We start from the raw sequence: 144,179 nt of genomic DNA on the forward strand, positions 1-144,179 counted from the left end.
AACCGCAAAGCACGGACAGCCTGTACTACCCCCGCCCTGCTTGGTTTAGCTGATAAGAAGAAACTGCCGCCATTCCAAGCCCCTTACCTAGTAACCATTAACATATCCAATAAAATTGTAACACAACTTTTATCTTGCCATATAGGATTGTAACATAACTAAGTATGCTAATGCTGTGGTTTTAAGCTTTAAATACCCTGTGAAGCTGGTGTTCGGGGCCGTTCTCTTCGCAGCACACTAGAGGGTGCTACTGAGACAGTCCATTTGTAAATGAAATAAACTTCCTCTTGCTATTGCATCGGTTGGAGTGGAGTCCGTGTTTCTGGGGTCCGGTCTGTGGGACACCTGCTTCAGGGGTCCTACAGGATGAAACCAAATATCCGGTTTTGTTTTGGCTAACACAATCCCAGATATTGCTACAGCCTCTGTGTTTGTTTTTTTCCTGATATTATCAACAGAATTTATTGCTTTGAATGCTTTTTATCAGGGAACATTTTATTTTGTGCTTTGAAACACTAATTGTTTCCACATGGAGACATCACATCTACACATTCGTATTTTCCAGGGAGAATGCTAGAGGATTTGCGGCAAACAAATATGATATTTCTGTTTGTATAGATGACATTTTATGCACTTGCCTAACGAAAAGACTGCTTTTCTCCAAAACCATTTTTACTGTGCTTTTCTCGGTGCATTGCATACGAACTCCACAACATTTTTTCCGGATATGACAGGATAAAACCGGAAATATCCGGTTGTCTTTAGGCTAAATCATTCCGAAATATTGTGAAAGCCTCTGCGTTTGTGTTTTCTGGATATTTTCGATGGACTTTATTGTTTTGAATGTTTTTATCAGGTAATATTTAATTTTGTACCATAGAAACACTAATTGGTTCATCATGGGGACACCAGCTCTACACATTCGTATTTTCTAGGGAGACTGCTAGAGGAACTGTGGCAAACAAACATGATATTTTGAAAGAATTAGGCAGGTCAGGTTTGAAATGGAGTTGCTTGAGCTAACTGCATATTGTTCTGCTTCTGTGCAAATTCGCTGGGCTTGCAATAATTTTTGCAAAGAAATAAAAATGCTTTCATAAGATAGCTGAATTTTAGCTGAACTTGCAGTATGTAATCGTTTTTGTAACCGTTATAGGAACTATAAAGGCAGAAGTTAACAAAAAATTGTACCCAACCTATGTCCTGTTACAATACCACAAGTTATTACACACTACATTGACCCCTGCCCTTGCTTGCTCAAGCTAAAAATGAAAACCACAAGGCACGTACAGCATGCAACTTCTTCCCTTTTACCCTGGAAACCCCCTTTTACCCTGTAATCCTTTAGGTTACCAAATGAAATTGTAACACTGTAAAAATATGCTAATGTTGTGGTTTTAAGCCTTAAATACTCTGCGTGATTGATGATCGGGGCCTCTCTTTTTGCACTGCACCCGAGGGTGTTGTTGTGCTTTGAGACGGCCCACTTGCGCAAATGCAATTAACTTGCTCTTGCTATTGCAGCGATTGGAGTGGAGATTGTGTTACTGGGGGTCCGGATTGTGGGACACCTGCTTAAGGGGTCTTACATTTCTTGGGGGCTCGTCCGGGATTCGAGACCCCAGACCCACGCTCCATTTTCCAATCGGAGGTAAGTCTTCACTGTTCTGTGTATTTCTGCGTGTTTTATTGTTTAGCTGTACGGGCGCTAGGCGTCCGGGCGCTAGGCGTCGAAAGAGTAGAGCCAGTAGTAGGAGAGGACAGACGTGTCCAAGACCCCTGGCTCAGGCCATGGAGGACGCTCCAGCGGTGGTGTTCTGGGAGAGGCTGGCTAGGCCGCTCTCCCACCTGGTAGGGAAAAAGGCCTCCTTCCCCGGGAGAGGGCTGGCTAGGCAGCCGCTCCCATCGGAAGTTTTGGTTTCAGTTTTGTCTCGGTTCGTTGTCGCGCGCAGTGTCTTTGTGAGTCTTGTAATTGTCTTTTGTGTCATAATTTACTTACCTTTCTTCTCCAATATGGGACAGGGATTGACTACACCTTTGAGCCTCGGCTGGACCAGTTAACCCTTTCCAATCTGGTAGAAGGCTGTCCGTCTTTGCAGCTTATGGTAGCTTTGGCGCATTTTAAAGTTTTTGTGAGCTATTACTGTTGCTAAGTTTTAATTGTTTGAGAAACTATGTGAACAAAGTGTCCGGACTACCCATTCTATTTTTGTATTATGTGTTAATTTTGTCTACCTCTCAATACAGCCTTAGGGCCAAATGTACGGACAAATTTTTTAAAATAAAGGGGCTTGTATCTGGGTTCGGCTCTGGTGGACGGGTGACTTTGTTGCCAAATGACTTTCTCCTGCTCCTTGGGAGCCTGGCCAGTTCCCTGGGAGGAGGAAAGAAAAATGTTTCTGATAAATGGGTGGGCATGCTTCCTGTCTTGGCTCTTTGGCCAAGATCCGGGACGGGACGCACTGCTTGCCTGAAGTCTTGGCAATGAGCCGCTCTCGTCCTTGGAGGCTTTGAGAGGGAGCCGGAGCCTTAATCCATTGACCCTTTCCAACCTGATGGGTTTTTCTCTTTGCAGTTGATGGAAGCCTAAGCAATGGTTCATATGCTGGTGTCTAGTTCTTTTCTGTGCTGCTGTCCCTGACTTACTTGATGAGAGTGTTCCTTCACGTGCCTTGAAGGTTTTGCGTTTTCCTATTGCCATTATGAGTCTTGATTGGGAAAACTGCAACGCAAAGTTGTTTATATTGTTTATCTGTTTTCAGTGTTTAAGTGATTACCCAACTGATCAGAAGTGTACAAATTGTTGGCTAAACCGCTCAACTTTGACAGCTTAAATTCTAAACCGAGTCTTCCAACTTTGGGCTTCCAGTCGGATCCCTGGAACTCTCAAAGGATAGGACTCTAAAATTTGTTAAAGTAACAGCTGCTTGAGTCAATTCAGGTTATGTAAAATGTAATTTTAATTGTTAATTCAGATAATGGTGTGGTATTCATTAATAACTCAGTGTCTTAAACCATTTAGGCATCAATGCTAAGCAAAATGTGGAAAAATGTATTGTACTTTTCACATCTTAAATTCGATAAAGAAAAACTGTTTAAGTTTGTTAGCATGTATTCTCATAGATTGTCCATACATAACAATTCAAGACTATATAAAAGTAACTACAGGTGTAAAGTTTCAAAAGGTGCAAACAAGTCATAAAAAGTTTTAAAAGGTTTACAATTTTAAAATTATTTATAAAGTTTTCTTTAAGTGCTAATGCCAAAATTGCATTGACCTAAAGTTAAAGTCTGATCTTCTGTTACAACAATGAGGTTTTAAAAAAAAAATGTGTGCACTAATGTTAGTAAATATCTGGAAATGGTCTAAGTCGTAAATTTTGAAATCTGTTTTTATAAAAAAAAGAAAGAAAAACTGTAACGTCTATTTTAACAGTGTCTGCTGAATTAGTTGCTCTGCCATTTTTAGAGTGAGGTCCTGTAAGCTTTTTTTGCTCTGTTAAATAGTTCTGAACTATGTGAACTTTTATGTGCAAGGGTTTTTTATTTCTGGTTTATTCAACAGCAAGAGACATAGAATTCATGTTCTGCCCAAATAATTTATTATGTACTTTACTGTATCTGTTAAGTTCAGATTAATGAAAAGCATTGTTAAGTATTATAATCAGATCTGGTTTAAAAGTGTAAAAATCACCCTGACTAATAAGTGGCTATCATTTCAGGATGTTAAAAAAATTTTATTTTGACCAGGTACTCTAAGTTCTCTTGGCACCCTTAACAGACTTTAAATTAAAAGTGGTGCCAAGATGTAAACCAGTCTCTGGCTCAGAAGCCAGATTCTTTAAAGAGGGACTGATGAAGTCTCCGTCCAGCTAACGCTGAACAACCAGGCATTGCTAGTCCAAATGTATTGCTAGTTCAAATGTGGATCAAACGGGAGATTTAGCCAACAGGAAAAAAAAGTGCTCCAAAAGAGACTTAGAGACGAAGGGAGATGGTTAAGGATGGCAGAGATGTCTGCCACAATTTCTCCTCTAAGTCAGGCCACGCAGTAAGCACTGGTTAAACCGCCAGTTAAATCTGAAAGCCCAGGAAGTCAGTTTAGAGACCCGACTTGTTGCCTCATTTCTCCTCTTTTCTCTTCCAGAAGGGAAGTTACTACAGTTCTGCAGGACTCTCCACTGTGATGTACGGTTTAATCCCCAGACCTTATGTAAAAAATGGTTGACCTTTTCTGTAATAATGCCTGGCCAAACAGCATAGCCAAAATAAGAGGTTAAACTAACTCGCAAAAAAAAAAAAATACTAAGTGTCAAAATTTGCCCATGACCAAAGTTTTTTTTTTAGCTCACCCTGATATTAAAGAAATCAGGGTTGGGTTAAGCACCCCCTTGACTGACATAGAGGCTGCCTCCTTGGTCTGCTTTATTAAAGACCAGGAGAACGAGGAGCAAGCTAGCAGCAGGAGCGACATGAGGATAGGCAACAGGCCAATCTATGGCTTTCTGCACGGTGATCTGCCGTCAAGGAGACCCAGCAAGGCCACTGCACCCCAAACAGCACCTGTTGCTGATATAAGGAGCCAGGGCATTGGGCAAGCAGCCGTCACAACAGAAACTGCCTTCTGTCAGCTCTGCCAAGAGCATGGCCACTGGACATGGAACTGCCCTGGGTGTCAAAGGACTCCTGGTTCAGAACCGCAGACCCTGTGGCCCCGAGCTAAAAAGCCTTTGGCTCTGCCCAGCCTCTGCCTAGCTTCTGGCTCCAGCCACTGCTATTGAGGGGATGGCCTAGGGTCAGTGAAACGCAAGTTGCCTATTTCTACCAGCCTCCTATTAAAGCTCTCCTCCTAGTCCAGCCAGGTAATGCGAGTCAACAGGGTGCCTCCCTTAAAGGAGATTCGCATCTCTTACAATTTGCTTCCAGCACCCCCTGGATAGGTCTGGGCTTCACACACCCAGCCAGGCCTTAAAACATCTATCCAATAGTATTAAGCTTAGAGAAAGCCCTCCCTGCCTGTTCCTTAAAAACAGGGCTTTCAGTAATAGCTAACTCAGATAGTCCTACACCTATTTGGACAGGTCCTCACTGAGGACTTAAAAGGAACTATCTCTTGAGGGGGGTGCACAATAATCTATAATGTAAATGATTAAATGTAAGTGACTTGTAGTCTGTCTCCTTTCCTAGCCTGAGACTCTAGTCATGTACATTGGCTTAACTTACTAGCAAAACTAGCTACTAGGTATCTGGAAAAAAATGAAGCATAGCTAGTCCATTAAAGTGTTAACTATTTAACCCTTATCCTCTCCCCTGGGGAGAGAAAACCAGCCCCAGAGAGGATATGGGCCATGCAGCAAATTCCTACTTCTGCAAACTTCAGGCAGTCCCAGCTTTTTTTTATCAGGTTATAGGTTCCTAGATATAGGGAAATAACACAGTTCCTAAACCAGGCTCTATAAGAACATCAAATATAAAAGTGGAAAAAGAAAAGAGTGTTGTTGGTAAAAAGGGCTAAAAAGAAAAAAAGAGCTTTTTAAATAAGAAAAGGACATGGTTTGTAAAAATCCTGATGGCTAGTTTTCTCTAGACTGAAATAAAAATGGTAAAATGTTTAAAGTAAGTTAAAGAGGGTATGCTGGCTGCTGCTCCAGGGGGTATCTGTGCCATGCTTCAGGAAAAATGTTGTTTTTGGATCAAGTTGCTGCCGATGGCTTTGTTTAGAGCTCGTAACACACCTTCTATATGTGGACTAACACCTTATAAAATATTGTATGGAGGCCCCCCACCCACGGCGGATTTGTTAGAACCCAGTATTGACTCTTTTGCAACTTCCCCTACCCTGCAGACTCGCTTCCGTGCCTTGCAGCTGATTCATAAGCATAGGGAAGCAGCTGGCTGCCGCATATCAGTCCAAAGGCCCCGTGCTCCCACACTCGTTCCAGGCTGGGGACACTGTCTACGTTCACAGGCACCAGACCAATAATCTTGAGCCGCGCTGGAAAGGACCTTACACAGTACTACTGACCACACCAACGGCGGTAAAGGTGGATGGAATCGCCGCCTGGATTCACGTGTCGCACGTCAGGAAGGCAGCAACTGAACAGAGTCAAGGGACAGGCAGCCCTGCCGACAAGCCGACACCGGAATGGAAACTACAACGCACTCAAAACCCCCTTAAGATAAGATTATTTTGCTCTTAGTATTCTCTTTCAGCATGGTTGTAGTAAGCTCAAGTCCTCATATCCCTTATCATATTACTTGGCAGCTTATTAATGTAAGAACCGGAGCAACTGTCAACAGCACCTCTGGTTTTAATGTTCTTAGTGATTATTTTCCTAATTTGTATTTTGACCTTTGCCAACTTTCTAATGCTGATAATGTATGTGTTGGGAAGGGAGAAACCTATGTCTGTCCCGGGGGAAAAAAAACTGGAAAATCCCTTCCAGGTTGTGGGGGCCCCAAAGTAGGATACTGTAAAAAATGGGGATGTAAAACCACTGAAAGTGCACACTAGACATAAAAAAAAATTTTAAAATGCAGCTATTCCTTAAATTTTAAGATTAAAATTTGCCAAGAGAAAGAGGAGGGAGTGAAAGAATTAGGCAGGTCAGGTTTGAAATGGAGTTGCTTGAGCTAACTGCATATTGTTCTGCTTCTGTGCAAATTGGCTGGGCTTGCAATAATTTTTGCAAAGAAATAAAAATGCTTTCATAAGATAGCTGAATTTTAGCTGAACTTGCAGTATGTAATCGTTTTTGTAACCGTTATAGGAACTATAAAGGCAGAAGTTAACAAAAAATTGTACCCAACCTATGTCCTGTTACAATACCACAAGTTATTACACACTACATTGACCCCTGCCCTTGCTTGCTCAAGCTAAAAATGAAAACCACAAGGCACGTACAGCATGCAACTTCTTCCCTTTTACCCTGGAAACCCCCTTTTACCCTGTAATCCTTTAGGTTACCAAATGAAATTGTAACACTGTAAAAATATGCTAATGTTGTGGTTTTAAGCCTTAAATACTCTGCGTGATTGAAGATTGGGGCCTCTCTTTTTGCACTGCACCCGAGGGTGTTGTTGTGCTTTGAGACGGCCCATTTGCGCAAATGCAATTAACTTCCTCTTGCTATTGCAGCGATTGGAGTGGAGATTGTGTTACTGAGGGTCCGGATTGTGGGACACCTGCTTAAGGGGTCTTACAATTTCTATTTGTACAGATGACATTTTATGCACTTGCCTAACGAAAAGACTTTCCTTTTCTTCAATACCATTTTTCTGTGATTTTCTCGGTACACTTCATACTAATTCCACACCAGTTTGTCCGGATATGACTGGATGAAACCGGAAATATCCGGTTTTGTTTTGGCTAACTCAATCCCAGATACTGCTACAGCCTCTGTGTTTGTGTATTCCTGATATTAATCATGGACTTTATTGTTTTGAATTTTTTTATCAGAGAACATTTAATTTTGTGCTTGGAAACACTAATTGGTTCCACATGGAGACACCAGCTCTACACATTCATATTTTCTAGGGAGAAAGCTAGAGGAACTGCGACAAACAAACATGATATTTCTGTTTGTATAGGTTACATTTTATGCATTGCCTAACGAAAAGACTTTGCTTTTCTCAAAAACCATTGTTACTGTGATTTTCTCGGTCCATTGCATCCGAATTCCAAACGACTTTTTCCGGATATGACTGGATGAAACAGAAATACCCGGTTGTGTTTTGGCTAACTCAATCCGAAATACTGTGAAAGCCTCAGTGTTTGTGTTTTCTGGATATTATCTATGGACTTTATTGTTTTGAATGTTTTTTTTTTATCAGGGAACATTTAATTTTGTACCGTAGAAACACTATTTGGTTCATCATGGGGACACCAGCTCTACACATTCGTATTTTCTAGGGCAACTGCTACAGGAACTGCGAAAAACAAACATGATATTTCTGTTTGTATAGATGACATTTTATGCACTTGCCTAATTAAAAGACTTTGCTTTTCTCCAAAACCATTTTTACTGTGATTTTCTCGGTCCATTCCATACGAATTCCACACCACTGTGTCCGCATATGACGGCATGAAACCATAAATATCTGGTTTTATTTTGGCTAACTCAATGGGAAATATTGCTACAGCTTCTGTGTTTGTGTATTCCTGACTTCATCCAAGGACTTTGTTGTTTTCAATGTATTTTTTTCAGGGAACATTTAATTTTATGCTTGGAAACACTAATTGATTCCACATGGAGATACCAGCTCTACACATTTGTATTTTCTAGGGAGAAAGCTAGAGGAACTGCGGCAAATAGACATGATATTTTTGTTTGTTTAGATGACATTTTATGCACTTGCCTAACGAAAAGACTTTGCTTTTCTCCAAAACCATTTTCACTGTGATTTTCTCGGTCCATTGCATACGCATTCCACACGACTTTGTCCGGATATGACTATATGAAACCAGAAATATCCGGTTTTGTTTTCACTAACTCAATCCCAGATGTTGCTACAGCCTCTGTGTTTGTGTATTCCTGATATTATCCACGGACTTTATTTTTTTGAAAGTTTTTTTTTTCAGGGAACATTTAATTTTGTGCTTGGAAACACTAATTGATTCCACATGGAGACATCAGCTCTACACATTCGTATTTTCTAGGGAGAAAGCTAGACGAACTCTGGCAAACAAACATCATATTTCTGTTCGGATCAAAGACATTTTATGCACTTGCCTAAAGAAAAGACTTTGATATCCTCCAAAACCATTTTTACTGTAATTTTCTCGGTCCATTGCATACGCATTCCACACCAGTTTGTCCTGATGTGACTGGATGAAACCAGAAATATCTGGTTGTGTTTTGGGTAACTCAATGTGAAATATTTTGAAAGCCTCTGTGTTTGTGTATTCCTGATATTATCCATGCACTTTATTTTTTTCAATGATTTTTTTAAGGGGACATTAAATTTGTGCTTAGAAACACTAATTGCTTCCACATGGAGACACCAGCTCTACACATTCGTATTTTCTAGGGAGAAAGCTAGACGAACTCTGGCAAACAAACATCATATTTCTGTTCGGATCGAAGACATTTTATGCACTTGCCTAACGAAAAGACTTTGATATCCTCCAAAACCATTTTTACTGTAATTTTCTCGGTCCATTGCATACGCATTCCACACCAGTTTGTCCTGATGTGACTGGATGAAACCAGAAATATCTGGTTGTGTTTTGGGTAACTCAATGTGAAATATTTTGAAAGCCTCTGTGTTTGTGTATTCCTGATATTATCCATGCACTTTACTTTTTCAATGATTTTTTTAAGGGGACATTAAATTTGTGCTTAGAAACACTAATTGCTTCCACATGGAGACACCAGCTCTACACATTCGTATTTTCTAGGGAGAAAGCTAGAAGAACTGCGGCAAACATACATGATATTTTTGTTTGTATCGATGACATTTTATGCAATTGCCTAACGAAAAGACTTTGCTTTTCTCCAAAACCATTTGTACTGTGATTTTCTCGGTGCATTGCTTAAGAATTCCATAGCAGTTTGTCCGGATATGCCTGGATGTAACCGGAAATATCCGGTTTTGTTTTGGCTAACTCAATCACAGATATTGCTACAGCCTCTGTGTTTGTGTATTCCTGATATTATCCAAGGACTCTATAGTTTTGAATGGCTTTATCAGGGAACATTTTATTTTGTGCTTGGAAACACTAATTAGTTCCAGATGGAGACACCAGCTCTACATATTCCTATTTTCTAGGGAGAAAGCTGAAGGAACTCTGGTAAACAAACATGATATTTCTGTTTCTATCGATGATATTTTATCTACTTGCCTAACGAAAAGACTTTGCTTTACTCCAAAACCATTTTTACTGTAATTTTCTCGGTCCATTGCATACGCATTCCACACCAGTTTGTCCTGATGTGACTGGATGAAACCAGAAATATCTGGTTGTGTTTTGGGTAACTCAATGTGAAATATTTTGAAAGCCTCTGTGTTTGTGTATTCCTGATATTATCCATGCACTTTATTTTTTTCAATGATTTTTTTTAAGGGGACATTAAATTTGTGCTTAGAAACACTAATTGCTTCCACATGGAGACACCAGCTCTACACATTCGTATTTTCTAGGGAGAAAGCTAGAAGAAATGCGGCAAACATACATGATATTTCTGTTTGTATCGATGACATTTTATGCAATTACCTAACGAAAAGACTTTGCTTTTCTCCAAAACCATTTGTACTGTGATTTTCTCGGTGCATTGCTTAAGAATTCCATAGCAGTTTGTCCGGATATGCCTGGATGTAACCGGAAATATCCGGTTTTGTTTTGGCTAACTCAATCCCAGATATTGCTACAGCCTCTGTGTTTGTGTATTCCTGATATTATCCAAGGACTCTATAGTTTTGAATGGCTTTATCAGGGAACATTTTATTTTGTGCTTGGAAACACTAATTAGTTCCAGATGGAGACACCAGCTCTACATATTCCTATTTTCTAGGGAGAAAGCTGAAGGAACTCTGGTAAACAAACATGATATTTCTGTTTCTATCGATGATATTTTATCTACTTGCCTAACGAAAGACTTTGCTTTACTCCAAAACCATTTTTACTGTGATTTTCTCAGTCCATTGCATACGAATTCCACACCACTTTGTCCGGATATGACTGGATGAAACCAGAAATATCAGGTTGTGTTTTGGCTAACTCAATCTGAAGTATTGTGAATCATCTGTGCTTGTGTTTTCTAGATATTATCGATGGAGTTTATTCTTTTGAATGTTTTTATCAGGGAACATTTAGTTTTGTACCGTAGAAAAACTAATTGGTTCATCATGGGAACACCACCTGTACACATTCGTATTTTTCAGGGAGAAAGCTAGAGGAACTGCGACAAAAAAATATGATATTTCTGTATGTATAGATGACATTTTATGCAATCGCCTAACGAAAAGATTTTGCTTTTCTTCAAAACATATTTCACTGTGTTTATCACGGTCCATTGCATAAGAATTCCACACTACTTTGTCCGGAAATGACTGGATGTAAATAGAAATATCCGGTTGTGTTTTGGCTAACTCAATCCGAAATATTGTGAAAGTTTCTTTTTTTGTGTGTTTTCCGAATATCATCGATGGACTTTATTGTTTTGAATATTTTTATCAGGGAGCATTTAATTTTGTACCGTAGAAACACTAATTGGTTCATCATGGGGACACCAGCTCTACACATTCATATTTTCTAAGGAGAAAACAAGAGGAACTGCGGCAAACAAACATGATATTTCTTTTTGTATATATGACATTTTATGCACTTGCCTCAGGAAAATACTTTGCTTTACTCCAACACCATTTTTACTGTGAATATCTCGGTCCATTGCATACGAATTCCACTCCAGTTTGCCCAGATATGAAAGGATGAAACCGGAGATATCTGCTTTTGTTTTGGCTAACTCAATCCCAGATATTGCTACAGCCTCTGTGTTTTTTTTTCTGGATATTATCAATGGACTTTATTGTTTTGAAAGTTTTTACAGGGAAACATTTTATTTTGAGCTTGGATACAGTAATTCGTTCCCCATGGAGACACCAGCCCTATATATACGTATTTTCTAGGGAGAAAGCTAGAGGAACTGTGGCAAACAAAATGATATTTCTGTTTGTATCGATGACATTTTGTGCACTTGCCTAACGAAAAGACTTTGCTTTTCTCCAAAACCTTTTTTACTATTATTTAGTCCGTCCATTCCATACGAGTTCCACACCTGTTTGTACGGATATAACTGGATGAAACCAGAAATATCCGGTTGTGTTTTGGCTAACTCAATCCAAAATATTGTGAAAGCCTCTGTGTTGGTGTTTTGTGGATAGTATTGATGGACTTTATTGTTTTGAATATTTTTATCAGGGAACATTTAATTTTGTACCATAGAAACACTATTTGGTTCATCATGGGGACACCAGAACTACACATTCGTATTTTCTAGGGAGAAAACTAGAGGAACTGCGGCAAACAAACATGATATTTCTTTGTTTATATATGATATTTTATACACTTGCCTAACGAAAATACTTTGCTTTTCTCCAATCCATTTTTCTGTGATTTCTCGGTCCATTGCATACGAATTCCAAACCAATTTGTCTGGATATGACTGGATGAAACCGGAAATATCTGGTTATGTTTGGGCTAACTCAATCCCAGATATTGCTACAGCCTCTGTGTTTGTGTATTCCTGATATTATCAACGGACTTTATTGTTTTGAATGTTTTTTATCAGGGAACATTTAATTTTGTGCTTGGGATCACTAATTGTTTCCACATTGAGACACCAGCTCTACACATTCGTATTTTTTATCGAGAAATCTAGAGGAACCTCGACAAATAGACATGATATTTCTGTTTGTATAGATGATATTTTATGCACTTGACTAAAAAAAAGAATTTGCTTTTCTCCAACACCATTTTTACTGTGAATATCTCGGTCCATTGCATACGAATTCCACTCCAGTTTGTCCGTATATGACAGGATTAGACCGGAGATATCTGCTTTTGTTTTGGCTAACTCAATCCCAGATATTGCTATAGCCTCTGTGTTTGTTTTTCAGATATTATCAATGGACTTTACTGTTTTGAAAGTTTTTTACAGGGAAACATTTTATTTTGAGCTTGGATACAGTAATTCGTTCCCCATGGAGACACCAGCCATATATATTCATATTTTCTAGGGAGAAAGCTAGAGGAACTCTGGCAAACAAACATGATATTTCTGTTTGTATAGATGACATTTGATGCACTTGCCTAACGAAAAGACTTTGCTTTTCTCCAAAACCGTTTTTACTATTATTTTCTCGGTCCATTACATACGAGTTCCACACCAGTTTGTCCGGATATAACTGGATGAAACCAGAAATATCCGGTTGTGTTTTGCTGACTCAGTCCGAAATATTGTGAAAGCCTCTGTGTTGGTGTTTTCTGGATAGTATCAATGGACTTTATTGTTTTCAATATTTTTATCAGGGAACATTTAATTTTCTACCATCGAAACACTATTTCGTTCATCATGGGGACACAAGCACTGCACATTCGTATTTTCTAGGGAGAAAGCTAGAGAAACTGTGGCAAACAAGTATGATATTTCTGTTTGTCTAGATGATATTTTATCTACTTGCCTAATGAAAAGACTTTGCTTTTCTCCAAAAACATTTTTACTGTGATTTTCTTGGTTCACTGCATACGAATTCCACACCAGTTTTCTGGATATGACTGGTTGTCACCGGAAATATCCGGATTTTTTTTGGCTAACTCAATCCCAGATATTGCTATAGCCTCTGTGTTTGTGTATTCCTGATATTATCCAGGGACTTTATTGTTTTGAATGTTTTTTATTAGGGAATGTTTACTTTTGTGCTTGGAAACAATAATTGGTTCCACATGGAGACACCAGCTCTACATATTCGTATTTTCTAGGGAGAAAGCTAGAGGAACTGCGGCAAACAAACATGATATTTCTATCTGGATCGATGATATTTTATCTACTTGCCTAATGAAAAGACTTTGCTTTTCTCCAAAACCATTTTTACTCTGATTTTCTCGGTGCATTGCATACAAATTCCACACTACTTTGTCCGGATATGACTGGATGAACCCTGAAATATCCGGTTGTGTTTGGTAACTCAATCCGAAATATTGTGAAAGTTTCTTTTTTTTGTGTTTTCCGAATATCATCGATGGACTTTATTGTTTTGAATATTTTTATCAGGGAACATTTAATTTTATACCGTAGAAACACTAAGGAACTGTGGCAAACAAACATGATATTTCTGTTTGTATAGATGACATTTTATGCACTTGCCTAACGAAAAGACTGCTTTTCTCCAATCCATTTTTCTGTGATTTCTCGGTCCATTGCATACGAATTCCAAACCAATTTGTCTGGATATGACTGGATGAAACCGGAAATATCCTGTTATGTTTCGGCTAACTCAATCCCAGATATTGCTACAGCCTCTGTGTTTGTGTATTCCTGATATTATCAAATGACTTTATTGTTTTGAATGTTTTTATCGGGGAACATTTAATTTTGTGCTTGGGATCACTAATTGTTTCCACATGGAGACACCAGCTCTACACATTCGTATTTTCTAGTGAGAAAGCTAGAGGAACTGCGACAAACAAACATGATATTTCTGTTTGTATAGATGACATTTTATGCACTTGACTAAAAAAAAGAATTTGCTTTTCTCCAACACCATTTTTACTGTGAATATCTCGGTCCATTGCATACGAATTCCACTCCAGTTTGTCCAGATATGACAGGATGAAACCGGAGATATCTGCTTTTGTTTTGGCTAACTCAATCCCAGATATTGCTACAGCCTCTGTGTTTGTTTTTTCTGGATATTATCAATGGACTTTACTGTTTTGAAAGTTTTTTACAGGGAAACATTTTATTTTGAGCTTGGATACAGTAATTCATTCCCCATGGAGACAACAGCCCTATATATTCGTATTTTCTAGGGAGAAAGCTAGAGGAACTGTGGCAAACAAACATGATATTTCTGTTTGTATCGATGACATTTTATTCACTTGCCTAACGAAAAGACTTTGCTTTTCTCCAAAACCGTTTTTACTATTATTTTCTCCGTCCATTATATACAAGTTCCACACCAGTTTGTCCGGATATAACTGGATGAAACCAGAAATATCCGGTTGTGTTTTGGCTAACTCAATCCGAAATATTGTGAAAGCCTCTGTGTTGGTGTTTTCTGGATAGTATCGATGGACTTTATTGTTTTGAATATTTTTATCAGGGAACATTTAATTTTGTACCATAGAAACACTATTTGGTTCATCATGGGGAAACCAGCACTACACATTCGAATTTTCTAAGAAGAAAACTAGAGGAACTGCGGCAAACAAACATGATATTTCTTTTTGTATATATGATATTTTATGCACTTGCCTAACGAAAATACTTTGCTTTTCTCCAATCCACTTTTCTGTGATTTCTCGGTCAATTGCATAGGAATTCCAAACCAATTTGTCTGGATATGACTGGATGAAACCAGAAATATCCGGTTATGTTTGGGCTAACTCAATCCCAGATATTGCTACAGCCTCTGTGTTTGTGTATTTCTCATATTATCCATGGACTTTATTGTTTTTAATGTTTTTTATCAGGGAACATTTAATTTTCTGATTGGAAACACTAATTGGTTGCACATGGAGACACCAGCTCTACATATTTGTATTTTCTAGGGAGAATGCTAGAGGAACTGCGACAAACAAGCATGATATTTCTGTTTGTATAGATGACATTTTATCTACTTGCCTAATGAAAAGACTTTGCTTTTCTCCAAAATCATTTTTACTGTGATTTTCTCGGTCCATTGCATACGAATTCCACACCAGGTTGTCCGGATATGACTGGATGTAACCAGAAATATCTCGTTGTGTTTTGGCTACCTCAATCTGAAATATTGCTACAGCCTCTGTGTTTGTGAATTCCTGATATTATCCATGGACTTTATATTTTTCAATGTTTTTTTTTCAGGGCACATTTAATTTTGTACCACTGAAACACTAATTGTTTCATCATGGGGACACCAGCTCCACACATTCGTATTTTCCAGGGAGAAAACTTGAGGAACTGCGGCAAACAAACATGATATTTCTGTTTGTATAGATGACATTTTATGCACTTGCCTAACAAAAAGACTTCGATTTTCTCCAAAACTATTTGTACTGTGATTTTCTCGGTCCATTGTATACGAATTCCACACCAGTTTAGAAGGATATGACTGGATGAAACGGAAATATCCGGGTTTGTTTTGGCTAACTCAATCCCAAATATTGCTACAGAGTCTATGTTTGTTTTTTCTGGATATTATCCACACACTTTATTGTTTTGAATGTTTTTTATTGGGGAACATTTTATTTTGTAGCGCTGAAATTCTAATTGGTTCATCATGGGGACACCAGCTCTACACATTCGTATTTTCTAGGGATTATGCTGGAGGAACTGCGGCAAACAAACATGATAGTTCTGTTTGTATAGATGACATTTTATGCACTTGCCTAACGTAAAGACTTTGCTTTTCTCCAAAACCATTTGTACTGTGATTTTCTCGGTCCATTGCATACCAATTCCAAACCACTTTGTCCGGATATGACTCGATGAAACCAGAAATATCAGGTTGTGTTTTGGCTAACTCAATCCCAGATATTGTTACCGCCTCTATGTTTGTGTCTTCCAGATATTATCCTCAGACTTTATTGTTTTGAATGTTTTTATCAGGGAATATTTAATTTTATACCGTAGAAACACTAATTGGTTCATCATAGGGACACCAGCTCTACACATTCGTATTTTCTAGGGAGAAAGCTAGAGGAACTACGGCAAACAAACATGATATTTCTGTTTGTCTAGATGACATTTTATGCACTTGACTAACGAAAAGAATTTGCTTTTCTCCAAAATCATTTTTACTGTGATTTTCTCGGTCCATTGCAAACGAATTCAACACCAGTTTGTCTGGAAATCACTGGATGAAACAGGAAATATCTCGTTTTGTTTTGGCTAACTCAATCCCAGATATTGCTACAGCATCTGTGTTTGTATATTCCTGATATTATCCATGGACTTTACTGTTTTGAATGTTTTTTATCAGGGAACATTTAATTTTGTGCTTCCAAACTCTAATTGGTTCCACATGGAGACACCAGCTCCAAATATTTGTATTTTCTAGGGAGAAATCTAGAGGAACTGCGGCAAATAAACATGGTATTTCAGTTTGTATCGATCATATTTTATCTACTTTCCTAACGAAAAGACTTTGCTTTTCCCCAAAACCATTTTTACTGTGATTTTCTCGGTCCATTGCATACGAATTCCATACGACTTTGTACGGACATGACTGGATGAAACCGGAAATATCTGGTTTTGTTTTGGCTAACTCAATCCAAAATATTGCTACAGCCTCTGTGTTTGTGTATTCCTGATAATATCCACACACTTTATTATTTTGTATATTTTTTATCAGGGAACATTTAATTTTGTGCTTGCAAACTCTAATTGCTTCCACATGGAGACACCAGCTCCACATATTTATATTTTCTAGGGCGAAATTTAAAAGAACTGCGGCAAACATATTTCAGTTTGTATCCATGATACTTTATCTACTTGCCTAATAAAAAGACTTTACTTTTCTCCAAAACCATTTTTACTGTGATTTTCTCGGTCCATTGCATACGAATTTCACACCAGTTTGTCCGGATATGACTGGATGAAACTGGAAATATCCGGTTATATTTTGGCTAACTCAATCCCAGATATTGCTACAGCCTCTGTGTTTGTGCATTCCTGATATTATCCACAGACTTTATTGTTTTGAATGTTTTTTTTATCAGGGAACATTTAATTTTTACCGTTGAAACACCAATTGTTTCCACATGGAGACACCAGCTCTACACATTCGTATTTTCTACAGAGAAAGCTAGAGGAACTGTGACAAACAATCATGACATTTCTGTTTGTCCAGATGACATTTTATGCACTTGCCTAACGAAAAGACTTTACTTTTCTCCAAAACCATTTGTACTGTGATTTTCTTGGTCCATTGCATACGAATTTCACACCACTTTGTCCGGATATGACTGGTTGAAACCGGAAATATCTGGTTTTGTTTTGGCTAACTCAATCCAAAATACTGTGAAAGACAGTGTGTTTGTATTTTCTGGATATTAGCAATGGACTATATTGTTTTGAATATTTTTTCAGGGAACATTTAATTTTGTACCATAGAAACACTAATTGGTTCATCATGGGGACACCAGCTCTACACATTCGTATTTTCTAGGGAGAAAGCTAGAGGAACTGCGGCAAACAAACATGATATTTCTGTTTGTAGAGATGACATTTTATGCACTTGCCTAACGAAATGTCTTTGCTTTTCTCCAACCCGTTTTTACTGTGATTTTTCTTGGTCCATTGCATACGAATTCCACAGCAGTTTGTCTGGATATGACAGGAAGAAACCGGAAATATCCAGTTGTTTTTTGGCTAACTCAATCCTAATTATTTCTACAGCCTCCGTATTTGTATTTTAAGGATATTATCGATGGACTTTATTATTTTGAATGTTTTTTTAAGGGAACATTCAATTTTGTACCGTAGAATCACTAATTGGTTCATCATGGGGACACCAGCTCTACACATTAGTATTTTCTAGGGAGAAAGCTAGAGGAACTGCAGCAAACAAACATGATATTCCTGTTTGAATATACGACATTTTATGCACTTTCCTAATGAAAAGACTTTGCTTTTCTCCAAAACCATTTGTACTGTGATTTTCTCGGTCCATTACATACGAATTCCATATCACTTTGTACGGATATGACTGGATGAAACCACAAATATCTGGTTGTGTTTTGGCTACTCAATCCCAGATATTGCTACAGCCTCTGTTTGTGTTTTCCGGATATCATCCACGGACTTTATTGTTTTGAATTTTTTTTTTCAAAGAACATTTAATTTTGTGCTTGGAAACTCTAATTCGTTCCACATGGAGACATCAGGTACACACATTCGTATTTCTACAGTAAAGCTAGAGGAACTGTGGCAAACAAACATGATATTTCTGTTTGAATAGATGACATTTTATGCACTTGCCTAACGAAAAGACTTTGCTTTTCTCCTAAACAATTTGTACTCTGATTTTCTCGGTCGATTGCATACGAATTCCAAACCACTTTATCCGGATATTACTGGATGAAACCAGAAATCTCTGGTTGTGTTTTCGCTAACTCAATCCGAAATATTGCTAAAGCCACTGTGTTTGTGTATTCTTGATATTTTCCACAGACTCTATTGTTTTGAATGTTTTTTTTTTTCAGGGAAGGTTTAATTTTGTGCTTGGAAACACTAATTGGTTCCACATGGAGATACCAGCTCTACACATTCATACTTTCTATGGAGAAAGCTAGAGGAACTGTGGCAAACAAACATGATATTTCTGTTTGTATAGATGACATTTTATGCACTTGCCTAACGTAAAGACTTTGATTTTCTCCAAAACCATTTTTACTGTGATTTTCTCGTTCCATTGCATACGAATTCCACACCAGTCGGTCTGGATATGACTGGATGTAACTGGAAATGTCCGGTTTTATTTTGGCTAACTCAATCCCAGATATTTCTACAGCCTCTGTGTTTGTGTTTTGTGGATATTTTCGATGGACTTTATTTTTGAATGTTTTTTATCGGGGAACATTTAATTTTGTACCGTAGAAACACTAATTGGTTATCATGGGGACACCAGCTCTACATATGCAAATTTTCTATGGAGAAAGCTAGAGGAACTGCGGCAAACAAACGTGATACTTCTATTTGTATAGATGACATTTTATGCACTTGCCTAACGAAAAGTCTGCTTTTCTCCAACCCATTTTTACTGTGATTTTCTCGGTCCATTGCATACGAATTCCACACCAGTTTGTCCGGATATGACTGGATGAAACTGGAAATATCCAGTTGTGTTTTGGCTAACTCAATCCTAAATATTGCTACAGCCTCCGTGTTTGTATTTTAAGGATATTATCGATGGACTTCATTATTTTGAATGTTTTTATCAGGGAACATTTAATTTTGTACCTTAGAAACACTAATTGGTTCATCATGGGGACACCAGCTCTGCACATTCGTATTGTCTTGGGAGAAAGCTAGAGGAACTGCGGCAAACAAACATGATATTTCTGTTTGTATAGATGACATTTTATGTACTTTCCTAACGAAAATACCTTGCTTTTCTCCAAAACCATTTTTACTGTGATTTTCTCGGTCCATTGCATACGAATTCCACGCTAGTTTGTCCGGATATGACTGGATGAAAACCGAAATATCTGGTCGTGTTTTGGCTACTCAATCCCACATATTGATACAGCCTATATGTTTGTGTTTCGGGATATTAACCACGGACTTTATTGTTTTGAATGTTTTTTTTTATCAAGGAACATTTAATTTTGTGCTTGGAATCTCTAATTGGTTCCACATGGAGACACCAGCTCTACACATTCGTATTTTCTACAGAAAAGTTAGAGGAACTGCAGCAAACAAACATGATATTTCGGTTTGTATAGATGACATTTTATGCTCTTGCCTAATGAAAAGACTTTGCTTTTCTCCAAAACCATTTTACTCTGATTTACTCGGTCTTTTGCTTGCAAATTCCACACCACTTTGTCCGGATTTGACTGGAGGAAACCGGAAATATCCGGTTTTGTTTTGGTTAACTCAATCTGAAATATTGCTAAAGCCACTGTGTTTGTGTATTCCTGATATTATCCACGGACTCTATTGTTTTGTATTTTTTTTTTCAGGGAACATTTAATTGTTTTTTTTTTTTTTGACTGGCAGAGTTGACAGTGAGAGGCAGAGAGAAAGGTAATCCTTTTGCCGTTTTTTCACCCTGCAATGGCCACTGCAGCAGGGGCGCTGCGGCCGGCGCACCGCGCAGATGCGATGGCAGGAGCCAGGTTCTTCTCCTGGTCTCCCATGGGGTGCAGGGCCCAAGAACTTGGGCCATCCTCCACTGCACTCCCTGGCCACAGCAGAGAGCTGGCCTGGAAGAGGGGAAACCGGGACCGGATCGGTGCCCTGACCGGGACTAGAACCCGATGTGCCGGCGCCACAAGGCGGAGGATTAGCCTAGTGATCCGCGGCGCCGGCGGGAACATTTAATTTTGTGCTTGGAAACACTAATTGGTTCCACATGGAGACACCAGCTCTACACATTCGTATTTTCTACGGAGAACGCTAGAGGAACTGCGGCAGACAAACATGATATTTCTGTTTGTATAGATGACATTTTATGCACTTGCCTAACGAATAGACTTTGCTTTTGTCCAAAACCATTTGTACTGTGATTTTCTCGGTCGATTACATACGAATTACTCACCACTTTGTCCGGATATGACTGGATGAAACAGGAAATATCCAGTTGTGTTTTGGCTAACTCAATCCCAGATATTGTTACCGCCTCTGTGTTTGTGTTTTCTGGATATTTTCGATGGACTTTAGTTTTTTGAATGTTTTTATCGGGGAACGTTTTATTTTGTACCATAGAAACACTAATTCATTCATCATGGGGACACCGGCTCTACACATTCGAATTTTCTAGGGAGAAAGCTAGAGGAACTGCGGCAAACAAACATGATATTTCTGTTTGTATCCATGACATTTTAAGCACTTGCCTAAGGAAAGACTTTGATTTTCTCCAAAACCATTTGTACGTGATTTTCTCGGTCGATTGCATACGAATTCCACACCAGTTTGTCCTGATATTACTGGATGAAACCAGAAATATCCGGTTGTGTTTTGGCTAACTCAATCCGAAATATTGCTATAGCCTCTGTGTTTGTGTATTCCTGATATTATCCACAGACTTTATTTTTTTGAATATTTTTATCAGGGAACATTTAATTTTGTGCTTGGAAACACTAATAGGTGCACATGGAGACACCAGCTCTACACATTCGAATTTTCTATGGAGAAAACTAGAATAACTACGGCAAACAAACATGATATTTCTGTTTGTACAGATGACATTTTATGCACTTTCCTAATGAAAAGACTTTGCTTTTCTCCAAAACCATTTTTACTGTGATTTTATCGGTCCATTGCATATGAATTCCACACCACTTTGTCCGGATATGACTGGAAGAAACCTGAAATATTCGGTTTTGTTTTGGCTAACTCAATCCTAGATATTTCTACAACCTCTGTGTTTGTATTTTAGGGATATTATCAATGAACTTTATTGTTTTGAATGTTTTTTATCAGCGAATATTTTATTTTGAGCTTGGATACAGTAATTGCTTCCACATGGAGACACAAGCTCTATGTATTCGTATTTTCTAGGTAGAAAGGTAGAGGAACTGTGACAAACAAATATGATATTTCTGTTTGTATAGATGACAATTTATTAACTTGCCGAACAAAAAGATTTTGCTTTTCTCCAAAACCATTTTTACTCTGATTTTCTCGGTCCATTGCATACGAATTCCACACCCGTTTGTCCGGCTATGAGTGGATGAAACCGGAAATATCTGGTTTTGTTTTGGCTAACTCAATCCCAGATATTGCTACAGCCTCTGTGTTTGTGCATTCCTGAAATTATCAATGGACTTTATTGTTTTGAAAGATATTATCAGGGAACATATAATTTATGCTTGGAATCACTAGTGGTTCCACATGGAGACACCCGCTGAACATATTCGTATTTTCTAGGTAGAACGTTAGAGGAACTGCAGCAAACAGAAATGATATTTCTGCTTGTATAGATGACATTTTATGCACTTGCCTAACAAAAAGACTTTGCTTTCCTCCAAAACCATTTTTACTGGGATTTTATTTGTCCATTGCATACGAATTGCACACCAGTTTCTCCGGATATTACTGGATGAAACTGGAAATATCCGGTTGTGTTTTGGCTAACTCAATTCGAAATACTGTGAAAAGCTCTGTGTTTGTGTATTGTAGATATTATCAACGGACGTTATTGTTCTTAATGTTTTCTATCGGCGAGCATTTAATTTTGAGCTTGGAAACACTAATTGGTTCCTCATGGAGACACCAGCTCTACACATTCGTATTTTCTAGGGAGAAAGCTAGAGGGACTGCGGTAAACAAACATGATATTTCTGTTTGTATAGATGACATATTATGCACTTGCCTAACGAAAAGACTTTGCTTTTCTCCAAAACCATTTTTACTGTGATTTTTTTTTTTGGTTCATTGCATACGAATTCCACACTACTTTCTCCGGATATGACTGGATGAAAACAGAAATATCCGGTTGTGTTTCGGCTAACTGAATCCCAAATATTACTCCTGCCTCTGTGTTTGCTTTTTCTTTATATTATCAACGGGCTATATTGTTTTGAATATTTTTTATCGGTGAACATATTATTTTGAGCATGGATACAGTAATTGGTTCCACATAGAGACACCAGCTAAACATATTCGTATTTTCTAGGGAGAGAGCTAGAGGGACTACGGCAAACAAACATGATATTTCTGTTTGTATTGATGATATTTTATGCACTTGCCTAACGTAAAGACTTTGCTTTTCTCCAAAATCATTTTTTCTGTGATTTTCTCGGTCCATCGCATACGAATTCCACACCAGGTTGTCCGGATATGACTGGATGAAAACAGAAATATCCGGTGGTGTTTTGGCAAACTCAATCCGAAATATTGTGAAAGCCTCTGTGTTTGTGTTTTTTGGACGTTATCAAAGGACTATATTTTTTTGAATGTTTTTTATCGGGGAACATTTTATTTTGAGCTTGGATACAGTAATTGGTTCCACATGGAGACACCAGTTGAACATATTCGTATTTTCTAGGGAGAAAGCTAGAGGAACTGCGGCAAACAAACATGATATTTCTGTTTGTATAGATGACATTTTATGCACTTCCCTAACGTTAAGACTTTGCTTTTCTCCAAAACCATTTTTACTATGAATATCTCGGTCCATTGCATACCAATTCCACAGCATTTTGTCGGCATATGACTGGATGAAATGGAAATATCCGGTTTTGTTTTCGCTAATTCAATCCCAGATATTGCTACAGCCTCTGTGTTTTTGTATTCCTGATATTATCCATGGACTTTATGGTTTGAATGTCTTTTTTATCAGGGAACATTTAATTTTGTTCTTGGAATAACTAATTGGTTCCATATGGAGACACCAGTTCTACACATTCATATTTTCTAGGGAAAAAGCTAGAGGAACTGCGACAAACAAACATGATATTTCTGTTTGTATAGGTGACATTTTATGCACTTACCTAACGAAAAGACTTTGCTTTTCTCCAAAACCATTTTTACTGTGATTTTTTTTTTGGTTCATTGCATACGAATTCCACACTACTTTGTCCGGATATGACTGGATGAAATCGGAAATATCCGGTTTTGTTTTGGCTAACTCAATCCCAGATATTGCTACAGCCTCTGTGATTATGTATTCCTGATATTACCCACGGATTTTATTTTTTTGAATGCTTTTTATCAGGAAACATTTAATTGTGTACCGTTGAAACACTAATTGGTTCATCATGGGGACACCAGCTCTACACATTCGTATTTTCTAGGGAGAAAGCTAGAGGAACTGCGGCAAACAAACGTGATACTTCTATTTGTATCTATGAGGTTATATGCACTTGCCTAAAGGAAATACTTTGATTTTCTCCAAAAACATTTTTACTGTGATTTTTCTCGGTCCATTGCATACGAATTCCACACCAGTTTACCGCATATGACTGGATGAAACTGGAAATATCCGGTTTTGTTTTGGCTAACCCAATCCCAGATATTGCTACAGACTCTGTGTTTGTGTATTCCTGATATTATCCACGGACTTTATTATTTTGAATGTTTTTTATCAGGGAACATTTAATTTTGTTCTTGGAATCACTAATTGGTTCCACATGGAGACACCAGCTCTACACATTCGTATTTTCTAGGGAGAAAGCTAGAGGAACTGCAACAAAAAAACATGATATTTCTGTTTGTATAGATGACATTTTATGCACTTGCCTAACGAAAAAGACTTTGCTTTTCTCCAAAACCATTTTTACTGTGAATTTTTGGTTCATTGCATACGAATTCCACACTACTTTGTCTGGATATGACTGGATGAAAACAGAAATATCTGGTTGTGTTTCGGCTAACTCAATCCTAAATATTGTGAAAGCCTCTGTGTTTGTGTATTCTGGATATTATCAACGGACTATATTTTTTTGAATGTGTTTTTATCAGGGAACATTTTATTTTGAGCTTGGATACAGTAATTGGTTCCACATGGAGACAACAGCTGAACATATTCGTATTTTCTAGGGAGAAAGCTAGAGGAAATGTGGCAAACAAACATGATATTTCTATTTGTATAGATGACATTTTATGCACTTGCCTAACGTAAAGAGTTTGCTTTCCTCCAAAACCATTTGTACTGTGAATATCTTGGTCCATTGCATAAGAATTCCACACCAGTTTACTGGATATGACTGGATGAAACCGGAAATATCAAGTTTTGTTTTGGCTAATTCAATCCCAGATATTGCCACAGCCTCTGTGTTTGTGTATTCCCGATATTATCCATGGACTTTATGGTTTTGAATATTTTTTATCAGGGAATATTTAATTTTGTGCTTGGAATCACTATTTGGATAAACATGGAGACACAAGCTCTATATATTCGTATTTTCTAGGGAGACAGCTAGAGGAACTGCGGCAAACATATATGATATTTCTGTTTGTCTAGATGACATTTTATGTACTTGCCTAATGAAAAGACTTTGCTTTTCTCCAAAACCATTTTCACTGTGATTTTTTTTGGTTCATTGTGTACGAATTCCACACGAGTATTTCCGGATATGACTGGATGAAAACAGAAATATCCAGTTGTGTTTTGGCTAACCCAATGCCAGATATTGCTACAGCCTCTGTGTTTGTGTATTACTGATATTATCCACGAACATTATTGTTTTGAATGTTTTCTTATCAGGGAACATTTAATTTTGTAGCGTTGAAACACAAATTGGTTCCACATGGAGACACCAGCTCTACATGTTTGTATTTTGTAGGGAAAAAGCTAGAGGAACTGCGGCACACAAACATGATATTTGTGTTTGTATCAATGATATTTTATCTTCTTGCCTAATGAAAAGACTTTGCTTTTCTCCAAAACCATTTGTATTGTGATTTTCTAGGTCCATTGCATACGAATTGCACACCAGTTTGTCCGAAATATGATGCATGAAACCGGAAATATCCGGTTTTGTTTTACCTAACTCAATCCCATATTTTGCTACAGCCTCTGTGTTTGTGTATTCCTGATATTATCCACAGACTTTATTTTTTGAATGTTTTCTTAAGGTAACATTTATTTTTGTAACGTTGAAACACTATTTGGTTCATAATGGCAACACCAGCTCTACACATTCGTATTTTCTAGGGAGAAAGCTAGAGGAACTGCGGCAAACAAACATGATATTTCTATTTGTATAGATGACATTTTATGTACTTGCCTAACGAAAAGACTTTGCTTTTCTCCAAAACCATTTGTAATGTGATTTTATTGGTCCATTGCATATGAATTCCACACCAGTTTGTCAGGATACGACTGGATGAAACCAGAAATATCTGATTGTGTTTTGGCTAACTCAATCCCAGATATTGCTACAGCCTCTGTGTTTGTGTATTCCTGATATTATCCACGGACTTTATTGTTTTGAATGCTTTTATCAGGGAACATTTAATTTTGTACCGTTAAAACACAAATTGGTTCCACATGGAGACACCAGCTCTACACATTTGTATTTCTAGGGAGAAAGCTAGAGGAACTGCGGCAAACAAACATGATATTTCTATTTGTATCTATGAGATTTTATCTACTTGCCTAAAGAAAAGACTTTGCTTTACTCCAAAACCATTTTTGCTGTTATTTGCTCGGTCCATTACATAGGAATTGCACACCAGTTTTTCCGAAATATGATGCATGAAACCGGAAATATCCGGTTTTGTTTTGCCTAACTCAATCCCGCATATTGCTACAGTATCTGTGTTTGTGTATTCCTGATATTATCCACACACTTTATTGTTTTGAATGTTTTTTATCAGGGAATATTTAATTTTGTACCATTGAAACACTAATTATTTCCACATGGAAACACCAGCTCCACACATTGGAATTTTCTAGGGAGAAAGCCAGAGGAACTGCGGCAAACAAACATGATATTTCTGTTTGTATAGATGACATTTTATGCACTTGTTTAACGAAAAGACTTTGCTTTTCTGCACAACCATTTGTACTGTGATTTTCTCGGTCCATTGCATACGAATTGCACCCAGTTTGTCCGGATATGACTGGATGAAACCAGAAATATCTGGTTGTGTTTTGGCAAACTCAATCCCAGATATTGCTACAGACTCTGTGTTTGTGTATTCCTGATATTATCCACGGACTTTATTGTTTTGAATGTTTTTTATCAGCGAACATTAAATTTTGCGCTTGGAAACCCTAATTGGTTCTACATGGAGACACCAGCTCTACACATTCGTATTTTCTAGGGAGAAAGCTAGAGGAACTGCGGCAAACATGATATTTCTGTTTGTCTAGATGACATTTTATGCACTTGCTTAAGGAAAAGACTTTGCTTTTCACCAAAATCATTTTTACTGTGATTTTCTCGGTCCATTGCATACGAATTCCACACCACTTTGTCAGGATATAACTGGATGAAACCAGAAATATCTGGTTGTATTTTGGCTAACTCAATCCCAAATATTACTCCTGACTCTGTGTTTGTGTATTCCTGACATTATCCACGGACTTTATGGTTTTGAATGTTTTTTTTCAGGGAACATTTAATTTTGTGCTTGGAAACCCGAATTGGTTCCACATGGAGTCACCAGCTGTACATGTTTGTATTTTCTAGGGAGAAAGCTAGAGGAACTGCGGCAAATAAACATGATATTTCTGTTTGTATAGATGACATTTTATGCACTTGCCTAACGAAAAGACTTTGCTTTTCTCCGAAACTATTTTTACTGTGATTTTCTCGGTCCATTGCATACGAATTCCACACGATTTTGTCCGGATATCACTGGATGAAACCGGAAATATCTCGATTTGTTTTGGCTAACTCAATCCGAGATATTGCTACAGCCTCTGTGTTTCTATATTCCTGATATTATCCACGGACTTTATTGTTTTGAATGTCTTTTATCAGGGAACATTTAATTTTTTGCTTGCAAACTCTAATTGGTTCCACATGGTGACACCAGCTGAATATATGTGTATTTTCTAGGGAGAAATCTAGAGGAACTATGGCAAACAAACATGATATTTCTGTTTGTATAGATGACATTTTATGCACTTGCCTAACGTAAAGACTTTGCTTTTCTCCAAAACCATTTTTACTCTGACTTTCTCGGTCCATTGCACACGAATTCCACAGCACTTTGTCCAGAAATGACTGGATGAAACCAGAAATATCCGGTTGTGTTTTGGCTAACTCAATCCGAAATATTGCTACAGCATCTGTGTTTGTGTATTCCTGATATTATCCACAGACTTTATTGTTTTCAATTTTTTTTTCAGCGAACATTTAATTTTGCGCTTGGAAACCCTAATTGGTTCTACATGGAGACACTAGCTCTACACATTCGTATTTTCTAGGGAGAAAGCTAGAGGAACTGTGGCAAACAAACATGATATTTCTGTTTGTATAGATGACATTTTATGCACTTGCTTAAAGAAAAAACTTTGCTTTTCTCCAAAATCATTTGTACTGTGATTTTCTCGGTCCATTGCATACGAATTCCACACCACTTTGTCAGGATATAACTGGATGAAACCAGAAATATCCGGTTGTGTATTGGCTAACTCAATCCGAAATATTGCTACAGACCCTTTGTTTGTGTTTTCTGGATATTATTTACGGATTTTATTGTTTTGAATGTTTTTTATCAGGGAACATTTAATTTTGTACCGTTGAAACACTAGTTGGTTCATAATGGTAACACCAGCTCTACATATTCGTATTTTCTAGGGAGAAGGCTAGAGAAACCGCGGAAAACAAACATGATATTTCTGTTTGTATCTATGAGATTTTATGCATTTCCCTAATGAAAATACTTTGCTTTTCTCCAAAACCATTTTTACTGTGATTTTCTCGGTCCATTGCATACGAATTCCACACCACTTTGTCAGGATATAACTGGATGAAACCAGAAATATCTGGTTGTATTTTGGCTAACTCAATCCCAAATATTACTCCTGCCTCTGTGTTTGTGTATTCCTGACATTATCCACGGACTTTATGGTTTTGAATGTTTTTTTTCAGGGAACATTTAATTTTGTGCTTGGAAACCCGAATTGGTTCCACATGGAGACACCAGCTGTACATGTTTGTATTTTCTAGGGAGAAAGCTAGAGGAACTGCGGCAAATAAACATGATATTTCTGTTTGTATAGATGAGATTTTATGCACTTCCTAACGGAAAGAGTTTGCTTTTCTCCAAAACTATTTTTACTGTGATTTTCTCGGTCCATTGCATACGAATTCCACATGATTTTGTCCGGATATCACTGGATGAAACCGGAAATATCTCGTTTTGTTTTGGCTAACTCAATCCGAGATATTGCTACAGCCTCTGTGTTTCTATATTCCTGATATTATCCACGGACTTTATTGTTTTGAATGTTTTTTATCAGGGAACATTTAATTTTTTGCTTGCAAACTCTAATTGGTTCCACATGGAGACACCAGCTGAATATATGCGTATTTTCTAGGGAGAAATCTAGACGAACTGTGGCAAACAAGCATGATATTTCAGTTTCTATCGATGATATTTTATCCACTTGCCTAATGAAAAGACTTTGCTTTTCTCCAAAACCATTTTTACTGTGATTATCTCGGTCCATTGCTAATGAATTCCACACCACTTTGTCCGGATATGACTGGATGAAACCAGAAATATCCGGTTGTGTTTTGGCTGACTCAATCCGAAATATTGTGAAAGCCTCTGTGTTTGTGTTTTCTGGATATTATCGATGGACATTATTGTGTTGAATGTTTTTATCAGGGATCATTTAACTTTGTACCATAGAAACACTAATTGGTTCATCATGGGGACACCAGCTCTACACATTTGTATTTTCTAGGGAGAAAGGTAAAGGAACTGCGACAAACAAACATGATATTTCTGTTTGTATTGATGACATTTTATGCACTTGCCTAATGAAAAGACTTTGCTTTACACCAAAACCATTTTTACTCTGACTTTCTCAGTCCATTGCATACGAATTCCACACCACTTTCCCGGATATGACTGGATGAAACCAGAAATATCCAGTTTTATTTTGGCTAACACAATCCCAGATATTGCTACAGCCTCTGTGAGTGTGCATTCCTGATATTTTATTGTGTGCTTGGATACAGTAATGGGTTCCACATGGAAACACTAGCTCTACATAATCGTATTTTCTAGGGAGAAAGCTAGAGGAACTGTGACAAACAAACTTGATATTTCTGTTTGTATAGATGATATTTTATGCAATTGCTTAAATAAAAGACTTTGCTTTACTCCAAAACCATTTTTACTCTGATTTTATTGTTCCATTGCATATGAATTCCAAACGACTTTATCCGGATATGACTCGATGAAACCAGAAATATCCGGTTGTGTTTTGGCTAACTTAATACGAAATACGGTGAAAGACTGTGTGTTTGTGTTTTCTGGATATTATCGATGGACTTTATTGTTTTGAATGTTTCTAGCAGGGAACATTTAATTTTGTACCGTAGAACCACTAATTGATTCATCATGGGGACACCAGTTCTACACATTCCTATTTTCTAGGGAGAATGCTAGAGGAACTGCCGCAAACAAACATGAAATTTCTGTTTGTATAGATGGCATTTTATGCACTTGCTTAACGAAAAGACTTTCCTTTTCTCCAAAACCCTTTGTACTGTGATTTTCTCGGTCCGTTGCATCTGAATTCCACACCACTTTGTCTGGATATTACTGGAAGAAACCGGAAATATCTGGTTTTGTTTTGGCTAACTCAATCCCAGATATTGCTACAGCCTCTGTGTTTGTGTTTTCTGGATATTATCGATGGACTTTATTGTTTTGAATGTTTTTATCAGGGAACATTTAATTTTGTACCATAGAAACACTAATTGTTTCCACATGGAGACACCAGCACTACACATTTGTATTTTTAGGGAGAAAGCTAAAGGAACTGCGTCAAACAAACATGATATTTCTGTTTGTCTAGATGACATTTTATGCACTTGCCTAACGAAAAGACTTTGCTTTACTCCAAAACCATTTTTACTCTGATTTTCTCGATCCATTGCATACGAATTCCAAACCACTTTGTCCGGATATGACTGGATGAAACCAGAAATATCCGGTTGTGTTTTGGCTAACTCCATGCGAAATACTGTGAAAGACTGTGTTTGTGTTTTCTGGATATTATCGATGGACTTTATTGTTTGAATGTTTTTATCAGGGAACATTTAGTTTTGTACCATAGAAACACTAATTGTTTCCACATGGAGACACCAGCTCTACACATTAGTATTTTCTAGGGAGAAAGCTAGAGGAACTGCGGCAAACAAACATGATATTTCTGTTTGTATACATGACATTTTATGCATTTGCCTAACGAAAAGACTTTGCTTATCTCCAAAGCCATTTTTACTGGGAATTTCTCGGTCCATTGCATACGAATTCCACACCACTTTGTCCGGATATGACTGGATGAAACGGGAAATATCCGGATGTGTTTTGGCTAACTCAATCCCAGATATTGCTACAGCCTCTGTGTTTGTTTTTTCAGGATATTATCGATAGACTTATTGTTTTGAATGTTTTATCAGGGAACATTTAATTGTGTACCGTTGAAACACTAATTGCCTCATAATGGGAACACCGCCTGTACACATTCGTGTTTTTTTAGGGAGAAAGCTAGTTGAATTGCGGCAAACAAACATGATATTTCTGTTTCTATAGATGACATTTTATGCACTTGTCAAACGTAAGGACTTTGCTTTTCTCCAAAACCATTTTTACTGTGATTTTCTCGATCCATTGCCTACGAATTCCACACCACTTTGTCCGGATATGAATGGATGAAACCGGAAATGTCTGGTTTTGTTTTGGCTAGCTCAATCCCAGATATTGCTGCCGCCTCTATGTTTGTTTTTTTCTGGATATTATCCACAGACTTTATTGTTTTGAATATTTTTTATCGGGGAACATTTTATTTTGAGCTTGGTTACAGCAATTGGTTCTACATGGAGACACCAACTCTACATATTCGTATTAACTAGGGAGAAAGCTAGAGGAACTGCGACAAACAAACATGATATTTCTGTTTGTATCGATGACATTTTATGCACTTTCCTAATGAAAAGACTGCTTTTCTCCAAAACCATTTGTACTGTGATTTTCTCAGTCCATTGCATACGAATTCCACACCACTTTGTGCGGATATGACTGGATGAAACCGGAAATATCCGGTTTTGTTTTGGCTAACTCAATCCCAGATATTGCTACAGCCTCTCTGTTTGTGCATTCCTGATATTATCTACAGACTTTATTGTTTTGAATTTTTTTATCAGAGAACATTTAATTTTGTATCGTTGAAAAACTAATTGTTTCCACATGGAGACACCAGCTCTACACATTCGTAATTTCTTTTTTTTTAACTTTTATTTTAATGAATATAAATTTCTAAAGTACAGCTCATGGGTTACAATGGCTTCCCTCTCCCATAACTTCCCTCCCACCAACAACCCTCCCGTTTCCCGCTCCCTCTCCCCTTCCAATCACATCATGATTCATTTTCAATTCTCTTTATATACAAAAGATGAGTTTAGGTAACGATTTCAACAGTTTGCCTCCATATAGCAACACAAAGTGAAAAAAAAAATACTGTTGGAGTACTAGTTATAGCATTAAATAAGAGTGTACAGCACATTAAAGTCAGAGATCCTACATAATATTTTTTTAAAAATTAATTAATTTTCTATGCCATTTCCAATTTAACACCAGGTTTTTTTTTTTTCATTTCCAATTATCTTTATATACAGAAGATGGATTCAGTATATAATTAGTAAAGATCTCATCAGTTTGTACCCATGCAGAAACACAAAGTGTAAAACTACTGTTTCAGTACTAGTTATAGCATCACTGCACATTAGACAGCACATTAAGGACAGATCCCACAGGGGATGTAAGTACACATTGACTCCTGTAGCTGACTTAACAAATTGGAAACTCTTGTTCATGGCGTCAGTAATTACATTCGTAATTTCTACAGAGAAACCTATAGGAATTGCGGCAAACAAACATGATATTTCTGTTTCTATAGCTGACATTTTATGCACTTGCCTAACGAAAATACTTGCTTTTCTCCAAAACCATTTGTATTGTGATTTTCTCAGCCCATTGCATACGAATTCCACACCAGTTTGTCCGGATATGACTGGATGAAACCAGAAATGTCCGGTTGTGTTTTGGCTAACTCATTCTGAAATATTGCTAGAGCCTCTGTGTTTGTGTATTCCTGATAATATCCACGGACTTTATTTTGTTGATTGTTTTTTTCAGGGAACATTTAATTTTGTGCTTGGAAACTCTAATTGGTTCCACATGGAGACACCAGCTCTACACATTAGAATTTTCTAGGGAGAAAGCTAGAGAAACTGCGACAAACAAACATGATATTTCTGTTTGTATCGATGACTTTTTATGCACTTGCCTAACGAAAAGACTTTGCTTTTTTCCAAAACCATTTTTACTCTGATTCTCTCGGTCCATTGCATACGAATTCCACACCAGTTTGTCCGGATATGACTGGATGAAACCGGAAATATCCGGTTGTGTTTTGGCTAACTCAATCCCAGATATTGCTACAGACTCTGTGTTTGTGTATTTCTGATATTATCCACGGACTTTATTGTTTTTGATGTTTTTTATCAGGGAACATTTAATTTTGTGCTGTGAAACACTAATTGTTTCCACATGGAGACACCAGCTCTACACATTCGTATTTTCTAGGTCTAAAGCTAGAGGAACTGCGACAAACAAATATATTTCTATTTGTATAGACGACATTTTATGCAGTAGTTAACGAAAAGACTTTACATTTCTCCAAAACCATTTTTACTCTGATTTTATCGGTCCATTGCATCCGAATTACAAACGATTTTTCAGAATATAACTGGATGAAACCGGAAATATCCATTTGTGTTTTGGCTAATTCAATGCGAAATATCTTGAAAGTTTCCGTGTTTGTGTTTTCTGGATATTATTGATGGACTTTATTGTTTTGAATGCTTTCTATCAGGGTCATTTAATTTTGTACCGTTGAAACATTAATTGGTTTATCATGGGGACACCAGCTCTACAAATTCGTATTTTGTAGGGAGAAAGCAAGAGGAACTGCGGTAAACAAACATGATATTTCTGTTTGTATCTGTGAGATTTTATGCGCTTGCCTAAAGAAAAGACTTTGCTTTCCTCCAAAACCATTTTTACTGTGATTTTCTCAGTCCATTGCATATGAATTCCACACCAGTTTACCGCATATGACTGGATGAAACCGGAAAATACTTGGTTGTGTTTTGGCTAACCCGATCCCAGATATTGCTACAGCCTCTGTGTTTGTGTATTCCTGATATTATCCACAGACTTTATTGTTTTGAATGTTTTTTATCAGGGAACATTTAATTTTGTGCTTTTAGTCACTAATTGGTTCCACATGGAGACACCAGTTCTACACATTCGTATTTTCTAGGGAGAAAGCTAGAGGAACTGCGACAAAGAAACATGATATTTCTGTTTGTATAGATGACATTTTATGCACTTGCATAATGAAAAGACAATACTTTTCTCCAAAACCATTTTTACTGTGATTTTCACGGTCCATTGCACACTAATTCCACACCAGTTTACTGCATATGACTGGATGAAACCGGAAATATGCGGTTTTGTTTTGGCTAACTCAATCCCAGATATTGCTACAGACTCTGTGTTTGTGTATTTCTGATATTATCCACGGACTTTATTGTTTTTGATGTTTTTTACCAGGGAACATTTAATTTTGTGCTGTGAAATCCTAAGTGTTTCCACATGGAGACACCAGCTCTACACATTTGTATTTTCTAGGTCGAAAGCTAGAGGAACTGCGACAAACAAACATTTCTGTTTGTATAGACGACATTTTATGCAGTAGTTAACGAAAAGACTTTACATTTCTCCAAAACCATTTTTACTCTGATTTTATCGGTCCATTGCATCCGAATTACAAACGATTTTTCAGAATATAACTGGATGAAACCGGAAATATCCGTTTGTGTTTTGGCTAATTCAATGCGAAATATCTTGAAAGTTTCCGTGTTTGTGTTTTCTGGATATTATTGATGGACTTTATTGTTTTGAATGCTTTCTATCAGGGTCATTTAATTTTGTACCGTTGAAACATTAATTGGTTCATCATGGGGACACCAGCTCTACACATTCGTATTTTGTAGGGAGAAAGCAAGAGGAACTGCGGTAAACAAACATGATATTTCTGTTTGTATCTGTGAGATTTTATGCGCTTGCCTAAAGAAAAGACTTTGCTTTCCTCCAAAACCATTTTTACTGTGATTTTCTCAGTCCATTGCATATGAATTCCACACCAGTTTACCGCATATGACTGGATGAAACCGGAAAATACTTGGTTGTGTTTTGGCTAACCCGACCCCAGATATTGCTACAGCCTCTGTGTTTGTGTATTCCTGATATTATCCACAGACTTTATTGTTTTGAATGTTTTTTATCAGGGAACATTTAATTTTGTGCTTTTAGTCACTAATTGGTTCCACATGGAGACACCAGTTCTACACATTCGTATTTTCTAGGGAGAAAGCTAGAGGAACTGCGTTAAAGAAACATGATATTTCTGTTTGTATAGATGACATTTTATGCACTTGCATAATGAAAAGACAATACTTTTCTCCAAAACCATTTTTACTGAGATTTTTTTTTGTTCATTGCATACGAACTGCACACCACTTTGTCCGGATATGATTGGATGAAACCAGAAATATCGGGTTGTATTTTGGCTAACTCAATCCGAAATATTGTGAAAGCCTCTGTGTTTGTGTTTTCTGGATATTATCGATGGACTTTATTGTTTTCAATATTTTTATCAGGGAACATTAATTTTGTACCGTAGAAACACTAATTGGTTCATCATGGGGTCACCAGCTCTACACATTCGTATTTTCTAGGGAGAAAGCTAGAGGAACTGCGGCTAACAAACATGATATTTCTGTTTGTATCTATGAGATATTATGCACTTGCCTAACGAAAAGACTTTGCTTTTCTCCAAAACCATTTTTACTGTGATTTTCTCGTTCCATTGCATACTAATTCTACTCAAGTTTGTCTGGATATGACTGGATGAAACCGGAAATATCCGATTTTGTTTTGGCTAACTCAATCCCAGATATTGCTACAGCCTCTGTGTTTGTGTATTCCAGATATTATCCACGGACTTTATTGTTTTGAATGCTTTTTATCAGGGAATATTTAATTTTGTACCTTTGAAACACTAATTGGTTCATCATGGGGACACCAGCTCTACACATTCGTATTTTATAGGGAGAAAGCTAGAGGAACTGCGGCAAACAAACATGATATTTCTGTTTGTATCTATGAGATTTTATGCATTTCCCTAATGAAAATACTTTGCTTTTCTCCAAAACCATTTTTACTGTGATTTTCTCGGTCCATTGCACACTAATTCCACACCAGTTTACTGCATATGACTGGATGAAACCGGAAATATCCGGTTGTTTTTTGGCTAACCCAATCCCAGATATTGCTACAGCCTCTGTGTTTGTGTATTCCTGATATTATCCACGGACTTTATTGTTTTGAATGTTTTTTTATTAGGGAACATTTAATTTTGTTCTTGGAATCACTAATTGGTTCCACATGGATACACCAGCTATACACATTCGTATATCCACGGAGAAAGCTAGATGAACTGCGACAAACAAACATTTTCTCGGTACATTGCATACGAATTCCAAACCACTTTGTCCCGATATGACTGGATGAAACCAGAAATATCCGGTTGTGTTTTGGCTAACTTAATACGAAATATGGTGAAAAACTGTGTGTTTGTGGTTTCTGGATATTATCGATGGACTTTATTGTTTTGAATGTTTCTAGCAGGGAACATTTAATTTTGTACCGTAGAAACACTAATTGGTTCATCATGGGGACACCAGTTCTACACATTCCTATTTTCTAGGGAGAATGCTAGAGGAACTGCCGCAAACAAACATGAAATTTCTGTTTGTATAGATGGCATTTTATGCACTTGCCTAACGAAAAGACTTTGCTTTTCTCCAAAGCCAGTTTTCTGTGATTTTCTCGGTACATTTCATATGAATTCCACACAAGTTTGTTGGGATATGACTGGATGAAACCGGAAATATCCGGTTTTTTTTTTGGCTAACTCACTCCCAGATATTGCTACAGACTCTGTGTTTGTGTATGCCTGATATTATCCACGGACTTTATTGTTTTTGATGTTTTTTATCAGGGAACATTTAATTTTGTGCTGTGAAACACTAATTGTTTCCACATGGAGACACCAGCTCTACACATTTGTATTTTCTAGGTCGAAAGCTAGAGGAACTGCGACAAACAAACATATTTCTGTTTGTATAGACGACATTTTATGCAGTAGTTAACGAAAAGACTTTACATTTCTCCAAAACCATTTTTACTCTGATTTTATCGGTCCATTGCATCCGAATTACAAACGATTTTTCAGAATATAACTGGATGAAACCGGAAATATCCGTTTGTGTTTTGGCTAATTCAATGCGAAATATCTTGAAAGTTTCCGTGTTTGTGTTTTCTGGATATTATTGATGGACTTTATTGTTTTGAATGCTTTCTATCAGGGTCATTTAATTTTGTACCGTTGAAACATTAATTGGTTCATCATGGGGACACCAGCTCTACACATTCGTATTTTGTAGGGAGAAAGCAAGAGGAACTGCGGTAAACAAACATGATATTTCTGTTTTGTATCTGTGAGATTTTATGCGCTTGCCTAAAGAAAAGACTTTGCTTTCCTCCAAAACCATTTTTACTGTGATTTTCTCAGTCCATTGCATATGAATTCCACACCAGTTTACCGCATATGACTGGATGAAACCGGAAAATACTTGGTTGTGTTTTGGCTAACCCGATCCCAGATATTGCTACAGCCTCTGTGTTTGTGTATTCCTGATATTATCCACAGACTTTATTGTTTTGAATGTTTTTTATCAGGGAACATTTAATTTTGTGCTTTTAGTCACTAATTGGTTCCACATGGAGACACCAGTTCTACACATTCGTATTTTCTAGGGAGAAAGCTAGAGGAACTGCGACAAAGAAACATGATATTTCTGTTTGTATAGATGACATTTTATGCACTTGCATAATGAAAAGACAATACTTTTCTCCAAAACCATTTTTACTGAGATTTTTTTTGTTCATTGCATACGAATTCCACACCACTTTGTCCGGATATGATTGGATGAAACCAGAAATATCGGGTTGTGTTTTGTCTAACTCAATCCGAAATATTGTGAAAGCCTCTGTGTTTGTGTTTTCTGGATATTATCGACGGACTTTATTGTTTTCAATATTTTTATCAGGGAACATTAATTTTGTACCGTAGAAACACTAATTGGTTCATCATGGGGTCACCAGCTCTACACATTCGTATTTTCTAGGGAGACTGCTGGAGGAACTGCAGCAAAGAAACATAATATTTCTGTTTGTATCTATGAGATTTTATGCACTTGCCTAACGAAATGAATTTGCTTTTCTCCAAAACCATTTGTACTGTGATTTTCTCGGTACACTTCATATGAATTCCACACAAGTTTGTCTGGATATGACTGGATGAAACCGGAAATATCCGATTTTGTTTTGCTAACTCAATCCCAGATATTGCTACAGCCTCTCTGTTAGTGTATTCCTGATATTATCCATGGACTTTATTGTTTTGAATGCTTTTTATCAGGGAATATTTAATTTTGTACTGTTCAAACACTAATTGGTATATCATGGGGACACCAGCTCTACACATTCGTATTTTATAGGGAGAAAGCTAGAGGAACTGCGGCTAACAAACATGACATTTCTGTTTGTATCTATGAGATATTATGCACTTGCCTAACGAAAAGACTTTGCTTTTCTCCAAAACCATTTTTACTGTGATTTTCTGGTTCCATTGCATACTAATTCCACACAAGTTTGTCTGGATATGACTGGATGAAACAGGAAATATCCGATTTTGTTTTGGCTAACTCAATCCCAGATATTGCTACAGCCTCTGTGTTTGTGTATTCCTGATATTATCCACGGACTTTATTGTTTTGAATGCTTTTTATCAGGGAATATTTAATTTTGTACCGTTGAAACACTAATTGGTTCATCATGGGGACACCAGCTCTACACATTCGTATTTTATAGGGAGAAAGCTAGAGGAACTGCGGCAAACAAACATGATATTTCTGTTTGTATCTATGAGATTTTATGCATTTCCCTAATGAAAATACTTTGCTTTTCTCCAAAACCATTTTTACTGTGATTTTCTCGGTCCATTGCACACTAATTCCACACCAGTTTACTGCATATGACTGGATGAAACCGGAAATATCCGGTTGTTTTTTGGCTAACCCAATCCCAGATATTGCTACAGCCTCTGTGTTTGTGTATTCCTGATATTATCCACGGACTTTATTGTTTTGAATGTTTTTTATTAGGGAACATTTAATTTTGTTCTTGGAATCACTAATTGGTTCCACATGGATACACCAGCTATACACATTCGTATATCTACGGAGAAAGCTAGATGAACTGCGACAAACAAACCTGATATTTCTGTTTGTATAGATGACATTTTATGCACTTGCCTAACGAAAAGACTTTGCTTTTCTCCAAAACCATTTGTACTGTGATTTTCTCGGTACACTTCATATGAATTCCACACAAGTTTGTCTGGATATGACTGGATGAAACCGGAAATATCCGATTTTGTTTTGGCTAACTCAATCCCAGATATTGCTACAGCCTCTGTGTTTGTGTATTCCTGATATTATCCACGGACTTTATTGTTTTGAATGCTTTTTATCAGGGAATATTTAATTTTGTACCATTGAAACACTAATTGGTTCATCATGGGGACACCAGCTCTACACATTCGTATTTTATAGGGAGAAAGCTAGAGGAACTGTGGCAAACAAACATGATATTTCTGTTTGTATCGATGATATTTGATGCACTTCCCTAATGAAAAGACTTTGCTTTTCTCCAAAACCATTTTTACTGTGAATTTTTGGTCCATTGCACACTAATTCCACACCAGTTTACTGCATATGACTGGATGAAACCGGAAATATCCGGTTTTGTTTGGCTAACTCACTCCCAGATATTGCTACAGCCTCTGTGTTTGTGTATTCCTGATATTATACACAGATTTTATTGTTTTGAATGTTTTTTTTTATCAGGGAACATTTAATTTTGTGCTTGGAATCACTAATTGGTTCCACATGCAGACACCAGCTCTACACATTCATATTTTTAGGGAGAAAGCTAGTGGAACTGCGGCAAACAAACATGATATTTCTGTTTGTATTGATGTATAGATGCACTTGCCTAACGAAAAGACTTTGCTTTTCTCCAAAACCAGTTTTCTGTGATTTTCTCGGTACAAATCATATGAATTCCACACAAGTTTGTCGGGATATGACTGGATGAAACCGGAAATATCCGGTTTTGTTTTGGCTAACTCACTCCCAGATATTGCTACAGACTCTGTGTTTGTGTATGCCTGATATTATCCACGGACTTTATTGTTTTGAATGTTTTTTATCAGGGAACATTTAATTTTGTGCTTGGAATCACTAATTGGTTCCACATGGAGACACCAGCTCTACACATTCATATTTTTTTGGGAGAAAGCTAGTGGAACTGCGGCAAACAAACATGATATTTCTGTTTGTATAGAAGTATAGATGCACAGATGCACTTTCCTAAAGAAACGACATTGCTTTTCTCCAAAATCATTTTTACTTTGATTTTTTCGGTTCATAGCATATGAATTCCACCAGTTTGTCCAGATATGACTTGAAGAAACCAGAAATATCCGGTTGCATTTTGGCTAACTCAAAGCGAAATATTGTGAAAGCCTCTGTGTTTGTGTTTTCTGGATATTATCGATGGACTTTATTGTTTTGAATATTTTTATCAGGGAACATTTAATTTTGTACCGTTGAAACACTAATTGGTTCATCATGGGTACACTAGCTGTACACAATCATAATTTCTAGGGAGACTGCTAGAGGAACTGCGGCAAAGAAACATGATATTTCTGTTTGTATCGATGACATTTTATGCACTTGCCTAACAAAAAGACTTTGCTTTTCTCCAAAATCATTTTTCTGTGATTTTCTCGGTACACTTCATATGAATTCCACACAAGTTTGTCTGGATATGACTGGATGAAACCGGAAATATCCGATTTTGTTTTGGCTAACTCAATCCCAGATATTGCTACAGCCTCTGTGTTTGTGTATTCCTGATATTATCCATGGACTTTATTGTTTTGAATGCTTTTTATCAGGGAACATTTAATTTTGTACAGTTGAAACACTAATTGGTTCATCATGGGGACACCAGCGCTACACATTCGTATTTTCTAGGGAGAAAGCTAGAGCAACTGCGACAAACAAACATGATATTTCTGTTTGTATAGATGTCATTTTATGCACTTGCCTAACGAAAAGATTTTGCTTTTCTCCACAAACATTTTTACTGTGATTTTCTTGGTCCATTGCATATGAATTCCACACCAGTTTGTGCGGATGTAACTGGATGAAACCGGAAATATCCGGTTGTGTTTTGGTTAACCCCATCCCAGATATTGCTACAGCCTCTGTGTTTGTGTATTCCTGATATTATACACAGATTTTATTGTTTTGAATGTTTTTTTTTTATCAGGGAACATTTAATTTTGTTCTTGGAATGACTAATTGGTTCATCATGGGGACACCAGCTCTACACATTCGTATTTTCTAGGGAGAAAACTAGAGGAACTGCGACAAACAAACATGATATTTCTGTTTGTATAGAAGACATTTTATGCACTTGCCTAACGAAAAGACTTTGCTTTTCTCCAAAACCATTTTTACTGTGATGATTTTGGTTCATTGCATACGAATTCCACACTACTTTGTCCGGATATGACTGGATGAAAACCAAAATATCCGGTTGTGTTTTGGCTAACTCAATCCGAAATATAGTGAAAGCCTCTATGTTTGTGTTTTCTGGATATTATCAACGTATTATATGTTTTTGAATGTTTTTTTATCGGGGAAAATTTTATTTTGAGCTTGGATACAGTAATTGTTTCCACATGGAGACACCAGCTGAACATATTCATATTTTCTAGGGAGAAAGCTAGAGGAAATGTGGCAAACAAACATGATATTTCTGTTTGTCTAGATGACATTTTATGCACTTGCCTAACGTAAAGTCTTTGCTTTTCTCCAAAACCATTTTTATTGTGAATATCTCGGTCCATTGCATATGAATTCCACACCAGTTTACTGGATATGACTGGATGAAACCGGAAATATCCAGTTTGTTTTGGCTAATTCAATCCCAGATATTGCTACAGCCTCTGTGTTTGAGTATTCCTGATATTATCCATGGACTTTATGGTTTAGAATATTTTTTTATCAGGGAAAATTTAATGTTTAACTTGGAATCATTATTTGGTTCCACATGAAGACACAAGCTCTACACATTCATATTTTCTAGGGAGAAAGCTAGAGGAACTGCGGCAAACAAACATGATATTTCTGTTTGTCTAGATGACATTTGATGCACTTGTCTAACGAAAAGACTTTGCTTTTCTCCAATACCATTTTTCTGTGATTTTCTCGGTACACTTCATGCTAATTCTACACCAGTTTGTCCGGATATGACTGGATGAAACCGGAAATATCCGGTTGTGTTTTGGCTAACTGAATCCCAGATATTGCTACAGCCTCTGTGTTTGCGTATTTCTGATATTATCCACGGAATTATTGTTTTGAATGCTTTTTATCGGGGAGCATTATATTTTGATCTTTGAAACACTAATGGGTTCCACATGGAGACACCAGCTCTACACATTCCTATTTTCTAAGGAAAAAGCTAGAGGAACTGCGACATACCAACATGATATTTCTGTTTGTATGGATGACATTTTATGCATTACCTAAGGAAAAAACTGCTTTTCTCCAAAACCATTTTTACTGTGATTTTCTCGGTCCATTGCATACGAACTCCACACCACTTTGTCCCGATAATACTGGATGAAAACAAACATGATATTTCTGTTTGTATAGATGACATTTTATGCCCTTGCCTAACAAAAAGACTTTGCTATTCTCCGAAACCATTTTTCTGTGATTTCTCGGTACACTTCATAAGAATTCCACACCAGTTTGTCCGGATATTATTAGATGACACCGGAAATATCCGGTTTTGTTTTGGCTAACTCAATCTGAAATATTGTGAAAGACTCTGTGTTTGTGTTTTCTGGATATTATCGATGGACTTTATTGTTTTGAATGTTTTTATCAGGGAATATTTAATTTGTACCTTAGAAACACTAGTTGGTTCATCATGGGAACACCAGCTCTACACATTCATATTTTCCAGTTAGACTGCTAGAGAAACTGGGGAAAACAAACATAATATTTCTGTTTGTATAGATGACATTTTACGTACTTGCCTAACGAAAAGACTTTGCTTTTCTGCAAAACCATTTTTACTGTGATTTTCTCGGTCCTTTGCATACGAATTCCAAACGACTTTTTCCGGATATGACTGGATGAAACCAGAAATATCGGGTTGTGTTTTGGCTGACTCAATCCAAAATATTGTGAAAGCCTCTGTGTTTAGGTTTTCTGGTTATTATCGATGGACTTTATTGTTTTGAATATTTTATCATGGAACATTTAATTTTCTACCGTAGAAACATTAATTGGTACGTCATGGGGACACAAGCTCTACACATTCGTATTTTCTAGGGAGAAAGCTAGAGGAACTGTGGCAAACAAACATGATATTTCTGTTTGTATAGATGACATTTTATGCCCTTGCCTAACAAAAAGACTTTGCTATTGTCCGAAACCATTTTTCTGTGATTTCTCGGTACACTTCATAAGAATTCCACACCAGTTTGTCCGGATATTACTAGATGACACCGGAAATATCCGGTTTTGTTTTGGCTAACTCAATCCCAGATATTGCTACAGCCTCTGTGTTTCTATATTCCTGATATTATCCACGGACTTTATTGTTTTGAATGTTTTTTATAAGGGAACATTTAATTTTGTGCTTGGAAACACTAACTGGTTCCACATGGAGACACCAGCTCTGCACATTCGTATTTTCTAGGGAGAAAGCTAAAGGAACTGCGACAAACAAACATGATACTTCTGTTTGTATAGATGACATTTAATGCACTTGCCTAACGAAAAGATTTTGCTTTTCTCCAAAACCATTTTTACTGTGCTTTTCTCGGTCCATTGCATACGAATTCCACACCAGTATTTCCGGATTGACTGGATGAAACAGAAAATATCTGGTTTTGTTTTGGCTATCTCAATCCCAGATATTGCTACAGCCTCTGTGTTTGTGTATTCCTGATCTTATCCATGGACTTTATTGTTTTGAATGTTTTTTATCGGGGAATATTTTATGTTGAGCTTGGATACAGTTATTGGACCACATGGAGACACCAGCTCTACACATTCGTATTTTCTAGGGAGACTGCCTGAGGAACTGTGGCAAACAAACATGATATTTCTGTTTGTCTAGATGACACTTGATGCACTTCCCTAACGAAAAGACTTTGCTTTCCTCCAATACCATTTGCACTGCAATTTTTTAGGTCCATTGCATACGAATTCCATGCCACTTTGTCCTGATATGACTGGATGAAACCAGAAATATCCGTTTATGTTTTGGGTAACTCAATGCAAAATATTGTTAGTCTTTGTGTTTCTGTTTTCTGGATATTATCGATGGACTTTATTGTTTTGAATGTTTTTATCAGGGAACATTTATTTTTGTACCTTCGAAACGCTAATTGCTTCATCATGGGGAAACCAGCTCTACACATTCGTATTTTCTAGGGAGTAAGCTAGAGGAAATGTGGCAAACAAACATGATATTTCTGATGTATCGATGACATTTTATGCACTTGCCTAATGAAAAGACCATTTTTACTCTGATTTTTTCGATCCATTGCATACGAATTACACAACAGTTTGTCCGGATATGACCGGATGAAACCAGAAATATCAGGTTGTGTTTAGGCTAACTCAATCCCAGATATTGCTACAGCCTCTGTATTTGTCTATTCCTGATATTATCCATGGAGCATATTGTTTTGAATTTTTTTTATTGGGGAACATTTAATTTTGAGTTTTGATACAGTACTTGGTTCCACATTGATTCACCATCTGAACATATTCGTATTTTCTATAGAGAAAGCTAGAGGAAATGCGGTAAACAAACAAGATATTTCTTTTTGTATCGATGACATTTCATGCGTTGCCTAACGAAAAGACTTTGCTTTTCTCAAAAACCATTTGTGCTTTGATTTTCTCGGTCCATTGCATACGAATTCCAAACCAGTTTGTCCAAATATGACAGGATGAAACCAAAAATATCCGGTTTTGTTTTGGCTAACTCATTCCCAGATATTGCTACAGCCTCTGTGTTTCCGGTTTTCAGATATTATAAACGGACTTTATTGTTTTGAATGTTTTTTATCGGGGAACATTTAATTTTGAACTTAGATACAATAATTGGTTCCACATGGAGACCCCAGCTCTATATATTTGTATTTTCTAGGGAGAAAGCTAGAGGAACTGCGGCAAACAAACATCATATTTCTGTTTGTATAGATGACATTTTATGCACTTGCCTAACGAAAAGACTTTGCTTTTCTCCAACCCATTTTTACTGTGATTTTCTCGGTCCATTGCATACAAATTCCACACCACTTTGCCTGGATATGACTGGATGAAACCGGAAATATCCAGTTTTGTTTTGGCTAACTCAATCCCAGATATTGCTACATCCTCTGTGTTAGTTTTTTCTGGATATTATCGATGGACTTTATTGTTTTGAATGTTTTTATCAGGGAATATTTAATTTTGTATCGTAGAAACACTAATTGGTTCATCATGGGGACACCAGCTCTACACATTCGTATTTTCTAGGGAGAAAGCTAGAGGAACTGTGGCAAACAAACATGATATTTCTGTTTGTATAGATGACATTTTATGCACTTGCCTTACGAAAAGACTTTGCTTTTCTCCAAAACGATTTGTACTGTGATTTTCTTGGTCCATTGCATACGAATTCCACACCAGTTTGTCGAGATATCACTGGATGAAACCGGAAATATCTCGATATTTTTTTTTTGGCTAACTGAATCTGAGATATAGCTACAGCCTCTGTGTTTGTATATTCCTGATATTATCCATGGACTTTATTGTTTTGAATGTTTTTTTATCAGGGAACATTTAATTTTGTGCTTGCAAACTGTAATTGGTTCCACATGGAGACACCAGCTCCACATATTTGTATTTTCTAGGGAGAAATATAGAGAAACTGCGGCAAACAAACATGATATTTCAGTTGATATCGATGATATCTTATCTACTTGCCTAAAGAAAAGACTTTGCTTTTCTCCAAAACCATTTTTACTGTGATTTTCTCGGTCCATTATATACAAATTCCACACCACTTTCTCCGGATATGACTCGATGAAACCGGAAATATCCAGTTTTGTTTTGGCTATCTCAATCCCAGATATTGCTACAGCCTCTGTGTTTCTGCATTCCTGATATTATCCACAGACTTTATTGTTTTGAATGTTCTTTATCAGGGAACATTTCATTTTGTGCTGTGAAACACTAATTGGTTCCACATGGAGACACCAGCTCTACACATTCGTATTTTCTAGGGAGAAAGCTAAAAGAACTGCGACAAACAAACATGCTATTTCTGTTTGTATAGATGACATTTTATGCACTTACCTAGTGAAAAGACTTTGCTTTACTCCAAAATCATTTTTACTCTGATTTTCTCGGTCCATTGCATACAAATTCCAAAACACTTTGTCCGGTTATGACTGGCTGAAACCAGAAATATCCGGTTGTGTTTTGGCTAACTCAATGCGAAATACTGTGAAAGACTGTGTGTTTGTGTTTTCTGGATATTATTGATGAACTTTATTGTTTTGAATGTTTTTATCAGGGTACATTTAATTTTGTACCATAGAAACACTAATGGATCATCATGGGGACACGAGCTCTACACATTCGTATTTTGTAGGGAGAAAGCTAGAGGAACTGCGGCAAACAAACATGATACTTCTGTTTGTATCGATGACATTTTATGCACTTTCCTAATGAAAAGACCTTGATGTTCTCCAAAACCATTTTTACTGTGATTTTCTCGGTGCATTGCATACGAATTCCAAACCACTTTGTCCGGATATGACTGGATGAAACCGGAAATATCCGCTTTTGTTTTGGCTACTTAAATCCATTTTGCTACAGTCTCTGTGTTTGTGTATTCCTGATATTATCCACGGACTTTATTTTTTTGAATGTTTTTTTTCAGGGAACATTGAATTTTTTACTTGGAAACACTAATTGGTCCACATGGAGACACCAGCTCTACACATTCGAATTTTCTAGGGCGAAAGCTAGAGGAACTGCGGCAAACAAACATGATATTTCTGTTTCTACAGATGACATTTTATGCACTTGCCTAACGAAAATACTTGCTTTTCTCCAAAAGCATTTTTCCTGTGATTTTCTCTTTCCATTGCATATGAATTCCACACCAGTTTGTTCGGATATGACTGGATGAAACCAGAAATATCTGGTTTTATTTTGGCCAACTCAATCTGAATTATTGCTACAGACTCTGTGTTTGTGTATTCCTGATATTATCCACGGACCTTATTTTTTTTAATTTTTTTTTCAGGGAACATTTAATTTTGTGCTTCGAAACACTAATTGGTCCACATGGAGACACCAGCTCTACACATTCGAATTTTCTAGGGAGAAAGCTAGAGGAACTGCGGCAAACAAACGTGATATTTCTGTTTGTATCGATGACATTTTAAGAAATTGCCTAACGAAAAGACTTTCCTTTTCTCCAAAACCATTTTTACTGTGTTTTTCTCGGTCCATTGCATATGAATTCCACACCACTTTGTCCGGATATGACTGGATGAAACCAGAAATATCCGGTATTGTTTTGGCTAACTCAATCCCAGATATTGCTACAACATCTGTGTTTTTGTATTCCTGATATTATACATGGAATTTATTGTTTTTGATGTTTTTATCAGGGAACATTTAATTTTGTGCTTGGAAACACTAATTGGTTGCACATGGAGACACCCCTCTACATATTTGTATTTTCTAGGGAAAATGCTAGAGGAACTGCGACAAACAAGCATGATATTTCTGTTTGTATAGATGACATTTTATCTACTTGCCTAATGAAAAGACTTTGATTTTGTTCAAAACCATTTTTACTGTGATTTTTTCGGTGCATTACAAACGAATTCCCGACCACTTTTTCTGGATATGACTGGATGAAACCAGAAATATCCGGGTGTGTTTTAGCTAATTCAATCCGAAATATTGTAAAAGCCACTGTGTTTGTGTTTCTGGATATTATCGATGGAATTTATTGTTTTGTATTTTTTTACCAGGGAACATTTAATTTTGTACCTTTGAAACACTAATTGGTCCACATGGAGACACCAGCTCTCCACATTCGTATTTTCTAGGGAGAAAGCTAGAGGAACTGCGGCAAACAAAAATGATATTTCTGTTTGCATAGATGATATTTTATGCACTAGCTTAACGAAAAGACTTTGCTTTCCTCCAAAACCATTTTTACTCTGATTTTATAGGTCCATTGCATCCGAATTCCAAACGATTTTTCAGGATATAACTGGATGAAACTGGAAATATCCGTTTTTGTTTCGGCTAATTCAATGCGAAATATGGTAAATTTTCCGTGTTTGTGTTTTCTGGATATTATCTACGTACTTTATTTCTTTGAATGTTTTTTATCAGGGAATATTTTATTTTCAGCTTGGATAAAGTGATTCGTTCCACATGGAGACACCAGTTGAACATATGCGTATTTTCTAGGGAGAAACCTAGAGGAACTGCGGCAAACAAACATGATATTTCTGTTTCTATATATGACATTTTATGCACTTGCCTAACGAAAATACTTGCTTTTCTCCAAAACCATTTGTACTGTGATTTTCTCAGTCCATTGCATACGTTTTCCACACCAGTTTGTCCGGATATGACTGGATGAAACCAGAAATATCCGGTTGTCTTTTGGCTAACTCAATCCGAAATATTGTGAAAGCCTCTGTGTTTGATTTTTTTTTTCTGGATATTATCGATGGAGTTTATTGTTTTGGATGTTTTTATCAGGGTACATTTTATTTTATGCTTGGAAACTCTAATTGGTTCATCATGGGGACACCAGCTCTACACATTCGTTTTTCTAGGGAGAAAGCTAGAGTAACTGCGGCGAACAAACATGATATTTCTGCTTGTATGGATGACATTTTATGCACTTGCCTAATGAAAAGACTTTGCTTTTCTCCAAAAAGATTTGTACTGTGATTTTCTTGGTCCATTGCATACGAATTCCACACCAGTTTGTCCGGATACCACTGGATGAAACCGGAAATATCTCGTTTTTTTTTTTGCCTACTCAATCTGAGATATTGCTACAGCCTCTGTGTTTGTATATTCCTGATATTATCCACGGACTTTATTGTTTTGAATGTTTTATCAGGGGACATTTAATTTTGTACCGTAGAAACACTAATTGGTTCATCATGGGGACACCAGCTCTACACATTCGTATTTTCTAGGGAGAAAGCTAGAGGAACTGCAGCAAACAAACATGATATTTCTGTTTGTCCAGATGACATTTTTTGCCTTTCCTAACAAAAATACTTTGCTATTCTCCAAAACCATTTGTACAGTGATTTTCTCGGTCCATTGCATACGAATTCCACAGCACTTTGTCCGGATATGACTGGATGAAAGTAGAAATATCCGGTTGTGTTTTGGATAACTCAAACCGAAATATTGTGAAAGCCTTTGTGTTTGTTTTTTCTGGATATTATCGATGGACATTATTATTTTGAATGTTTTTTATTGGGGAACATTTTGTTTTGAGCTTGGATACCGTAATTGGTACCACATGGAGACACCAGCTCTACGTATTCGTATTTTCTAGGGAGAAAGCTAGAAGAACTGCGGCAAACAAACATGATACTTCTGTTTGTATCGATGACATTTTATGCACTTTCCTAATGAAAAGACCTTGATGTTCTCCAAAACCATTTTTAGTGTGATTTTCTCGGTGCATTGCATACGAATTCCACACCAGTTTTTCCGGATATGAGTGGATAAAACCGGAAATATCTGCTTTTGTTTTGGCTACTTAAATCCCATTTTGCTACAGTCTCTGTGTTTGTGTATTCCTGATATTATCCACAGACTTTATTTTTTTGAATGTTTTTTTTCAGGGAACATTGAATTTTTTACTTGGAAACACTAATTGGTCCACATGGAGACACCAGCTCTACACATTCGAATTTTCTAGGGCGAAAGCTAGAGGAACTGCGGCAAACAAACATGATATTTCTGTTTCTATAGATGACATTTTATGCACTTGCCTAACGAAAATACTTGCTTTTCTCCACAACCATTTTTCCTGTGATTTTCTCTTTCCATTGCATATGAATTCCACACCAGTTTGTTCGGATATGACTGGATGAAACCAGAAATATCTGGTTTTATTTTGGCCAACTCAATCCGAATTATTGCTACAGACTCTGTGTTTGTGTATTCCTGATATTATCCACGGACCTTATTGTTTTTAATTTTTTTTTCAGGGAACATTTAATTTTGTGCTTCGAAACACTAATTGGTCCACATGGAGACACCAGCTCTACACATTCGAATTTTCTAGGGAGAAAGCTAGAGGAACTGCGGCAAACAAACGTGATATTTCTGTTTGTATCGATGACATTTTATGAAATTGCCTAACGAAAATACTTTCCTTTTCTCCAAAACCATTTTTACTGTGTTTTTCTCGGTCCATTGCATATGAATTCCACACCACTTTGTCCGGATATGACTGGATGAAACCAGAAATATCCGGTATTGTTTTGGCTAACTCAATCCCAGATATTGCTACAACCTCTGTGTTTTTGTATTCCTGATATTATACATGGAATTTATTGTTTTTGATGTTTTTATCAGGGAACATTTAATTTTGTGCTTGGAAACACTAATTGGTTGCACATGGAGACACCCCTCTACATATTTGTATTTTCTAGGGAAAATGCTAGAGGAACTGCGACAAACAAGCATGATATTTCTGTTTGTATAGATGACATTTTATCTACTTGCCTAATGAAAAGACTTTGATTTTGTTCAAAACCATTTTTACTGTGATTTTTTCGGTGCATTACAAACGAATTCCAGACCACTTTTTCTGGATATGACCGGATGAAACCAGAAATATCCGGTTGTGTTTTAGCTAATTCAATCCGAAATATTGTAAAAGCCTCTGGGTTTGTGTTTCTGGATATTATCGATGGAATTTATTGTTTTGTATTTTTTTACCAGGGAACATTTAATTTTGTACCTTAGAAACACTAATTGGTCCACATGGAGACACCAGCTCTCCACATTCGTATTTTCTAGGGAGAAAGCTAGAGGAACTGCGGCAAACAAACATGATATTTCTGTTTGTATACATGACATTCTATGCACTTGCCTAACGAAAAGACTTTACTTTTCTCCAAAACCTTTTTTACTCTGATTTTCTCGGTACATTGCATACGAATTCCACACCACTTTGTCCGGATATGACTGGCTGAAACCGGAAATATACGTTTTTGTTTTGCCTGACTCAATGTGAAATATTGTGAAAGCCTCTGTGTTTGTGTTTTCTGGATATTATCGATGGACTTCATTGTTTTGAATGTTTTTATCAGGGAACATTTCATTTTGTACCATAGAAACACTAATTGGTTCATCATGGGGACACCAGCTCTACACATTCGTATCTTCTAGGGAGAAAGCTAGAGGAACTGCGGCAAACAAACATGATATTTCTGTTTGTATCGATGACATTTGATGCACTTGCCTAACGAAAAGACTTTGCTTTTCTCCAAAACCATTTTTACTGTGATTTTCTCTGTCGATTTCATATGAATTCCACACCAGTTTGTCTACATATGACTGGATGAAACCAGAAATATCCGGTTGTCTTTTGGCTAACTCAATCCGAAGTATTGTAAAGCCTCTGTGTTTTTTTTTTTCTGGATATTATCGATGGAGTTTATTGTTTTGAATGTTTCTATCAGGGAACATTTTATTTTATGCTTGAAAACACTAATTGGTTCATCATGGAGACAGGAGCTCTACACATTCGTATTTTCTAGGGAGAAAGCTAGAGGAACTGCGGCAAACAAACATGATATTTCTGTTTGTATCGATGGCATTTTATGCACTTGCCTAACAAAAAGACTTTGCTTTTCTCCAAAAGCATTTGTACTGTGATATTCCCGGTCCATTTTATACGAATTCCACACCAATTTTTCTGGATATGACTGGATGAAACATTAAATATCTGGTTTTGTTTTGGCTAACTCAATCCCAGATATTGCTACAGCCTCTGTGTTTGTTTTTTCTGGATATTATCCACGGATGTTATTGTTTTGAATGTTTTTCATTAGGGAACATTTCATTTTGGTTCCTCATGGAGACACCAGCTCTAAATATTCGTATTTTTTAGGGAGAAAGCTAGAGGAACTGCGAAAAACGAACATGATATTTCTGTTTGTATAGATGACATGTTATGCACTTTCCTAATGAAAAGACTTTGCTTTTCTCCAAAACCCTTTTTCCTGTGATTTTCTCCGTGCATTGCATATGAATTCCACACCACTTTCTCCGGATATGCCTGGATGAAACCGGAAATATCCGGTTGTGTTTTGGCTAACTCAATCCCAGATATTGCTACAGCCTCTGTGTTGTGCATTCCTGATATTATTCACAGACTTTATTGTTTTGAATGTTTTTTATCAGGGAACATTTAATTTTGTACCGTTGAAACACTAATTGTTTCCACTTGGAGACAGCAGCACTACAGATTCATATTTTCTAGAGAGGAAGCTAGAGGTACTGCGAAAACAAACATCATATTTATGTTTGTATCGATGATATTTTATCTACTCCCTAATGAAAAGACATTGCTTTTCTCCAAACTATTTGTACTTTGATTTTCTCGGTCCATTGCATACGAATTCCACACCACTTTGTCCAGTTATGACTGGATGAAACCTGAAATATCTGGTTGTGTTTTGGATAACTCAATCTGAAATATTGCTACACACTCTGTGTTTGTGTTTTTTGGAAAGTATCCACGGACTTTATTGTTTTGAATGTTTTTATCAGGGAACATTTAATTTTATACCGTTGAAACACTAATTGTTTCCACATGGAGTCACCAGCTCTACACATTCAAATTTTATAGGGAGAAAGCTAGAGGAACTGCGGCAAACAAACATGATATTTCTGTTTGTATAGATGACATCTGATGCACTTGCCAAACGAAAAGACTTTGCTTTCCTCCAAAACCATTTTTCTGTGATTTCTCTGTCCTTTGCATTCGAATTCCACACCAGTTTTTCCGGATATGACTGGATGAAACCGGAAATATCCGGTTGTGTTTTGGCTACCTCAATGCCAGATATTGCTACAGCCTCTGTGTTGTGCATTCCTGATATTATCTACAGACTTTATTGTTTTGAATGTTTTTTATCAGGGAACATTTAATTTTGTACCGTTGAAACACTAATTGTTTCCACATGGAGACACCAGCTCTACACATTTGTATTTTCTAGAGAGAAAGCTAGAGGTACTGCGGCAAACAAACATGATATTTATGTTTGTATTGATGATATTTTATCTACTTCCCTAAAGAAAAGGCTTTGCTTTTCTCCAAAACCATTTTTACTGTGATTTTCTCAGTCCACTCCATACGAAATCCACACCAGTTTGTCTGGATATAATTGGATGAAATCAGAAATATCCGGTTTTGTTTTGGCTAACTCAATCCCAGATATTGTTACGACCTCTGTGTTTGTGTATTCCTGACATTATCCATAGAAGTTATTGTTTTGAATGTATTTTATCAGGGAACAGTTAATTTTATACCGTAGAAACACTAATTCTTTCATTATGGGGACACCAGCTCTACATATTCGTATTTTCTAGGGAGAAAGCTAGAGGAACTGTGGCAAACAAACATGATATTTCTGTTTGTATCGATGACATTTTATGCAGTTGCCTAACGAAAAGACTTTGCTTTTCTCCAAAACCATTTTTAATGTGATTTTCTCGGTCGATTGCATACGAATTCCACACCAGTTTTTCCGCATATGACTGGATGAAACCAGAAATATCCCGTTGTATTTTGGCTGACTCAATCAGAAATATTGTGAAAGCCTCTGTGTTTGTATTTTCTGGATATTATCCACAGACTGTATTGTTTTGAAAGTTTTTAATCAGGGAACATTTAATTTTGTAGCATAAAAACACTAATTGGTTCATCATGGGGACACCAGCTCTACACATTAGAATTTTCTAGGGAGAAAGCTAGAGGAACTGTGGCAAACAAACATGATATTTTGTTTGTCTAGATGACATTTTATGAACTTGCCGAACATAAAGACTTTGCTTTTCTCCAAAACCTTTTGTACTGTGATTTTCTTGGTCCACTGCATATGAATTCCACACAAGTTTGTCCGGATATGATTGGATGAAACCGGAAATATCCGGTTTTGTTTTGGCTAACTCAATCCCAGATATTGTTACTGCCTCTGTGTTTGTGTATTCCTGATATTATCGAGAGACTTTATTGTTTTGAATGTTTTTTATCAGGGAACATTTAATTTTCTGCTTCGAAACACTAATTGGTTCCACATGGAGACACCAGCTCTACACATTCGTATCTTCTAGGGAGAAAGCTAGAGGAACTGTGGCAAACAAACATGATATTTCTGTTAGTATAGATGACATTTTATGCACTTGCCTAATGAAAAGACTTTGCTTTTCTCCAAAACCATTTATACTCTGATTTTCTCAGTCCATTGCATACGAATTCCACACCAGTTTGTCCGATATGACTGGATGAAACCGGAAATATCTGGTTGTATTTTGGCTAACTCAATCCGAAATATTGCTACAGCATCTGTGTTTGTGTATTCCTGATATTATCCACGGACTTTATTTTTTTCAATTTTTTTTAAGGGAACATTTAATTTTGTGCTCGGAAACACTAATTGGTTCCACATGGAGACACCAGCTCTACACATTCGTATGTTCTAGGGAGAAAGCTAGAGGAACTGCGGCAAACAAACATGATATTTCTGTTTGTATAGATGACATTTTATGCACTTGCAGAACGTAAAGACTTTGCTTTCCTCCAAAACCATTTTTACTGTGATTTTCCTGGACCTTTGCATATGAATTCCACACCAGTTTTTCCGGATATGATTGGATAAAATCGGAAATATCTGGTTGTGTTTTGGCTAACACAATCCCACATATTGGTACAGCCTCTGTGTTTTTTCTGGATATTATCCACAGATTTTATTGTTTTTAATATTTTTTATTAGGGAACATTTCATTTTGAGCAGGATACAGTAATTGGTTCCACATGGAGACACCAGCTCTACATATTCGTATTTTCTACGGAGAAAGCTAGAGGAACTGCGGCAAACATGATATTTCTGTTTCTCTAGATGACATTTTATGCACTTGCCTAACGAAAAGACTTTGCTTTACTCCAAAACCATTTTTACTCTGATTTTCTCGGTCCATTGCATACGAATTACACACCAGTTTGTCCGGATATGATTGGATGAAACCAGAAATATCCGGTTGTGTTTTGCCTAACTCAAACCGAAATATTGTGAAAGCCTCTGTGTTTGTGTTTTCTGGATATTATCGATGGACTTTATTGTTTTGAATGTTTTTATCAGGGAAAATTTAATTTTGTGCCGTAGAAACACTAATTGGTTCATCATGGGGACACCAGCTCTACACATTCTTATTTTATAGGGAGAAAGCTAGAAGAACTGTGGCAAAGAAACATGATATTTCTGCTTGTATAGATGACATTTGATGCACTTTCCAAAAGAAAAGGCTTTGCTTTGCTCCAAAACAATTTTTCTGTGATTTATCGGTACATTGCATAGGAATTCCACAACAGTTTGTCCGGATATGACTGGATGAAACCGGAAATATCCAGTTGTGTTTTGTCTAACTCAATCCCAGATATTGCTACAGCTCTGTGTTTTGCATTCCTGATATTATCCACAGACTTTATTGTTTTGAATTTTTTTTATCAGGGAACATTTAATTTTGTTCTTGGAAACACTAATTGGTTCCACATGGAGACACCAGCTCTACACATTCGTGTTTTCTAAGGAGAAAGCTAGAGGAAATGCAGGAATCAAACATGATATTTGTGTTTGTATCTATGATATTTTGTCTACTTCCCTAATAAAAGACTTTGCTTTTCTCCAAAACCGTTTGTACTGTGATTTTCACAGTCCACTCCATGCGAATTCCAAACCACTTATCCGGATATGACTGGATGAAACCAGAAATATCAGGTTGTGTTTTGGCTGTCTCAATCCGAAATATTGTGAAAGCCTCTGTGTTTGTGTTTTCTGGATATTATCCTCAGACTTTATTGTTTTGAATGTTTTTATCAGGGAACATTTAATTTTGTAGCATAAAACACTAATTGGTTCATCATGGGGACACCAGCTCCATACTTTCTAGGGAGAGAGTAGAGGAACTGTGGCAAACAAACATGATATTTCTGTTTGTCTAGATGATATTTTATGCACTTGCCTAACGAAAAGACTTTGCTTTTCTCCAAAACCATTTTCCTCTGATTTTCTCGGTCCATTGCATATGAATTCCGCAAAACTTTGTCCGGATATGACTGGAGGAAACCGGAAATATCCGGTTTTGTTTTGGCTAACTCAATCCCAGATATTTTTACCGCCTCTGTGTTTGTGTATTCCTGATATTATCCGCAGACTTTATTGTTTTGAATGTTTTTTATCAGGGAACATTTAATTTTCTGCTTCGAAACACTAATTGGTTCCACATGGAGACACCAGCTCTACACATTCGTATGTTCTAGGGAGAAAGCTAGAGGAACTGCGGCAAACACACATGATATTTCTGTTTGTATAGATGACATTTTATGCACTTGCAGAACGTAAAGACTTTGCTTTCCTCCAAAACCATTTTTACTATGATTTTCCCGGACCATTGCATATGAATTCCACACCAGTTTTTCCGGATATGATTGGATGAAATCGGAAATATCTGCTTGTGTTTTGGCTAACTCAATCCCAGATACTGGTACAGCCTCTGTGTTTGTTTTTTCTGGATATTATCCACAGATTTTATTGTTTTTAATATTTTTTATTAGGGAACATTTCATTTTGAGCAGGATACAGTAATTGGTTCCACATGGAGACACCAGCTCTACATATTCGTATTTTCTACGGAGAAAGCTAGAGGAACTGCGGCAAACATGATATTTCTGTTTGTCTAGATGACATTTTATGCACTTGCCTAACGAAAAGACTTTGCTTTACTCCAAAACCATTTTTACTGTGATTTTCTCGGTCCATTGCATACGAATTACACACCAGTTTGTCCGGATATGATTGGATGAAACCAGAAATATCCGGTTGAGTTTTGCCTAACTCAAACCGAAATATTGTGAAAGCCTCTGTGTTTGTGTACTCCTGATATTATCCAGGGACTTTATATTTCTAAATGTTTTTTTATCAGGGAACATTTAATTTTATACCGTTGAAACACTAATTGGTAAATCATGGGTACACCAGCTCCACACATTCGTATTTTATAGGGAGAAAGCTAGAAGAACTGTGGCAAAGAAACATGATATTTCTGCTTGTATAGATGACATTTGATGCACTTTCCAAAAGAAAAGGCTTTGCTTTGCTCCAAAACCATTTTTCTGTGATTTATCGGTACATTGAATACGAATTCCACACCAGTTTGTCCGGATATGACTGGATGAAACCGGAAATATCCTGTTTTTTTTTTGGCTAACCCAATCCCAGATATTGCTACAGCCTCTGTGTTTGTGTTTTCCAGATATTATCAACGGACTTTATTGTTTTGAATGTTTTTTTTTATCGGGGAACATTTAATTTTGAGCTTTGATACACTAATTGGTTCCACATGGGGACACCAGCTCTACACATTTGTAATTTCTAGGGAGAAAGCTAAAGGAACTGCAACAAACAAACATGATATTTCTGTTTGTATAGATGACATTTTATTCACTTGCCTAACTTAAAGACTTTGCTTTTCTCCAAAACCATTTTTACTCTGATTTTCTCGGTCCATTGCATATGAATTCCACATCAATTTGTCCGGATATGACCGGATGCAACTGGAAATATCCGGTTGTGTTTTGGCTAACTCAATCGCAGATATTGCTACAGCCTCTGTGTTGTGCATTCCTGATATTATCCACAGACTTTATTGTTTTGAATTTTTTTATCAGGGAACATTTAATTTTATGCTTGGAAACACTAATTGGTTCCACATGGAGACACCAGCTCTAAACATTCGTATTTTCTAGGTAGAAAGCTAGAGGAACTGCGGCAAACAAACATGATATTTCTGTTTGTCTAAATGACATTTTATGCACTTGCCGAACATAAAGACTTTGCTTTTCTCCAAAACCATTTTACTGTGATTTTCTTGGTCCACTGCATATGAATTCCACACCAGTTTGTCCGGATATGATTGGATGAAACCGGAAGTATCCGGTTTTGTTTTGGCTAACTCAATCCCAGATATTGTTACCACCTCTGTGTTTGTGTATTTCTGATATTATGCACAGATTTTATTGTTTTGAATGTTTTTTATCACGGAACATTTTATTTTGAGCTTGGATACAATAATTGGTTACACATGAGGACACCAGCTCTACACATTCGTAGTTTCTCGGGAGAAAGCTAGAGGAACTGTGGCAAACAAACATGATATTTCTGTTTGTATAGATGACATTTTATGCATTGCCTAATGAAAAAACTGCTTTTCTCCAAAACCATTTTTACTGTGATTTTCTCGGTCCATTGCATACGAATACCACACCAGTTTGTCAGGATATGATTGGATGAAATCGTAAATATCCGGTTGTGTTTTGGCTAACTCAATTCCAGAGATTGATACAGCCTCTGTGTTTGTTTTTTCTGGATATTATCCACAGATTTTATTGTTTTGAATATTTTTTATTAGGGAACATTTAATTTTAAGCTTGGATACAGTAATTGGCTCCCATGGAGACACCAGCTCCTCTACATATTCATATTTTCTAGGGAGAAAGCTAGAGGAACTGCGACAAACAAACATGATATTTCTGTTTGTATAGATGAAATTTTATGCACTTGCCTAACGAAAAGACTTTGCTTTTCTCCAAAACCATTTTTAATGTGAGTTTCTCGGTCCATTGCATACGAATTACACAACAGTTTACTGTATATGACTGGATGTAACCAGAAATATCCGGTTTTGTTTTGACTAACTCAATCCGAAATATTGTGAAAGCCTCTGTGTTTGTGTTTTCTGGATATTATCGATGGACTTTATTGTTTTGAATTTTTTTTTATCAGGGAACATTTAATTTTGTGCTTCGAAACAGACTCTGTTTTTGTGTATTCCTGGTATTATCCATGGACTTTATATTTTTCAATGTTTTTTTTTTCAGGGAACATTTGATTTTGTGCTTGGAAACACTAATTGGTTCCACATGGAGACACCAGCTCTACACATTCGTATTTCCCAGGAAGAAACCTAGAGAAACTGCGGCAAACAAACATGATATTTCTGTTTGTATCGATGACATTTTATGCACTTGCCTAACAAAAAGACTTTGCTTTTCTCCAAAACCATATTTACTTTCATTTTCTCGGTTCAATGCATAAGAATTCCACACCACTTTGTCCGGATATGACTGGATGAAACCAGAAATATCTGGTTGTGTTTTGGCTATCTCAATCCCAAATATTGCTACGGCCTCTGTGTTTCTGCATTCCTGATATTATCCACAGACTTTATTGTTTTGAATGTTCTTTATCAGGGAACATTTCATTTTGTGCTGTGAAACACTAATTGGTTCCACATGGAGACACCAGCTCTACACATTCGTATTTTCTAGGGAGAAAGCTAGAGGAACTGCGGCAAACAAACATGATATTTCTGTTTGTATAGATGACATTTTATGCACTTGCCTAACGAAAAGACATTGCTTTTCTCCAAAACCATTTTTACTGTGATTTTCTCGGTCCATTGCATACGAATTCCAAATGATTTGTCCGGATATGACTGGATGAAACTAGAAATATCCAGTTCTGTTTTGGCTAACTCAATCCGAAATATTGTGAAAGCCTCTGTGTTTGTGTTTTCTGGATATTGTGGATGGACTTTATTGATTTGAATATTTTTATCAGGGAACATTTAATTTTGTACCGTTGAAACACTAATGGGTTCATCATGGGAACACCAGCTCTACACATTCGTATTTTCTAGGGAGAAAGCTAGAGGAACTGTGGCAAACCAACACGACATTTCAATTTGTATAGATGACATTTTATGCATTTGCCTAACGAAAAGACTTTGCTCTTATCCAAAACCGTGTTTACTGTGATTTTCTCGGTCCATTGCACATGAATTTCACACCACTTTGTCCAGATATGACTGGATGAAACCAGAAATATCCGGTTTTGTTTTGGCTAACTCAATCCCAGATGTTGCTACAGCCTCTGTGTTTGTGTTTTCTGGTTATGATCCTCGGACTTTATTTTTTTGAATGTTTTTTATCAGGGAACATTTTATTTTGAGCTTGAATACAGTGATTCTTTCCACATGGATACACCAGCTCTATATATTTGTATTTTCTAGGGTTAAAGCTAGAGGAACTGTGGCAAACTAATATGATATTACTGTTTGTATCAATGACATTTTATGCACTTTCCTAATGAAAAGAGTTTGCTTTTCTCCAAAACCATTTTTACTTTGATTTTCTTGGTCCATTGCATGCGAATTCCACACGAGTTTGTCCAGATATGACTGGATGAAACCGGAAATATCTCGTTGTGTTTTGGCTAACTCTATCCGAAATATTGTGAAAGCCTCTGTGTTTCTGCATTCCTGATATTATCCACGGACTTTTTGTTTTGAATGTTTTTATGAGGGAGCATTTAATTTTGTACCTTTGAAACACTAATTGTTTCACCATGTGGACACCAGTTCTACACTTTCGTATTTTCAAGGGAGAAAGCTAGAGGAACTGTGGCAAACAAACATGATATTACTGTTTGTATAGATGAAATCTAGAGGAACTTGAACACACAAACATGGCATTTCTGTTTGTATAGATGACATTTTATGCACTTGCCTAACAAAAACAATTTGCTTCTCTCCAAAACCATTTGTACTGTGATTTTCTCGGTTCATTACATACGAATTCTACACAACTTTGTCTAGATATGACTGGATGAATCCAGAAATATCCGTTTTTTTTTTGGCTAACTCAATCAGAAATATTATGAAAGGATTTGTGTTTGTATTTTCTGGATATTATCAATGGACTTTATTGTTTTGAATGGTTTTTTATTGGGGAACGTTTTATTTTGATCTTGGATACAGTAATTGGTTCCATATGGAGACACCAGCTCTGTGTATTCGTATTTTCTAGGTAGAAAGGTAGAGGAACTGCGGCAAACAAACATCACATTTCTGTTTGTATAGATGACAATTTATTAACTTGCCTAAGGAAAAGGCTTTGCTTTTCTCCAAAACCATGTGTACTCTGATTTTCTCAGTCCATTTTATACGAATTCCAAACGACTTTGTCCGTATATGACTCGATGAAACCAGAAATATCCTGTTGTGTTTTGCTTAACTCAATCCCAGATATTGCTACAGCCTCTGTGATTGTGCATTCCTGAAATTAGCCATGGACTTTATTGTTTTGACAGTTTTTTTATCAGGGAACATATAATTTCGCTTGGAATCACTAATGGTTCCACATGGAGACACCAACTCTACGTATTCGTATTTTCTATGTAGAACGCTAGAGGAATTGCGGCAAACATAAATGATATTTCTGCTTTTATAGATGACATTTTATGCAACTGCCTAATGAAAATTCTTTGCTTTCCTCCAAAACCATTTTTACTGCGATTTTCTCAGTCCATTGCATATGAATTCCACACCAGTTTGTCCGGATATGACTGGATGAAACTGGAAATGTCCGGTTGTGTTTTGGCTAACTCAATCCGAAATACTGTGAAATCCTCTGTGTTTGTGTATTCTAGATATTATCAACGGACGTTATTGTTCTTAATGTTTTTTTTATCGGCGAACATTTCATTTTGAGCTTGGAAACACTAATTGGTTCCACATGGAGACACCAGCTCTACACATTCGTATTTTCTAGGGAGAAAGCTATAGGAACTGCGGTAAACAAACATGATATTTCTGTTTGTATCGATGACATTTTATGCACTTGCCTAACAAAAAGACTTTGCTTTTCTCCAAAACCATTTTTACTGAGATTTTCTGGGTCCATTGCATATGAATTCCACACCAGTTTGTCCAGATATGAGTGGATGAAATCGGAAATATCCGGTTTTGTTTTGGCTAACTCAATCCCAGATATTGCTACAGCCTCTGTGTTTGTGTTTTCTGGATATTATCCACGGACTTTATTGTTTTGAATGTTTTTATCAGGGAACATTGTTTTTTGAGCTTGGATACAGTAATTGGTTCCACATGGAGACACCATCTCTACATATTCGTATTTTCTAGGGAGAAAGCTAGAGGAACAGTGGCAAACAAACATGATATTTCTGTTTATATAGATGACATTTTATGCAGTTGCCTAACGAAAGACTTGGCTTTTCTCCAAAACCATTTTTACTGTGATTTTCTCAGTCCATTGCATACGAATATCACACCACTTTGTTCGGATATGATTGGATTGAAAGGTCTAACTGAGGGACAAAATGGAGGAACTAAGGCTAACCGCATTTTTCTTGCTTCTGTACGAGTTGGCTAAGCTTGCATGCGATATCTTTAAAATAAGAAAGGAGGGAAACTCCCCAACCCTCATCCTGTTGTGACATACCAAGGTTTTACTGCCATCCTCGTCCTTGCTTGCTTAAGCTGATAAGGAAAGAAGAAAAACCGCAAAGCACGGACAGCCCGTAATACCCCTGCCCTGCTTGCTTTAGCTGATAAGAAGAAACTGCCTCCATTCCAAGCCCCTTACCTAGTAACCATTAACATATCCAATAAAATTGTAACACAACTTTTATCTTGCCATATAGGATTGTAACATAACTACGTATGCTAATGCTGTGGTTTTAAGCTTTAAATACCTTGTGAAGCTGGTGTTCGGGGCTGTTCTCTTCACAACGCACTAGAGGGTGCTACTGAGACGGTCCATTTGCAAATGAAATAAATTTCCTCTTGCTATTGCATCGGTTGGAGTTGAGTCCGTGTCTCTGGGGTCCGGTCTGTGGGACACCTGCTTCGGGGGTCCTACAGGATGAAACCGGAAATATCCGGTTGTGTTTTGGCTAACTCAATGTGAAATATTGTGAAAGCCTCTTTTTTGTGTCTTCTGGATAGTATCGATGGACTTTATTGTTTTGATTGATTTTATCAGGGAACATTTAATTTTGTACCGTAGAAATAAAAATTGGTTCATCGTGTGGACACCAGCTCCACACATTCGAATTTTGTAGGGAGAAAGCTAGAGGAACTGCAGCAAACAAACATGATATTTCTGTTTGTATAGATGACATTTCATACACTTGCCTAACGAAAAGACTTTGCTTTTCTCTAAAACCATTTTTACTGTGATTTCTCTTCCCACTGCATACGAATTCCGCACCAGTTCATCCGGTATGACTGGATGAAACCAGAAATATCCGGTTGTGTTTTGGATAACTCAATCCGAAATATTGTGAAAGACTCTGTGTTTGTGTTTTCTAGATATTATCCATGGAATTTATTGTTTTGAATGTTTTTTATCAGGGAACATTCCATTTTTTACCGTAGAAACACTAATTGGTTCCTCATGGGGACAGCAGCTCCACACATTCGTATTTTCTAGGGAGAAAGCTTGAGGAACTGCGGAAAACAAACATGATATTTCTGTTTGTATTGATGACATTTGATGCACTTTCCTAACGAATGACTTTGCTATTCTCCAAAACCATTTGTACTGTGATTTTCTCTGTCCATTGCATACGAATTCCACACCAGTTTGTCCGGATATGACAGGATGAAACCAGAAATATCCAGCTGTGTTTTGTCTAACTCAATCTGAAATATTGCTACACTCATCAACCAACAAGAGGCACTTGCTTACTTCACAGTATTTTTGAAAGCACCTGTAGGATTTTACAAGTATTTAACCATTTAGGCCTCTGGGGCTTTCTCATTAAGATAACTATCATGTCTAGTAACACAAGATCATTAGACTTTTTAATTCTCAAACATTTGTCTTAATAGCATTTTCCATTATAGAAACTTAAAGTCTGGCACCACATCACATTCTGACAGTCCTTCTAATATAATCCAAATTGCCTGCTTAGTTGGTGTCTCTATAAGATGAGAGACATAGGTCCTTCGACTTTTTCAGTTGGGCCCAAACTGGAAAAACCAAAGTCCAGGATTTACTGGAAATTTTAGAGACCAGATTGTTTGAAACTTTGATTTTTTGAATGCCTGTCAAGAATGCCAAGAAGGCTCAAAATCCAAAATATCTGGTTGAAATAAGATTCCTTAAAATCATGACATAACATAGACCAAATTTGATCATTGTTACAAGGTGACTATTCAAATCTTTGAAAATAAGCACATATTTAAATAACCCATAGCTCTTAGTAAAAATTCAGCTGTTTTAGAACAATTAGAATTTAACAGACATCAAGAGCACATAATAGATTACTTTAACACATTGCTTTAGCAGAGCATCAGAGTTCAATTCTATGTCAAAGAGAAATTGAGCTTCCTGTGATCTTTTGCTGTGAGGTTTCCTTCCTTTACCTTCTTTCATATTGGTGACCGTGTTTCTGTGTTTCTGTGTGTAACACATCTTTAAGCATCTTTTGCAGGGCAGGATGAGTGGCAACAAATTCTTTCAGTTTCTGTTTGCTATGAAAAGTCTTAATTTCACCTTCATTCACAAATGAGAGCTTTGCAGGATATAGTATTCTGGGCTGGCAGTTTTTCTCTCTTAATACCTGGGCTATGCCTCGCCATTCCCTTCTAGCTTGTAGGGTTTCTGATGAGAAGTCTGCTGTGAGTCTATTTGGAGATCCTCTATGAATAATCTGACGTTTCTCTCTTGCACAGTTTAGGATCTTTTCTTTATGTTTCACTGTGGTGAGTTTGATTACAACATGTCGTGGTGAGGATCTCTTTTGGTCATGTTTATTAGGGGTTCTATAAGCTTCCTGTACTAAGATGCCTCTGTCCTTCTCCAAACCTGGAGAATTTTCTGCTAGTATCTCACTGAAAAGGCCTTCTAATCCTTTCTCCCTCTCCATGCCTTCAGGAACTCCTAGAACCCGAATGTTGGGTTTTTTAATAGTATCCTGTAGAATCCTGACAATATTTTTTAGATTTCTGATTTCTTCTTCTTTTCTTTGGTTTGCCTGTTTCCTTTCCTGTTCTCCATCTTCTAAGTCTGATATTCTCTCTTCTGCTTCGCCCATTCTGTTTTTAAGGCTCTCTAATGTGTTTGTCATTGGATCTATTGAATTCTAAATTTCATTATGATTTCTCGTCACTATCACCGTTTCTTGTTCCACTAGTTGTTTCATTTCATTTTGATTCCTCCTTAATATTTCATTTTCACGAGAGAGATTTTCTATCTTGTCCATTAAGGATTTCTGTAGTTCAATAATTTGTTTTTGAGAACTTCTTAATGTTCTTATCAATTTTTTGAGATCCGCTTCTTGCATTTCTTCGATCTCATCGTCTTCATAATCTTGAATTGGGGTGTCTTTTTCATTTGGGGGCATCATAGTGTCTTCCTTGTTCTCGTTAGCTTGGTTTTTGTGTTTTTCTTGTTTGGCATGTTGGAGATATTTGGTTTCTTCACTGTGGTGTTTGTTCTTGTTACACTATGGCTCTATATTAAGTGGACTGTCTGCTTTCAGTGGAGTCTTAGAGGCTTGAGATGAGTGTGGACTGAGAGCTGTGTTTGGTTCCTCAGGGTGGAGGGTGTGTCAAAGATGACACTCCCAGGTTAGGTGTGGTAAATGTCTCTTTCTTTTTTTGATTCAAAAGGGAAGTAATTCTGCACAGCTGAACGTAATTGGAGGTAGTTAGCAGGCAAATGATATACCCACAGGAGCCAGAGATCGGAAGCTCTTTCCCAAGGACCACACAGGAAATCTGTGCTGCCCTCAGTGTGGGCTCCAATTCTCCTGCAGTCTCCCACTGGGTTGCCAAGTTAGATCCTAACCTCCTGTTATTTCACCTCTCCCCCTCAGAGTCAGGTGTTTCTGCTAGGCTCAGGGCCGGTGCAGACCTGAGGTCGCCCTGCTTATGACATATGTCCAAAATGGCGCCTGCTCTGTCTTGCTCACTTTTGAGAGGTGAGCGGAGAGAGAGAAACTTGTGTCCGTATTGGTCACTTTTTTTTATTTTTTTCCTCTCTCTCTTCTAGTTAGCCTGGTGAATTTTTCCCCACGGAGTTTCAAGCCTCGTTCCCTCTAGCCTCCTCTTTCCACTTGCCCGCTGGTGTCTCGGGCTATTGAGGTTCGGCTCACCTCACGTTCCAGCACTGGTGTGTTGAGACTGCGGTGGTATGCTGAACTTGGGCTCCCACGCACTCCACGCAGGTACACTGTGAATCACTAGTTACGGAAGTGTTTCCTCTGCTGTTTCATCCCCCACTCCTCCTCGACCCTGCAGTATCTCCACTTATATTAAACTGTCTCTCCCCCGGACTAATAGTGTGCTCCCTGCCTATTCCGCAATCTTGCCGCTCTCCTAATTTTCTATCTGGACTTTATTCTTTTCAATGTTTTTATCGGGGAACATTTTATTTTCAGCTTAGATACAATAATTGGTTCCACATGGAGACACCAGCTCTACATGTTTGTATTTTCTAGGGAGAAAGCTAGAGGAACTGCATCAAAGAAACATGACATTTCTGTTTGTCTAGATGACATTTTATGCACTTTTCTAACGAAAAGGCTTTGCTTTTCTCCAAAACAATTTATACTGTGATTTTCTCGGTCCATTGCATACGAATTCCACAACACTTTGTCCGGATATGACTGGATGAAACCAGAAATATCCGGTTGTGTTTTGGCTAACGCAATCGAAAATATTGCTACAGCCTCTGTGTTTGTGTATTCCTGATATTATTCACAGACTTTATTGTTTTGAATGTTTTTTTATCAGGGAACATTTAATTTTGTGCTGCTAAACACTAATTGTTTCCACATGGAGACACCAGCTCTACACATTCATATTTTCTAGGGAGGAAGCTAGAGGAACTGCGGCAAAAAAACATGATATTTCTGTTTGTCTAGATGACATTTTATGCACTCGCCTAACGAAAAGACTTTGCTTTTCTCCAAAACCATTTTACTGTAATTTTTTTTGGTTCATTGCATATGAATTCCACACTAGTTTGACCGGATATGACTGCATGAAACCAGAAATATCCGGTGGTGATTTGGCTAACTCTATCCAAAATACTGTGAAAGCCTCTGTGTTTGTGTTTTCTGGATATTATCGATGGACTTTATTGTTTTGAATGTTTTTTATGGGGGAACATTTAATTTTGTGCTTTGAAACACTAATTGTTTCCAAATGGAGGCACCATCTCTACATATTTGTATTTTCTAGGGAGAGATCTAGAGGAACAGCTGCAAACAAACATGATATTTCTGTGTGTACAGATGACATTTTATGCACTTGCCTAAGGAAAAGACATTGCTTTTTCCAAAACCACTTTTGCTGTTAATATCTCGGTATTGCCTACAAATTCCACAACAGTTTACTGGATGTGATTGGATGAAACTGGAAATATCCCGTTATATTTTGGCTAACCCAATCCCAGATATTTCTACAGCCTCTGTGTTTATGTATTCCTGATATTATCCATGGACTTTATTGTTTTGAATGTTTTTTGTCAGGGAACATTTAATTTTGTGCTTGGAATAACTAATTGGTTCCACATGGAGACACCAGCTCTACACATTCCTATTTTCTAGGGAGAAAGCTAGAGGAACTGCGGCAAACAAATATGATATCTCTGTTTGTATCGATGACATTTTATGCACTTGCCTAACGAAAAGACTGCTTTTCTCCAAAACCAATTTTACTGTGAATATCTCAGTCTATTGCTTACGAATTCCACACCAGTTCACCGGATATGACTGGATGAAACCGGAAATATCCCATTTTGTATTGGCTAACTCAATCCCAGATATTGCTATAGCCTCTGTTTTTGTGTTTTCTGGATATTATCAATGGACTTCAATGTTTTCAATATAATTTATCGGGGAACATTTTATTTTGAGGTCGGAAACAGTAATTGGTTCCACATGGAGACAACAGCTCTACATGTTTGTATTTTCTAGGGAGAAAGCTAGAGGCACTGCGGCAAACAAACATGATATTTCTGTTTGTATCGATGACATTTTATGCAGTTGTCTAATGAAAAGACTTTGCATTTCTCCTAAACCATTTTCACTCTTATTTTCTCAGCCCATTCCATACGAATTCCACACAACTTTGTCCGGATATGACTGGATGAAACCAGAAATATCCGTGTCTGTTTTTGCTAATTGAATACGAAATATTGTGAAAGTTTCTGTGTCTGTGTTTTCCGGATATTATCGATGGACTTTATTGTTTTGAATGTTTTTATCAGGGAACATTTAATTTTGTACCCTAGAAACTCTAATTGGTTCATCATGGGGACACCGGCTCTAAACATTCGTATTTTCTAATAGAAAGCTAGAGGAACTGCGGCAAACAAACATGATATTTCTGTTTGTATAGATGACATTTTATGCACTTGCCTAACCAAAAGACTTTTCTTTTCTCCAAAACCATTTTTACTGTGATTTTCTTGGTCAATTGCATGCAAATTGCAAATGACTTTTTCCGGATATGACTGGATGAAACCAGAAATATCCAGTTATGTTTGGGCTAACTCAATCCAAAATATTGTGACAGCCTCTGTGTTTGTGTTTTCTGGACATTATCGATGGACTTTATTGTTTTGAATCTTTTTATCAGGGGACATTTCATTTTGCACCGTAGAAACTCTAATTGGTTCATCATGGGGACAACAGCTGAACATATTCGTATTTTCTAGGGAGACTGCTGGAGGAACTGCCACAAACAAACATGACATTTCTGTTTGTATAGATGACATTTTATGCACTTGCCTAATGAAAAGACTTTGCTTTTCTCCAAAACAACTTTTACTGTGATTTTCTCGGTCCATTGCATAGGATTTCCACACCAGTTTGTCCGGACATGACTGGATGAAACCGGAAACATCCCGTTTTGTTTTGGCTAATTCAATCCCAGATATTGCTACAGCTTCTGTTTTTGTGTTTTCTGGATATTATCAATGGACTTTAATATTTTCAATGTAATTTATCGGGGAATATTTTATTTTGAGGTTGGAAACAGTAATTGGTTCCACATGGAGACACCAGCTCTACATATTCGTATTTTCTACGGAGAAAGCTAGAGGAACTGCGGCAAACAAACATGATATTTCTGTTTGTATAGATGACATTTTATGCACTTGCCTAATGAAAAGACTTTGCTTTTCTCCAAAACCATTTGTACTGTGATTTTCTCGGTCCATTGCATACAAATTCCGCACACATTTGTCCAGATATGACTGGATGAAACTGGAAATATCCGGTTTTGTTTTGGCTAACTCTATCCTTGATATCTCTACAGCCTCTGTGTTTGTGTTTTCTGGATATTATCAACGGACTTTATTTTTTTGAATGATTTTTATCAGGGAACATTTTATTTTGAGCTTGGATACAGTAATTGGTTCCCCATGGAGACACTAGCTGAACATATTCGTATTTTCTAGGGAGAAAGCTAGAGGAACTCTGTCAAACAAACATGATATTTCTGTTTGTATAGATGACATTTTATGCACTTGCCTAATGAAAAGACTTTGCTTTTCTCCAAAACCATTTTACTGTGATTTTCTCGGTCCATTGCAAATGAATTCCAAACGATTTTTTCTGGATATGACTGGATAAAACCAGAAATATCCAGTTATGTTTTGGCTAACTCAATCTGAAATATTGTGATAGCCTCTGTGTTTGTTTTTTCACCCCATGGTGAACCAATTAGTGTTTGTACGGTACAAAATTAAATGTTCCCTGATAAAAACATGCAAAACAATAAAGTCCATCGATAATATCCGTGCAGAAAGCCATAGATTGGCCTGTTGCCTATCCTCATGTCGCTCCTGCTGCTAGCTTGCTCCTCGTTCTCCTGGTCTTTAATAAAGCAGACCAAGGAGGCAGCCTCTATGTCAGTCAAGGTGGTGCTTAACCCAACCCTGATTTCTTTAATATCAGGGTGAGCTAAAAAAAAAAAAAACTTTGGTCATGGGCAAATTTTGACACTTAGTATTTTTTTTTTGCGAGTTAGTTTAACCTCTTATTTTGGCTATGCTGTTTGGCCAGGCATTATTACAGAAAAGGTCAAGCATTTTTTACATAAGGTCTGGGGATTAAACCGTACATCACAGTGGAGAGTCCTGCAGAACTGTAGTAACTTCCCTTCTGGAAGAGAAAAGAGGAGAAATGAGGCAACAAGTCGGGTCTCTAAACTGACTTCCTGGGCTTTCAGATTTAACTGGCGGTTTAACCAGTGCTTACTGCGTGGCCTGACTTAGAGGGGAAATTGTGGCAGACATCTCTGCCATCCTTAACCATCTCCCTTCGTCTCTAAGTCTCTTTTGGAGCACTTTTTTTTCCTGTTGGCTAAATCTCCCGTTTGATCCACATTTGAACTAGCAATACATTTGGACTAGCAATGCCTGGTTGTTCAGCGTTAGCTGGACGGAGACTTCATCAGTCCCTCTTTAAAGAATCTGGCTTCTGAGCCAGAGACTGGAGCAGCTAGAAAGAAGCATGTTTATAGCTGAAGTTTAGCATTATTTTACATCTTGGCACCACTTTTAATTTAAACAGCCGATTGGTTATTATCTCTGTAATTTAGAACTTTGATTTTTTTATAAAGTCTGTTAAGGGTGCCAAGAGAACTTAGAGTACCTGGTCAAAATAAAATTTTTTTAACATCCTGAAATGATAGCCACTTATTAGTCAGGGTGATTTTTACACTTTTAAACCAGATCTGATTATAATACTTAACAATGCTTTTCATTAATCTGAACTTAACAGATACAGTAAAGTACATAATAAATTATTTGGGCAGAACATGAATTCTATGTCTCTTGCTGTCGAATAAACCAGAAATAAAAAACCCTTGCACATAAAAGTTCACATAGTTCAGAACTATTTAACAGAGCAAAAAAAGCTTACAGGACCTCACTCTAAAAATGGCAGAGCAACTAATTCAGCAGACACTGTTAAAATAGACGTTACAGTTTTTCTTTCTTTTTTTTTATAAAAACAGATTTCAAAATTTACGACTTAGACCATTTCCAGATATTTACTAACATTAGTGCACACATTTTTTTTTAAAACCTCATTGTTGTAACAGAAGATCAGACTTTAACTTTAGGTCAATGCAATTTTGGCATTAGCACTTAAAGAAAACTTTATAAATAATTTTAAAATTGTAAACCTTTTAAAACTTTTTATGACTTGTTTGCACCTTTTGAAACTTTACACCTGTAGTTACTTTTATATAGTCTTGAATTGTTATGTATGGACAATCTATGAGAATACATGCTAACAAACTTAAACAGTTTTTCTTTATCGAATTTAAGATGTGAAAAGTACAATACATTTTTCCACATTTTGCTTAGCATTGATGCCTAAATGGTTTAAGACACTGAGTTATTAATGAATACCACACCATTATCTGAATTAACAATTAAAATTACATTTTACATAACCTGAATTGACTCAAGCAGCTGTTACTTTAACAAATTTTAGAGTCCTATCCTTTGAGAGTTCCAGGGATCCGACTGGAAGCCCAAAGTTGGAAGACTCGGTTTAGAATTTAAGCTGTCAAAGTTGAGCGGTTTAGCCAACAATTTGTACACTTCTGATCAGTTGGGTAATCACTTAAACACTGAAAACAGATAAACAATATAAACAACTTTGCGTTGCAGTTTTCCCAATCAAGACTCATAATGGCAATAGGAAAACGCAAAACCTTCAAGGCACGTGAAGGAACACTCTCATCAAGTAAGTCAGGGACAGCAGCACAGAAAAGAACTAGACACCAGCATATGAACCATTGCTTAGGCTTCCATCAACTGCAAAGAGAAAAACCCATCAGGTTGGAAAGGGTCAATGGATTAAGGCTCCGGCTCCCTCTCAAAGCCTCCAAGGACGAGAGCGGCTCATTGCCAAGACTTCAGGCAAGCAGTGCGTCCCGTCCCGGATCTTGGCCAAAGAGCCAAGACAGGAAGCATGCCCACCGGTTTATCAGAAACATTTTTCTTTCCTCCTCCCAGGGAACTGGCCAGGCTCCCAAGGAGCAGGAGAAAGTCATTTGGCAACAAAGTCACCCGTCCACCAGAGCCGAACCCAGATACAAGCCCCTTTATTTTAAAAAATTTGTCCGTACATTTGGCCCTAAGGCTGTATTGAGAGGTAGACAAAATTAACACATAATACAAAAATAGAATGGGTAGTCCGGACACTTTGTTCACATAGTTTCTCAAACAATTAAAACTTAGCAACAGTAATAGCTCACAAAAACTTTAAAATGCGCCAAAGCTACCATAAGCTGCAAAGACGGACAGCCTTCTACCAGATTGGAAAGGGTTAACTGGTCCAGCCGAGGCTCAAAGGTGTAGTCAATCCCTGTCCCATATTGGAGAAGAAAGGTAAGTAAATTATGACACAAAAGACAATTACAAGACTCACAAAGACACTGCGCGCGACAACGAACCGAGACAAAACTGAAACCAAAACTTCCGATGGGAGCGGCTGCCTAGCCAGCCCTCTCCCGGGGAAGGAGGCCTTTTTCCCTACCAGGTGGGAGAGCGGCCTAGCCAGCCTCTCCCAGAACACCACCGCTGGAGCGTCCTCCATGGCCTGAGCCAGGGGTCTTGGACACGTCTGTCCTCTCCTACTACTGGCTCTACTCTTTCGACGCCTAGCGCCCGGACGCCTAGCGCCCGTACAGCTAAACAATAAAACACGCAGAAATACACAGAACAGTGAAGACTTACCTCCGATTGGAAAATGGAGCGTGGGTCTGGGGTCTCGAATCCCGGACGAGCCCCCAAGAAATGTAAGACCCCTTAAGCAGGTGTCCCACAATCCGGACCCCCAGAAACACAAACTCCACTCCAATCGCTGCAATAGCAAGAGGAAGTTTATTGCATTTGCGCAAATGGGCCGTCTTAAAGCACAACAACACCCTCGGGTGCAGTGCAAAAAGAGAGGCCCCGATCATCAATCACGCAGAGTATTTAAGGCTTAAAACCACAACATTAGCATATTTTTACAGTGTTACAATTTCATTTGGTAACCTAAAGGATTACAGGGTAAAAGGGGGTTTCCAGGGTAAAAGGGAAGAAGTTGCATGCTGTACGTGCCTTGTGGTTTTCATTTTTAGCTTGAGCAAGCAAGGGCAGGGGTCAATGTAGTGTGTAATAACTTGTGGTATTGTAACAGGACATAGGTTGGGTACAATTTTTTGTTAACTTCTGCCTTTATAGTTCCTATAACGGTTACAAAAACGATTACATACTGCAAGTTCAGCTAAAATTCAGCTATCTTATGAAAGCATTTTATTTCTTTGCAAAAATTATTGCAAGCCCAGCCAATTTGCACAGAAGCAGAACAATATGCAGTTACCTCAAGCAACTCCATTTCAAACCTAACCTGCCTAATTCTTTCAGTATATTGCTGATATTAGCCACAGACTTAATTGTTTTGAATGTTTTTTATCAGGGATCATTTAATTTTCTGCTTGGAAATACTAATTGGTTCCATATGGAGACACCAGCTCTACGCATTCGTATTTTCTAGGGAGAATGCTAGAGGAACTGCGGCAAACAAACAAGATATTTCTGTTTCTATCGATGATATTTTATCTACTTCCCAAACTAAAAGACTTTACATTTCTCCAAAACCATTTGTACTGTGATTTTCTCGGTCCATTGCATACGAATTCCACACGACTTTGTCCGGATATGACTGGATGAAACCGGAAATATCCGGTTGTGTTTTGGCTAACTCAATCCGAAATATTGTTACACACTCTGTGTTTGTGTTTTCTGGAAAGTACCCACGGACTTTATTGTTTTGAATGTTTTTATCAGGGAACCTTTAATTTTATACCGTAGAAACACTAATTGTTTCCACATGGAGTCACCAGCTCTACACATTCGAATTTTATAGGAAGAAAGCTAGAGGAACTGCGGCAAACAAACATGATATTTCTGTTTGTCTAGATGACATTTTATGCACTTGCTGAACATAAAGACTTTGCTTTTCTCCAAAACCATTTGTATTGTGATTTTCTTGGTCCACTGCATATGAATTCCACACAAGTTTGTCCGGATATGATTGGATGAAACCGGAAATATCCGGTTTTGTTTTGGCTAATTCAATCCCAGATATTGTTACTGCCTCTGTGTTCGTGTATTCCTGATATTATCCACAGAATTTATTGGTTTGAAGGTTTTTTATCAGGGAACATTTAATTTTCTGCTTCGAACACTATATGGTTCCACATGGAGACACCAGCTCTACACATTCGTATGTTCTAGGGAGAAAGCTAGAGGAACTGCTGCAAACAAACATGCACTTGCCTAATGAAAAGACTTTGCTTTTCTCCAAAATCATTTCTACTGTTAATTTCTCGGTCCATTGCATGTGAATTCCAAACCACTTATCCGGATATAACTGGGTGAAACCGGACATATCCGGTTGTGTTTTGGCTAACTCAATCCGAAATATTATGAAAGCCTCTGTGCTTGTGTTTTCTGGATATTATCAATGGACTTTATCGTTTTGAATGTTTTTATCAGGGAACATTTAATTTTGTACTGTTGAAACACTAATTGGTTCATCATGGGGACCCCAGCTCTACACATTCATATTTTCTAAGCAGAAAGCTAGAGGAACTGCGGCAAACCTACATGATATTTCTGTTTGTATAGAAGACATTTTATGCACTTGCCTAACGAAAAGACTTTGCTTTTCTCCAAAACCATTTGTACTGTGATTTTCTTGGTCCATTGCATATGAATTCCACACCACATTGTCCGGATATGACTGGATGAAACCAGAAATATCGGGTTGTCTTTGGCTAACTCATTCTGAAATATTTATACAGCCTGTGTGTTTGTGTATTCCTGATATTATACACAGACTTTATTGTTTAGAAATATTTTTATTGGGGAACATATTATTTTGAGCCTGGATACAGTAACTGCTTCCACATGGAGACACCAGATCTACACATTCGTATTTTCTAGGGAGAAAGCTAGAGGAAATGCGGCAAAGAAACATAATATTTCTGTTTAAATCGATGATATTTTATCTACTTGCCTAATGAAACGAATTTGCTTTTCTCCAAAACCATTTTTACTCTGATTTTCTCGGTCCATTGCATACAAATCCCACACCATTATGTCCGGATATGACTGGATTGAACCAGAAATATCCGGTTGTGTTTTGGCTACTCTATCCGAAATATTGTGAAAGCCTCTGTGTTTGTGTTTTCTGGATATTATCGATGGACTTTATTGTTTTGAATGTTTTTATCAGGGAACAATTAATTTTGTGCTTGGAATCACTAATTGGTTCCACATCGAGACACCAGCTCTACACATTCGTATTTTCTAGGGAGAAAGCTAGAGGAACTGCGGCAAACAAACATGATTTTTCTGTTTGCTTCGATGACATTTTATGCACTTGCTTAACGAAAAGACTTTGCTTTTCTCCAAAATCATTTGTACTGTGATTTTCTTGGTCCATTGCATACGAATTCCACACCACTTTGTCCGGATATGATTGGATGAAACCGGAAATATCCGGTTTTGTTCTGGCTAACTGAATCCCAGATATAGCTACAGCATCTGTGTTTGTGTATTCCTGACATTATCCACAGACTTTATTCTTTTCAATGTTTTTTATCAGGGGACATTTAATTTTGTGCTTGGAAACACTAATTGTTTCCACATGGAGACACCAGCTCTACTCATTCGTATTTTCTAGGGAGAAAGCTAGAGGAACTGTGGCAAACAAACATAATATTTCTGTTTGTATAGATGACACTTTATGCACTTGCCTAAAGAAAAGACTTTGATGTTCTCCAAAACCATTTTCCTCTGATTTTCTCAGCCCATTTCATACCAATTTCACACCACTTGGTCCGGATATGACTGGATGAAACCGGACATATCCGGTTGTGTTTTGGCTAACTCAATCCCAGATATTGCTACAGACTCTGTGTTTGAGTTTTTCGGATATTATCAACGGACTTTTTTGTTTCGAATGTTTTTATCAGGGAACATTTAATTTTGTACCGTAGAAACACTAATTGGTTCATCATGGGGATACCAGCTCTACACATTCGTATTTTCTAGGGAGAATGCTAGAGGAACTGTGGCAAACAAACATGATATTTCTGTTTGTATCGATGATATTTTATCTACTTCCCAAACTAACATTTTATTTTGAGCTTGAAAACACTAATTGGTTCATCATGGAGACACCAGCCCTACACATTCGTATTTTCTATGGAGAAAGCTAGAAGAACTGCGGCAAACAAACATGATATTTCTGTTTCTATAGACGACATTTTATGCACTTGCCTAAAGAAAAGAGTTTGCTTTTCTCCAAGACCATTTTTTCTGTGATTTCTCAGTCCATTACATACGAATACCACAACAGTTTGTCCAGATATGACTGGATGAAACCAGAAATATCCGGTTATATTTTGCCTAACACATTCCCAGATATTGTGCAAGCCTCTGTGTTTGTGTTTTCTGGATATTATCAATGGACTTTATGGTTTTGAATGTTTTTTATCAGGGAACATTTAATTTTGTACCATTGAAACACTAATTAGTTTAACAAGGAAACACCAGCTCTACATAATTCATATTTTCTAGGTAGAAAGCTAGAGGAACTACGGCAAACAAACATGATATTTCTGTTTGTATAGATGACATTTTATGCACTTGCCTAACGAAAAGACTTTGCTTTTCTCCAAAACCATTTGTACTGTGATATTCTCGGTCCATTACATGCAAATTCCACACCAGTTTGTCCGGTTATGAAAGGATGAAACCAGAAACATGCGGTTGTGTTTTGGCTAACTCAATCTGAAATATGGCTACAGCCTCTGTGTTTGTGTTTTCTGGATATTATCCACAGACTTTAGTGTTTTGAATGCTTTTATCGGGGAACATTTTATTTTGTCCTTGGATACAGTAATTGGTTCCACATGGAGACACCAGTATACATGTTTGTATTTTCTAGGGAGAAAGCTAGAAGAACTGCTGCAAACAAACATGATATTTCTGTTTCTATAGATGACATTTTATGCACTTGCCTAATGAAAAGACTGCTTTTCTCCAAAAGCATTTTTACTGTGATTTTCTCAGTCAATTGCATACGAATTCCAGTCCAGTTTGTCCAGATATGACTGGATGAAACCGGAAATATCTGGTTTTGTTTTGGCTAACTCAATCCCAGATATTGCTACAGCCTTTGTGTTTGTGTTTTCTGGATATTATCAATTGACTTTATTGTTTTGAATGTTTTTTATAGGGTAACATTTTATTTTGAGCTTGGATATAGTAATTGTTTCCATATGGAGACACCAGGTATACACATTCTTATTTTCTAGGGAGAAAGTTAGAGGAACTGCAGTAAACAAACCTGATATTTCTGTTTGTATCGATGACATTTTATGCACTTGCCTAACGAAAAGACTTTGCTTTTCACCAAAACCATTTTTACGCTGATTTTCTCAGTCCATTGCATATGAATTCCACACCACTTTGTCCGGATATGACTGGATGAAACCGGAAATATCCGGTTGTGTTTTGGCTAACTCAATCCGAAATATGGCTACAGCCTCTGTGTTTGTGTTTTCTGGATGTTATCAATGAACCTTATTTTTTTGAATATTTTTTATCGGGGAACATTTTGTTTTGAGCTTGGATACAGTAATTGGTTCCACATGGAGACACCAGGTGTACACATTCTTATTTTCTCGGGAGAAACCTAGAGGAACTGCAGTAAACAAACATGATATTTCTGTTTGTATCGATGACATTTTATGCACTTGCCTAACGAAAAGACTTTTTTTTCTCCAAAACTATTTTTACTCTGATTGTCTCGGTCCATGGCATACGAATTCCACACCACTTTGTCCGGAAGTCACTGGATGAAACCGGAAATATCCGGTTGTGTTTTGGCTAACTCAATCCGAAATATTGTGAAAGCCTCTGTGTTTGTGTTTTCTGGATATTATCAATGGACTTTACTGATTTGAATGTTTTGGATCGGGGGACATTTTATTTTGACTTTGGATACAGTAATTGGTTCCACATGGAGACACCAGGTCTACACATTCATATTTTCCATGGAGAAAGCTAGAGGAACTGTGGCAAACAAACATGATATTTCTGTTTGTATAGATGACATTTTATGCACTTGCCTAATAAAAAGACTGCTTTTCTCCAAAAGCATTTTTACTCTGATTTTCTCAGTCCAAGGAATACTGTAAGACCCCAAAACGTGTCTCACAATTCTACCGACCCCAGATGCACGAACTCCACACCAATCGATGCAAAGAACAAGAGGGAGTTTATTGCATTTGCGCAAATGGGCCGTCTCAAAGCACAACAACACACTCAGGTAGAGTGCACAAAGAGAGGCCCCGATCATCAATCGCACAGAGTATTTAAGGCTTAAAACCACAATTACAAAATAAAGGGTATTTCCAGGGTAAAAGGGAACAAAGTACAGGGGGTTTCCAAAGGGGAACAAGTTACATGCTGTACATGCCTTGGGGTTTTTCAATTTTTACTTGAGCAAGCATGAATAGGGGGTCAACGGGGTGTTACAGGACATAGGTTGGGTACATTTTCGATTAACTTCTGTTTTTATGGTTCCCAAAACCAATTACAACACAATTCTTATAAAAGCATTTTGCAAGCCCAGCCATTTTGCACAGAAGCAGAACAGTATGCAGTTAGCTCAAGCAACTCCATTTTAAACTCAACCTGCCCAAATCCTTCAATAAGAATTCCACACCAGTTTGTGCAGATATGACTGGATGAAACCAGAAATATCTGGTTGTGTATTGCCTAACTCAATCCAAAATATTGTGAAAACCTCTGTGTTTCTGTTTTCTGGATATTATCGATGGACTTTATTGTTTTGAATGTTTTTATCAGGGAACATTTTATTTTGAGCTTGGAAACACGAATTGGTTCATCATGGGGTCACCAGCTCTACACATTCATAATTTCTAGGGAGAAAGCTAAAGGAACTACGGCAAACAAACATGATATTTCTGTTTCTATAGATGACATTTTATGCACTTGCCCAAAGAAAAGACTTTGCTTTTCTCCAAAACCATTTTTCTGTGATTTCTCGGTCCACTGCATAGGAATTCCACACCAGTTTGTCCGGATATGACTGGATGAAACCAGAAATATCCGGTTGTGTTTTGGCTAACTCAATCTGAAATATTGTGAAAGCCTCTGTGTTTGTGTTTTCTGGATATTATCCACAGACTTTATTGTTTGAAAGTTTTTATCCAGGAACATTTTATTTGTGTTTGGAAACACTAATTGGTTCCACATGGAGACACCAGTCTACATATTCGTATTTTCTAGGGAGAAAGCTAGAGGAACTGCTGCAAACAAATATGATATTTCTGTTTGTATAGATGACATTATATGCACTTACCTAACGAAAAGACTTTGTTTTTCGCCAAAATCATTTTTACTGTGATTTTCTCGGTCAATTGCATACGAATTCCACACCACTTTGTCCGGATATGACTGGATGAAAACGGAAAAATCCGCTTTTGTTTTGGCTAATTCAATCCCAGATATTGCTACAGCCTCTGTGTTTGTGTTTTCTGGATATTATTAATGGACTTTATTGTTTTGAATGTTTTTTATCGGGTAACATTTTATTTTGATCTTGGATACAGTAATTGGTTCCACATGCAGACACCAGCTCTACATATTCGTATTTTCTAGGGAGAAAGCTATTAGAACTGTGGAAAACAAATATGATATTTCTGTTTCTATAGATTACATTTTATGCACTTGCCTAATGAAAAGACTGCTTTTCTCCAAAATCATATTTACTGTGATTTTCTCGGTCAATTGCATACGAATTCCAGACCAGTTTGTCCGGATATGACTGGATGAAACTGGAAATATCCGGTTTTGTTTTGGCTAACTCAATCCCAGATATTGCTACAGCCTCTGTGTTTGTGTTTTCTGGATATAATCCATGGACTTTATTGTTTTGAAAGTTTTTATCCAGGAACATTTTATTTGTGTTTGGAAACACTAATTGTTTCCACATGGAGACACTCGTATTTTCTAGGGAGAAAGCTAGAGGAACTGCGACAAACAAACATGATATTTCTGTTTGTATAGATGACATTTTATGCACTTGCCTAACGAAAAGACTTTGCTTTTCTCCAAAACCATTTTCCTCTGATTTTCTCAGCCCATTGCATATGAATTCCACACCAGTTTGTCCGGATATGACTAGATGAAACCAGAAATATCTGGTTGTGTTTTGGCTAACTCAATCCGAAATATGGCTACAGCCTCTGTGTTTGTGTTTTCTGGATATTAACGATGAACGTTATTTTTTTGAATATTTTTTAACGGGGAACATTTTGTTTTGAGCATGGATACAGTAATTGGTTGCACATGGAGACACCAGCTCTACACATTCGTATTTTCTAGGGAGAAAGCTATTGGAACTGCGGAAAACAAATATATTTCTGTTTGTATGGATGACATTTTATGCTCTTGCCTAATGAAAAGACTTTGCTTTTCTCCAAAACCATTTTACTCTGATTTACTCGGTGTTTTGCTTGCAAATTCCACACCAGTTTGTCCGGATTTGACTGGATGAAACCGGAAATATCCGGTTTTGTTTTGGTCAACTCAATCCGAAATATTGCTAAAGCCACTGTGTTTGTGTTTTCCTGATATTATCCACGGACTCTATGGTTTTGTATGTTTTTTTTCAGGGAACTTTTAATTTTTTTTTGACAGGCAGAGTGGACAGTGAGAGAGAGGCAGAGGGAAAGGTCTTCTCCTGGTCTCCCATGGGGTGCAGGGCCCAAGAACTTGGGCCATCCTCCACTGCACTACCTGGCCACAGCAGAGAGCTGGCCTGGAAGAGGGGAAACCGGGACAGGATCGATGCCCTGACCGGGACTAGAACCCGGTGTGCCGGCGCCACAAGGCGGAGGATTAGCCTAGTGATCCGCGGCGCCGGCGGGAACATTTAATTTTGTGCTTGGAAACACTAATTGGTTCCACATGGAGACACCAGCTCAACACATTCGTATTTTCTACGGAGAAAGCTAGAGGAACTGCGGCACACAAACATGATATTTCTGTGTGTATAGATGACATTTTATGCATTTGCCTAATGAATAGACTTTGCTTTTCTCCAAAACCGTTTGTACTGTGATTTTCTCGGTTGATTGCATACGAATTCCTCACCATTTTGTCCGGATATGACTGGATGAAACCGGAAATATCCAGTTGTGTTTTGGCTAACTCAATCCCAGATATTGTTACCGCCTCTGTGTTTGTGTTTTCTGGATATTTTCGATGGACTTTAGTTTTTTGAATGTTTTTTATCAGGCAACATTTTATTTTGTACCATAGAAACACTAATTCATTCATCATGGGGACACCAGCTCTACACATTCGAATTTTCTAGGGAGAAAGCTAGAGGAACAGAGACAATCAAACAGGATATTTCTGTTTGTATCGATGACATTTTATGCACTTGCCTAATGAAAAGACTTTGCTTTTCTCCAAAACCAATTGTACTGTGTTTTTCTCAGTCCATTGCATACGAATTCCACACCAGGTTGTCTGGATATGACTGGATGAAACCAGAAATATCTCGTTGTGTTTTGGCTACCTCAATCCGAAATATTGCTACAGCCTCTGTGTTTGTTTGTTCTGGATATTATCCACAGACTTTATTTTTTTGAATGTTTTTTTTTAATCGGAGAACATTTCATTTTGAGCTTGGATACAGTAATTGGTTCCACATGGAGAAACCAGCTCTATATATTCGTACTTTCTAGGGAGAAAGCTAGAGGAACTGCAGCAAACAAACATGATATTTCTGTTTGTATAGATGACATCTAGAGGAACTGCGACAAACAAACATGACATTTCTGTTTGTATAGATGACATTTTATGCACTTGCCTAACGGAAAGACTTTGCTTTTCTCCAAAAACATTTATACTGTGATTTTCTCAGTCCATTGCATACAAATTCTACACCACTTTGTCCGGATATGACTGGATGAAACTAGATATATCCGGTTGTGTTTTGGCTAACTCAATCTGAAATATTGTGAAAGCCTCTGTGTTTGTGTTTTCTGGATATTATCAATGGACTTTATTGTTTTGAATGTTTTTTATTGGGGAACATTTTGTTTTGAGCTTGGATACCATAATTGGTTCCGCATGGAGACAGCATCTGTACATATTCGTAATTTCTATGGAGAAAGCTAGAAGAACTGTGGCAAATAACCATGATATTTCTGTTTGTATCGATGACATTTTATGCACTTGCCTAACGACAAGACTTTGCTTTTCTCCAAAACCATTTTTACTGTGATTTTCTCGGTGCATTGCATACGAATTCCACACTAGTTTTTCCGGATATGACTGGATAAAACGGAAATATACGGTTTTATTTTGGCTACGTAAATCCCAGATATTGCTACAGCCTCTGTGTTTGTGTATTCCTGATATTATACACGGACTTTATTGTTTTGAATGTTTTTATCAGGGAACATTTAATTTTGTACCATTGAAACACTAATTGATTCATCATGGGGACACCAGCTCTACACATTCGTATTTTCTAGGGAGAAAGCTAGAGGAACTGCGGCAAACAAACATGATATTTCTGTTTGTATAGATGGCATTGTATGCACTTGCCTAAAGAAAGACTTTGCTTTTCTCCAAAACCTTTTGTACTGTGATTTTCTCAGTCCATTGCATACGAATTCCATACCAGTTTGTACAGATATGACTGGATGTAACCAGAAATATCTGATTGTGTTTTGGCTAACTCAATCCCCGATATTGCTACAACCTCTGTGTTTGTATTTTCGGGATATTATCAATGGACTTTATTGTTTTGAATGTTTTTTATCGGGTAACATTTTATTTTGATCTTGGATACAGTAATTGGTTCTACATGGAGACACCAGCTCTATGTATTCGTATTTTCTGGTTAGAAATGTAGAGGAACTGTCGCAAACAAACATGATATTTCTGTTTGTATAGATGACAATTTATTAACTTGCGTAACGAAAAGACTTTGCTTTTCTCCAAAACCATTTTTACTGTGATTTTCTCTGTCCATTGCATATGAATTCCACACCAGTTTGTCCAGATATGACTGGATGAAACCGGAAATATCTGGTTTTGTTTTGGCTAACCCAATCCCAGATATTGCTACAGCCTCTGTGTTTGTGCATTCATTGAAATTATCCAAAGACTTTATTGTTTTGAAATTTTTTTTATCAGGGAACATATAATTTGTGCTTGGAATCACTAATGGTTCCACATGGAGACACCAACTCTATGTATTCGTATTTTCTAGGTAGAACGCTAGAGGAACTGCGGCAAACATAAATGATATTTCTGCTTGTATATATGACATTTTATGCACTTGCCTAACAAAAAGACTTTTCTTTCCTCCAAAACCATTTTTACTGTGATTTTCTCGGTCCATTGCATACTAATTCCACACCAGTTTGTCCGGATATGTCTCGATGAAACCGGAAATATCCGGTTGTGTTTTGGATAACTCAATCCAAAATACTGTGAAAACCCCTGTGTTTGTGTATTCTAGATATTATCAATGGACGTTATTGTTATTAATGTTTTTTATCAGCGAACATTTAATTTTGAGCTTGGAAACACTAATTGGTTCCTCATGGAGACACCAGCTGTACACATTCGTATTTTCTACGAATTCCATAACAGTTTGTGCGGATATGACTGGAAGAAACCGGAAATATCCGGTTTTGTTTTGGCTAACTCAATCCCAGATATTGCTACAGCCTCTGTGTTTGTGTTTTCTGGATATTATCCACAACTTTATTATTTTGAATGTTTTTTATCAGGGAATATTTTATTTTGAGCTTGGATACAGTAATTGGTTCCTAATGGAGACACCATCTCTATGTATTCGTATTTTCTAGGGAGAAAGCTAGAGGAACAGCGGCAAACAAACATGATATTTCTGTTTGTATAGATGACATTTTATGCAGTTGCCTAACGAAAAGTCTTTGCTTTTCTCCAAAACCATTTTTACTGTGATTTTCTCAGTCCATTGCAGATGAATATCACACCACTTTTTTTGGATATGATTGGATTGAAAGGGCTAACTGAGGGACAAAATGGAGGAACTAAGGCTAACCGCATTTTTCTTGCTTCTGTACGAGTTGGCTAAGCTTGCATGCGATATCTTTAAAATAAGAAAGGACCGAAAACTCCCCAACCCTCATCCTGTTGTGACATACCAAGGTTTTACTGCCATCCTCGTCCTTGCTTGCTTAAGCTGATAAGGAAAGAAGAAAAACCACAAAGCCCTTACTACCCCTCCCTGCTTGGCTTAGCTGATAAGAAGAAACTGCCTCCATTCCAAGCCCCTTACCTAGTAACCATTAACATATGCAATAAAATTGTAACACAACTTTTATCTTGCCATATAGGATTGTAACATAACTAAGTATGCTAATGCTGTGGTTTTAAGCTTTAAATACCCTGTGAAGCTGGTGTTCGGGGCCGTTCTCTTCGCACCGCACTAGAGGGTGCTACTGAGACGGACCATTTGCAAATGAAATAAACTTCCTCTTGCTATTGCATCGGTTGGAGTGGAGTCCGTGTTTCTGGGGTCCGGTCTGTGGGACACCTGCTTCGTGGGTCCTACATCTTGGGGGCTCATCCGGGATTTGAGACCCCAGACCCACACTCCGTCCTCCAATCGGAGGTAAGTTCCTTCTTTCAAATTTTGTAGTCTTGTTGATTGTTTGTGTGTTTGTGTGGGCGCCAAAATCGAGAAGATGTGAAGAGCCAGTAGTAGGAAGGGACAGACGTGTCCAAGACCCCTGGCTCAAGCCCTGGAGGATGCTCCAGCGGTGTTCTGGGAAGAAGGGGAGGACTTCGTCTCCCTCCTTCCTCGGGAGAGGCTGGCGAGGCAGCCTCTCCCATCTGGAGTTTTGGTTTCAGTTTTGTCTCGTTCCATTGTTGCGCGCAGTGTGTTTGTGTGTCTTGTGATTGTTTTCTGTGTTATAATCTACTTGCCTTTTCCGTTAACATGGGACAAGGACTAACTACACCCTTTAAGCCTTACTTTAGGCCACTGAAAAGAAGTTCAAAACTGCATGCACAATCAGTCGATCGACGTCAAATGTAAAAAGTGGGTGACTTTCTGTTCCTCGGAATGGTCAACCTTTGAGGTCTGCTGGCCTGGCCGAGGGACAGGAACTTTAATGCTGATATTATCCCACAGGTCAAAGCATGAGTCTTTCAACCAGGACCCCACGGACACCCTGACCAGGTTCCCTATATTACCGTGTGGGAAGACCTGATCCAAGACCCTCCCCTAATAAAGGCTATAAAGACTCCATTACAGATGCAGGAAATAGAGTTAAAAAAGGTGAGCCATAGAACAGTTCATTGATGCCATAGGAATAGTCAGTCCTTGGTTCGCAGAAGGAGTTGTGGATGAGCAACATTAAAATGTACTCAAAAAAGATTTAAATGTGCATTTAAAGAAACAAAACAAGCCGTGACAAAGGCTGGAAAAACTTTATTGCAGATGTAGAGGATAGGGTTAAAGAAACAAACCGTAGAGCAATTTATCAGCGCTGTTAAAATAATTTGTCCTTGGTTTGCTGAAGAGGGTGTTGTAAATAAGAAACGCTGGGTGTAAAAAAATATAAATCAGTGTACACTGGACAGCCCTCACCCTGTATTTAAATATTTTACTTAAAGTAAATGTTACCTGTTGTAAAATTAATATTACTATGTAAAATGAGAAATTGTGGTAACAAAGTGTCCGGACTACCCATTCTATTTTTGTATTATGTGTTAACTCTACCCTATTATTAATAGGAATGCTTGAACAGATTATGCTTGGTTTGCTTTACAAAAATTGTAAATCAAAATATGCTGCAAATAGTTAAGATTGCACAAACCTACAAGAATGTAACAATTACAGATAGTAAGAGGCTACTATCACTATGGCTAAATGGTTACCCACCGTGTTCCATCCGCTAAAAAATTTGTTGTCTTATCAAAAAGAGATGTTACAAATATTTAATGAAACCCGAATCACTAATTTCAGAGTAATGCAAAATGTTAGCACATTTGTTAATTGGACTGTGTGCGCCTCAACATGTCTGTTTAACAAGTAACAATGCCTCAGATCTCCATGCCATGGGATTGTCTAGCCAGTTCTTAGGCTATCTGCAGCAGCTTGAGTTGTTGTATTGCAATGGTACTGTTTTTTTATGTCCCTGACATGGGTGCCCAAGAAGCTAATTCCCCCTCAGATATGTTTCAATTTATCCTTAAAATGCCTTAAATATTATTGTGTTTGCTAAATGTATACTTGTATAAAAAGTTGTATTGCATTCTTATCATGTGTTAATTATGTCCACCTCTCAATGCAACCCTAGGGCCAAATGTAAGGACAGATTTTTGGGATGGAGAGGCTTGTATCTAGGTTCAGCTCTGGTAGACAAGTAACTTTGCTGCCGGATGACCTTCTCCTGCTCCTTGGGAGCCTGGCCAGTTCCCGGGGAGGAGGATAAAGGAATGTTTCTGATACACAGGTGGGCATGCTTTGTGTCTCGGCTCTCTGGCCAAGATCCGGGATGGGACGCACTGCTTGCCTAAAATCTTGGCAATGAGCCACCCTTGTCCTTGGGGCTTTAAGAGGGAGCCAGAGCAAGCCTCTGCTGCTGCTGTTCCATCCCAGGGGAACACACAGTCAAGCTAAATGTTAAACATGCCTGTAATGATTACTGATAATGTCTGATTCTCAGTATGGATCCTTTTCCGGTGCTTTGTGATGATTGCCTAGTGATGCCCACAGTACTATAAATTCTGCTAAACATAAGTACAATGTAAACATGGATCGATTGGCTACTATGGCTGAGGTGTTCTGTAACAGTCCCTTTGATAAGGGATTAACAAAATGGATTCACTTAAAAACAGGACATTCAGGACCTGCCGCTCTACAGGGACATGTACAAAAATTGTCCAAAAGTCAAAAATCAAAATAAGGCTCCTCCTGGGATTTTCCCCCGGTGCTAAAGGGAAAGGCATTGGGCCAATTAATGTCACCCCAAAACTGATAAAAAAAAGGTAATTCACTAAAAAACAGAGTTCGGGAAAACTGGAAGTGGGGCCAGCCTCAGGCCCTCCCTACAGGGATCAGTGGACTCTCTTGCTATAATATCATTATAGCAATGGAGCCATGTTTGTTGCAACATTCTGTTAATCTATGCTCCTTTACTGTCTTTCCTCTAAATAATTTTAGTGTGCACTACAAGGCTTGCAGCGTATTTCTTACAGATTAAACTAAAAGTAACTAAGTCTGTGCACAGCAGACAGCAGAAAAATAATTTGCTGTCACAAATTGGAAAAGTTGGCAGGATCTGCAAGTATACAAAGCAATGCCTTTCTTTAAAAAGAAAACTAAAGTTGCATATGTAGCCTGTGATGTTCCTGGCTGGAAAGACACTCAGTTGGCCTCTTTGGCAAAAAAATGGGCTCTCTGCTCAGGATTAAGTAAAAATTAAAATGACAAGTTACGGAGTGCACAGCCTCCACAAGTTATTGAGGTTTGCAATCAGTGCCAGTAAAAAAGGGAAACAAACTATAGGCTTTGGGGGAGGTGAGGATGGATTTTGTTATCTGCATATTGATGCTTGTGTAAGCAATCTTTAAAAAGGGGTACAAAATAAATATAAATTAAAAAATGCTGCCCTTTGGAGTCAAACCGCTAGGTGGTAATAAAAAAATTATCTAATTTGGCATGTTAAAAAATCAGGTAAAACCTGGAAAATGACTGTGGATTACAGAAGGTTTGAGTAAGTTACAAAAGGTTCGAGTAAGTTACAAAAGGTGTGAAAAAGTTACAAAATGTTATGGAAAAAAGACATTTTCAGTTATAAAACTATTAGTCTATTTTCTTTGACATAAAATCAAAATCTGATCCTCTGTTAAAGCAATGAGTTAAAGTAATCTATTATTTTCAAGTCTTGATGTCTCTGTTAAATGCTAACTGTTTAAAATAGCTGTGAAAAGAGCAAAGGTGAAATGGAGGGATCCTATCATCAATCAATGGAATGGACCTGATCCGGTACTGGAATGGGACACGGGCTCCTAAGGGATGGGTTTTTCTAGGCAGCCAATATGCCTTTACATCATTAGCCTCTGATAACTTCCGCAATTGCTTCCTGGGCCATGTGGCACCGATGCTGACATCTGTATTTACAGCAGCGGATAGAGCGCGTCGGCGGCATGCTTCACCTGAAGACTGTAATGGCAACGTCATCCTAATAGGAGAGGACACTGCCCTTGCCGTGGCTGTATCAGTAGTAAGTGTTCCTGGACTGGCCTTTGGAAATAACTGTGGACTGCGAAGTCTTGCATGTTTAGTGACCAAAACAATCTTACTGCTACTGGACTGTCCAATATAGCCGAAGAATTGGTTCAAGTTTGCTACCAAACCTCCTTTGTAATCAAAAATAATTAATATTTGGCTGTATGTTTCATCTCTCACCTAATGTCAGACTGGAATGGTACTCAAAGACGGGTAAGACACTCAGCATCCTGTACCAACCTAAGACAGGGCTCTAGGCCAAGCTGCCAGAGTTACCGATGACGGGTAAGGACAGGAATGACTGAGGACAACCTAAGACAGAGGCCATTCTCAATTAAATAAAAAGGGTTTATGTGCTGCCCTAAAAAAAGTGCTACTTCTACACTGATCATTCAGGGGTCATCAGGGACTCTATGGCTAAACTAAAAAAAGCCCCGTAAAATTTTAAGATTAAAATTGGTCAAAAACAAGAGGAGGGAATGAAAGGGATAACTGAGGGACCAAATGGAGGAACTAAGGCTAACCGCATTTTTCTTGCTTCTGTACGAGTTGGCTAAGCTTGCATGCGATATCTTTAAAATAAGAAAGGACGGAAACTCCCCAACCCTTATCCTGTTGTGACATACCAAGGTTTTGCTGCCATCCTCGTCCTTGCTTGCTTAAGCTGATAAGGAAAGAAGAAAAACCGCAAAGCATGGACAGCCTGTACTACCCCCGCCCTGCTTGCTTTAGCTGATAAGAAGAAACTGCCACCATTCCAAGCCCCTTACCTAGTAACCATTAACATATCCAATAAAATTGTAACACAACTTTTATCTTGCCATATAGGATTGTAACATAACTAAGTATGCTAATGCTGTGGTTTTAAGCTTTAAATACCCTGTGAAGCTGGTGTTCGGGGCCGTTCTCTTCGCAGCACACTAGAGGGTGCTACTGAGACAGTCCATTTGTAAATGAAATAAACTTCCTCTTGCTATTGCATCGGTTGGAGTGGAGTCCGTGTTTCTGGGGTCCGGTCTGTGGGACACCTGCTTCAGGGGTCCTACAGGATGAAACCAGAAATATCCGGTTTTGTTTTGGCTAACACAATCCCAGATATTGCTACAGCCTCTGTGTTTGTTTTGTTCCTGATATTATCAACAGAATTTATTGCTTTGAATGTTTTTTATCAGGGAACATTTTATTTTGTGCTTTGAAACACTAATTGGTTCCACATGGAGACATCACCTCTACACATTCGTATATTCCAGGGAGAATGCTAGAGGATTTGCGGCACTCAAATATGATATTTCTGTTTGTATAGATGACATTTTATGCACTTGCCTAACGAAAAGACTGCTTTTCTCCAAAACCATTTTGACTGTGATTTTCTCAGCCCATTGCATACGAATTCCACACCAGTTTGTCCGGATACGTCTGGATGAAAACAGAAATATCCGGTTGTGTTTTGGCTAACTCAATCCGAAAAATTGTGAAAGTCTCTGTGTTTGTGTTTTCTGGATATTATCGATGAACTTTATTGTTTTGAATGTTTTTTATCAGGGAACATTGCATTTTGTACCGTAGAAACACCAATTGGTTCATCATGAGGACAGCAGCTCCACACAATCGCATTTTCTAGGGAGAAAGCTAGAGGAACTGCGGCAAACAAACATGATATTTCTGTTTGTATAGATGACATTTTATGCACTTTCCAAATGAAAAGACTTTGCTTTTCTCCAAAACCATTTTTAGTTTGATTTTCTCATTCCATTGCATAAGAATTCAACACCGGTTTGTCCGGATATGGCTGGATGAAACCAGAAATATCCGGTTATTTTTATGTCTAACTCAATCCCAGATATTGCTACAGCCTCTGTGTTTGTGTTTTCGGGATATTATCGATAGACTTTATTGTTTTGAATGTTTTTTTATGAGGGAATATTTAATTTTGTGCTTGGAATCACTAATTGTTTCCACATGGGGAAACCACCTCTACGCATTCGTATTTTCTAGGGAGAAAGCTAGAGGAACTGCTACAAACAAACATGATTTTTCTGTTTGTATAGATGACATTTTATGCACTGGCCTAACGAAAAAATTTTGGTTTTCTCCAAAAGCATATTTACTCTGATTTTCTAGGTCCATTGCATAGGAATTCCACAGCAGTTTGTCCAGATATTACTAAATGAAAACAGAAATATCCGGTTTTGTTTAGCTAACTCAATGCGAAATATTCCTACAGCCTCTGTGTTTGTGTTTTCTGGATAGTATCGATGGACTTTATTGTTTTGATTTTACTTATCAGGGAACATTTCATTTTGTACCATAGAAACAATAATTGGTTCATCATGGGGACAGAGTTAAACACATTCGTATTTTCCATGGAGAAAACTAGAGGAACTGAAGAAAACAAACATGAGATTTCTGTTTGTATAGATCACATTTTATGCAGTTGCCTAACGAAAAGACTTTGCTTTTCTACAAAACCATTTTTACTGTGATTTTCTCGGTCCATTGCATATGAATTCCAAATGAGTTTGTCCTGATATGACTGGATGAAACCGGAAATATCCGGTTGTGTTTTGGCTAACTCAATCCCAGAAATTCCTACAGCCTCTGTTTTTGTGTATTCCTGATATTATCCACGGACTTTATTGTTTGAATATTTTTTATCGGGGAACATTTTATTTGAGCTGGATACAGTAATTGGTTCCTCATGGAGACACCAGCTCTACGTATTCGTATGTTCTAGGGAGAAAGCTGGAGGAACTGCGGCAAACAAACATGATATTTCTGTTTGTATAGATGACATTTTGTGCACTTGCCTAACGAAAAGACTTTGCTTTTCTCTAAAACCAGTTTTACTGTGATTTTTTTGGTTCATTGCATACGAATTCCACACCACTTTGTCCGGATGTGACTGGATGAAACCAGAAATATCCGGTTGTGTTTTGGCTGACTCAATCCGAAATATTGTGAAAGCCTCTGAGTTTGTGTTTTCCTGGTATTATCAACGGACTATATTTTTGAATGTTTTTTTATCAGGGAACATTTTATTTTGAGCTTGGATACAGTAATTCTTTCCACATGGAGACACCAGCTGAACATATTCGTATTTTCTAGGGATAAAGCTAGAGGAGCTGCGGCAAACAAACATGATATTTCTGTTTGTATAGATGACATTTTATGCACTTGCCTAACGAAAACACTTTGCTTTTCTCCAAAACCATTTGTACTGTCATTTTTTCTGTCCATTGCATACGAATTCCACAAAACTATGTCCATATATGACTGGATGAAACCGGAAATATGCGGTATTGTTTTGGCTAACTCAATCCCAGATATTGCTACAGCCTCTGTGTTTGTGTATTCCTGATATTATCCATGCACTTTATTGTTTTCAATGTTTTTTATCCGGGAATATTTAATTTTGTGCTGGAATCACTAATTATTTCCACATGGATACACCAGTTCTTCACATTCCTATTTTCTAGGGAGAAAGCTAGAGGAACTGCGGAGAACAAACATGATGTTTCTGTTTGTATAGATGACATTTTATGTACTTTCCTAATGAAAAGATTTTTGTTTTCTCCAAAACCATTTTTAATGTGAATATCTCGGTCCATTGCATACGAATTCCACACCAGTATACCGGATATGACTGGATGAAACCAGAAATATCCATTTTTTCTTGGCTAACCAATCCCAGATATTGCTACAGCCTCTGTGTTTCTGTATTCCTGATATCATCCACGGACTTTATTGTTTTGAATGTTTTTTATCAGGGAACATTTAATTTTGTGCTTGGAATCACTAATTGGTTCCACATGGAGACACAAGCTCTACACATTCCTATTTTCTAGGGAGAAAGCTAGCGGAATTGCGGCAAACAAACATGATATTTCTGTTTGTATAGATGATATTTTATGCACATGCCTAACGAAAAGACTTTGCTTTTCTCCAAAACCATTTGTACTGTGATTTTTTTGGTTCATTGCATATGAATTCCACACCACTTTGTCCGGATATGACTGGATGAAACCAGAACTATACGGTTGTGTTTTGGTTAACTCAATCCTAAATATTGTGAAAGCTTCTGTGTTTGTGTTTTCTGGATATTATCAACGGACTTCATTTTTTTTCTTTTTTTTAGCTTTTATTTAATGAATATAAATTTCTAGTTTACAGCTTATGGATTACAATGGCTTCCCCCTCCCATAACTTCCCTCCCACCCACAACCCTCCCCTCTCCCGCTCCCTCTCTCCTTTCATTTGCATCAAGATTCATTTTCAATTCTCTTTATATACAGAAGATCAATTTAGTATATATGAAGTAAAGATTTCAACAGTTTGCACCCACATAGAAACACAAAGTGAAACATACGGTTTGAGTACTAGTTATAGCATTAAATCACAATGTACAGCACATTAAGGATAGAGATCCCACCTGAGGAGCAAGTGCACAGTGGCTCCTGTTGTTGACCCAACAAATTGACACTCTAGTTTATGGCACCAGTAACCATCCTAGGCTGTCATCATGAGTTGCCAAGGCTATGGAAGCCTTCCAAGTTTACCGACTCTGATCATATTTAGACAAGGTCATAAAAGACAGAGTGAGGATAGTAACCAATGATCCTAAGAGTGGCATTTACCAGGTTTGAACAATTGTACAGCATTAAGTGGGGAAGAGGATCATCAGTACACCCAGGTTGGGAGCAGAGCCATTGGTGGTAGAGTAGAGGTTATGATTACAAAGGAATGAGGCCCAAGTGCACTAGACAGGGTCTAGAACGAAGGACAGAGTCATTATTAGAGGAGCTAAGAAAGGTGCTGTCTAAGCTACAAGTAATTTTTCTGATTGAGAGGCAAATAGAACCTGATAGAAGGGGCTTGATAATAATCTGGTGGGCTTTAGGCCTTGTAAGTTAAGAGGCCCAGACCTATCTATCTCTTCACATGGGGTATATCCTAAGGGAGGTGTGAACCTCCTAGGGGAAGGCACTCTGTTGACTTTCATTACTTGGCTGGCCTGGGAGGAGCGCTGGCCAGGTAAAGGCAGGGGGCATCTCTAACAAGAAATTGACAGTTCTTTTGCAATGTTGCTGACCCTACTTGACCAAACCCTCAGCTGCAGTGGTCACTTTGGAAGTTGGGCTGAGTGAAGGGCTTTTCAGCTTAGAGCCAATAAGATCTGTGGCTCTGACCTGGGCATCCTTCGACTCCAGGGCAGGTCCATTTCCAGTGATCCAACTCTTGGCAGAGCTACCAGGGCTCTTCACAAGCTGACTTCTGCTGAAGCCCAGGCTTATCACATTGAAAGCCACTGCAGTGGACTGGCCTGTTGGGTCTCCTTGAGGGCAGATCACTGTACAGATCAGCCATTAATAGGCCTGCCACCCATTGCTTCTGATGCCGAGCTTTCTTTTCCTCCTGGATTGTGTTAAAGCAGACCAGAGGATGCAAGTCAAGGGAGTGCCCAAGTCCCATCTCTAATCTTCTGCAGCCTGAATTACAAGTCTATAGTCACAGGCATGTTCTGTAGTAGTTTTTCTAATTAGACAATGCCCATGAGGAAAATTATATTCTCACTTGAAAACTTTCTTTCCCTTTGGTCTGAAAGGGAGGTTTTTTTCTACTTACTGTATACTTCGCTGATGGCAAAGTGAATCTACTAGGAGATTATTATTTAAGTTCTTATTTTGGCTATGCTATGACAGAAACATGTTAGCCATCTCTTTTATAAGGTCTAAAGATTAAATTGTGCATCCTACAGATTCCTTCATAATAGAATTAGTTTCCTACCTTGAAGAGAATAGAGAAATGAAAGAACAAGTTGGGCTTAGAATAGAGAAATGAGGGAGCAAGACCTAGATCACTTACTGACAATAGCAATATTACATGAATACTTAGCAAACAGTTTCAACCATTAGATAACAACTTAAGAAAACATTTACCAGAAGGTGCAATGCCTTCTATACATTTTAAGAATCATGTATTTGAAAACACCTCTTAAATATCTAACATGGTGTAGTTAGTTTAGCCAGTAAACTTAAGCACAACCATCTAAAATGTTTTTAGTTTCTTTCTGCCAACAAGTATAAAACATATGATACAGAGATCCAGGTCACACCAATTAAAAAGTATCTTTGATTGATTTTAGCAGCTTAAATTTATGGACAATCTTATCTATAAGCCATTTAAAATAAAACTCTTAATAAAATTTCCCCATGGGGACATACAATATGTACACACATATAACATAGCATAATAGACCAACATAGCAATTTTAATAATAGCTTTTAAAATCTTTAACTCTTTTTCTAGATTGCCAATTGATTTGAATGGCTTTTTGTTTTTAGTAACCTCAGTTAACCATACTTTCTCTCAGTTGGTACTGTTAATACATTATTGGCTTCATCTGTTTACAGAGCCATCCCAAAGTACTGAATACAATAAAAGTGGCTGGAAAAAGTCCATAGGAACCTATAGGAGGACAGCTAAACACAGAACCAACAACGCTTTAGTTTTATGAGCAGCACATCCTATATAACTAGGGATGACAAAAGACTTTAAGTCGCCATGTTTAAAATTATAAACTCATCAACCAACAAGAGGCACTTGCTTACTTCACAGTATTTTTGAAAGCACCTGTAGGATTTTACAAGTATTTAACCATTTAGGCCTCTGGGGCTTTCTCATTAAGATAACTATCATGTCTAGTAACACAAGATCATTAGACTTTTTAATTCTCAAACATTTGTATTAATAGCATTTTCCATTATAGAAACTTAAAGTCTGGTACCACATCACATCCTGACAGTCCTTCTAATATAATCCAAATAGCCTGCTTAGTTGGTGTCTCTATAAGATGAGAGACATAGGTCCTTCGATTTTTTCAGTTGGGCCCAAACTGGAAAAACCAAAGTCCAGGATTTACTGGAAATTTTAGAGACCAGATTGTTTGAAACTTTGATTTTTTGCATGCCTGTCAAGAATGCCAAGAAGGCTCAAAATCCAAAATATCTGGTTGAAATAAGATTCCTTAAAATCATGACATAACATAGACCAAATTTGATCATTGTTGCAAGGTGACTATTCAAATCTTTGAAAATAAGCACATATTTAAATAACCCATAGCTCTTAGTAAAAATTCAGCTGTTTTTGAACAATTAGAATTTAACAGACATCAAGAGCACATAATAGATTACTTTAACACATTGCTTTAGCAGAGCATCAGAGTTTAATTCTATGTCAAAGAGAAATTGAGCTTCCTCTGATCTTTTGCTGTGAGGTTTCCTTCCTTTACCTTCTTTCATATTGGTGACCGTGTTTCTGTGTTTCTGTGTGTAACACATCTTTAAGCATCTTTTGCAGGGCAGGATGAGTGGCAACAAATTCTTTCAGTTTCTGTTTGCTATGAAAAGTCTTAATTTCACCTTCATTCACAAATGAGAGCTTTGCAGGATATAGTATTCTGGGCTGGCAGTTTTTCTCTCTTAATACCTGGGCTATGTCTCGCCATTCCCTTCTAGCTTGTAGGGTTTCTGATGAGAAGTCTGCTGTGAGTCTAATTGGAGATCCTCTAAGAGTAATCTGACGTTCTCTCTTGCACATTTTAGGATCTTTTCTTTATGTTTCACTGTGGTGAGTTTGATTACAACATGTCGTGGTGAGGATCTCTTTTGGTCATGTTTATTAGGGGTTCTATAAGCTTCCTGTACTAAGATGCCTCTGTCCTTCTCCAAACCTGGGAAATTTTCTGCTAGTATCTCACTGAAAAGGCCTTCTAATCCTTTCTCCCTCTCCATGCCTTCAGGAACTCCTAGAACCCGAATGTTGGGTTTTTTAATAGTATCCTGTAGATTCCTGACAATATTTTTTAGATTTCTGATTTCTTCTTCTTTTCTTTGGTTTGCCTGTTTCCTTTCCTGTTCTCCGTCTTCTAAGTCTGATATTCTCTCTTCTGCTTCGCCCATTCTGTTTTTAAGGCTTTCTAATGTATTTGTCATTGGATCGATTGAGTTCTTCATTTCATTATGATTTCTCCTCACTATCACCGTTTCTTGTTCCACTAGTTGTTTCATTTCATTTTGATTCCTCCTTAATATTTCATTTTCATGAGAGAGATTTTCTATCTTGTCCATTAAGGATTTCTGTAGTTCAAGAATTTGTTTTTGAGAACTTCTTAATGTTCTTATCAATTTTTTGAGATCTGCTTCTTGCATTTCTTCGATCTCATCATCTTCATAATCTTGAATTAGGGTGTCTTTTTCATTTGGGGGCGTCATAGTGTCTTCCTTGTTCTCGTTAGCTTGGTTTTTGTGTTTGTTGTTTGGCATGTTGGAGATATTTGGTTTCTTCACTGTGGTGTTTGTTCTTGTTACACTATGGCTCTATATTAAGTGGACTGTCTGCTTTCAGTGGAGTCTTAGAGGCTTGAGATGAGTGTGGACTGAGAGCTGTGTTTGGTTCCTCAGGGTGGAGGGTGTGTCAAAGATGACACTCCCAGGTTAGGTGTGGTAAATGTCTCTTTCTTTTTTTGATTCAAAAGGGAAGTAATTCTGCACAGCTGAACGTAATTGGAGGTAGTTAGCAGGCAAATGATATACCCACAGGAGCCAGAGATCAGAAGCTCTTTCCCAAGGACCACACAGGAAATCTGTGCTGCCCTCAGTGTGGGCTCCAATTCTCCTGCAGTCTCCCACTGGGTTGCCAAGTTAGATCCTAACCTCCTGTTATTTCACCCCTCCCCCCAGAGTCAGGTGTTTCTGCTAGGCTCAGGGCCGGTGCAGACCTGAGGTCGCCCTGCTTATGACGTATGTCCAAAATGGCGCCTGCTCTGTCTTGCTCACCTTTGAGAGGTGAGCGGAGTGAGAGAAACTTGTGTCCGTATCGGTCACTTTTTAAATTTTTTTTCCTGTCTCTCTTCTAGTTAGCCTGGTGAATTTTTCCCCACAGAGTTTCAAGCCTCGTTCCCTCTAGCCTCCTCTTTCCACTTGCCCGCTGGTGTCTCGAGCTATTGAGGTTCGGCTCACCTCACGTTCCAGCGCTGGTGTGTTGAGTCTTCCGCTGGTGTCCTGAACTTGGGCTCCCACGCTCTCCATGCAGGTGCACTGTGAATCACTAGTTCTGGAAGTGTTTCCTCTGCGGTTTCATCCCCTACTCTTCCTTGACCCTGCAGTATCTCCACTTATATTAAACTGTCTCTCCCCTGGACTAATAGTGTGCACCCTGCCTATTCCACCATCTTGCCGCTCTCCTAATTTCCTATCCGGACTTTATTCTTTTGAATGTTTTTTACCGGGGAACATTTTATTTTGAGCTTGGATACAGTAATTGGTTCCACATGGAGACACCAGCTGAACATATTCGTATTTTCTAGGGAGAAAGCTAGAGGAACTGCGGCAAACAAACATGATATTTCTGTTTGTATAGATGACATTTTATGCACTTGCCTAATGAAAAGACTTTGCTTTTCTCCAAAACCATTTGTACTGTGAATATCTCCGTCCATTGCATACGAATTCCTCACCAGTTTACTGGATATGACTGGATGAAACCGGAAATATCCGGTTTTGTTTTGGCTAACTCAATGCCGGATATTGCAACAGCCTATGTGTTTGTGTATTCCTGATATTATCCACGGACTTTATTGTTTTGAATGTTTTTTATCAGGGAACATTTAATTTTGATCTTGGAAATGCTAATTGGTTCCACATGGAGACACGAGCTCTGCACATTTGTATTTTCTAGGGAGAAAGCTACAGGAACTGCGGCAAACATACATGACATTTCTGTTTGTATCGATGACATTTTATACACTTTCCGAAGCAAAAGACATTGCTTTTCTCCAAAACCAATTTTACTGTGATTGTCTCAGTCCATTGCATACGAATTCCACAAAAGATTTTCCGGATATGACTGCATGAAACCAGGAATATCCATTTGTGTTTTGGCTAACTCAATCGCAGATATTGCTACAGCATCTGTGTTTGAGTTTTTCGGATATTATCAACGGACTTTATTGTTTCGAATGTTTTTATCAGGGAAAATTTAATTTTGTTCCATTGAAATAGTAATTGGTTCATCATGGGGACACCAGCTCTACATATTCTTATTTTCTAGGGAGAAAGCTAGAGGAAATGCGGCAAACAAACATGATATTTCTGTTTGTATAAATGACATTTTATGCACTTGCCTAACGAAAAGACTTTGGTTTTCTCCAAAACCATTTGTACTGTGAATATCTAGGTCCATTGCATATGAATTCCACACCAGTTTACTGGATGTGACTGGATGAAACCGGAAATATCCGGTTTTGTTTTGGCTAATTCAATCCCAGATATTGCCACAGCCTCTGTGTTTGTGTATTCCTGATATTATCCACGGACTTTATTGTTTTGAATGTTTTTTATCAGGGAACATTTAATTTTGATCTTGGAAACGCTAATTGGTTCCACATGGAGACACGAGCTCTGCACATTTGTATTTTCTAGGGAGAAAGCTACAGGAACTGCGGCAAACATACATGACATTTCTGTTTGTATCGATGACATTTTATGCACTTTCCGAAGCAAAAGACATTGCTTTTCTCCAAAACCAATTTTACTGTGATTGTCTCAGTCCATTGCATACGAATTCCACAACAGATTTTCCGGATATGACTGCATGAAACCAGGAATATCCATTTGTGTTTTGGCTAACTCAATCGAGATATTGCTACAGCATCTGTGTTTGAGTTTTTCGGATATTATCAACGGACTTTATTGTTTCGAATGTTTTTATCAGAGAAAATTTAATTTTGTTCCATTGAAACAGTAATTGGTTCATCATGGGGACACCAGCTCTACATATTCTTATTTTCTAGGGAGAAAGCTAGAGGAAATGCGGCAAACAAACATGATATTTCTGTTTGTATAAATGACGTTTTATGCACTTGCCTAACGAAAAGACTTTGGTTTTCTCCAAAACCATTTGTACTGTGAATATCTAGGTCCATTGCATATGAATTCCACACCAATTTACTGGATGTGACTGGATGAAACCGGAAATATCCGGTTTTGTTTTGGCTAATTCAATCCCAGATATTGCCACAGCCTCTGTGTTTGTGTATTCCTGATATTATCCATGGACTTTATGGTTTTGAATATATTTTTTATCAGGGAACATTTGATTTTGTGCTTGGAATTACTATTTGGTTCCACATGGAGACACAAGCTCCACACATTCGTATTTTCTAGGGAGACAGCTAGAGGAACTGCGGCAAACAAACTTGATATTTCTGTTTGTCTAGGTGACATTGTATGCACTTGCTTAAAGAAAAGACTTTGCTTTTCTCCAAAACCATTTTTCTGTGATTCTCTCGGTACACTTCATATGAATTCCACACAGTTTGTCTGGATATGACTGGATGAAACCGGATATTTCCGGTTTTGTTTTGTCTAACTCAATCCCAGATATTGCTACAGACTCTGTGTTTGTGTATTCCTGATATTATCCACGGACTTTATTGTTTTGAATGCTTTTTATCAGGAAATATTTAATTTTGTACCGTTGAAACACTAATTGGTTCATCATGGGGACATAAGCTATACACATTCGTATTTTCTAGGGAGAAAGCTAGAGGAACTGCGGCAAACAAACATGATATTTCTGTTTGTATCTATGAGATTTTATGCACTTCCCTAATGAAAAGACTTTGCTTTTCTCCAAAACCATTTGTACTGTGATTTTTTCGGTCCATTGCATATGAATTCCACACCAGTTTACTGGATATGACTGGATGAAACCGGAAATATCCGGTTTTGTTTTGGCTAACTCAATCCCAGATATTTCCGCAGCCTCTGTGTTTGTGTATTCCTGATATGATCCATGGACTTTATGGTTTTGAATATTTTTTTTCATGGAACATTTAATTTTGTGCTTAGAATCACTATTTGGTTCCACATGGAGACATAAGCTCTACACATTCGTATTTTCTAGGGAGAAAGCTAGAGGAAATGCGGCAAACAAACATGATATTTCTGTTTGTATCTATGATATTTTATGCTCTTCCCTAACGTAAAGACTTTGCTTTTCTCCAAAACCATTTTTACTGTGATTTTCTCGGTCCATTGCATATGAATTGCAATCCAGTTTACCGCATATGACTGGATGAAACCGGAAATATCCGGTTGTGTTTTGGCTAACCCAATCCCAGATATTGCTACAGACTCTGTGTTTCTGTATTCCTGATATTATCCACAGACTTTATTGTTTTGAATGTTTTTTATCAGGGATCATTTAATTTTGTTCTTGGAATCACTATTTGGTTCCACATGGAGACACCAGCTCTACACATTCATATTTTCTAGGGAGAAAGCTAGAGGAACTGCGACAAACAAACATGATATTTCTGTTTGTATAGATGACATTTTATGCACTTGCCTAACGAAAAGACTTTGCTTTTCTGCAAAACCATTTTTACTGTGAATTTTTGGTTCATTGCATACGAATTCCACACTACTTTGTCTGGATATGACTGGATGAAAACAGAAATATCCGGTTGTGTTTTGGCTAACCCAACGCCAGATATTGCTACAGCCTCTGTGTTTGTGTATTACTGATATTATCCAGGACATTATTGTTTTGAATGTTTTTTTATCAGGGAACATTTAATTTTTTTTTTTTTTTTTGACAGGCAGAGTGGACAGTGAGAGAGAGAGAGTCAGAGAGAAAGGTCTTCCTTTTGCCGTTGGTTCACCCTCCAATGGCCGCCGTGGTAGCGCGCTGCGGCCGGCGCACCGCGCTGTTCCGATGGCAGGAGCCAGGTGCTTATCCTGGTCTCCCATGGGGTGCAGAGCCCAAGCACTTGGGCCATCCTCCACTGCACTCCCTGGCCACAGCAGAGAGCTGGCCTGGAAGAGGGGCAACCGGGACAGGATCGGTGCCCCAACCGGGACTAGAACCCGGTATGCCGGCGCCGCAAGGCGGAGGATTAGCCTGTTGAGCCACGGCGCCGGCCTGGAACATTTAATTTTGTACCGTTGAAACAAAAATTGTTTCCACATGGAGACACCAGCTCTACATGTTTGTATTTTCTAGGGAGAAAGCTAGAGGAACTGCGGCACACAAACATGATATTTGTGTTTGTATCGATGATATTTTATCTACTTGCCTAATGAAAAGACTTTGCTTTTCTCCAAAACCATTTGTACTGTGATTTTCTAGGTCCATTGCATATGAATTGCACTCCAGTTTGTCCGAAATATGATGCATGTAACCGGAAATATCCGGTTTTGTTTTGGCTAATTCAATCCCAGATATTGCCACAGCCTCTTTGTTTGTGTATTCCTGATATTATCCACAGACTTTATTTTTTTGAATGTTTTTTAAGGGAACATTTAATATTGTAACGTTGAAACACTATTTGGTTCATAATGGCAACACCAGCTCTACACATTCGGATTTTCTAGGTAGAAAGCTAGAGGAACTGTGGCAAACAAACATGATATTTCTATTTGTATAGATGACATTTTATGCACTTGCCTAACGAAAAGATTTTGCTTTTCTCCAAAACCATTTGTAATGTGATTTTATTGGTCCATTGCATACGAATTCCACACCAGTTTGCCCGGATACGACTGGATGAAACCAGAAATATCTGGTTGTGTCTTAGCTAACTCAATCCGAAATATTGCAACAGCCTATGTGTTTGTGTTTTCTGGATATTATCAATGGACTTTATTGTTTTGAATATTTTTTTATCAGGGAACATTTAATTTTGTACCGTTGAAACACTAATTGGTTCATAATGGCAACACCAGCTCTACACACTCGTATTTTCTAGGGAGAAAGCTAGAGGAACTGCGGCAAACAAACATGATATTTCTGTTTGATTAGATGACATTTTATGCACTTGTCTAACGAAAAGACTTTTCCTTACTCCAAAACCATTTGTACTGTGATTTTCTCGGTCCATTGCATACAAATTCCACACTAGTTTGTCCGGATATGACTGACTGAAACCGGAAATATCCGGGTTTTTTTTTGGCTAACTCAATCCCAGATATTGCTACAGCCACTGTGTTTGTGTTTTCTAGATATGGTTTTGAATGTTTTTATCATGGAACATTTAATTTTATACCGATGAAACACGAATTTGTTCATAATGGGAAGACCAGCTCTACACATTCGTATTTTCTAGCGAGAAAGTTAGAGGAACTGCATCAAACAAACATCGTATTTCTGTTTGTATCGATGACATTTTATGCACTTGCCTAATGAAAAGACTTTGTTTTTCTCCAAAACTATTTGTACTGTTATTTTCTCAGTCGATTGCATTCGAATTCCAACCAGTTTGTCCGGATATGCCTGGATGAAACCGGAAATATCCGGTTTTCTTTTGGCTAACTCAATCCCAGATATTGCTACAGCCACTGTGTTTGTGTTTTCTAGATATTATCCATGGACTTATGGTTTTGAATGTTTTTATCATGGAACATTTAATTTTATACCGTTGAAACACGAATTGGTTCATTATGGTAAGACCAGCTCTACACATTCGTATTTTCTGGCGAGAAAGTTAGAGGAACTGCATCAAACAAACATCGTATTTCTGTTTCTATCGATGACATTTTATGCACTTGCCTAATGAAAAGACATTGTTTTTCTCCAAAACTATTTGTACTGTGATTTTCTCAGTCGATTGCATTCGAATTCCACACCAGTTTGTCCGGATATGACTGGATGAAACCGGAAATATATGGTTTTGTTTTGGCTAACTCAATCCCAGATATTGCTACAGCCTCTGCGTTTGTGCATTCCTGATATTATCCACAGACTTTATTGATTTGAATGTTTTTTTATCAGGGAATATTTGTCTTTGTGCTGCGAAACACTAATTGTTTCCACATGGAGACACCAGCTCTACACATTCGTATTTTCTAGGGAGAAAGTTAGAGGAACTACGGCAAACAAACATGATATTTCTGTTTGTATAGATGACATTTTATGCACTTGCCTAATGAAAAGACTTTGCTTTTCTCCAAAACCATTTTTACTGTGAATATGTCAGTCCATTGCATATGAATTCCACACCAGTTTACTGGATATGACTGGATGAAACCGGAAATATCCGGTTTTGTTTTGGCTAATTCAATCCCAGATATTGCTAAAGCCTCTGTGTTTGTGTATTCCTGATATTATCCACGAACTTTAATTTTTTGAATGTTTTTTTTATCAGGGAACATTTAATTTTGTGCTTGGAATCACTAATTGGTTCCACTTGGAGACACCAGCTCTACACATTCGAATATTCTAGGGAAAAATCTAGAGGAACTGCAGCAAACAAACATGATATTTCTGTTTGTCTAGATGACATTTTATGCACTTGCCTAACGAAAAGACTTTGCTTTACTCCAAAACCATTTTTACTCTGATTTTCTCGGTCCATTGCATACGAATTCCAAACCACTTTGTCCGGATATGACTGGATGAAACCAGAAATATCCGTTTGTGTTTTGGCTAACTCAATCCGAAATATTGTGAAAGCCTCTGTGTTTGTGTTTTCTGGATATTATCGTTGGACTTCATTGTTTTGAATATTTTTATCAGGGAACATTTAATTTTGTACCGTAGAAACACTAATTGGTTACCCATGGGGACACCAGCTCTACACATTCATATTTTCTAGGGAGACTGCAGGAGGAACTGCGGCAAACAAATATGATATTTCTGTTTGTATCGATGACATTTTACGCACTTACCTAACGAAAAGAATTTGCTTTTCTTCAAAACCATTTTTCTGTGATTTTCTTGGTACACTTTTTAAGAATTTCACACTACTTTGTCCGGATATGACTGGATGAAAACAGAAATATCCGGTTGTGTTTTGGCTAACTCAATCAAAAACATTACTCCTGCATCTGTGTTTTCTTTTTCTGTATATTATCAATGGACTTTATTGTTTTGAATATTTTTAATCGGGGAACATCTTATTTTGAGCTTGGATACAGTAATTGGTTTCACATGGAGGCACCAGCTGAACATATTCGTATTTTCTAGGGAGAAAGCTAGAGTAACTGCGGCAACCAAACATGATATTTCTGTTTGTTAGATGATATTTTATGCACTTGCCTAACGAAAAGACTTTGCTTTTCTCCAAAATCATTTTTTCTGTGATTTTCTCGGTCCATCGCATACGAATTCCACACAGTTTGTCTGGATATGACTGGATGAAAACAGAAATATCCGGTGGTGTTTTGGCTAACTCAATCCGAAATATTGTGAAAGACTCAGTGTTTGTGTTTTCTGGATATCATCGATGGACTTCATTGATTTGAATATTTTTTCGGGAACATTTAATTTTGTACCGTTGAAACACTAATTGGTTCAACATGGGACACCAGCTCTACACATTCATATTTTCTAGGGAGACTGCTAGAAGAACTGTGGCAAACAAACATGATATTTCTGTTTGTTTAGATGACATTTTATGCAATTGCCTAACGAAAAGACTTTGCTTTTCTCCAAAACCATTTTTACTGTGATTTTTTTGGTTCATTGCATACGAATTCCTCACTACTTTGTCCGGATATGACTGGATGAAAGCAGAAATATCTGGTTGTGTTTTGGCTAACTCAAACCGAAATATTGTGAAAAACTCTGTGTTTGTGTTTTCTGGATATTATGGATGGACTATATTGTTTTGAATATTTTTATCAGGGAACATTTAATTTTGTGCTTGGAATCACTATTTGGTTCCACATGGAGACAAAAGCTCTACACATTCGTATTTTCTAGGGAGACAGCTAGAGGAACTGCAGCAAACAAACATGATATTTCTGTTTGTATAGATGACATTGTATGCACTTGCCTAACGAAAAGACTTTGCTTTTCTCCAAAACCATTTTTCTGTGATTTTCTCGGTACACTTCATATGAATTCCACACAATTTGTCTGGATATGACTGGATGAAACCGGAAATATCCTGTTTTGTTTTGGCTAACTCAATCCCAGATATTGCTACAGCCTCTGTGTTTATGTATTCCTAATGTTTTCCACGGATTTTATTTTTTTGAATGCTTTTTATCAGGAAACTTTAATTTTGTACCGTTGAAACAGTAATTGGTTCATCATGGGGACACCAGCTCTACATATTCGTATTTTCTAGGGAAAAAGCTAGAGGATCTGCGACAAACAAACATGATATTTCTGTTTGTATCTCTGAGATTTTATGCAGTTGCCTAAAGAAAAGACTTTGATTTTTCCAAAACCATTTTTACTGTGATTTTCTTGGTCGTTTGCATACGAATTCCACACCAGTTTACTGGATATGACTGGATGAAACCGTAAATATCCACTTTTGTTTTGGCTAATCCAATCCCAGATATTGCTACAGCCTCTGTGTTTGTGTATTCCTGATATTATCCATGGATTTTATGGTTTTGAATTTTTTTATCAGGGAAGATTTAATTTTGTTCTTGGAATCACTAATTGGTTCCACGTGGAGACACCAGTTCTACAAATTCGTATTGTCTAGGGAGAAGCTAGAGGAACTGCGGCAAACACGCATGATATTTCTGTTTGTATCGATGACATTTTATGCACTTGCCTAAAGAAAAGACTTTGCTTTTCTCCAAAATCATTTTTACTGTGATTTTTTTTTTGGTTCATTGCACACGAATTCCACACTACTTTGTCCGGATATGACTGGATGAAAACTGAAATATCCAGTTGTGTTTTGGCTAACTCTATCCCAAATATTACTCCTGCCTCGACGTTTGCTTTTTCTGTATATTATCAATGGACTTTATTGTTTTGAATGTTTTATATCGGGGAACATTTTATTTTGAGCTTGGATACAGGAATTGGTTTCACATGGAGACACCAGCTGAACATATCCGTATTTTCTAGGGAGAAACCTAGAGGAACTGCGTCAAACAAACATGATATTTCTGTTTGTATAGATGACATTTTATGCACTTGCCTAACGAAAATATTTTGCTTTTCTCCAAAACCATTTTTACTGTGAATATCTCGGTCCATTGCATACAAATTCCACACCAGTTTACTGGATATGACTGGGTGAAACCTGAAATATCCGGTTTGTCTTGGCTAACTCAATCCCAGATATTGCTACAACCTCTGTGTTTGTGCATTCCTGATATTATCCACAGACTTTATTGTTTTGAATGTTTTTTTTTATCAGCGAACATTTAATTTTGTGCTTGGAAATACTAATTGGTTCCACATGGAGACACCAGCTCTACACATTCGTATTTTCTAGGGAGAAAGCAAGAGGAACTGCGGCAAACAAACATGATATTTCTGTTTGTATAGATGACATTTTATGCACTTGCCTAACGAAAAGACTTTGCTTTTCTCCAAAAGCATTTTTCTGTGATTTTCTCGGTACACTTCATATGAATTCCACACAAGTTTGTCCGGATATCACTGGATGAAACCGGAAATATCTCATTTTGTTTTGGCTAACTCACTCCCAGATATTGCTACAGCCTCTGTGTTTGTGTTTTCCGGATATTATCCACGGACTTTATTGTTTTGAATGTTTTTTTTTATCAGCGAACATTTAATTTTGTACCGTTGAAAAACTAATTGTTTCCACATGGAGACACCAGCTCTACACATTCGTAATTTCTTTTTTTTTAACTTTTATTTTAATGAATATAAATTTCCAAAGTACAGCTCATGGGTTACAATGGCTTCCCTCTCCCATAACTTCCCTCCTACCGACAACCCTCCCCTTTCCCGCTCCCTCTCCCCTTCCAATCACATCATGAGTAATTTTCAATTTTCTTTATATACATAAGATCAGTTTAGTATAAATTAGGTAACGATTTCAACAGTTTGCCCCAATATAGCAACACAAGGTGAAAAAAAATACTGTTGGAGTACTAGTTATAGCATTAAATAAGAGTGTACAGCACATTAAAGGCAGAGATCCTACATAATATTTTTTTAAAAATTAATTAATTTTCTATGCCATTTCCAATTTAACACAACGTTTTTTTTTCATTTCCAATTATCTTTATATACAGAAGATGGATATAGTATAAAATTAGTAAAGATTTTATCAGTTTGTACCCATGCAGAAACACAAAGTGTAAAAATACTGTTTCAGTACTAGTTATAGCATCACTGCACATTAGACAGCACATTAAGGACAGATCCCAAAGGGGATGTAAGAACACAGTGATTCCTGTTGCTGACTTAACAAATTGAAACTCTTGTTCATGGCGTCAGTAATTACATTCGTAATTTCTATGAAGAAACCTATAGGAATTCCTGCAAACAAACATGATATTTCTGTTTCTATAGCTGACATTTTATGCACTTGCCTAACGAAAATACTTGCTTTTCTCCAGAACCATTTGTACTGTGATTTTCTCAGTCCATTGCATACGAATTCCACACCAGTTTGTCCGGATATGACTGGATGAAACCAGAAATATCCGGTTGTGTTTTGGCTATCTCAATCCGAAATGTTGCTAGAGTCTCTGTGTTTGTGTATTCCTGATAATATCCACGGACTTTATTTTTTTGATTGTTTTTTTCAGGGAACATTTAATTTTGTGCTGTGAAACACTAATTGTTTCCACATGGAGACACCAGCTCTACACATTCGTATTTTCTAGGTCGAAAGCTAGAGGAACTGCGACAAACAAACATGATATTTCTGTTTGTATAGACGACATTTTATGCACTAGCCTAACGAAAAGACTTTACTTTTCTCCAAAACCATTTTTACTCTGATTTTATCGGTCCATTGCATCCAAATTCCAAACGATTTTTCAGGATATAACTGGATGAACCCGGAAATATCTGTTTGTGTTTTGGCTAATTCAATGCGAAATATCTTCAAAGTTTCCATGTTTGTGTTTTCTGGATATTATCAACGTACTTTATTTTTTTGAATGTTTTTTATCAGGGAACATTTTATTTTGAGCTTGGATACAGTGATTCGTTCCACATGGAGACACTAGCTGAATATATGCGTATTTTCTAGGGAGAAACTAGAGGAACTGTGACAAACAAACATGATATTTCTGTTTGTATCGAAGATATTTTATGCACTTGTGCAATGAAAAGACTTTGGTTTTTTCCAAAACCATTTTTACTGTGATTTCTCAGTCCATTGCATATGAATTCCACACCAGTTTACAGCATATGACTGGATGAAACCGGAAATATCCCGTTTTGTTTTAGCTACCTCATTCCCAGCCTCTGTGTTTGTGTATTCCTGATATTATCCATTGACTTTATTGTTTTGAATGCTTTCTATCAGGTAACATTTAATTTTGTACCGTTGAAACATTAAGGGTTCATCGTGGGGACACCAGCTCTACAAATTCGTATTTTGTAGGCAGAAACCTAGAGGAACTGCGGAAAATAAACATGATATTTCTGTTTGTATCTATGAGATTTTATTCACTTGCCTAAAGAAAAGACTTTGCTTTTCTCCAAAACCATTTTTACTGTGATTTTCTCGGTCCATTGCATATGAATTCCACACCAGTTTTCCGCATATGACTGGATGAAACCGGAAATTCCTGGTTGTTTTTTGGCTAACCCAATCCCAGATATTGCTACAGCCTCTGTGTTTGTGTATTCCTGATATTATCCACAGACTTTATTGTTTTGAATGTTTTTTATCAGGGAACATTTAATTTTGTTCTTGGAATCACTAATTGGTTCCACATGGGGACACCAGCTCTACACATTCGTATTTTCTAGGGAGAAAGCTAGAGGAACTGCGACAAACAAACATGATATTTCTGTTTGTATAGATGACATTTTATGCACTTGCCTAATGAAAAGACTTTACTTTTCTCCAAAACCATTTTTACTGTGATTGTTTTGGTTCATTGCATACGAATTCCACACCACTTTGTCCGGATATGACTGGATGAAAACAGAAATATCTGGTTGTGTATTGGCTAACTCAATCTGAAATATTGCGAAAGCCTCTGTGTTTGTGTTTTCTGGATATTATCGATGGACTTTATTGTTTTGAATATTTTTATCAGGGAACATTTAATTTTGTACCGTAGAAACAGTAATTGGTTCATCATGGGGTCACCAGCTCTACACATTCGTATTTTCTAGGGAGACTGCTAGAAGAACTGCAGCAAACAAACATGACATTTCTGTTTGTCTAGAGGATATTTTATGCACTTGCCTAACAAAAAGACTTTGCTTTTCTCCAACACCATTTTTACTGTGATTTTCTCGGTACACTTCATATGCATTCCACACAAGTTTGTCTGGATATGACTGGATGAAACTGGAAAATCCGATTTTGTTTTGGCTAACTCAATCCCAGATATTGCTACAGGGTCTGTGTTTGTGTATTCCTGATATTATCCACGGACTTTATTGTTTTGAATGCTTCTATCAGGGAATATTTAATTATGTACCGTTGAAACACTAATTGGTTCATCATGGGGACACCAGCTCTACACATTCGTATTTTATAGGGAGAAAGCTAGAGGAACTGCGGCAAACAAACATGATATTTCTGTTTGTATCTATGAGATATTATGCACTTGCCTAACGAAAAGACGTTGCTTTTCTCCAAAACCTTTTTTACTGTGATTTTCTCGGTCCATTGCATACTAATTCCACACCAGTTTACCGGATATGACTGGATGAAACCGGAAATATCTCATTTTGTTGTGGCTAACTCAATCCCAGATATTGCTGCAGCCTCCGTGTTTGTGTATTCCTGATATTATCCACGGAATTATTGTTTTGAATGTTTTTTATTCGGGAACATTTAATTTTGGGCTTGGACTCACTAATTGGTTCCACATGGAGACACCAGCTCTACACATTCAAATTTTTTGGGTGAAAGCTGGTGGAACTGCGGCAAACATATTTCTGTTTGTATAGATGACATTTTATGCACTTGCCTAATGGAAAGACTTTGCTTTTCTCCAAAATCATTTTTACTTTAATTTTTTTGGTTCATAGCATTCGAATTCCACACCAGTTTGTCCAGATATGACTTGAAGAAACCAGAAATATCCGTTTGTGTTTTGGCTAACTCAATGCGAAATATTGTGAAAGCCTCTGTGTTTGTGTTTTCTGGATATTATCGATGGACTTTATTGTTTTGAATATTTTTATCAGGGAACATTTAATTTTGTACCGTTGAAACACTAATTGGTTCATCATGGGTACACTAGCTCTACACATTCATATTTTCTAGGGAGACTGCTAGAGGAACTACGGCAAAGAAGCATGATATTTCTGTTTGTATCGATGACATTTTATGCACTTGCCTAAAGAAAAGACTTTGCTTTTCTCCAAAACCATTTTTACTGTGATTTTCTCGGTACACTTCATATGAATTCCACAGAAGTTTTTCTGGATATGACTGGATGAAACCGGAAATATGCGGTTTTGTTTTGGCTAACTCAACCCCAGATATTGCTACAGCCTCTGTGTTAGTGTATTCCTGATATTATCCACGGACTTTATTGTTTTGAATGCTTTTTATTAGGGAACATTTCATTTTGTTCTTGGAATCACTAATTGGTTCCACATGGATACACCAGCTATACACATTCATGTATTCTAGGGAGAAAGCTAGAGGAACTGTGGCAAACACACATGATATTTCTGTTTGTATAGACGACATTTTATGCACTTGCCTAATGAAAAGAGTTTGCTTTTCTCCAAAACCATTTTAGTGTGAATTTCTCAGTCCATTGCTTATGAATTCCACACCAGTTTACCGGATATGACTGGATGAAACCGGAAATATCCGGTTTTGTTTTGGCTAACTCATTCCCAGATATTGCTACAGACTCTGTGTTTGTGTATTCCTGATATTACCCATGGACTTTATTGTTTTGAATGTTTTTTTATCAGGGAACATTTAATTTTGTGCTTGGAATCACTAATTGGTTCCACATGGAGACTCAGCTCTACACATTCATATTTTTTGGGAGAAAGCTAGTGGAACTGCGGCAAACAAACATGACATTTCTGTTTGTATAGATGACATTTTATGCACTTGCCTATAGAAACGACTTTGCTTTTCTCCAAAATCATTTTTACTTTGATTTTTTTCGGTTCATAGCATACGAATTCCTCACCAGTTTGTCCTGATATGACTTGAAGAAACCAGAAATATCTGGTTGTATTTTGGCTAACTCAATGTGAAATATTGTGAAAGCCTCTGTGTTTGTGTTTTCTGGATATTATCTACGGATTCTATTTTTTTTTCTTTTTTTTAGCTTTTATTTAATGAATATATATTTCCAGTGTATAGCTTATGGATTACAATGTCTTCCCCCTCCCATAACTTCCCTCCCACCCGCAACCCTCCCCTCTCCTGCCCCTCTCCCCTTTCATTAGCATCAAGATTCATTTTCAATTCTCTTTATATACAGATCAATTTAGTATATATGAAGTAAAGATTTCAACAGTTTGCACCCACATAGAAACACAAAGTGAAACATACTGTTTGAGTACTAGTTATAGCATTAAATCACAATGTACAGCACATTAAGGACAGAGATCCCACATGAGGAGCAAGTGCACAGTGGCTCCTGTTGTTGACCCAACAAATTGACACTCTAGTTTATGGCGCCAGTAACCACCCTAGGCTGTCATCATGAGTTGCCAAGGCTATGGAAGCCTTCCAAGTTTACCGACTCTGATCATATTTAGACAAGGTCATAAAAGACAGAGTGAGGATAGTAACCAATGATCCTAAGAGTGGCATTTACCAGGTTTGAACAATTGTACAGCATTAAGTGGGGAAGAGGACCATCAGTACACCCAGGTTGGGAGTAGAGCCATTGGTGGTAGAGTAGAGGTTATGATTACAAAGGAATGAGGCCCAAGTGCACTAGACAGGGTCTAGAACAAAGGACAGAGTCATTATTAGAGGAGCTAAGAAAGGTGCTGTCTAAGCTACAAGTAATTTTTCTGATTGAGAGGCAAATAGAACCTGATAGAAGGGGCTTGATAATAATCTGGTGGGCTTTAGGCCTTGTAAGTTAAGAGGCCCAGACCTATCTATCTCTTCACATGGGGTATATCTTAAGGGAGATGTGAAGCTCCTAGGGAAAGGCACTCTGTTGACTTTCATTACTTGGCTGGCCTGGGAGGAGCGCTGGCCAGGTAAAGGCAGGGGGCATCTCTAACAAGAAATTGACAGTTCTTTTGCAAAGTTGCTGACCCTACTTGACCAAACCCTCAGCTGCAGTGGTCACTTTGGAAGTTGGGCTGAGTGAAGGGCTTTTCAGCTTAGAGCCAATAAGATCTGTGGCTCTGACCTGGGCATCCTTTTCTTGGTCCACTGCATATGAATTCCACACCAGTTTGTCCGGATATGATTGGATGAAACCGGAAGTATCCGGTTTTTTTTTGGCTAAATCAATCCCAGATATTGTTACCAACTCTGTGTTTGTGTATTCCTGATATTATGTACAGACTTTATTGTTTAGAATGTTTTTTATCAGGGAACATTTTATTTTGAGCTTGGATACAATAATTGATTCTACATGGAGACACCAGCTCTACACATTCGTATTTTCTCGGGAGAAAGCTAGAGGATCTGTGGCAAACAAACATGATATTTCTGTTTGTATAGATGGCATTTTATGCACTTGCAGAACGTAAAGACTTTGCTTTTTCCAAAACCATTTTTACTGTGATTTTCTTGGTCCATTGCATACGAATTCCACACTAGTTTGTCCGGATATGATTGGATGGAATCGGAAATATCCGGTTGTGTTTTGGCTAACTCAATTTCAGAGATTGCTACAGCCTCTGAGTTTGTTTTTTCTGGATATTATCCACAGATTTTATTGTTTTGAATATTTTTTATGAGGGAACATTTAATTTTAAGCTTGGATACAGTAGTTGGTTCCCAGGAGACACCAGCTCTACATGTTCGTATTTTGTAGGGAGAAAGCTAGAGGAACTGCGGCAAACAAACATGATATTTCTGTTTGTATAGATGACATTTTATGCACTTGCCTAACGTAAAGACTTTGCTTTTCTCCAAAACCATTTTTACTCTGATTTTCTCGGTCCTTTGCATAAGATTTCCAAACAACTTTGTCCGGATATGACTGGATGAAACCAGAAATACCTGGTTGTGTTTTGGCTAACTCAATCCGAAATATTGTGAAAGCCACTGTGTTTGTGTTTTCTGGATATTATCAATGGACTTTATTGTTTTGAATGTTTTTATCAGGGAACATTTAATTTTCTGCTTGGAAACACTAATTGGTTCCACATGGAGACACCTGCTCTACACATTCATATTTTCTAGGGAGAAAGCTAGAGGAACTGCGGCAAACAAACATGATATTTCTGTTTGCATAGATGACATTTTATGCACTTGCAGAACGTAAAGACTTTGCTTTTCCGCAAAACCATTTTTACTCTGATATTCCCCGTCCATTGCATACGAATTCCACACCAATTTTTCCGGATATGATTGGATGAAACCGGAAATATCGGGTTGTGTTTTGGCTAACTCAATCCCAGATATTGCTACAGCCTCTGTGTTTGTTTTTCTGGATATTATCCACAGATCTTATTGTTTTGAATGTTTTTTATTAGGGAACATTTCATTTTGAGCTTGGATACAGTAATTGGTTCCACATGGAGACCTAGCTCTACATATTCGTATTTTCTAGGGAGAAAGCTAGAGGAACTGCGGCAAACAACCATGATATTTCTGTTTGTATAGATGACATTTTATGTATTTGCCTAATGAAAAGACTTTGCTTTTCTGCAAAACCATTTTTACTCTGATTTTCTCGGTCCATTGCATACGAATTCCACACCACTTTGTCCGGATATGACTGGATGAAACCAGAAATATCCGGTTGTGTTTTGGCTAACTCAATCCGAAATATTGTGAAAGCCTCTGTGTTTGTGTTTTCTGGATATTATCGACGGACTTTATTGTTTTGAATGTTTTTATCAGGGAACATTTAATTTTGTGCTGTGAAACACTAATTGTTTCCAAATGGAGACTCCAGCTGTACACATTCGTATATTCTACGGAGAAAGTTAGAGGAACTGCGGCAAAGAAACATGATATTTCTGTTTGTCTAGTTGACATTTTATGCACTTGCCTAACGAAAAGACTTTGCTTTTATCCAAAACCATTTTTACTGTGATTTTCTCGGTCGATTGCATACGAATTCCACACCAGTTTCTCCGGATATGACTGGATGAATCCGGAAATATTCGGTTTTGTTTTGGCTAACTCAATCCCAGATATTGCTACAGCCTCTGTGTTTATGTATTCCTGATATTATCCACGGACTTCATTTTTGAATGTTTTTTTTCAAGGAACATTTAAATTTGTGCTTGGAAAAACTAATTGGTTGATCATGGGGACACCAGCTCTACACATTCGTATTTTCTAGGGAGAAAGCTAGAGGAAATGTGACAAACAAACATGATATTTCTGTTTGTATAGATGACATTTTATGCACTTGCCTAATGAAAAGTCTTTGCTTTTTAGCAAAACCATTTTTACTGTGATTTTCTCGGTCCATTGCATACGAATTCCACACGACTTTGTCCGGATATGACTGGATGTAACCAGATCTATCCGGTAGTTTTTTGGCTAACTCAATCCGAAATATTGTGAAAGCCTCTGTGTTTGTGTTTTCTGGATATTATCGACGGACTTTATTGTTTTGAATGTTTTTAGCAGGGAATATTTAATTTTGTACCGTTGAAACATTAATTGTTTCATAATGGGGACACCAGCTCTACACATTCGTATTTTCTAGGGAGAAAGCTAGATGAATTGCAGCAAACAAACATGATATTTCTGTTTCTTTACATGACATTTTATGCACTTGCCAAACATAAACACTTTACTCTTCTCCAAAACCACTTTTATTGTGATTTTCTTGGTCCATTGCATACGAATTATACACCACTTTATCCGGATATGACGGGATGAAACCGGAAATATCTGGGTTTTTTTTGCCTAACTCAATCCCAGATATTGCTGCAGCCTCTATGTTTGTTTTTTCTGGATATTATCCACAGACTTTATTGTTTTGAATGTTTTTTATCGGGGAACATTTTATTGTGAGCTTGGATACAGTAATTGCTTCCACATGGAGACACCAGCTGTCCATATTTGTATTTTTTAGGGAGAAAGCTAGAGGAGCTGCGGCAAACAAACATGATATTTCTGTTTGTATAGATGACATTTTATGCACTTTCCTGATGAAACGACTTTGCTTTTCTCCAAAACCATTTTTACTGTGAATATCTCAGTCCATTGCATACGAATTCCAAGCCATTTTGTCCGGATATGACTGGATGAAACCGAAAATACCCGGTTTTGTTTTGGCTAACTCAATCCCAGATATTGCTACAGCCTCTGTGTTTGTATATTCCTTATATTATCCACGGACTTTATTGTTTTGAATGTTTTTTATCAGGGAACATTTAATTTTGTGCTGTGAAACACTAATTGTTTCCACATGGAGACACCAGCTCTACACATTCGTATTTTCTAGGGAGAAAGCTAAAGGAGCTGGGGCAAACAAACGTGGTATTTCTGTTTGTATAGATGACATTTTATGCACTTGCCTAACGAAAAGACTTTGCTTTTCTCCAAAACCGTTTTTACTCTGATTTTCTCGGTCCATTGCATACGAATTCCACACCACTTTGTCCGGATATGACTGGATGAAACCAGAAATATCCGGTTGTGTTTTGGCTAACTCAATCCGAAATATTGTGAAAGCCTCTGTGTTTGTGTTTTCTGGATATTATCGACGGACTTTATTGTTTTGAATGTTTTTATCAGGGAACATTTAATTTTGTGCTGTGAAACACTAATTGTTTCCAAATGGAGACTCCAGCTGTACACATTCGTATATTCTACGGAGAAAGTTAGAGGAACTGCGGCAAAGAAACATGATATTTCTGTTTGTCTAGTTGACATTTTATGCACTTGCCTAACGAAAAGACTTTGCTTTTATCCAAAACCATTTTTACTGTGATTTTCTCGGTCGATTGCATACGAATTCCACACCAGTTTCTCCGGATATGACTGGATGAATCCGGAAATATTCGGTTTTGTTTTGGCTAACTCAATCCCAGATATTGCTACAGCCTCTGTGTTTATGTATTCCTGATATTATCCACGGACTTCATTTTTGAATGTTTTTTTTCAAGGAACATTTAAATTTGTGCTTGGAAAAACTAATTGGTTGATCATGGGGACACCAGCTCTACACATTCGTATTTTCTAGGGAGAAAGCTAGAGGAAATGTGACAAACAAACATGATATTTCTGTTTGTATAGATGACATTTTATGCACTTGCCTAATGAAAAGTCTTTGCTTTTTAGCAAAACCATTTTTACTGTGATTTTCTCGGTCCATTGCATACGAATTCCACACGACTTTGTCCGGATATGACTGGATGTAACCAGATCTATCCGGTAGTTTTTTGGCTAACTCAATCCGAAATATTGTGAAAGCCTCTGTGTTTGTGTTTTCTGGATATTATCGACGGACTTTATTGTTTTGAATGTTTTTAGCAGGGAATATTTAATTTTGTACCGTTGAAACATTAATTGTTTCATAATGGGGACACCAGCTCTACACATTCGTATTTTCTAGGGAGAAAGCTAGATGAATTGCAGCAAACAAACATGATATTTCTGTTTCTTTACATGACATTTTATGCACTTGCCAAACATAAACACTTTACTCTTCTCCAAAACCACTTTTATTGTGATTTTCTTGGTCCATTGCATACGAATTATACACCACTTTATCCGGATATGACGGGATGAAACCGGAAATATCTGGGTTTTTTTTGCCTAACTCAATCCCAGATATTGCTGCAGCCTCTATGTTTGTTTTTTCTGGATATTATCCACAGACTTTATTGTTTTGAATGTTTTTTATCGGGGAACATTTTATTGTGAGCTTGGATACAGTAATTGCTTCCACATGGAGACACCAGCTGTCCATATTTGTATTTTTTAGGGAGAAAGCTAGAGGAGCTGCGGCAAACAAACATGATATTTCTGTTTGTATAGATGACATTTTATGCACTTTCCTGATGAAACGACTTTGCTTTTCTCCAAAACCATTTTTACTGTGAATATCTCAGTCCATTGCATACGAATTCCAAGCCATTTTGTCCGGATATGACTGGATGAAACCGAAAATACCCGGTTTTGTTTTGGCTAACTCAATCCCAGATATTGCTACAGCCTCTGTGTTTGTATATTCCTTATATTATCCACGGACTTTATTGTTTTGAATGTTTTTTATCAGGGAACATTTAATTTTGTGCTGTGAAACACTAATTGTTTCCACATGGAGACACCAGCTCTACACATTCGTATTTTCTAGGGAGAAAGCTAAAGGAGCTGGGGCAAACAAACGTGGTATTTCTGTTTGTATAGATGACATTTTATGCACTTGCCTAACGAAAAGACTTTGCTTTTCTCCAAAACCGTTTTTACTCTGATTTTCTCGGTCCATTGCATACGAATTCCACACCACTTTGTCCGGATATGACTGGATGAAAACAGAAATATCCGGTTGTGTTTTGGCTAACTCAATCCCAGATATTGCTACAGCCTCTGTGTTTGTGTTTTCTGGATACTATCAATGGACTTTATTGTTTTGAATGTTTTTTATCGGGGAACATTTTATTTTGAGCTTGGATACAGTAATTGGTTCCACATGGAGACACCAGCTGTCCATATTTGTATTTTCTAGGGAGAAAGCTAGAGGAACTGCAGCAAACAAACATGATATTTCTGTTTGTATAGATGACATTTTATGCACTTGCCTAACGAATGACTTTGCTTTTCTCCAAAACCATTTTTACTGTGATTTTCTCGGTCCATTGCCTACAGATTCCAAACCACTTTGTCCGGGTCTGACTGGATGAAACCACAAATATCCGATTGTGTTTTGACTAACAAACTCTGAAATATTTTGAAAGCCTCTGTGTTTGTTTTTTCTGGATATTATCAATGGACTTTATTGTTTTGAATTTTTTTATCAGGGAACATTTTATTTTGATCTTGGATACAGTAATTGTTTCCACCTGGAGACACCAGCTCTACATATTCATATTTTCTAGGGAGAAAGCTATAGGAACTGCGGCAAACAAACATGATATTTCTGTTTGTATATATGACATTTTATGCACTTGCCTAACGAAAAGACTTTCCTTTCCCCAAAACCATTTTTACTGTGATTTTCTCGGTCCCTTGCATACGAATTCCACACCACTTTGTCCGGATATGACTGGATGAAACTGGAAATATGCGGTTTGGTTTTGGCTAACTCAATCCCCGATATTGCTACAGCCTCTGTGTTTGTGTTTTCTGGATACTATTAATGGACTGTATTGTTTTCAATGTTTTTTATCGGGGAACATTTTATTTTCAGCTTGGATACAGTAATTGGTTCCACTTGGAGACACTAGCGCTACCTATTCGTATATTCATTTTTTTTCGTTTTACTTGGATTTTTTTCTTGTTGTTTGTTTTCTTTTTTTTCTTTTTTCTAACATTTATTTAATGAATATTAATTTCCAGTGCACAGTTTATGGATTACAATGGCTTCCCCCTCCTATAACTTCCCTCCCACCCACAACCCTCCCCTCTCCCACTCCCTCTCTCTCAAGATTCATTTGCAATTCTCTTTATATACAGAAGGTCATTTTAGTATAAAGATTTCAACAGTTTGTACCCTCATAGAAACACAAAGTGAAACATACTCTTTGAGTACTAGTTATAGCTTTAAATACAAATATACAGCACATTATGGACAGAGATCCCACGTGAGGAGCAAGTGTACAGTGACTCCTGTTGTTGACCCAACAAATTGACACTCTAATTTATGGCGCCAGTAACCACCCTAGGCTGTCGTCATGAGTTGCCAAGGCTATGGAAGCCTTCCAAGTTTGCCGACTCTGATCATATTTAGACAAGGTCTTAAAAGACAGGGTGAGGATAGTAACCAATGATCCTAAGAGAGGCATTAACCAGGTCTGAACAATTGTACAGCATTAAGTGGGGAAGAGGACCATCAGTACACACAGGTTGGGAGTAGAGCCATTGATGGTAAAGTAGAGGTTATGATTACAAAGGAATGAGGCCCAAGTGCACTAGACAGGGTCTAGAACCAAGGACAGAGTCATTATTAGAGGAGCTAAGAAAGGTGCTGTCTAAGCTACAAGTAATTTTTCTGATTGAGAGGCAAACAGAACCTGATAGAACGGGCTTGATAATAATCTGTTTGGCTTTAGGCCTTGTAAGTTAAGAGGCCCAGACCTATCCATCTCTTCACATGGGGTATATCCTAAGGTAGGTGTGAACCTCCTAGGGGAAGGCACTCTGTTGACTTTCATTACTTGGCTGGCCTGGGAGGAGAGCTAGCCAGGTAAAGGCAGGGGGCATCTCTAACAAGAAATTTACAGTTCTGCCTTCAATGTTGCTGACCCTACTTGGCTGTCACCTCAGCTGCAGTGGTCACTTTGGAAGTTGGGCTGAGTGAAGGTCCTTTCAGCTTAGAGCCAATAAGATCTGTGGCTCTGACCTGGGCATCCTTCGACTCCAGGGCAGGTCCATTTCCAGTGATCCAACTCTTGGCAGAGCTGCCAGGGCTCTTCACAAGCTGACTTCTGCTGAAGCCCAGGCTTACCACATTGAAAGCCACTGCAGTGGACTGGCCTGTTGGGTCTCCTTGAGGGCAGATCACTGTACAGATCAGCCATTAATAGGCCTGCCACCCATTGCTTCTGATGCCTAGCTTTCTTTTCCTCCTGGTTTGTGTTAAAGCAGACCAGAGGATGCAAGTCAAGGGAGTGCCCAAGTCCCATCTCTAATCTTCGGTGGCCTGAATTACAAGTCTATAGTCACAGGCATGTTCTGTAGTAGTTTTTCTAATTAGACAATGCCCATGAGGAAAATTATATTTTCACTTTAAAACTTTCTTTCCCTTTGGTCTGAAAGTGAGGTATTTTTTCTACTTACTGTATTCTTCACTGATGGCGAAGTAAATCTAGCTATGAGATTATTATTTAAGTTCTTATTTTGGCTATGCTATGACAGAAAAATGTTAGCCATCTCTTTTATAAGGTCTAAAGATTAAATTTTGCGTCCTACAGATTCCTTCATAATAGAATTAGTTTCCTACCTTGAAGAGAATAGAGAAATGAAAGAACAAGTTGTGCTTAGAATAGAGAAATGAGGGAGCCAGTCCTCGATCGCTTGCTGACAATAGCAATATTACATGAACACTTAGCAAACAGTTTCAACCATTAGATAACAACTTAAGAAAACATTTACCAGAAGGTACAATGCCGCGGCGCCGGCACACCGGGTTCTGGTCCCGGTCAGGGCACCGATCCTGTCCCGGTTGCCCCTCTTCCAGGCCAGCTCTCTGCTGTGGCCAGGGAGTGCAGTGGAGGATGGCCCAAGTGCTTGGGCCCTGCACCCCATGGGAGACCAGGAGAGGCACCTGGCTCCTGCCATCAGATCAGCGCGGTGCGCCGGCCGCAGCGCGCCTACCACGGCGGCCATTGGAGGGTGAACCAACGGCAAAAGGAAGACCTTTCTCTCTGTTTCTCTCTCACTATCCACTCTGTCAAAAATAAGAATAAAATTAAAAAAAAAGAAGGTACAATGCCGTCTAAAAATATTAAGAATCGTTTATTTGGAAACACCTCTTCGTATTTTCTATGGAGAAAGCTAGAGGAACTGTGGCAAACAAACATGATATTTCTGTTTGTATCGATGACATTTTATGCACTTGCCTAAGGAAAAGACTTTGCTTTTCTCCAAAACAATTTTTACTGGGATTTTCTCGGTCCATTGCATACGAATTCCACACCACGTTGTCTGGATATGACTGGATGAAAACAGAAATATCCGGTTGTGTTTTGGCTAACTCAATCTGAAATTTTGTGAAAGCCCCTTGTTTGTGTTTTCTGGATATTATCAATGGACATTATTGTTTTGAATGTTTTTATCAGGGAACATTTAATTTTGTATCGTTGAAACACTAATTGGTTCATCATGGGAACACCAACTCTAAACATTCATTTTTTCCAGGGAGAAAGCTAGAGGAACTGCGGCAAACCTGCTGTGGCCAGGGAGTGCAGTGGAGGATAGCCCAAGTGTTTGGCCTCTTCACACCATGGGAGACCAGGATAAGCACCTGGCTCCTTCCATCAGAACAGCGTGGTGCGCCGGCCACAGCGCGCTACTGCGGCGGCCATTGGAGGGTGAACCAAAGGCAAAAGGAAGACCTTTCTCTCTGTCATCTCTCACTGTCCACTCTGCCTGTCCAAAAAAAAAAAAGATATTTCTGTTTGTATAGATGGCATTTGATGCACTTGCCTAACAAAAATACGTTGCTGTTCTCCAAAACCATTTTTACTCTGAATTTCTCGGTCCATTGCATACGAATTCCAAACCACGTTGTCTGGATATCACTGGATGCAACCAGAAATATCCGGTTGTGTTTTGGCTAGCTAATCCAAAATATTGCTACAGCCTCTGTGTTTGTGTTTTCTGGATATTATCGATGGACTTTATTGTTTTGAATATTTTTATCAAGGAACATTTATTTTGGTACCGTAGAAACACTAATCGGTTCATCATGGGGACACCAGCTCTACACATTCGTATTTTCTAGGGAGAAAGCTAGAGGAACTTCGGCAAGCAAACATGATATTTCTGTTTGTATCGATGACATTTTATGCACTTGCCTAATGAAAAGACTTTGCTTTTCTCCAAAACCATATTTCCTGTCATTTTCTCGGTCCATTGCATAAGAATTCCACACCACTTTGTCCGGATATGACTGGATGAAACTGGAACTATCCAGTTTTGTTTTGGCTAACTCAATCCGAAATATTGCTACACCCTCTGTGTTTCTGCATTCCTGATATTATCCACAGACTTTATTGTTTCGAATGTTCTTTATCAGGGAACATTTAATTTTGTGCTGTGAAACACTAATTGTTTCCACATGGAGACACCATCTCTACACATTCGTATTTTCTACGGAGAAAGCTAGAGGAACTGCGGTACACAAACATGATATTTCTGTTTGTATACATGACATTTTATGCACTTGCCTAACGAAAAGCCTTTGCTTTTCTCCAAAACCATTTTTACTGTGATTTTCTGGGTCCATTTCATACGAATTCCACACCACTTTGTCCGGATATGATTGGATGAAACCAGAAATATCCGGTTGTGTTTTGGCTAACTCAATCTGTAGTATTGTGAAAGCCTCTGTGTTTGTGTTTTCTGGATATTATCGATGGAGTTTATTGTTTTGAATGTTTTTTATTGGGGAACATTTTATTTTGAGCTTGGATATAGTAATTGATTCAACATGGAGACACCAGCTCTACATATTCCTCCTTTCTAGGGAGAAAGCTAGAGGAACTGCGACAAACAAACATGATATTTCTGTTTGTATAGATGACATTTTATGCAATTGCCTAATGAAAAGACTTTGCTTTTCTCCAAAACCATTTGTACTGTGATTTTCTCGGTCCATTGCATACAAATTCCACACCACTTTGTCCCGATATGACTGGATGAAACCAGAAATATCTGGTTGTTTTGGCTAACTCAATCCCAGATATTGCTACAGCCTCTGTGTTTCTGCATTCCTGATATTATCCACAGACTTTATTGTTTTGAATGTTCTTTATCAGGGAACATTTAATTTTGTACCGTTGAAACACTAATTGTTTCCACATGGAGACACCAGCTCTACACAATCGTAATTTCTTTTTTTATTAAACTTTTATTTAATGCATATAAATTTCAAAAGTACAGCTCATGGGTTACAATGGCTTCAATCTCCCAAAACTTCCCTCCCAACCACAACTGTCCCCTTTCCCTCTTTCTCTCCCATTCCAATAACATCATGATTCATTTTCATTCCTCTTTATATACAAAAGATCAGTTTAGTATAAATTAGGTAATGATTTCAACAGTTTGCCCCCATATAGCAACGCAAAGTGAAAAAAAATACTGTAGGAGTACTAGTTATAGCATTAAATAAGGGTGTACAGCACATTAAAGGCAGAGATCCTACATAATATTTTTTTAATTAATTAATTTTCTCTGTCATTTCCAATTTAACACCAGGTTTTTTTTTTCATTTCCAATTATCTTTATATACAGAAGATCAATCAGTATATAATTAGTAAGGATCTGATCAGTTTGTACGCATGCAGAAACACAAAGTGTAAAAATACCGTTTCAGTACTAGTTATAGCATCACTGCACATTAGACAACACATTAAGGACAGATCCCACAGGGGATGTAAGTACACAGTGACACCTGTTGCTGACTTAACAATTTGACACTCTTGTTCATGGCGTCAGTAATTGAATTCATAATTTCGACAGAGAAACCTATAGGAACTGTGGCAAACAAACATGATATTTCTGTTTCTATAGCTGACATTTTATGCACTTGCCTAACGAAAATACTTGCTTTTCTCCAAAACCATTTGTACTGTGATTTTCTTGGTCCATTGCATACGAATTCCACACCAGTTTGTCCAGATATGACTGGATGAAACCAGAAATATCTGGCTGTGTTTTGCCTAACTCAATCCGAAATATTGCTACACCCTCTGTGTTTGTGTATTCCTGATATTATCCACGGACCTTATTTTTTTTGAATGTGTATTTTTTTTCAGTGAGCATTTAATTTTGTGCTTGGAAACACTAATTAGTCCACATGGAGACACCAGCTCTACACATTCGTATTTTCCAGGGAGAAACTAGAGGTACTGCGGCAAAAAAAACATGATATTTCTGTTTGTATAGATGACATTTTATGCACTTGCCTAACGAAAAGACTTTCCTTTTCTCCAAAACCATTTGTACTGTGATTTTCTCGGTCCATTGCATACGAATTCCACACCACTTTGTCCGGATATGACTGGATGAAACCGGAAATATCCGGTTTTATTTTGGCTAACTCAATCAGAAATACTGTGAAAGCCTCTGTGTTAGTGTATTCCTGATATTATCCACGCACTTTATTGTTTTGAATGTTTTTTATCGGGGAACATTTAATTTTGTGCTTGCATACTCTAATTGCTTCCAGATGGAGACACCTGCTCCACATATCTGATTTTGTATGGAGAAATCTAGAGGAATTTCGGCAAACATGTTATTTCAGTTTGTATCGATGATAATTTATCTACTTGCCTAATAAAAAGACTTTGCTTTTCCACAAAACCATTTTGACTATGATTTTCTCGTTCCATTGCATACGAATTCCACACCAGTTGGTCCGGATATGACTGGATGAAACCGGAAATATCCGGTTTTATTTTGGCTAACTCAATCCCAGTTATTGCTACAGCCTCTGTGTTTGTCTTTTCTGTATATTATCGATGGACTTTATTGTTTTGAATATTGTTTTCAGGGAATATTTAATTTTGTACCGTGGAAACACTAACTGGTTCATCATGGGGTCAAGTTCTCTACACATTCGTATTTTCTAGGGAGAAAGCTAGAGGAACTGCAGCAAACAAACATGATATTTCTGTTTGCATAGATGACATTTTATGCACTTGCCTAACGAAAGAATTTGCTTTTCTCCAAAACCATTTTTTCTGTAATTATCTCGGTCCACTGCATACGATTTCCAGACCAGTTTGTCCGCTTAAGACTGGATGAAAACGGAAATATCCGGTTTTTTTTTTTTTTTTTTTTGGCTAACTCAATCCCACATGTTCCTACAGTCTCTGTGTTTGTGTTTTCTGGATAATATCCACGGACTTTATTGTTTTGAATGTTTTTTATCAGGGAACATTTAATTTTGTGCTTGAAATCAACAATTGATTCCACATGGAGACACCAGCTCTACACATTCGTATTTTCTAGGGAGAAAGCTAGAGGAACTGCGGCAAACAAACATGATATTTCTGTTTGTATAGATGACATTTTATGCACTTGCCTAATGAAAACACTTTGCTTTTCTCCAAAACCATTTTCACTGTGATTTTCTCGGTCCATTGCATACGAATTCCAAATGATTTCTCCGGATATGACTGGATGAAACTAGAAATATCCGGTTCTGTTTTGGCTAACTCAATCCGAAATATTGTGAAAGCATCTGTGTTTGTGTTTTCTGGATATTGTGGATGGACTTTATTGTTTTGAATGTTTTTATGAGGGAACATTTAATTTTGTACCGTTGAAACACTAATTGGTTCATCATGGGGACACCAGCTCTACACATTCGTATTTTCTAGGGAGAAAGCTAGAGGAACTGTGGCAAACAAACATGATATTCCTGTTTGTATAGATGGCATTTTATGCACCAGCCTAACGAAAAGACTTTGATTTTCTCCAAAACCATTTTTACTCTTATTTTCTCGGTCCATTACATCCGAATTCCAAACGACTTTTTCAGGATATAACTGAATGAAACCGGAAATATCCGTTTGTGTTTTGGCTAATTCAATGCAAAATATGGTGAAAGTTTCCGTGTATGTGTTTTCTGGATATTATCAACGTACTTTATTTCTTTGAATGTTTTTTATCAGGGAAAATTTTATTTTGAGCTTGGATACAGTAAGTGGTTCCACATGGAGACACCAGCTCCACACATTCATATGTTCTAGGGAGAAAGCTAGAGGAACTGCGGCACACAAACATGATATTTCTGTTTCGATCGATGATAATTTTTCTACTTCCCTAACGAAAAGACTTTGCTTTTCTCCAAAACTTTTGTTACTCTGATTTTCTCGGTACATTGCATACGAATTCCACAACACTTTGTCCGGATATTACTGGATGAAAACAGAAATATACGTTTGTGTTTTGGCTGACTCAATCTGAAATATTGTGAAAGCCTCTGTGTTTGTGTTTTCTGGATATTATCGATGGACTTTATTGTTTTGAATGTTTTTATCAGGGAACATTTAATTTTGTACCGTAGAAACACTAAATGGTTCTTCATGGGGACACCAGCTGTACACATTCGTATTTTCTAAGGAGAAAGCTAGAGGAACTGCGGCAAACAAACATGATATTTCTGTTTGTATCGATGACATTTTATGCACTTGCCTAACGAAAAGACTTTGCTTTTCTCCAAAACCATTTGTACTCTGATTTTCTCGGTTGATTGCATACAAATTCCACACCAGTTTGTCTGCATATGACTGGATGAAACCAGAAATATCCGGTTGTCTTTTGGCTAACTCAATCCGAAGTATTGTGAAAGCCTATGTGTTTTATTTTTTTCAGGATATTATCGATGGAGTTTATTGTTTTGAATGTTTTTATCAGGGAACATTTTATTTTATGCTTGGAAACACTAATTGGTTCATCATGGAGATACCAGCTCTACACATTCGTATTTTCTAGGGAGAAAGCTAGAGGAACTGCGGCAAACAAACCTGATATTTCTGTTTGTATCGATGGCATTTTATGCACTTGCCTAACAAAAAGACTTTGCTTCTCTCCAAAACCACTTGTACTGTGATATTCCCGGTCCATTTTATATGAATTCCACACAGTTTGTCCGGATATGACTGGATGAAACATTAAATATCTGGTTTTGTTTTGGCTAACTCAATCCCAGATATTGCTACAGCCTCTGTGTTTGTTTTTTCTGGATATTATCCACAGACGTTATTGTTTTGAATGTTTTTTATTAGGGAACATTTCATTTTGAGCTTGGATACAGTAATTGGTTCCACATGGAGACACCAGCTCTACATATTCGTATTTTTTAGGGAGAAAGCTAGAGGAACTGCGACAAACAAACATGATATTTCTGTTTGTATAGATGACATTTTATGCACATGCCTAATGAAAAGACTTTGCTTTTCTCCAAAACCCTTTTTCCTGTGATTTTCTCCGTGCATTGCATATGAATTCCACACCACTTTCTCCGGATATGCCTGGATGAAACCAGAAATATCCGGTTGTGTTTTGGCTAACTCAATCCCACATATTGCTACAGCCTCTGTATTGTGTTTTCTGGATATTAGCAACGGACTTTATTGTTTTGAATGTTTTTTATAGGGGAACATTTAATTTTGTACCATTGAAACACTAATTGGTTCATCATGGGAACACCAGGTCTACACATTCATGTTATCTAGGGAGAAAGCTAGAGGAACTGTGGCAAACAAACATGATTTTTGTGTTTGTATCGATGATATTTTATGCACTTGCCTAACGAAAAGACTTTGCTTTTCTCCAAATCCATTTTTACTGTGATTTTCTCATTACATTGCATACAAATTCCACACCAGTTCATCGAATAACACTGGATGAAACCGGAAATATCCGGTTGTGTTTTTGCTAACTCAATCCCAGATATTGCTACAGCCTCTGTGTTTGTGTATTCCTGATATTATCCACGGAGCTCATGGTTTTGAATGTTTTTTTGGGAGAACATTTAATTTGTGCTTGGAAACACTAATTGTTTCCACATGGAGGCACCAGCTCTACACATTCATATTGTCTAGGGAGAAAGCTAGAGGAACTGCGGCAAACAAATATGATATTTCTGTTTGTATCGCTGACATTTTATGCACTTGCCTAACGAAAAGACTTTGCTTTTCTCAAAACCATTTTACTGTGATTTTTTTGATTCATTGCATACGAATTCCACACCACTTTACCGGATATGACTGGATGAAACCGGAAATATCCAGTTGTGTTTTGGCTAACTCAATCCGAAATATTCTGAAAGCCTCTGTGTTTGTGTTTTCTGGATATTATCGATGGACTTCATTGTTTTGAATGTTTTTATGAGGGAACATTTAATTTTGTACCATTGAAACACTAATTGGTTCATCATGGGAACACCAGCTCTACACGTTCGTATTTTCTAGGGAGAAAGCAAGAGGAACTGCGGCAAACAAACATGATATTTCTGTTTGTATAGATGACATTTTATGCACTTGCCTAATGAAAAGACTTTGCTATTCCCCAAAAACATTTTTACTGTGTATATCTCGGTCCATTGCATACGAATTCCACACCAATTGACTGGATATGATGGGATGAAACCGGAAATATCCGGTTTTGTTTTGGCTAACTCAATCCCAGATATTGCTACAGCCTCTGTATTGTGTTTTCTGGATACTATCCACGGACTTTATTGTTTTGAATGTTTTTTATCGAAGAACACTTTATTTTACGCTTCGATACATTCATTGGTTCCTCATGGAGACACCAGCTCTACGTATTCGTATTTTCTAGGGAGAAAGCTAGAGGAACTGCGGCAAACAAACATGATATTTCTGTTTTTATCGATGATATTTTATGCACTTGCCGAACGAAAAGACTTTGTTTTTCTACACAACCATTTTTACTGTGATTTTCTCGTTCCATTGCATACGAATTCCACACCAGCTTACCGGATAAGACTGGATGAAACCGGAAATATCAGGTTGTGTTTTGGCTAACTGAATCCAAAATATTGTAAAAGACTCTGTGTTTGTGTTTTCTGGATATTATAAATGGACTTCATTGTTTTGAATGTATTTATCAGGGAACATTTAATTTTGTACCATAAAACACTAATTGGTTCATCATGGGAACACCAGCTCTACACATTCGTATTATCTAGGGAGAAAGCTAGAGGAACTGCGGCAAACAAACATGATATTTCTGTTTGTATAGATGACATTTTATGCACTTGCCTAACGAAAAGACTTTGTTTTTCTCCAAAACCATTTTTACTGTGATTTTCTCGGTCCCTTGCATACGAATTCCACACCACTTTGTCTGGATATGACTGGATGAAAACAGAAATATCCGGTTTTGTTTTGGCTAACTCAATACTTAATATTGTGAAAGCCTCTGTGTCTCTGTTTTCTGCATATTACCAACGGACTTTATTTTTTGAATGTTTTTTATCGCTGAACATTTAATTTTGTGCTGCGAAACACTAATTTGTTCCACATGGAGACATCAGCTCTACACATTTGTGCTTTCTAGGGAGAAATCTAGAGGAACTGCGGCAAACAAACATGATATTTCTGTTTGTCTAGATGACATTTTATGCACTTGCCTATCGAAAAGACTTTGCTTTTCTCCAAAACCATTTTTACTGTGATTTTTTGGTTCATTGCATACGAATTCCACACCACTTCTTCCGGATATGACTGGATGAAACCAGAAATATGTGGTTGTGTTTTGCTAACTCAATCCGAAATATTGTGAAAGCCACTGTGTTTGTTTTTTCTGGATATTATCAATGGACTTTCTTTTTTTTTTCTTTTATTTAATGAATATATATTTCCAGTGTATAACTTATGGATTACAATGGCTTCCCCCTCACATAACTTCCCTCACACCCGCAACCCTCCCCTCTCCCACTCCCTCTCTCCTTTCTTTTGCATCAAGATTCATTTTGAATTCTCTTTATATACAGAAGATCAATTTAGTATATATGAAGTAAAGATTTCAACAGTTTGCACCCACATAGAAACACAAAGTGAAACATACGGTTTGAGTACTAATTATAGCATTAAATCACAATGTACAGCACATTAAGGACAGAGATCCCACATGAGGAGCAAGTGCACAGTGGCTCCTGTTGTTGACCCAACAAATTGACACTCTAGTTTATGGCGCCAGTAACCATCCTAGGCTGTCATCATGAGTTGCCAAGGCTATGGAAGCCTTCCAAGTTTGCCGACTCTGATCATATTTAGACAAGGTCATAAAAGACAGAGTGAGGATAGTAACCAATGATCCTAAGAGTGGCATTTACCAGGTTTGAACAATTGTACAGCATTAAGTGGGGAAGAGGACCATGAGTACACCGAGGTTGGGAGCACAGCCATTGGTGGTAGAGTAGAGGTTATGATTACAAAGGTATGAGGCCCAAGTGCACTAGACAGGGTCTAGAACAAAGGACAGAGTCATTATTAGAGGAGCTAAGAAAGGTGCTGTCTAAGCTACAAGTAATTTTTCTGATTGAGAGGCAAATAGAACCTGATAGAAGGGGCTTGATAATCATCTGGTGGGCTTTAGGCCTTGTAAATACAGAGGCCCAGACCTATCTATCTATTCACATGTGGTATATCCTAAGGGAGGTGTGAAGCTCCTAGGGGAAGGCACTCTGTTGACTTTGATTACTTGGCTGGCCTGGGAGGAGAGCTGGCCAGGTAAAGGCAGGGTCATCTATAACAAGAAATTGACAGTTCTTTTGCAATGTTGCTGACCCTACTTGACCAAACCCTCAGCTGCAGTGGTCACTTTGGAAGTTGGGCTGAGTGAAGGGCTTTTCAGCTTAGAGCCAATAAGATCTGTGGCTCTGACCTGGGCATCCTTCGACTCCAGGGCAGGTCCATTTCCAGTGATCCAACTCTTGGCAGAGCTACCAGGGCTCTTCACAAGCTGACTTCTGCTGAAGCCCAGGCTTACCACATTGAAAGCCACTGCAGTGGACTGGCCTGTTGGGTCTCCTTGAGGGCAGATCACTGTACAGATCAGCCATTAATAGGCCTGCCACCCATTGCTTCTGATGCCGAGCTTTCTTTTCCTCCTGGATTGTGTTAAAGCAGACCAGAGGATGCAAGTCAAGGGAGTGCCCAATTCCCATCTCTAATCTTCTGCAGCCTGAACTACAAGTCTATAGTCACAGGCATGTTCTGCAGTAGTTTTTCTGAGGTAGACAATGCCCATGAGGAAAATTATATTCTCACTTGAAAACCTTCTTTCCCTTTGGTCTGAAAGGGAGGTTTTTTCTACTTACTGTATACTTCGCTGATGGCAAAGTGAATCTACTAGGAGATTATTATTTAAGTTCTTATTTTGGCTATGCTATGACAGAAACATGTTAGCCATCTCTTTTATAAGGTCTAAAGATTAAATTGTGCATCCTACAAATTCCTTTATAATAGAATTAGTTTCCTACCTTGAGAATAGAGAAATGAAAGAACAAGTTGTGCTTAGAATAGAGAAATGAGGGAGCAAGTCCTAGATCGCTTACTGACAATAGCAATATTACATGAACACTTAGCAAACCGTTTCAACCATTAGATAACAACTTAAGAAAACATTTACCAGAAGGTCCAATGCCTTCTATACATTTTAAGAATCATGTATTTGAAAACACCTCTTAAATATCTAACATGGTGTAGTTTGTTTAGCCAGTAAACTTAAGCACAACCATCTAAAATGTTTTTAGTTTCTTTCTACCAACAAGTATAAAACATATGATACAGAGATCCAGGTCACACCAATTAAAAAGTATCTTTGATTGATTTTAGCAGCTTAAATTTATGGACAATCTTATCTATAAGCCATTTAAAATAAAACTCTTAATAAAATTTCCCCATGGGGATATACAATATGTACACACATATAACATAGCATAATAGACCAATATAGCAATTTTAATAATAGCTTTTAAAATCTTTAACTCTTTTTCTAGATTGCCAATGGATTTGAATTGCTTTTTGTTTTTAGTAACCTCAGTTAACCATACTTTCTCTCAGTTGGTACTGTTAATACATTATTGGCTTCATCTGTTTACAGAGTCATCCCAAAGTACTGAATACAATAAAAGTGGCTGGAAAAAGTCCATAGGAACCTATAGGAGGACAGCTAAACACAGAACCAACAACGCTTTAGTTTTATGAGCAGCACATCCTATATAATTAGGGATGACAAAAGACTTTAAGTCGCCATGTTTAAAATTATAAACTCATCAACCAACAAGAGGCACTTGCTTACTTCACAGTATTTTTGAAAGCACTTGTAGGATTTTACAATTATTTAACCATTTAGGCCTCTGGGGCTTTCTCATTAAGATAACTATCATGTCTAGTAACACAAGATCATTAGACTTTTTAATTCTCAAACATTTATATTAATAGCATTTTCCATTATAGAAACTTAAAGTCTGGTACCACATCACATCCTGACAGTCCTTCTAATATAATCCAAATAGCCTGCTTAGTTGGTGTCTCTATAAGATGAGAGACATAGGTCCTTCGATTTTTTCAGTTGGGCCCAAACTGGAAAAACCAAAGTCCAGGATTTACTGGAAATTTTAGAGACCAGATTGTTTGAAACTTTGATTTTTTGCATGCCTGTCAAGAATGCCAAGAAGGCTCAAAATCCAAAATATCTGGTTGAAATAAGATTCCTTAAAATCATGACATAACATAGACCAAATTTGATCATTGTTACAAGGTGACTATTCAAATCTTTGAAAATAAGCACATATTTAAATAACCCATAGCTCTTAGTAAAAATTCAGCTGTTTTTGAACAATTAGAATTTAACAGACATCAAGAGCACATGATAGATTACTTTAACACATTGCTTTAGCAGAGCATCAGAGTTTAATTCTATGTCAAAGAGAAATTGAGCTTCCTGTGATCTTTTGCTGTGAGGTTTCCTTCCTTTACCTTCTTTCATATTGGTGACCGTGTTTCTGTGTTTCTGTGTGTAACACATCTTTAAGCATCTTTTGCAGGGCAGGATGAGTGGCAACAAATTCTTTCAGTTTCTGTTTGCTATGAAAAGTCTTAATTTCACCTTCATTCACAAATGAGAGCTTTGCAGGATATAGTATTCTGGGCTGGCAGTTTTTCTCTCTTAATACCTGGGCTATGTCTCGCCATTCCCTTCTAGCTTGTAGGGTTTCTGATGAGAAGTCTGCTGTGAGTCTAATTGGAGATCCTCTAAGAGTAATCTGACGTTCTCTCTTGCACATTTTAGGATCTTTTCTTTATGTTTCACTGTGGTGAGTTTGATTACAACATGTCGTGGTGAGGATCTCTTTTGGTCATGTTTATTAGGGGTTCTATAAGCTTCCTGTACTAAGATGCCTCTGTCCTTCTCCAAACCTGGGGAATTTTCTGCTAGTATCTCACTGAAAAGGCCTTCTAATCCTTTCTCCCTCTCCATGCCTTCAGGAACTCCTAGAACCCGAATGTTGGGTTTTTTAATAGTATCCTGTAGATTCCCGACAATATTTTTTAGATTTCTGATTTCTTCTTCTTTTCTTTGGTTTGCCTGTTTCCTTTCCTGTTCTCCGTCTTCTAAGTCTGATATTCTCTCTTCTGCTTCACCCATTCTGTTTTTAAGGCTCTCTAATGTGTTTGTCATTTGATCCATTGAATTCTAAATTTCATTATGATTTCTCCTCACTATCACCGTTTCTTGTTCCACTAGTTGTTTCATTTCATTTTGATTCCTCCTTAATATTTCATTTCCACGAGAGAGATTTTCTATCTTGTCCATTAAGGATTTCTGTAGTTCAAGAATTTGTTTTTGAGAACTTCTTAATGTTCTCATCAATTTTTTGAGATCCGCTTCTTGCATTTCTTCGATCTCATCGTCTTCATAATCTTGAATTGGGGTGTCTTTTTCATTTGGGGGCGTCATAATGTCTTCCTTGTTCTCGTTAGCTTGGTTTTTGTGTTTGTTGTTTGGCATGTAGGAGATATTTGGTTTCTTCACTGTGGTGTTTTTTCTTGTTACACTATGGCTCTATATTAAGTGGACTGTCTGCTTTCAGTGGAGTCTTAGAGGCTTGAGATGAGTGTGGACTGAGAGCTGTGTTTGGTTCCTCAGGGTGGAGGGTGTGTCAAAGATGACACTCCCAGGTTAGGTGTGGTAAATGTCTCTTTCTTTTTTTGATTCAAAAGGGAAGTAATTCTGCACAGCTGAACGTAATTGGAGGTAGTTAGCAGGCAAATGATATACCCACAGGAGCCAGAGATCAGAAGCTCTTTCCCAAGGACCACACAGGAAATCTGTGCTGCCCTCAGTGTGGGCTCCAATTCTCCTGCAGTCTCCCACTGGGTTGCCAAGTTAGATCCTAACCTCCTGTTATTTCACCCCTCCCCCCAGAGTCAGGTGTTTCTGCTAGGCTCAGGGCCGGTGCAGACCTGAGGTTGCCCTGCTTATGACGTATGTCCAAAATGGCTCCTGCTCTGTCTTGCTCACCTTTGAGAGGTGAGTGGAGAGAGAGAAACTTGTGTCCGTATCAGTCACTTTTATTTTTTTTTTCCTCTCTCTCTTCTAGTTAGCCTGGTGAATTTTTCCCCACGGAGTTTCAAGCCTCGTTCCCTCTAGCCTCCTCTTTCCACTTGCCCGCTGGTGTCTCGGGCTATTGAGGTTCGGCTCACCTTACGTTCCAGCGCTGATGCGTTGAGTCTGCCGCTGGTGTCCCGAACTTGGGCTCCCACGCTCTCCACGCAGGTACACTGTGAATCACTAGTTCCGTAAGTGTTTCCTCTGCTGTTTCATCCCCTACTCTTCCTTGACCCTGCAGTATGTCCACTTATATTAAACTGTCTATCCCCCTGACTAATAGTTTGCTCCCTGCCTATTGCGCCATCATGCCGCTCTCCTAATTTCCTATCCGGAATTTATTCTTTTGAATGTTTTTTATCGGGGAACATTTTATTTTGAGCTTGGATACAGTAATTGGTTCCACATGGAGACAACAGCTGAACATATTCGTATTTTCTAGGGAGAAAGCTAGAGGAACTGTGGCGAACAAACATGATATTTCTGTTTGTATAGATGACATTTTATGCACTTGCCTAACGGAAAGACTTTGCTTTTCTCCAAAACCATTTGTACTGTGATTTTCTCGGTCCATTGCATCCGAATTCCACAACACTTTGTGCGGATATGACTGGATGAAAGCAGAAATATCCGGTTGTGTTTTGGCTAACTCAATCCGAAATATTGTGAAAAACTCTGTGTTTGTGTTTTCAGGATATTATCGATGGACTTTATTGTTTTGAATGTTTTTATCTGGAAACATTTAATTTTGTACCCTTGAAACACTAATTGGTTCATCATGGGAACACCAGCTCTACACAATCGTATTTTCTAGGGAGAAAGCTAGAGGAACTGCAGCAAACAAACATGATATTTCTGTTTGTATAGATGACATTTTATGCACTTGCCTAACGAAAAGACTTTGCTCTTCTCCAAAACCATTTTTACTGTGATTTTCTCGATCCATTGCATACGAATTCCACATCAGTTTGTCCGGATATGACTAGATGAAAGCGGAAATATCCGGTTTTGTTTTGACCAACTGAATCCCTGATATTGCTACAGCCTCTGTGTTTGTATTTTCTGGATATTATCAACGGACTATATTGTTTTGAATATTTTTTATCAGGGAACATTTAACTTTGTTCTTGGAAACAGTAATTGTTTCCACATGGAGACACCAGCTGAACATATTCATATTTTCTAGGGAGAAGCTAGAGGAACTACTGCAAACAAACATAGTATTTCTGTTTGTATAGACTTTTTCCGGATATGACAGAATGAAACCGGAAATATCCGGTATTGTTTTGGCTAACTCAATCACAGATATTGCTACAGCTTCTGTGTTTGTGTATACCTGATATTATACACGTACTTCATTGTTTTCAATGTTTTTTATTAGGGAACATTTTATTTTGATCTTGGAAACACTAATGGATTTCATTGGAGACACCAGCTGCGATTTTCTCGGTCCATTGCATATGATTTCCACACCACTTTTTCCAGATATGACTGGATGAAACCTGAAATATCCGGTTGTGTTTTGGCTAACTCAATCCGAAATATTGTGAAAGCCTCTGTGTTTCTGTTTTCTGGATATTATCGATGGACTTTTTTGTTTTCAATGTTTTTATCAGGGAAGATTTTATTTTGTTTCGTAGAAACAATAATTGGTTCCACATGGAGACATCAGCTCTACACATTCGTATTTTCTAGGGAGAAAGCTAGAAGAAATGCGGCAAACATAATGATATTTCCTTTTGTATAGATGACATTTTATGCAATTGCCTAACGAAAAGACTTTGCTTTTCTCCAAAACCATTTGTACTGTGAATATCTCAGTCCATTGCATACGAATCCCACACCAGTTTGTCCGGATATGACTGGATGAAACCGGAAATATCTGGTTTTGTTTTGGCTGATTCAATCCGAGATATGGCTACAGCCTCTGTGTTTATGTATTCCTGATATTATCCATGGACTTTATGGTTTTGAATATTTTTTTATCAGGGAACATTTAATTTTGAGCTTGGAATCCCTATTTGGTTCCACATGGAGACACAAGCTCTAAACATTCATATTTTCTAGGGAGACAGCTAGAGGAACTGCAGCAAACAAACATGATATATCTGTTTGTATAGATGACATTTTATGCACTTGCCTAAGGAAAAGACTTTGCTTTTCTCCAAAACAATTTTTAATGTGATGTTCTCGGTATATTGTATACGAATTCCACACCACTTTGTCCAGATATGACTGGATGAAACCAGAAATATCTGGTTGTGTTTTGGCTAACTCAATCCGAAATATTGTGAAAGACTCTGTGTTTGTGTTTTCTAGATATTATCGATGGACTTTATTGTTTTGAATATTTTTATGAGGGAACATTTAATTTTGTTGTTGGAATCACTAATTGGTTCCACATGGAGACACCAGCTCTACACAATCGTATTTTCTCGGGATCATTGCTAGAGGAACTGCGGCAAACAAACATGATATTTCTGTTTGTATAGATGACATTTTATGCACTTGCCTAACAAAAAGACTTTGCTTTTCTCCAAAACCATTTTTCTGTGATTTTCTCAGTACCCTTCATATGAATTCCACACAGTTTGTCTTGATATGACTAGATGAAACCGGATATATCCGGTTTTGTTTTGGCTAACTCAATCCCAGATATTGCTACAGCCTCTGTGTTTGTTTATTCCTGATATTATCCACGGACTTTACTGTTTTGAATGCTTTTCATCAGGGAACATTTAATTTTGTACCGTTGAAACACTAATTGGTTCATCATAGGGACACCAGCTCTACACATTCGTAATTCTAGCGAGAAAGCTAGAGGAACTGCGGCAAACAAACATGATATTTCTGTTTGTATAGATGACATTTTATGCACTTGCCTCTAGAAAAGAGTTTGCTTTTCTCCACAACCATTTTTACTGTGATTTGCTCCGTCCATTGCATACGAATTCCACACCAGTGTGTGCGGATATAACTGGATGAAACCGGACATATCCGGTTGTGTTTTGGTTAACCCAATCCCAGATATTGCTACAGCCTCTGTGTTTGTGTATTCCTGATATTATACACAGATTTTATTGTTTTGAATGTTTTTTTATCAGGGAGCATTTAATTTTGTTCTTGGAATCACTAATTGGTTCCACATAGAGACACCAGCTCTACACATTCGTATTTTCTAGGGAGAAAACTAGAGGAACTGCGACAAACAAACATGATATTTCCGTTGTATAGATGACATTTGATGCACTTGCCTAACGAAAGACTTTGCTTTTCTCCAAAACCATTTTTACTCTGATTTTTTTGGTTCATTGCATACGAATTCCACACTAGTTTGTCCGGATATGACTGGATGAAACCGGAAATAACCGGTTGTGTTTTGGCTAACTCAATCCGAAATATAGTGAAAGCCTCTATGTTTGTGTTTTCTGGATATTATCAATGGATTATATGTTTTTGAATGTTTTTTTATCGGGGAAAATTTTATTTTGAGCTTGGATACAGTAATTGTTTCCACATGGAGACACCAGCTGAACATATTCATATTTTCTAGGGAGAAAGCTAGAGGAAATATGGCAAACAAACATGATATTTCTGCTTGTATAGATGACATTTTATGCACTTGCCTAACGAAAAGACTTTGCTTTTCTCCAAAACCATTTGTACTGTGAATATCTCAGTCCATTGCATACGAATCCCACACCAGTTTGTCCGGATATGACTGGATGAAACCGGAAATATCTGGTTTTGTTTTGGCTGATTCAATCCGAGATATGGCTACAGCCTCTGTGTTTATGTATTCCTGATATTGTCCATGGACTTTATGGTTTTGAATATTTTTTTATCAGCGAACATTTAATTTTGAGCTTGGAATCCCTATTTGGTTCCACATGGAGACACAAGCTCTAAACATTCATATTTTCTAGGGAGACAGCTAGAGGAACTGCAGCAAACAAACATGATATATCTGTTTGTATAGATGACATTTTATGCACTTGCCTAAGGAAAGACTTTGCTTTTCTCCAAAACAATTTTTAATGTGATGTTCTCGGTATATTGTATACGAATTCCACACCACTTTGTCCAGATATGACTGGATGAAACCAGAAATATCTGGTTGTGTTTTGGCTAACTCAATCCGAAATATTGTGAAAGACTCTGTGTTTGTGTTTTCTAGATATTATCGATGGACTTTATTGTTTTGAATATTTTTATGAGGGAACATTTAATTTTGTTGTTGGAATCACTAATTGGTTCCACATGGAGACACCAGCTCTACACATTCGTATTTTCTCGGGATCATTGCTAGAGGAACTGCGGCAAACAAACATGATATTTCTGTTTGTATAGATGACATTTTATGCACTTGCCTAACAAAAAGACTTTGCTTTTCTCCAAAACCATTTTTCTGTGATTTTCTCAGTACCCTTCATATGAATTCCACACAGTTTGTCTTGATATGACTAGATGAAACCGGATATATCCGGTTTTGTTTTGGCTAACTCAATCCCAGATATTGCTACAGCCTCTGTGTTTGTTTATTCCTGATATTATCCACGGACTTTACTGTTTTGAATGCTTTTCATCAGGGAACATTTAATTTTGTACCGTTGAAACACTAATTGGTTCATCATAGGGACACCAGCTCTACACATTCGTAATTCTAGCGAGAAAGCTAGAGGAACTGCGGCAAACAAACATGATATTTCTGTTTGTATAGATGACATTTTATGCACTTGCCTCTAGAAAAGAGTTTGCTTTTCTCCACAACCATTTTTACTGTGATTTGCTCCGTCCATTGCATACGAATTCCACACCAGTGTGTGCGGATATAACTGGATGAAACCGGAAATATCCGGTTGTGTTTTGGTTAACCCAATCCCAGATATTGCTACAGCCTCTGTGTTTGTGTATTCCTGATATTATACACAGATTTTATTGTTTTGAATGTTTTTTTATCAGGGAGCATTTAATTTTGTTCTTGGAATCACTAATTGGTTCCACATAGAGACACCAGCTCTACACATTCGTATTTTCTAGGGAGAAAACTAGAGGAACTGCGACAAACAAACATGATATTTCCGTTGTATAGATGACATTTGATGCACTTGCCTAACGAAAGACTTTGCTTTTCTCCAAAACCATTTTTACTCTGATTTTTTTGGTTCATTGCATACGAATTCCACACTAGTTTGTCCGGATATGACTGGATGAAACCGGAAATAACCGGTTGTGTTTTGGCTAACTCAATCCGAAATATAGTGAAAGCCTCTATGTTTGTGTTTTCTGGATATTATCAATGGATTATATGTTTTTGAATGTTTTTTTATCGGGGAAAATTTTATTTTGAGCTTGGATACAGTAATTGTTTCCACATGGAGACACCAGCTGAACATATTCATATTTTCTAGGGAGAAAGCTAGAGGAAATATGGCAAACAAACATGATATTTCTGCTTGTATAGATGACATTTTATGCACTTGCCTTACGAAAAGACTTTGCTTTTCTCCAAAACGATTTGTACTGTGATTTTCTTGGTCCATTGCATACGAATTCCACACCAGTTTGTCCCGATAATACTGGATGAAACCGGAAATATCTCATTTTTTTTTTTTTGGCTAACTCAATCCGAGATATTGCTACAGCCTCTGTGTTTGTATATTCCTGATATTATCCACGGACTTTACTGTTTTGAATGTTTTATCAGGGAACATTTAATTTTGTACCGTAGAAACACTAATTGGTTCATCATGGGGACACCAGCTCTACACATTCGTATTTTCTAGGGAGAAAGCTAGAGGAACTGCGGCAAACAAACATGATATTTCTGTTTGTATAGATGACATTGTATGCACTTGCCTAACGAAAAGACTTTGCTTTTCTCCAACACATTTGTACTGTGATTTTCTTGGTCCATTGCATATGAATTCCACACACTTTGTCCGGATATCACTGGATGAATCCGGGAATATCTTTTTTTGTTTTGGCTAACTCAAACCCAGATATTGGTACAGCCTCTGTGTTTCTTTATTCCTGATATTATCCACGGACATTATTAATTTGAATGTTTTTTATCAGGGAACATTTAATTTTTTGCTTGTAAACTCTAATTGGTTCCACATGGAGACACCAGCTCCACATATTTCTATTTTCTAGGAGAAAACTAGAGGAACTGCAGCAAACAAACATGATATTTCAGTTTCTATCAATGATATTTTATCCAGTTGCCTAATGAAAAGACTTTGCTTTTCTCCAAAACCATTTTTACTGTGATTTTCTTGGTCCATTGCATACGAATTCCACACTACTTTATCTGGATACGACTGGGTGAAACCGGAAATATCCGGTTGTGTTTTGGCTAACTCAAGCCCAGATATTGCTACAAATTCTGTGTTTGTGTATTCTGGATATTATCGATGGACTTTATTGTTTTGAATGTTTTTATGAGGCAACATTTTATTTTGTACCGTTGAAACACTAATTGGTTCATCATGGGGACACCAGCTCTACACATTTGCATTTTCTAGGGAGAAAGCTAAACGAACTGCGACAAAAAAAAATGATATTTCTGTTTGTATAGATGACATTTTATGCACTTGCCTAATGAAAAGACTGCTTTTCTCCAAAAGCATTTTTACTCTGAATATCTCAGTCCAAGGCATACGAATTCCACACCAGTTTGTCCGGATATGATTGGATGAAACCAGAAATATCTGGTTGTGTTTTGCCTAACTCAAACCGAAATATTGTGAAAGCCTCCGTGTTTGTGTTTTCTGGATATTATCGATGGACTTTATTGTTTTGAATGTTTTTATCAGGGAACATTTAATTTTGTACAGTAGAAACACGAATTGGTTCATCATGGGGACACCAGCTCTACACATTCGTATTTTATAGGGAGAAAGCTAGAAGAACTGTGGCAAACAAACATGATATTTCTGCTTGTATAGATGACATTTGATGCACTTGCCAAAAGAAAAGGCTTTGCTTTGCTCCAAAACCATTTTTCTGTGATTTATCGGTACATTGCACACGAATTCCACACCAGTTTGTCCGGATATGACTGGATGAAACTGGAAATATCCGGTTGTGTTTTGTCTAACTCAATCCCAGATATTGCTACAGCCTCTGTGTTTTGAATTCCTGATATTATCCACAGACTTTATTGTTTTGAATTTTTTTATCAGGGAACATTTAATTTTGTGCTTGGAAACACTAATTGGTTCCACATGGAGACACCAGCTCTACACATTCGAGTTTTCTAAGGAGAAAGCTAGAGGAACTGCGGCAATCAAACATGATATTTGTGTGTGTATCTATGATATTTTGTCTACTTCCCTAATAAAAGACTGCTTTTTTCCAAAACCATTTGTACTGTGATTTTCGCAGTCCACTCCATGCGAATTCCAAACCACTTATCCGGATATGACTGGATGAAACCAGAAATATCCGGTTGTGTTTTGGCTGACTCAACGAAATATTGTGAAAACCTCTGTGTTTGTGTATTCCTGATATTATCCACAGACTTTATTGTTTTGAATTTTTTTATCAGGGAACATTTAATTTTTGCTAGAGACACTAATTGGTTCTACATGGAGACACCAGCTCTACACATTCGTATTTTCTACGGAGAAAGCTAGATGAACTACGGCAAACAAACATGATATTTCTGTTTGTCTAGATGACATTTTATGCACTTGCCGAACATAAAGACTTTGCTTTTCTCCAAAACCATTTGCACTGTGATTTTCTTGGTCCACTGCATATGAATTCCACACAAGTTTGTCCGGATATGATTGGATGAGACCGGAAATATCCGGTTTTGTTTTGGCTAACTCAATCCCAGATATTGTTACTGCCTCTGTGTTTGTGTATTCCTGATATTATCCACAGACTTTATTGTTTGAATGTTTTTATCAGGGAACATTTAATTTTCTGCTTCAAAACACTAATTGGTTCCACATGGAGACACCAGCTCTACACATTCGTATTTTCTAGGGAGAAAGCTAGAGGAACTGTGGCAAACACACATGATATTTCTGTTTGTATAGATGACATTTTATGCACTTGCCTAACGAAAAGACTTTGCTTTTCTCCAAAACCCTTTGTACTCTGATTTTCTCAGTCCATTGCATACGAATTCCACACCAGTTTGTCCGATATGACTCGATGAAACCGGAAATATCTGGTTGTATTTTGGCTAACTCAATACGAAATATTGCTACAGCATCTGTGTTTGTTTATTCCTGATATTATCCACGGACGTTATTTTTTTCATTTTTTTTTCAGGGAACATTTTATTTTGTGCTCGGCAACTCTAATTGGTTCCACATGGAGACACCAGCTCTACACATTCATATTTTCTAGGGAGAAAGCTAGAGGAACTGCGGCAAACAAACATGATATTTCTATTTGTATAGATGACATTTTATGCACTTGCAGAACGTAAAGATTTTGCTTTCCTCCAAAACCATTTTTACTGTGATTTTCCCGGACCATTGCATATGAATTCCACACCAGTTTGTCCGGATATGATTGGATGAAATCGGAAATATCTGGTTGTGTTTTGGCTAACTCAATCCCAGATATTGGTACAGCCTCTGTGTTTGTGTATTCCTGATATAATCCACAGACTTTATTGTTTTGAATGTTTTTTATCAGGGAACATTTAATTTTCTGCTTCGAAACACTAATTGGTTCCACATGGAGACACCAGCTCTACACATTCGTATGTACTAGGGAGAAAGCTAGAGGAACTGTGGCAAACACACATGATATTTCTGTTTGTATAGATGACATTTTATGCACTTGCTTAATGAAATGACTTTGCTTTTCTCCAAAACCATTTGTACTCTGATTTTCTCAGTCCATTGCATATGAATTCCACACCAGTTTGTTCAATATGACTGGATGAAACAGGAAATATCTGGTTGTATTTTGGCTAACTCAATACGAAATATTGCTACAGCATCTGTGTTTGTGTATTCCTGATATTATCCACGGACTTTATTTTTTTCAATTTTTTTTCAGGGAACATTTAATTTTGTGCTCGGAAACACTAATTGGTTCCACATGGAGACACCAGCTCTGCACATTCATATTTTCTAGGGAG

Source organism: Lepus europaeus, unplaced genomic scaffold (genome assembly GCF_033115175.1).
Source record: "Lepus europaeus isolate LE1 unplaced genomic scaffold, mLepTim1.pri SCAFFOLD_60, whole genome shotgun sequence".
Lineage (NCBI taxonomy): Eukaryota > Metazoa > Chordata > Mammalia > Lagomorpha > Leporidae > Lepus > Lepus europaeus.